The 144179-nt window shown below is 36.3% G+C and overlaps 7 protein-coding genes across 17 annotated transcripts in view; 5 read left to right on the plus strand and 2 right to left on the minus strand.

Moving 5' to 3' along the window:
• The first annotated feature begins 2122 nt into the window (after positions 1–2122).
• LOC113113185 (interferon-induced protein 44-like) lies at positions 2123–5471 on the plus strand. The gene is made up of 7 exons (XM_026279356.1): positions 2123–2261; positions 2384–2417; positions 3839–4040; positions 4190–4336; positions 4429–4600; positions 4849–4949; positions 5064–5471. The coding sequence occupies exons 1-7, from the start codon at positions 2228–2230 to the stop codon at positions 5232–5234; spliced, it is 861 nt and encodes a 286-aa protein (XP_026135141.1). The 5' UTR covers positions 2123–2227; the 3' UTR covers positions 5235–5471.
• A 1720-nt stretch (positions 5472–7191) lies between these two features.
• On the minus strand, positions 7192–8681 carry LOC113113186 (glutaredoxin domain-containing cysteine-rich protein 1-like). Its single transcript, XM_026279357.1, has 2 exons — positions 8305–8681; positions 7192–7617 (listed from the first exon to the last, which is right to left on the minus strand). Exons 1-2 carry the CDS (start codon positions 8650–8652, stop codon positions 7582–7584), a joined length of 384 nt encoding a protein of 127 aa, XP_026135142.1. The 5' UTR covers positions 8653–8681; the 3' UTR covers positions 7192–7581.
• A 2868-nt stretch (positions 8682–11549) lies between these two features.
• LOC113112919 (DDB1- and CUL4-associated factor 10-like) lies at positions 11550–16781 on the plus strand. Of its 2 annotated transcripts, none has more exons than XM_026278845.1 (7): positions 11550–12081; positions 13016–13129; positions 13423–13620; positions 14193–14395; positions 14962–15036; positions 15180–15325; positions 15404–16781. In XM_026278845.1, exons 1-7 carry the CDS (start codon positions 11687–11689, stop codon positions 15773–15775), a joined length of 1503 nt encoding a protein of 500 aa, XP_026134630.1. In that variant the 5' UTR covers positions 11550–11686; the 3' UTR covers positions 15776–16781. The 2 variants fall into 2 exon arrangements, with proteins under 2 accessions (XP_026134630.1, XP_026134631.1); XM_026278846.1 differs by having other exon boundaries at positions 14965–15036.
• A 966-nt stretch (positions 16782–17747) lies between these two features.
• On the minus strand, positions 17748–26597 carry cpxm1a (carboxypeptidase X (M14 family), member 1a). Of its 2 annotated transcripts, none has more exons than XM_026278857.1 (13): positions 26237–26597; positions 25143–25252; positions 24914–25053; positions 23727–23811; positions 23349–23499; positions 22656–22744; positions 22455–22578; positions 21777–21973; positions 21489–21614; positions 19926–20220; positions 19090–19229; positions 18900–19002; positions 17748–18468 (listed from the first exon to the last, which is right to left on the minus strand). In XM_026278857.1, the coding sequence occupies exons 1-13, from the start codon at positions 26493–26495 to the stop codon at positions 18158–18160; spliced, it is 2130 nt and encodes a 709-aa protein (XP_026134642.1). In that variant the 5' UTR covers positions 26496–26597; the 3' UTR covers positions 17748–18157. The 2 variants fall into 2 exon arrangements, with proteins under 2 accessions (XP_026134642.1, XP_026134641.1); XM_026278856.1 differs by having other exon boundaries at positions 21435–21614; positions 26237–26596.
• Positions 26598–28045: 1448 nt separating this feature from the next.
• Positions 28046–44486, plus strand: slf2 (SMC5-SMC6 complex localization factor 2). 8 transcript variants are annotated; one of them, XM_026278848.1, is made up of 22 exons: positions 28086–28158; positions 28747–28788; positions 28975–29073; positions 31650–32053; positions 33617–33823; positions 33923–33956; positions 34071–35035; positions 35157–35236; positions 36277–36387; positions 36643–36810; positions 37021–37123; positions 37731–37818; positions 37903–38044; positions 38160–38259; positions 38409–38585; positions 38841–38935; positions 39033–39120; positions 39320–39427; positions 39549–39626; positions 40890–40976; positions 41076–41144; positions 43552–44486. In XM_026278848.1, the coding sequence occupies exons 3-22, from the start codon at positions 29025–29027 to the stop codon at positions 44254–44256; spliced, it is 3858 nt and encodes a 1285-aa protein (XP_026134633.1). In that variant the 5' UTR covers positions 28086–28158; positions 28747–28788; positions 28975–29024; the 3' UTR covers positions 44257–44486. The 8 variants fall into 8 exon arrangements, with proteins under 8 accessions (XP_026134638.1, XP_026134634.1, XP_026134633.1 ...); XM_026278851.1 differs by having other exon boundaries at positions 28975–29061; XM_026278850.1 differs by having other exon boundaries at positions 28124–28162.
• Positions 44487–45306: 820 nt separating this feature from the next.
• LOC113112923 (semaphorin-4G-like) lies at positions 45307–81900 on the plus strand. Its single transcript, XM_026278858.1, has 15 exons — positions 45307–45508; positions 51666–51936; positions 64160–64308; positions 65962–66024; positions 66096–66194; positions 66304–66397; positions 66501–66614; positions 67156–67310; positions 70476–70651; positions 74130–74277; positions 75036–75258; positions 75361–75476; positions 75596–75750; positions 76291–76352; positions 76886–81900. Exons 2-15 carry the CDS (start codon positions 51801–51803, stop codon positions 77797–77799), a joined length of 2604 nt encoding a protein of 867 aa, XP_026134643.1. The 5' UTR covers positions 45307–45508; positions 51666–51800; the 3' UTR covers positions 77800–81900.
• A 16135-nt stretch (positions 81901–98035) lies between these two features.
• LOC113112924 (leucine zipper putative tumor suppressor 2 homolog) overlaps positions 98036–144179 on the plus strand; it is a 57247-nt gene continuing 11103 nt past the window's right edge. The window contains exons 1-2 of one of the 2 annotated variants that reach the window (XM_026278860.1): positions 98036–98381; positions 124918–125031. The gene's annotated coding sequence lies outside the window, so the exon portion shown is untranslated. Of the gene's footprint in view, positions 98382–124917; positions 125032–133243; positions 133481–144179 lie in introns of those variants that run through there. The other variant, XM_026278859.1, reaches the window with a different exon arrangement.

Here is a 144179-nt window from a genome sequence, read left to right on the forward strand (position 1 = left end):
GTCATCACTTACTAACCCTCAAGGTTTTCCAAACCTGTACGAGTTTCGTCTTCCTATGAACACAAAAGATGATATTTTGAAGAATGTTCCCGGTATTCACTTCCATAGTATGGGGAAAGAAAATACTAAAAAAATACTAAAAGCAGAATACTGCTTGTGTTAAATCCACTGAAGTCTGCTGATGGCAGCATTATGATCGAGACAGACCTCACTGGGCCTTTTCTCTTCTGCATTGCTCTGGGAGCCACACTACTGATGGTACAAACTACATCCTGAACCTTTGTGAAACCATTAACTACAGGAACACAGTAAATTGTTTTGCACAGAGGAAATGAAAACATATCTAATGTCCAGAGCATGTACTGTGGAACTGTGTATGTATTCTCTCTGCAGGCAGGGAAAGCACACTTTGGGTATGTGTCTGGCATCAGTGCTCTGGGGTGTGTGGGGATGTCCATGCTGTTGAACCTGATGAGCAGTTAGAGTATTTCCTGTGGATGTGTGGTGAGTGTGCTGGGATACTGCCTCCTGCCAATGGTGGGACTCTCTCCCTCTGCTGCTCTTTATTCCCTTCAGTGAGTGTCCATTACTCTATAGAAACATGTAACAGTTCCCTGAGTGTTTTATAGCCACAAATAATGATATATTTTATTTTTAAGAGTGTATCATTTCAAGTATATGGCATGTGAATAATAAATGGCTTTTATTTTAATGCAGAGGGCTGTTGTTCTTGTTTGTGATTGGCTGGTGCAGTCTATCAGCTTCTAAGATCTTCAGTTCCACTCTTGACATGAGTGGGCAGCAACTGCTGTGGCTTATCCCTGCGCTCTTCTGTACGGGGTCTTCACTTTCTTAACTGTCTTCTGAAATCTCAACTATTATAAGAGATTATCACTCTAACTAACATCAGATGAAAATCCAGTTTGCACCTAGTTCACGAAAGTGGCGGAAAAGCAAAGTTTCTGTAAATTTTTATCAGATGTATAAAAAACAAAAAGCTAACTTGAAGAGTGGAGTTAGCAAAATCATTTTTGATACTTTTAAAAGGTTTGTGTGACTTTTTTTTAATTGTATTAAACCTTGACATGCTCTCATCGATGAATGAAAATAAAAAAAAAACTGCAGAAGTCAATATTTTAAGGAAATTCAGAGTGAAATCTATATTGTTGCAAATGTATTATTTAATGCAACTTTATTTGAACCTCAGCACTGCTTTTGACCAATTAAAATGCATTTAGTACAAAATTAGTTGTTACAATTTTGCAGACTTTAAGTATACCAATTTTTTGTGTGCCACAAAAATATTTAGTTATACTGAAATGCATACAAATAAATTGTAGTTAAGAATAAAAAAAAAAATCATTTTGTGAGCCCATTTGGATTTGATGATGATTTGATGAACTGCATGTTACAGGAATGTGTTAGACAAGACTAATTTAGATTTTACATCCAAATCCCTTTCAGTTTCTATTTACAGTAAATGCAGCCTCATCTTGTAAATTTGTTACAAACAGCTTCCATTTACAGCAAATGTACTCTGCTCTTGTGAATGTGTTAAGAGCTAAATGCAGCTTTTGTGGTTCACCTTCATAAATCTACAGTGTTTTTTAGGATAAATGCAAATTGGTAAATATTGGTAAAAGTTTTCAAACCTTCAAATTTTTTTCACATTTTGTTAGGTTGCAACCTTTATGCGAAATAAAACAAAAACAAATAATTAAATTTACAAATTCATAAAAATTTAAATTAAGGAGAAATTACAAAGAAAAAGTAAGTAACATAATGAATATATGTGTTTAACAGCAGAAAATCACACAATTAATATTAGTACATTTAATGTTAATGTTTAATATTAATGTTAGTCAGTATTTTAATTAAATTCCAGTAAACGTGTGTATAAATTAAAGGGACTGTACATCCAAAAAACTCAATCCCAAGTTACTCCAACCCTTTATGAATTTCTTATGTCATGCTGTGACTGTGAGGGTGTTTTTTTTTTTTTTTGAGCAGCAGGAACTGAACACAATACTAGCTCATAATGGAGACTTCAAAGCATGTAAACGTTACATAAGGCTTGCAAAAATGAAAGTAAAATTGAAACTGATACATATATAACGTTTCGGGTGTGGGTCTGATTTTAGTAGCTTCAGCTGAGACAAACCAGCTGTGTTCCAGGGTAGAGCTGATATAAATATATTGAGAAAAAAGAGAAAAAAGATAACCACTAATGTTCAATCCAGTGCAACTGCCATCAAATGCAGGTTAGAGGATCTTTCTACCACGTTTTATTTTTAAATATCTATACAAGCATATATTCTCAGAGAGACGTGCTATTCTATAACTGTTGTTAACCGCTGTATATGACCTACATATTTTTCCAAAGAACTGGATAAACAATGGAGGAGTTTTGACTGGGGGTAAGTTACATATACTGTATCAGAATAATAATATTGTAACATTACATTTACATTTATACATTTAGCAGAATCTTTTATCCAAAGCGACTTACAGTGCATTCAGGCTATATATTTTCTATTTTACCAGTATGTGTGTTCACTGGGAATTGAACCCATGACCTCTTCCCAATGCTATACCACTGAGCCACAGGAACTGAGATTTACTATAAACTAGAACTAAAACCATAAAAACATTTACTTGAAATAAAATAGACATTTTCTATATACATTTCCTGAAATAAAATTTAAAAATATTTATTTATTTCAGCTAATTGCCAAGGCAAGATCTCATTTTATATAGTTTAACTAAAATAACTGAAACTGAAAAATCAAAAATGATTATTAAATTACTAAATAATAGCAATTACTATTTACTAAAACTTTAAAATATTAAAAATAGCATGTCGGTTACACTAAAACACTTATTTTTCATATAATATTTTATTAATATATATTTTATTAAACGTTTTTATATTTATTCTTTTCTTCCATATATGGTCCATAAAACACATTCTTGTGTTCAAAGATAATGTGCATTATTTTTTATTCTCAGATAATACTTACATATGCAATTAATGTTATTAATCAGAATTTCATTGAATAAATTTGATTTGAATTCTAGCTTATTATATGTTTCATTACACATATTGTTTTATTTCTTCATAAAAAATAAGAAAATACATTTCTTTATATTATTTAAAAATTATTTGAAATATTATTTATTTATTTATTTAATAATAAAGAAAATACACAATAAAATAAAAATACCATATGGTGAAAAAAATACAATAATGAACGTGCAATAATTATTAATTATTATAAGAATTATGAATAAGCTAAAAAGTTATTTACAGATGAAGAATGTATTGTTCAGGTGCATAGCCTGAGGGGGAAAATAATAGTTTTCATGTGGATCATTTAGATATAAATTAAAGCTATGCATTTAGCAGGCGCTGTGGACTTACAATGCATTCAGGCTAACATTTTTTACTTAACATGCACTCCGTGGGAATCGAAGCCACAACCTTGTGCTGCTAACGCAATGCTCTACCGCTTGAGCTACAGGATGGTGATACATCAGACAATGTGTTAAACACAAACTAGAAATAAACACAACTATGTACCAATTTAGTTGTTAGCAAAAAAGTGTAGAAAATTGTATGCCAACTTGATGCATGTAACAATTGTGATATATAAACATTTAAAAAAATAAGATCAAATATGGTCCAAAGACCTAAAGAGAAGTGCAGAATTTTATTGTTACTTCTTATAGGAAGCTAGTGTTATATATTTTCATTAAAGTAAGCAAATTATGGTTATATTATATTCCAGACATAGCCAATTGTGCCAAATAATAAAATATTTGTGTTTTATTTTAACAGACAGAAGAAATACATAAAAGAAAAGCTGGAGAACTTCTGTCCGAGTCATCCAGATGTAAAGGACATCAAGATCCTGGTAACTGGACCAGTTGGAGGAGGAAAGTCCAGCTTTATTAACTCAGTCGATAGCGCTTCTCTGGGACGCATCTCCTCCAGAGCATTGGTTGATTCAGATATTTGTGGTCCTGTTTTCACTCAAAAAGTAGGTACTTGCCACCTGTAGCTGCTTGTCTTTTACAAAAGACCCAGAAATGTCCAGTGGACCCACACTTGGGCGTTGTAAACATTTTGGCTAATTGTATGAGGATTTCTTCAAAACTGTTCACAAATATGTTTGGACTTGATTTACAGCTCAAAGGATTCCCCATCAGAAGTGAGAAAAAAAGATTGCCCTTCATCCTCAAGGATGTCATGGGTTTGCTTTCTGAAGCATTTGAAGGGCCACAACCAGAAGACATCATCAATGCTGTGTTTGGTCACGTGAAGGATGGCTATAAAGTAATAAACCTATATTAACTGATCGAATAACAGATATGTATGTGTGTAATATATCTGATGTTTAACACATTTTACTGAATTTCCAAAATTAGTTCAACGAAAAGCAGCCATTCAATTTTAAGGATCAACAATTCAACTGTGACCCCAAACTCTCTGACCAGTCTTTCTGCCTGGTTTACGTCATATCCGCAATTACAGTCCAATACACAGATGATCGTCTTATTGACAAGATGAAGCTCATCCGCCAGAGAATCAGTGAAAAGGGTAAAACTGAACCCTGAATGTTTATGAGTTTATGATTTTTATTAATGAGCCCATACACTACCATACACTATACACTTTTCGGCTTGATTATAGACAGTATGAAGTCTCAGAGAATGTATGGTCAGTTAAGTGGATTTGTACATACTTTTCAACAAAACACTGCCACAAATTTGCTCAATTTTCCTTAGAAAAATTTAACAAAAATTAAATCTTATAGAAACTTTACATTTTCTCTGCATTTGGTGTAGGGATTCCTCAAGTGGTTATCATGACTCAAGTGGATAATGTATGTTTACTCGTCAAAAATGATCTACGGAAGGTCTACAGTAGCAAGAAGATTAAGGAGAAGGTACTGTATATGATTCATTCAAAGTGTGACACTTACTGGAACATATCGCCCATGATCTGATTTTGTCTAATAGCCATGTGCAATTTTTTGACTGAACATTCTATTTCTGTCCAGATGGAGTTGTGCAGTGCCAAATTGGGTGTGCCATTGACAAACATCTTCCCAGTGAAGAACTACCATAATGAGATTGACACAGAGGATGACATTGATGTTCTGATACTAAAGGCATTTGAACAGATTGTTCAACTTGCTGATGATAGATTGAAGGATAGTGAAAATTACTGACAAACGTAAGTAAGAAAAGCAAAGTTGTAAAATCAAGAAAGACTAAGATTCTGCACTTTTTTAGCTCATTAAATATGAGCATCTCCCCCTCATTAATAACATTAACACTATTAAATTACTATATAAATATGGGAACAATGCAGTGACTGACTAAATCCTATTTAATCTTGAAATGTTTGTTGCATGGAGGTGGAGTTCAGCCCGGGTGTCTGGAGCAATGTGTACAATCTGAATGAGAAAATGTAATTCAGCTATCTTGAAACTGATTTTCTACTTCTTTGCATTTCACCTCTGCTTTAGTTTGTTTCCCTGTCTTTTATTTTAATAAATCTGGCTTCACTATGAATATGATTACAAAATCAAGTCAACTTTTGAACTTGCTAACTTTGAACATATTTTTTTAGGAATATTTAGAGGAACTAGAGGATATTTAGAAATCTAACAATGTTCTGCCAAAATTCAATTTTATGCATATCGAACTATGCATGGCAGAAATGTTTATCCTGTGTACATCCTCATATTTACTCGAAGTGTCAGGATTTGTGCTCAAGCTCTTGTTGTGATGGTTCACAGTCTCTCCTCGATTAAAGACTGCTAAACATTCCTTCCTGCCTCCCGTGTTCTTCCTGAACAGCGTAATGTGACAGAAGACCCGACCCAAGACCGTAAACTTATTATTTTTCCTCCCTTTTTTTTTTTTTTTTTGTACATCATTTTTTGTTTCCGTTGTTCCCTCACGGATGCCCTCCTTCACCTGGAATATCTCCTCCTCCTGCTGGAGCAAAGGGAGAAATCCCTCGAGGACCAAAAAAGTATTTTCTGGCTCTTAGCTTACACCACCAGCTAAAAGGTCGTCGTCCGAAGATGGTCCCCATGCGGATTTCACTGCCTTTGTAGAGTGGAGTACCACACCTGACCCAGAGACTAGTCCACCATCTCCCTGCGATGCGGAGCCTCAGCCTTAGCCCACCACTGACATAGAGCCATTTCCTGCCATGATCAACGAGCGGCATGGCATTAACCTGTCATAACAGTTGCAAGACCAGGTGTTGTGCCCAATTTTGACCCCCTTCCAAATTATTACCCCCTTCCTTCAAATCGCTACCTGATTGCCTAATCCTAACCCCACCCCTAATCCTAACCCCTCCCCCAAACCTACTCCTAAACCTACCAATACTAGGGGGGTAATAATTTGGCAGGGGGTCAGAATTGGGCACAACACAGAAGACCATGCCTCTCTGCAGTGTGAGCACAGAGAGGAGCTCCACCCCTTGCACATTGGCTGAGGGTGAGCTATGTATGGCGCGGCGAGAGTGCCATAACGAAGAGGAGAGGGCTCCGGTTCCTTACTTCTGGCATGAAATCCAGGAGGCTTACAAATAAACACCCTTCCACCTGGTCCTGCCTCCTCCTCCGCTGTCATCTGGCAGCCTGCATCAACCTCATTAATCAGAATACTTACCAAAATTTGCTCCTGTTCACGCTCGCCTTGGAAGATTCGGTGGGTGATTCAGATTTATCTTTTCACAGCGGTTAGAAGATTTACAGGTTGCTCACGTGACATCTACGTCATGAAGCTCAGTTTGAGTCTGCGCAGTACGCCCAACCCCCAGGAAGTGCGTGCTTCTAATTGACTTCACTTGTCTCCATTGATTCCAATGGGGTCGCTGTGTCCATTTCTTTTACTGTCTATGGTGAAAACCATAGACAGTAAAAGAAAACCCTGCAAAGTACCCTATAGTCTCATACTGTGCATGCGTTCACTGTTCAAACTGCACACTTGCAAACAAGAATCGCGAGATTTAATGAAAACTAAAACTTCTTAGTAAGATCAACATAACATTGCACATTTTTAACATTTTAAGGAAGAAATTTGTTTAATCAACTTAGTATCATGCATGAACACTTTCAATTAAAATGTCTTAGTTCAATTTACTGTTTTATGTTTATTTGGAGGAGTTTGTGTTAGTTGGCTTTTTTTACAGTGTATAAAACTTGATTAAAAAATCGTATTTTCTTAAAAAATAATTTCATCACAAACAAATAAAAGGTCAAAATAAAGAAAAGGCACATCAAACACGGGCAAAGTGAATGTACCAAGCAACCATTTGACTTCACAGATACGAAGGTATCAAAAATGCTTTTGCAAAAAGTGAATATAAAATATATTTACAGAACTACAATATACACAAATATTGATAAGTGCGTAAAAACAAAAAACATTGGCTGCTGATAACTACTTTCTTAGACTCAAGCCTGTTGCACATCCCAGGGTGACGTCCTATTGTGTGACCCTGACCCAGCATCCTCTGCTGCAGGACATCCAGGGCTGTTTTCAGACAACATCTCATGGTCTTTTAGGCCGGTTCATAATAAGGGAATCCTTTAAAAAAACACACTATTTATTAAGTTATTAGACACACATTAAAGATTAATGATGAAATAGTTTACAAATCTTATTTAAACTATTATTAAAATATAGAATAAGCTATAGAATTTTATTTTATTTTTTCTTCAAGAGTAAGTAATGTACAGATTTATTACAGTAACATTACACACTCATATATGCCAAAAGATTGAAGTGAAAAAATACGTACTCTAGCAGTAGAGTTTGAACATGTCAAGTATTTGTATTTGTAAAAAGTATTAATAAAGAATGTGTGGTATGTCCAAACTTTTTACTGGTTGTAAAACTTTTACATTGTGATATAATAATTCTAATATGGCAAATATGTTGGGTGCACCTCATGAAAACACCCTCAAATCAAAAGGAAAAATAAATAATATTCTGTGTAAACCTGCCTATATTATTGTGCTTAGCTGTTATAGTAACAATGCATAAATCTTTATTTTTAAGCTTATTATTATTTCATATTTCTTGTGATTTTTTTATGTTATTCGGTAAACACACAGTAATTAGTCGGTCATTAATAAGGCTGATCAAGTAAATTTTCCAGCTATTAAAAACTAACCCCTCCATGTTCCCTTTATAGGCCTAAAGAAAAATATTTTCACAACTGTATTACACATTAATAAATGTATTAATTCTAATACTCCAAATAAAACTTACCCCATATATTTTGGTCAAGTTGTTAAACAGCACCTGTCCCACGCTCACTTTATCTCTCACGCCTCGAATAGTTCCGTTCTTACTGAAGATGTTCACGCGTTTTCCGGTGAAAAGCTTCTCGTTGGCTACACTAGCGTACATGAGCAGCTCGTCCTGTTCGCTGCCGGGTGAGGTGGAGCGCTCCGGCTCTGAGCTCGCATTGGTGTCGGTGTCGGTGTCTGCGGAGTCTTGGAGCGCGTGCTCTCGGAACACCTCCTTCAGCACGCGCCCGCTGTGCGCCGACGCCACGCGGAACCTCACTGTCCTCTCCGCTCGGTCCTCCGCAGCCCTGGATCTGCGACGCTCCATACTGCAGTCAAAACACCTACATTATACAACTTCTGTTTACCTTGAATTAGAGCGTGCCGAGGTAAAGTGCATTGGCCTGACATTAAATATTTTGTCTGATCTTAAAGGGCTTGTGGCACGAGGATGTCAATTCGACATCACATGCTTTAATATTTAATAAACGCTATCCATGGAAACCGACTTGTGTTCTCTTATGAATAAAAGATAGCTCACGTGTAGGTTAAAGAACATATCGTATAACTGATAACATAAACACCTAAAGTGTGAAATAGTTTTTCCTCATTTCGACACTTTGAAGTCACCAAACAGAATATTCATGGTGTAGTTCATGATATTAACACCAATATTTCTGACAATCAGAAAGTGTCCATTCTGATGAATGTATATTAATTCATATTCTGAAACCTACACATTTCATTATGTGAAATGTTTTGAATACAAGAGTGTATATGCTATATTTCCTTAAAATAAATGCCCTATACATCTATATTTTGTTACACAGTGCAAAGACATTTATACATGTTTGAATGCAGCTTAAGCATCCAAATATTATTTAGGGCCACTCTATATAAAGTGACCCCAAAAAGTATTTGGAAATGAAATATTATACATACTCTGTTTGACCTTATCAAGGTTTTTTTTTTTTTTTTTTTTTTTTTTACAGTAACACATATTACTTTACAAACATAGACTATTTATCTATGTAATCCATTAAACTCTGTTTGACCTAAAGATGTCAAACCAGATGAAAAATATAAATTCAAAATATTACTAATTATTTATATTATTCCATTTAAAGGGGAGACTTGAAACTGTGCAGGGTTCAGAACTGCAATCTCAAATCTAACTTGGAGAGCATTTTGATTGTGCCTATATAGTTTATACTGAGCGCTCATGTGTGCTACAGATACTGTCGAAAATTGCTTATGTTTTAGGATAATTTGGTGACCTTTGGCCAATTTTTGTATTATTATAGTGTAGTCCTATCAAGCGCTGGACGGCGCTGTTGTTACACTGTGATGGCGCTAGAGGGCGATGTGACTTCGGTGTACAGTGCGCTTCTATGCAACGCTTGCATAACAGAGATGACTTGTTTTGACTTCATGTGATCCTTGAGGACAATGGTGTCTGCGGCTGGTGAACCAGTATACTTATACCTGGTGTGTTAAAGGCATATAGTCGTAAATTCATATAAGACACAACTTCTGGGCAAAAATAATAAAAATAAATGATTCTTTTTTGTATTACTATTCTGTTTTCAGTACATAAATCAAATTAAATCCGTTTAAAAATGCAACATTTAGACAAAATGTGTTACAACAGTTGACACTCCAATAAGACACTCTTATTTCTGATTATCTGACTGCTGTTGTCATTTTCCACGTAAACCTCTTCATGTGTTCTGTGGACTGCCTGCGGTCTTGATTTGTGGTGCTGTTGATTTGGAAAAGCTTTGTTTCTCCCATCACAAGTTGAATGTGAAGGACGGTGTATCCACTGAATTTTCAATCAGTTGATGTAGAATATTTAAAAAGTTCAAAGCATTTGTTTTCATTTGTTTTGGCTCAAATAGGTGTATTCCCGGAAGATGCTTATTGGACATGCACATGGTATGGGACAAGTTAACACAATCTCAAGGAAAATAAAGGCTTTTTGATTTTTATATTAAAAAGACTTACCCCCGGTTTCACATACAAGGCATGTTTATAAAAACTTTAAAATAACTTTATAAATCAATATGGCCCAATCTGTGAAACAGGGCCTTAAAGTCTTAAACAAAGAAAGAACAAATGGTCATAAACACACACACATATGTGTGTGTGTGTGTGTGTGTGTGTGTGTGTGTGTGTGTGTGTGTGTGTGTATACACACACACACACACACACATATACGTTTAAGTTTAAAAGCTTTGTATATATAATATTATATAATATTAGGGCAGTCACATACATTTGAAAAGCTTTAGAATTTTTATAAGCTTTTTATTTTGTGATCTCATATTGGAAAGGGTTTCAAAATATATTTTAAGATCAGTCACAAAAGATAATATATGATGATAGTTTCTTCTGAATTATTTTTGATTTAAGAATATAAAACTTTGCTAAAATAATAATGAACAGATTACTAATGTTCTATATATATATATATATATATATATATATATATATATATATATATATATATATATATATATATATATATATATATATATATATATATATATACATATACATATATATACATATATATATACATATATATACATATACATATATATACATACATATATATATATATATATATATATACATATACATACATATATATATATATATATATATATATATATATATATATATATATATATATATATATATATATATAAATATGGGTTTTGAAAAGAAAGTAAAATATCATAAGGTTCTAAATGACGGGCTTCATTTATTTATTCATTCATTGTTATGTCTATTTTAAAGTCAACCTAAAATGAAATAGAAAAAAGGTAAATAGAAATATATATGTTTAATATCTTCAACTGATATGTTTAAAAAAGGTACATTTATCACAAACACTATGAATTTACTGTATTTGCTAACAGCTGCATAACATCCGTGAATAATTTTGTAAAGTACTTTTTTTTTTTAACTTTATTACAAATAATGGTAATATCTACATGATATGCCAAGATATACAAAGATGTTTTAAGTCATTGCGATTCACATGGAGGATTGGATCCAACAATAAATGTATTTATTTGTATATATTTTTTTTTTTTATAAAACCGTTATTAAAAAAAAAATCCTCCAAGAAAGCAGAGAGCCTCAACAAAAAGTTGGGTATTTTGTAGGATCAAAGCTGTCTTACTAGAACAGTTAATTTATGCAGAGAAGGATCCGGAAATACGTAGTCTGTTGTCTCCGCACACATCCGCAGTACTCTTGTGTTCATGGATGTTTAAGCGGTTTCTGCACAGATTGCTAGACGGCCTGGCTCACAGGTCCAGAGCCTGTCCGCTGGCAACATCCGTGCAACAATGAGCTCGGGACAGCCGAGCGACACCGAGGCGCCCGAGGAGCCGCGCGCTGCGGAGAACAAGGACGACAGCGATGAAGACGAGGGCTCCACGAGACCATCATCACCGCGGGCGGGCCGCCAGAGGAACGTAACCGGGACGCAGGGCAGCGCGAGGCTCGAGTCGGCCGCGGACGGCGGGACGGGCGCGGGGTGCAGGGTCTCGACCGCCTGCGACTCTCTGTTCTCTTGGATTTGTAGGAGGACAGTTGGCAGGGGGCCGTTTGTAGACCCCGCTCGGGATCATTTCCGTACCATGACACGGCTTTATTCATCCATGAGCCCGGCTGCGGACTCGGTGAACCTCAGTACACAAACCCACGGGGCTGTCTTCAACCTGGAGTACTCTCCGGACGGGTGAGCGTTGACCCCGGGCTCGCCCCGTCACGAGTCCCGGGGCTGACTTCATTTATTCAAGAGATTGGTTTATTTGTCACATACATGTTTATATGACCAGGAGTGAACAGTGCAATTATTAAAGAATGAAAAAAACAAACAAGAAAATTATATCTAATTAGGGTATGCAAAAGTAAGATAATAAAATACATGTTGTCTCTTCAGTCATGTACACTTTTGACTATTTAGCATCAAACAAAACAAGCTATTTCCAAATGTGTTCTTTGTTAAAACTTTGTTGAAAAAGAAATGGCTGTTTTCTTATACTGACTCCGTAATGACAACTACTTTAAATAAAAATAAATAATAATTCTCCCATATGAAAACATTTCAGATTTTGGAAAAATTCAAATAATAATAATAAAATTATTAAAAAACAGTACAGATTTAGCCATTCGTTTTAGTTCACAACAGGTTTTAATTTCTTTCTTTTTTCTTTCTTTTTTTATTGCATGTGTGCAAAAAACTAAGTAGAATTCTCACACAATAAGTGAACACGGCTTGCTGATTAAAACCTATAAGTTGATCAATGAAGTTGTCATAGTCTTAACATGGTGTGAGCCATCACATGCAAAACAATCCGTTCTTTTAATAAAATATGTCAGACATACAGGTATGATCCATGAATATCTATGACATGAAATGTTTGTGATGTCTGTGAAATTGATAAGTGTGTACTATAGTATTGATTGACATTTCCCAGTAAACTTTTACCTGCTGTTGAAATCTGTTGCAATGTGTTTAACGGCGTCTGTTTTAAATGTTTGTTTTTATAGTCTATACTTCTTCTTCTTTTTTTTAAGCAAAACTTATTTTTTTTTAAAAATAGGATACGTGAACCATGTAGAAAATTTCAGACCTAATTGACAAACACCTGTGTATTGCTTTTTTCTAGGTCAGTTTTGACAGTTGCTTGTGAGCAGACAGAAGTGCTTTTGTTTGACCCCATTTCCTCCAGACATATCAAAACACTGGTGGAGGCTCATGAGGACTGTGTAAACAACATAAGGTACACGTGCACACAGTATATGATCGATTAGTGTGTGCAGGAACCGCAGCTGCATGAACAAAAACGTTTCTATAACAGTCTTTAATGTAAGAGCTGATTCACACAGTAGTAGGAACTAATTCAAAACCGTTTGCATGTTGAACACTAGGATTTGCATACTGTACACTTTGGATGACTCGGTTGCTTCGGTTTTTTCCTGCTTTTGTCTTTCCATCTCTTACACTCAAATACTGTCTGGCACAGTCATGTCATCTAAATGTGAGGTTGTTTGGCTGATGCTGTGTATTATTCAGGTTTCTCGACAACCGGCTGTTTGCGACCTGCTCCGATGACACCACCATTGCATTGTGGGATTTGCGTAAACTCAACTCAAAGGTGTGCACATTACATGGCCACGCCAGCTGGGTCAAGAACATAGAGTATGATACAAACACTCGACTGCTGGTGACGTCAGGATTCGACGGAAATGTCATCACATGGGACACCAACAGGTACGTTTTGTGGTTTGGAGGGTGTGTGTTTCTTAGCTTACATCATTACATCACTTTTCTAACCAATGGATCCTCTGCAGTAAATGGGTGCCGTTAGAACGAGAGTCCAAACAGCTTATAAAAACATCACAATAATCCACAAATAATTGTCTAGATTACGTTAAGAGGACTCATTGTAGAACGAAGCAACAGTTTAAAGTTAAAAACATCTTAGTGATGTATTTATTTCTTACAAACATGCAGCTTTTCACTTCATAAGACTTGATGGACTGGACTCATGTCAGTTATTTGTGGATTATTGTGATGTTTTTATCAGCTGTTTGGACTTTCATTCTGATGGCACCCATTCACTGCAGAGGATCCATTGGTGAACAAGTGATGTAATGCTAAGTATTTCCAAATCTGTTTTGATGAAGAAACAAGTCATGTACATCTTGGATGGCCCGAGGGTAAGTACATTTTTAGAAAATGTTCAGCAAATTTAGATTTTTTTTGTCAATTCTTCCTTTAAGATTGCATATTTAAGTGGTTGTGTGCACCTGTGTGTCATTGTGCCGTCGTTGTTTGTTTAGGTTCACAGAAGATGGCTGTCCACACAAGAAGTTTTTCCACACTCGCTATCTAATGCGGATGCGTCTGACTCCAGACTGCAGTAAGATGTTGATCTCCACCTCCTCTGGTTACCTGCTCATCTTACATGACCTTGACCTCACCCAGAGCCTTGAGGTCGGCAGCTACCGCATCCTACGGGCCCGAAGAGCTCCTCTCAGCACAGGTGCATACATAAAGCATAAACACATAAGATATAAGTGAGTCTGAAATGAGGAGATATGGAGGCGGCATGGGAATGGGTTAGTGTTCAAAGGGTGAAATTTGTAGTGTTGAAGTAGGATATAGTCAACGTTCAAAATTTAAGAATGGTGTTTCTTTTAGTTCATGAGCTGGAATGTGAACTGAATCAAACGTGTATTAGTATGAATGCTGAAAATTGTTGTGCTGCTTAATGTTTTTGTGGAAGCACACATTTTTCAGGATTTTGTGATGAAGTTCAAAAGAACAGCATTTATTTGAAATAAAAACTAAAATGTTATGCTTGTCTTTACTGTCACTTTTGATCATTTTAATGCATCCTTTTTTAATAAAATTATTCATAATTAAAAAAAAATTTAACAGGAGTGTACTGTATGTTGTGTATGTGTTTGACTTGTTCATGGGTAACTCATAAGATATAAAGTACAATTACTTTTAAAAAAGTATCAGTGAAAACTACTGGTTAATTATGTTGGAAATCCTGTCACTATCATCATCATTTTTAAGATTAAGTCTCTTCTTTTCTTTCAGAAGGTTCATCAGCAGGTTCCAGGTCGGCGGGTTCCCGTCACACCATTGACAGTAAAACCCATCCACACAGAGAGGGTAAGACTGGAAGATTTCAATACAAGTTATTTCTAAAACTTGTATGTACATTAGGAGTTTAGTTTTTTGCTTGTGCACCTTTTGAACCTAATTCTGGGCTCTTATGAGTTTTTACTCCGGTGTTCTTATTTTGTCTTATGCAGGTCTGTCACCCAGAAACAGTCTTGAGGTTTTAACCCCAGAGATCCCGGGTGAGAAGGACCGTGGGAACTGTATCACCTCCTTGCAACTTCACCCTAAAGGCTGGGCCACGTTGTTGCGCTGCTCCAGCAACATGGACGACCAGGAGGTCAGTGCTGTGACCTAAACCTAAAAAGTGAGGGACATGCAGAATTAATTCCAACAGTCTTGTTTCTTTCTTTCTCAGTGGACGTGTGTGTATGAGTTTCAAGAGGGAGCTCCACCTCGACCTCCGGTGTCTCCTCGCTGCTCTCTGCGTCTCACGCACTACATTGAGGAGGCTAACGTTGGCCGAGGCTACATTAAAGAGCTGTGCTTCAGTCCCGATGGCCGGCTCATCTGCTCGCCGTACGGTTACGGCGTGCGCTTGCTGGCGTTCGATGAGCACTGTGCCGAGCTGGTGGACTGCATGCCTGTGCGGACGGCTCTGCTGCGAGAGATTCGCTCCATCTATTCTCACAGCGACGTGGTGCTCACCTCCAAGTTCTCTCCTACTCACTGTCAGCTAGCATCGGGCTGCCTAAGTGGACGCGTAGCTCTGTATCAACCACACTTTTAACACACACAAATGCATTAGAATTTACACTGATCGTTATATGAAAGAAGAAGCATCTGATTGGTCACATGGATAATGGGAGAACAAAACTACCTTAGAGTGTGTGTGTGTGTGTGTGAGTGTGTGTGTAAGGTCACACTGCATGTGAATGACCCTCTAAATGTTTGTCATTTTTGGAAGTAATTGTTCTTTACGCTGTGTAAACGTAACAATCAGTGTGAGAATGAAAGCAAACACAATGGAGGTTAAATGAGTCACATGAGCTTTAGAGGATTATGGGATGTTTTTTGGTTGCTCATCCATGTAGCACTCCAGTAACGTAAGTCTGTCATTTTCATGGAACTGTGAGAAGTTCAAGTTGATGGCAGTTTCTGCATTTTGCCAAACATTTTAGAATTTGCAATGCCATGTTCGTTTTCACAAGTTTGTCACTTTTTTTTTCTAATTGTTCATTTTTGTTTTTGGACTGCTTTTCTGTAACAACACTAAGTGAGGTCTGATTTGTAGATTGTCAATGCAGTATGTACCATGTACGTGTGAGTATTGGGATGAATAGGACTTCTGCCAGTGATTGATTAAATGGACTGGAAATTTTGTAATGTTCTGTTTTTCATATGCTCCTGGCCTCTACATGGACAATCAGCAGTTATGAAATGTTCAGAAGCTCACGATGCACATCGCTAGGAGCTTTGCACTCTGGACGTGAGGACAATGGGAGAAGGCAGTTCTGATGCAGGTTTAACTTTTTTCATAGTTAACTGGATGAGTTTTTTTATACAGTTTAGCTTTCTTAAGATGAAAAAGGACAAAATCTGAATGTTCAGCCTTTCTGGGACTAATATCAGTTGGTCATCCTTCTCTGTTATTAAAATAGTGACCGTTCTTGAACATGGAAATTTTAAATCAGAGTTACAGTGAAAGTTACCTTTATTCTCTCGATTCACTCTATACATGTTAACAATACTAAGGATGAAGTGGTACAGATATATTAAATAAAGAAACCTTTTCATATCTTCTGTTTGGCTTGCTGTTAAAAAAAGCTGTTTTTAAGTACCAATGAGAGTTGTGTTAGCATACCTTAGACTGATGGAGTGCACTAAAGTAAGTTTCAGCATCTGGCTCCCTTAGGACAAACAAGTCACTCGATTTAGAAAATACCTTTTCTGGTGTTCATCATACATATGAAATAGAAAACACATGGAATTGATTAATTCCCTAAGGCAGAGGGTTTGAGATAATATAGATTCTTATGTTTGGGGTCATTAAGATTTTGATTTTGAAAGAAGTCTCTTATGCTCCCATAGGTTTAATTATTTGATCAGTAATACAGAAAAAGCAGCAATGTTGTGAAATATTATAAAAATTTAAAATAACATTTTTCATTTTGATATTTTAAAAATTCATTTATTAATGTAATGTCACAGCTCATGTGATGTTTCAGCAGTCATTTCTCCGGTCTTCAGTGTCACGTGATGCATCAGAAATTATTCTAATATGTTGTTTCTTATTAATGTTGAATGTTGTGATGCTGAATATTTTTTTGGAGGAAACTGTGATTTTTCAGGATTATTTGACAAACAGAAAGTTCAATAGAACTGAATTTATTGGAAATTCAGTAACATTATAAATACTTTTGCCATCATTTATGATCAATTTATTGTATCCTTACTGTATGAAAGTATTGGTTTCCATAAAGAAACAAAATTATAAAGTAGTATGGAAAATGAACCGGGTTGCCCAGGAAGTGTGAACCCCACAAATCTACTGTTTTAGTGTTCTGTTCTAAATTAGTCTTAACATTTTTTTTTTTTTTTAGACTAATGCAAAAATCATGAATCCAGATATTCAGCTCAGGCATTGTTTCCCATTTCTTCTGAACTCTCCAATTTTTGTAATTGACAGAAATGTCCTAAGCATTTTCCCCCCTCAAATTATCATGCAGCACTAACCATTTAATTAGCTGAGGAAACAGAGCTGCTTTCTGTAAAATCCTTTATTAGTTTTATTATAATATCATCATTACATTATGAGTGTAGAAACCAGCTACAATCTCAGTCTTGCTCATAAGAAATCTCTGTTAGCTGTAAAATAACAAACAAAAGAAAAACATTCAACTGCTGAACAGCAGAGCAGGGATAAGCTGTGTAATCACATTGGGTAAAACAGCTGAAAAACTGAAAACCAGTAGCATTAAATCCTTCACATTAAATCCTCGACTAGCTTTGGGGAACTGTTGTCTCTTATCTCATCAAAGATATGATGTTGTTAAAAAGTAGAAATGTGTTTCTAGAAATGTAGAGGAAGCTGTTCTGTCAGTTTGCAGTCCTGAATCTCAATGTCTCTCAACCTGCGGCAGACCGGCTCATTATTTTACGGATGAGCCGCTCACTTCCGTTTAACTTTGTTAAGACGCTGCTGTTGTTCTCGGCGGCGGTTGAGGATCTTGGTGCTGGCGCGGAGTTTGCGCATTCGCATGGCTCGGATCCGTACCTGATTGTCCCGGGGAATTTTCCCACCGCTGGCCAGGATCTGTTTAAGACGATCCTGTGAAGTTTTGGTGAGGGTGAAGTCACAGATGGTCGCGTGGGGCTCTGACCCTACAGAGCAGTGGCGGATACGTGGGAAATATCCTTCTGCCCACACCGTTATCTTGTACTCACCTGGATTCAACAAACGCCAGTAATCACCATCTACAGCTGCAAGCGTGTGAAAGAAAGGAAAATATCATTATTTTCAGTATTAACAACATTACTGAATTGCTGTAATGCAGTCTATCTGGCATAGTGATTTCTAGAGCGATAACCGTTAACTAAAACCATACAAATTCTGAATTCTGTTTACATCTCTCAATTCAGCTCTTTGTTTTTGTTTATATCTTGCAATTCAGCTTTCCACTCAGACTTGCCAGAAGAAAAAAAACAGAAGAAATTAAACCTAATAAATAAAAGTATATAGATATATATTTTTTAGAAACAAACTAAGAAAAATGACAAAACAAAATTGAAACTTTACAACAAACTAAAACATTTACCGGTATATAAAAATCTCAATAGCTAAAATTCAAACACAAAATATGAACAGTAACTATAATATATATATATATATATATATTGAGGCTGAGGTATACCAGATCTTATGTCATGGCCCAGGCCGTCCACCTTAATGACAGCATTTGCAATGCCAGCTCTGGTGTCCTTGTCCCTGATGACGCCCTTTATCCCTCTGTGCACCTGCAGAAGCCAGAGAGAGCCCATGAAAATGGAAATGGGTTCCAGCAGGATCATGTTCAGTGCAGGACAGAGGGAACGTGAACTGACCTGCTCCATGTACAGCAGGAGAGACTCCTTATTGTTCTCCCACTCGATAGGAAGCTCACTGACATGTGGGAACTTATCACAGGACAATTCTACAGTTATTTCGAAACAGTTCGTGTGGAGGTAGCTAAAGTCATTCATACCTATAAAGCAAAAATAAAATATAAGAAACGTATAAGACATTGAAATTAATCAAGTACATAAAGACTTTCATATAAGATGCATGCCAAACAAAAATCAAATGTAGAAGGAATTATCAGTGTATTCATTCAAAAATAAAATGCAAATAGATTAATCACTTTTCAAATTGATGTTAATTCATGTTTAAAAGTGTACCAAAACAAATGAAACACACACACACAATTTGGCAACAGTATAAAGTACATGTGCAATAAAAATTACTAATCAATTTATTATTTAATATCATGTTAATACATTTTTTATACATAATACATTATTATTATTATATATATTTTAGATGCCATTCTTAGTCTTCAATATGGAGCAACTAATAAATAAATAAATTAATTAAATAAATTCATGCATTTAGCAGACGCTTTTATCCAAAGCGTGATTTTTACCTATCAAGTGTTCCCGGGAAATCAAACCCCCAACCTTGCGCAATGCTCTACCACTTGAGTTACAGGAACATTTAAATATTTTTATTTTATATTATCTAAACATCTACACTCTACATACTCATGAATATGTTTTACAAGACATTTACATTTGAATATGTCTGTGTCATCTCTATTAGAGATCCCCAGTTGCAGTTGAATGTTGTTGTATGAATTGATGAAGTTACACACTGAATGCACGCGTGTTTGATGTTTACTCACTCCCTGGTACGGTGTGCCAGTCCGCTCCATTGATGATGTTGTTGTGCTGCTGGAAGTCTTCAGAGTGACAGATCCTCCGCTCAGGGTTTGCCATCACCAGATTGGTGGACGCGTAGACGGTGGCCAACCAACGGAAGAAATCATTGTCTGCGGTGGGCGTGTCCTGGCGAGGGATCCAATCACGTGTACAGTCGAAAGGGTAAGTGACCACCAGCTCTCCCCCATGCAGATTAGCACTCAGTACAAACGGGATGTCCTGCATCCAGCTGATTACAGCACGCGTCTCTGGGGCAACCTTGAAAATGATTGTGCAAAACACACACACACACACATATATATACAGCATATATATTAAAAACGTATTTTACATAAGCTAGATGGCAGCTGTTTAGTTTACCAAATGTGCTAAAATAACTGAAAAAAAAAAAAAAAATAATAATATATATATATATATATATATATATATATATATATATATATATATATAATTCTGAATTCTGACAACTATGCAAAACAACTCTGTATACTTTACAAAAACAAAACTATGCAAACACATCTGCTATATGATGATTTGGTTTAGGGTCTAGTCTAGGATCTTGGTCTGGGTCTAGTTCCAATGTGAGTCTGGCTCCTGTAGCCCCTCCCCCAAGCACAAAAGTGAAACTGCCTATAATAATCTCATAATCCACAGAAAAGAATTCGGCGTTTGTGTTCTTTTATTATGTGTTTTCATATCTGAGTTTGCATCTATCATCTTGCATGTATCATATTTTTGAATCTGTTTTCTGTTCTTTCACTGCTGTGTGTTTTTCCATCTGAGGCCCCGGCAGAGGGAGCTTCAGCTGACAGGAAGTGCTCACATTCTTCAGATCTACTTGACCCTGGTTCCCCTGTGCACAATGTGTCCTTATCTGTACAGCAGACTATTGAACAGTTTAATGAAAGTAACCCTTAAGTCTAACTTTCACTGTTGGTCCAAATAAAACAAACAGTATGAGGGAACATAGGAACCTTTGAAAGAGCTCGAAGCTCTGCTGTTTTCATAGTCAACAATATTCCGCTGCTTATCAATTATTTTACAAAAAATATAAGCTCTTTTAAAAAAATAATAATAAGTCAGCTGCACCCAGAGTGTTTTATAAGTACACATACAGAAATGCCAAGCATGGAAGTTTGTTTCTACATTGGATACAATTTTTTAAGGTAATTGCAACTTTTTATCTCACATTTCTTTTTTCTCACAATTGTGACTTTATATGTTGCAATTTTTACTATTTTTCTCAGTATTTAGAGATAAAAAGTAATCTGTGGCTCAGTTGTAGAGCATTGTGTTAGCAGTGCAAAAGGCTGTGGGTTCGATTCCCAGGGAACAAACATACTGGTAAAAAAAAAAAAGTATAGCCTGAATGCAATGTAAGTCCCTTTGTGTCTTATAATATAAGTGTAGAACATTTTTTCAAAGTGGAAAAGGGCTGCCATAGCAAAGCATGGATGACAGTTCTTACGTACTAATGCTTCGGTTGAAGTGTAGTACTCTGGCATGGGAATGTAATGGTTGCTCACTCTCTTCTTGTCCAAGGCCAACTCCTGAGCGTCCCACATGATGTTGTTGAGGTCAGGGAAGTTATGGTTCATGTCGATGCCTTCAAAACTGTAGCGTCCCAGAGCCCAGCCAGAGAGTTCTGAACCCTGTTGAAACAAACAGAAGCGCAAACGAGTACAAGACAGTGATCACACTACAGTTGGTTCTGTGGGATTGTAAATAGAATGTATAATCTTAATTATTTGTAATGATAATAAAAACATCCACCTAAACTTCTACATTCAAGTCAGTGTTGTTTCTTCGCTTACCTTCTCATAGGCTGTTTCATATCCGTCTGGGTTCATAGATGGCAACAGGTGGATGCGTGTGTCCTTCACCAGCTGTACGACACGTTGATTGCCTCGGTTATATTCACGACAGATATACTGCATAAGGTTTAGCAAAAGCTCCCGGCCTAAAACTTCATTCCCGTGCATCCCAGCAACATAGCGAAACTCTGGCTCACCTATTTGCAAACAGTGTTCATTTAAAATCATGCATTCACGACAATTTTATGACAATGTTATTTTTATTATGCACACAGAAAAAAATCAGATTGGACTAGAATGTTTATCGATATTATCATGGAAAATTTTGATTGGAATATTTTCTACCCTCACAGAGAGATTAGAGCAGTCAAACTGCTACATTATGCTTTTGGTGAGTCCCCAATAGACTCGGATTAATGATGGAATGTTTATTCTGGCCAAATCGGAGATGAAAAGCAGATGTGTGAAAACAACATGTTACATAAAGATATGATGACTGAGCAAAATATTGCCTAAAAGCAAAGAAAACATCTACTATCTGTGTTAAAGGACAAATGGGACATGAAAAATGAATTCTCTGGAAAAACATCATTAGAACACTGGAATTATGTGTGTGGTCTACTAGATTTAGAGACCTGAATAACTGCTAAGCTCCAGGGTCTTAAAGTGAACACTCACCAAGCTCATGTTTTCCTGGGTTGCCCGATATTTCCATAACATAAAGCTTCAGTCCAGTGTAGCTCCTCCCAATCGTGTAGATCCGTGTGATATTTGGACACTCGTCATTCACAGACTTCATTAACTAGAGGGAGAGTGACGTGTGTCAGTTCACTTACATTAATGAACAGGATGAATATGAAGGTCTAAAATCACTCCAACCTTCCTCATCTCATTGTAATTATGGTGTCTGAAGTCAAGATCATCTAAGGATCCGCTCTCACTCTCAGAAAAATGGGGGCTGTCAGGATCTAAACATATAGACAGGTTTTTTCAAACTGCACTTTTAACAGATTGGTAATTTAAAACATGAAAAACTGATAATATAACTGTCTTTGATGCAAGATCTACAGTGGAGGTCGACTGACTCGTTGAGGTTTTTGGCTGTCTTGAGTTGCAAATCACGTTAGGAAAAATTGTTAGCCCGAATGCAATGTAAGTCGCTTTGGATAAAAGCGTCTGCTAAATGCATAAATTTATACATTTTTAATTAGAATGATTTACTAAGGATCATGTGACACTGAGGACTGGAGTAATGATGCTGAAAATACAGCTTTGCATCACAGGAATAAATGACATTTATTCAAACTTCATTTAAATTGAAAAATGTTTTACATTATAACCTTTTTATTCACATAAGTACAGACTTAAATTATGGCGAGCATAAGAGATTTCTTTCAAAAACACTAAAAAATCTTATTGACCTAGCAGTGTATGCATAAAAATAGCCTAATGTTTTCATATTCAAAATGCTGTTTCAAATATGAAAAAAAAAAATGGCACAAAAAAAAGTTTCCAAACGCCATTTGCCATCTTGACCCAAATATTTCAAAGTACAGTAGTGTCATGTTGAACCTGGCACTGGGCAGCCCAGCACTTCAGCGCGGAGGCAAATGGTGCCATTGCTAAACCAGGTCTGTGGGTTAATGCGAATGTATTGTGCCACTGAGGGCTCAGGAAACAGAGCCAGAACCGGTGTCTCCAAATCTTCATTCCCGACAAACACCTGCATAGAAAATCTCAAATTAGGAGAGATGACACAGTACACAAATAGAACAGAAAAAATGTAAGACACATGTAGAAAAAAACTTTACTTTACAAATAATAGGCTTTAGAGATTTATATGCTTCTCTACTTTTATAAACTCCTAAGTCATGTTTTATCCTCATGGGAAGCCCCGTGGTTCAGAGCTGACAAAAGTAGGTTACCGTTACTTATAAAACATAAACTCACGGCCTCCTCTGATCCATTCATGCAGGGCTGCCAGACCGATGAGTCATTACTGAACTGCACTTTATATGTGCGGACCCAGTTCAAGCTGCACACAAATAAAGACAAACTCACTTTTGGCAAGACGAATATAATGAAAATCCATATATCCTGTAAAAGCTGACCTTTGAGAAAATAAAAAGTACACGTTAGCATACGTTGTACAGAAATACTTATTAGTATAGTACTTATTACAGAAATAATATACTTTAAAAGAATATACTTAAGTGCAAACTGAATGTACAGTTATGTGTTTGGACCCTTAACTGCATGTTATTTACAATTAAATTAAAACATATCATAACTTGCTAACATTCTTGTTAAATGAAATTAGCAGAACTGTAACTACACATTTATATTAAGCTGCAATTTAGTACATTTAAAATATATTAACTTTATAAAATATATCACACTAATATTAAAACGATAACCAAGTGCTATACATGTGCTTATGTGTACATCTTTAAAACAAGGCAAATGATTATTAAAACATAATTATTTTAAAAACATACTTTGAAGAAAAACATTTAACTCAATATTACAAAGTGCACTATTTAAAAGCCAACTTAAGTGTGTTAAGAAACATAGTAATAAAAATGTTGTCTCTTTGAATACATTTATTTTCCCTTTACTTCATTAATATCATATTATCTGCAAGTACAGTTTTTTAAATATACATTTTTAAGTACACCAGAAGTGTACAATCAATACAATTAAGTGCACAATTGTTTTTCAAGATAGGATGCTAACACCAAACTCTAACTGTAAAGGTTACAAAGCTTTAGTACAAAGGTTACAAAGTTAATGCAATACGTGATGTTTACAGTGTAAATGTGGCAAATGTGATGAATATGTGCAAGAAAGGAAATATCAACTGTAATTCAGTATGCAAACATTATAATGACACCAAAGCACACCGACAGTTAAAATGATCTACAAACGTTTGAATGAAGCGAGTCTGTGTTAAATGGTTGGAGCTGATTAGTTGCGTAAAAAGACTAATTAGAGCAACTTCAGTAGAGTACCACTGCCTTGCAAGAACTCTAATAAAAATGTGTGTGTGTGTGTGTGTGTGTGTGTGTGTGTGTGTGTGTATGTGTGTGTGAGAATAATGACAGTGAAGATGATGAAGCTCAAAGACACACACTGACCTCCAGATAGAGTTTCTGCCCTGGAGGATGACGCCAGTAAAGAGTGTTGGTCTGAGAGCATTCAGCTGCAACCACTGTTCCTGATCCTCCACCCCAGCACACCACGCTCCATCATACTCATCATCATCTTCTATACCAGACTAAAAAACAACACACGTATGCAAATCCACAACATGCTACATCAAATCTACCTTCAAAAGCCTCTTAAACAAACACACAGTGGGCTGACCTGTATGTTAAGGCGTCCTCTGTGAGGCCCAAGCCCAACGCTCAAATATGATGAAGACTCCAACTGATCATCAGAGACTTTCAGAGACTCCAGACCCAGCGGTGGACAATCTGATAGATTGAGATTGAGACAAACTCATTTGAGACTGATCAACTCTTACTCGTTAGGCCAGAGAGGAGCCTGAGAATGTTCAGAAGGATTCTAACATTGACTCTCTCTAAAAGTAAAGGTTCTATGGTTTTCACAGAAGATTCCACAAAGAACCTTTCCATGAACATTACTTAAAATAACTTTTTTTAAATGTAAAGAACATTTTAATAAACTAAAGAAACGTTTTCAATGATAAAGAATGTTTTGTGCATTTTAAATTGTCAATGTATCTTAAAGGTTTCTTCATATTGATGCCCAAAAATAACATTTATTTTTGAAAGTGCTGGGAACAGTTTTTCTCTGTCTCTAAATGGTTTCATGTGGTGCTCTTTTGAAATTACTCCAAGAAGTAAACATCTTCTTCTTGTGGGATTGCAGGAATGCTGAGCAAACAAATGTCCGACTGATTCATCGTTATTGCTTAAAACAAATCATTTTTGTTGCTTATTCATTCATGTGTTGCCACAAATTCTTTACCTAATTTTCCCCTTAAGTACACAGTATATTTTAAACAAATGTGATCAAGAAAAATAAAAAAATCTTTTGTAACACAAAAAGTAAAAAGTTATGCATTATAACTAAGTGAAAAGGTATGTGCTGAATAAATTCTAATGCTAATATAAACTGAATAGACACTAGTGACTATTGGAATAAATATTAGTATGAATGAATAGTCAACTATTATGGACAACTTAACTTCAGTTTACCCAAAATGAGTGACTTTCAGTGTAGCCTTCTTCTGTGAAAAACAAAAGAAGATCTTTTGAATAAAGCTGGAAACTAAACTGTTTTGATGACTGCCAACTTTAATTGTACAATAAAAAAAATTATAAAAAAATCAAAATATCTTCTTTTATGTTCCACAGAGATACATTTCACTGAAATATCACTTATAATAGATCACAGTTATTTTAAAGGCAACTGTTGACTGATCATGAACTCGCCTGGTTTTGCTCCATGGTTCTCTTTGTTCATCTGTTCTCCATCTTCACTGGCATTCCTCTGCGCCTGAGTGTGGTCTTCATCGGGTTTTGCTGTGTCCAAACTTTCAGTAACATTCCCCACCAGATTTAATACTGACTTTAAATCATTAGATTCAGATTTGGTAACATTATTATCGACTGTCTGGTTTTCAAATGAAAGACGGGCATGTGCAGTGCAAAGTATTATTGCAGCACAAACGTGTAGTCTTTGCATAAGCATTTTCCTTCTCCTATAACCTATATTCGTGTACAAGACTCCAAGCAGAATTTAAAAGTCAGATATTGGAAGAACGCCCCGTAACATAATCCCAGACCGCCGCCACTACCGTATATTGTAGAATAGCGCCGTGCGAAGCGTGATTGTTAAAACAAACCCATAAAGACTGCTGTATCATATTTGACACATAGATTTTTTAGGCTTCTAATCCTTTGTGTAACATTTTTTTTTGGTAAGAAAAGGAAAATAATACATTTGTTATTTTAGAAAAAAAAATGTTTACTTAAACCCATTTATTTAGAAAAATCTCGTCACGTTCATGTCAAATTATAATCTCAGTCATCAAATTGCCTCGCATTATCCACACAATTAAAACTAACGTACTTTGCTTAGTCAACTAAGCATTTCAATATTATCATATTAGTTATGATTTTTGGGACATGAGTGACACTGACAACTGATAAATAAAAATGTATAAGTCTGAGACTGTTATAAAAGTCTCAGTAGGCCTATCAGAAACTCGTCTTAATAATTTATTTAAACCGGAAAAAGCTTGCGCTATCGCCCAAAACTATTTCACCAACTGTACAGACGTCCAATGTATTTTAAATGAAATGACTTTTAACATAACACATTGTCAAACTGTAAAGCTACAGTAGCATACACAATTATTTTCATTAAAAAATACTGTAGCCTACGTCCCCCCAAGTTTTTTTTTTTTATGTTACAAAGGTCGTAGTTTGCCGTTTCAAGACTGACTGAAATTTTGCCGCATACTTCCTTTACTGTACGTACAACGCACAAATAAGTTACAAAAAAATAAAAATTAAAATAAAAATTAAAAAATACTGTAACTAACCAAAAAGGGTTTTCCATTTTCCAGAGTTTTACCCATGGCCAGACTGACTTACTAGGCCTACAGGTAACATTTTGTCATTTTCTGTTCTACTGTACATACAGCACATATATATTCTTAGAAAAACTTACTTTAATGTATTAAAAGTGTTTTTTTAAATACAAATTACAAGGTTTACTTAGTTGATATTTTGCCAAAATCTCACTTACTGTATGTACAATATACTAATATTTTTAGAAATTAAATAACTACAGCAATTCACCAAAATATATTTTAATCAAAATATTTAGCAAATGCCTCCCTTCATATTTGTACAGTATAGAATTATTTCAAAGAAAATTACTGCCCCAAAGTCAACATTTCACAGTCAGCATTTCACAACATTTCACAGTCAGTCTTGTAACTAGGAGTGTACTACAACATTTGAAACATGAACAAACCCTTTTTGGGGACTTACAGTAGTACTTTTTTCTAAAAATATCTGTGTACTGTATGTACAGTAAATTTAAAAAGTACAAGCTTTGGAAAACGAAAAACCTTATTTTGGTAAATTATTGTAATTGTTTTCTAAAACTATTTGTGGTATTTCTGGGACATTGTAAGAGTTTAAATCAGTATCCTTGTTGTTGTTTTGTTCTGAAGTCTCCACTGTTCACTGTGAGACGCTTTTGATTTTGGCGCTCAAACTAAACGCCTCTAGTGGCCGTTTCCGGGAACTGCATCACTCGCTCCTCCCTCTTACAGATGGCGGCTCCCCGCAAACACAACAGTTCTTCCATCATGGAGTGGATCAAATAAATTTCTGCAATGGTTGGTTGCATCACATATCATTTTGTTGTAAGGATTATATAACATTTGACACTTTTTCAGAACTAGACGGACGCGTATACGGTAAAGTCTCCGCCATTCACGCGGTTTGACATCTAGTAAATTGTGGTTTTCTTGTTTACTTGCAAAATTGACTATGTATAACGTTTTGTCAGAATGAATCAAGTTAACACTCATTTGTAAAGTAACTTAAATGCTTTGATTTGAGAATTTGTTTAGTGTAGTCGGTCAAGTCTCGTGCATTAAGAGCATTTTCTGGCGTCTTACGATTAATGGTCGCCTTTCTGTGTAACGATAATTAATAGTTTATGGATCATAAAACATCAAGCATTTCGGCTAAAACAACATCGTTCGAGTAATTAAACTATTGCCAGTAGTTTAATTTCTCTAATCTAACATTAGCATAAGTTGTTGGTTCTGTTCCCGCTCAAACACATTACAGTAACAAAGTACAAATAGTGAAAGTCGACACAAATAGGAGGAAAGTGCTGGAAGTAGGTATTTCCTTTTCCCCCATTACCTTTTCCAAGACCAACGATTAAAGTTTTCTTTGTTTTTCTTTTTCTACAGACACACGCCCACCTGATAGAAAACTGGAAGCATGTAGCACAGGTCTGTTGAATGTCCTCTATTACTGAGATCCAGTCAAATATAAATACTGTAATATGTGGTGTGTGTTGTAAATGGCAGAGACTTAACAAAACGGGATTTGGTTATCTAAACACATGCTAGTTTTGCATGCACACATGTGAGTTCACTTGTTTTTAACATTTGATCCATACGTCTCACTTTGTACAGATCACTCAGAAGACTTTTAAAGACACCTATCTGTGTTTCATCAGTATAAAATGTCAAGTTTCCTCAAGCAGCACATCACCTCTATGGGTGAGATATCTGGTATATACCATACAGGGATGCTTGGTGTGTTGGGCTGCTGTTGATCTGCTTGTGGGCTTACTGCAGTATGGCACAATTCGCTTGCAGATTGTCTCTCCTTATTTTCTGAGAAGGGTCTGGCTGCAGACTTGCACTTGCACTTGCACTCTCAGACTTGCACTCTCAGACTTGCACTCTCAGACTTGCACTCTCAGACTTGCACTCTCAGACACTTGTGCTTCCGCTAGCGACATCACTTGCAGTCTTTATTATTATATATTTTTATATTTATTAATAACTTTTTGTTTGAATTTTTCAACATTTAACAACAGTAGCCAGCTGGTGAAGAAAAGAAATAATAAACTAAATTGCAATGTCACTTGCAATCGCTACTTGCACTCTCCGCTACCTGTGACGTCACTTGCAATCAACACGTTCGTGCATGTTGCCAATGGAGACAAGACGCTGTGGTGGTGATTAAACGATCAAAACTAAATTAGTAGGTCTACTACTATACACAAAGTCTTTCGTTAAGCGTTTTCCTCCTGTAGAAAAAAACAAACACTTAATATGGCATAATGTATTAGGATAGGTTAAGTTCAATTAAAAGACCAAATTCGATATATAGTTATTATTTATTGTACAACAAGGGAAGCAGATGGCTATGAACACAATGCGAACGCTTAATGTGGCCTAATAACAGACTAAGATGATAAAGACAATTCAGCATGCATAGCCTATATGTCTTGTTGTTGACTCAACGTATATACAGACCAGCAAATATGAACGTGCATTATGAAATGCATTGAGTGATTTTAAAAGGATCAAGCAGACGAGTACAGAACGCAGTGCGTTAAATTGTACATTAAACATTTTCCTCCTATAGAAAATCATTATAAATAAAACACATAATGTAGCTTAATGGACAAAGACAGTGATATAAACAAGTTGTAGAGAGTTTGTTCTATATGGAAAAATGCTTAACGCGAAACTTTGCGCATTGCGTTTATTCACCACCACAGCTTCTTGTCTCCATTGGCAACAAGCACTATTTGTTTCGATTGCAAGTGACATTGTAATTTTGTTTATTTTTTTCTTGTCTTCGCCACCTGGCTACTGTTATAAAATGTTGGGAAATTCAAACAAAAAGTAAAATAAATAAATAAATAAATAAATAAATAAATAAAGACTGCAAGTGACGTCACTAGCGGAAGTGCTAGTGTCTGAGAGTGCAAGTGCAAGTCTGCAGCCAGACCCTCTTGTATTTTCTGGGCTCGAATGGATTGCTCGACTCTGAAAATTGCAACAGCTTAGCAATCTTACACTTAACGACTGACATGGAAACAATGTGTGTTCTAAAGTCATACCAGAATAACAAACGTGCTTGATCCTCAGATTGGATCGATTAAAAGTCTGAAAAAGACTTAAAAGTGTTTCCAACTTGGCAATTTTGTTGCTAAATTTAGCAACTTTTCAGACTACCCAAGCAACTTTTTCTTGCAAAAGCACCAAGAAACAAATTTAGCAATTTAAAAAATACATTTGATAAAAATACTTTTGATAAGTGACTCAGACAATAAAAAGAAACACATTTCCCATCCAAATTACACAAAGGCAAACCAAAGATGCCTAGCAGTACACACATCACATGAATTAAGTTAGCTGCTGTTTGCAGTTGTTCAATTTAATAATAATAATAATTTAATAATTGTTCATTTATGATACACTTTGTTATTAGCTTGTACCTGCGATAATTGTTCAGGCAATACACAGTAAGAAAAATGAAAAATATAATCGTAATTTTCCAGGACATTATCCATTATCCACTGTAACCCGAAAGCACAATGCATTACTTAAAATGCAGGTAAAAAAATCAATTCCGGAAAATTATTTCCTATCAACATAGTAGATTGTGCCTATTTTTTACAGATGTTTCTTAGAGAATAACTATTCATAGACTTCTTAAAGCAAAATTGTTGAAAAATGTGTAGGATTACTACTAGTTGTTATAAAATAAAATAAAAACTTAAGTTGTAATCATTCACAAATGTGTTAAGTGTTCAATAATTCAATGTATTAAAAAATACAGCTATTTATATTTTATTATATTTGCCTATTATTTTACAAACATATATAAAATATAGTGTTTTTGCTGAGATTTGATGTTCTGACAATTTTGCATCGTGCTTATGCAATGACGTCATTGCACAATGACATCATAACGTTATTAACGTTAACTTGTAGCAATAAATCAACGTTCCTTTAGCAACTTTCCCTGAAAATGAGTTGGCAACACTCTGCGCTCATCATTCACTATGTGATTTTCTGCGACTGCTAAAAATCTGCAGACTGGCTCTGACTTTCGGCAACTGTCTATAACTCCAAAAATCTGTACATAAGTCTTCTAGTATCTTCCAGCCATCTACTGTCAGTGCTCTTTGCATGTCAGTCTGATTTGTGCCTGCTAACAATCTTAATAAGCATGCACTAAGATATATAATAGGTTTGCGAGGTGATACAGCTGCTATGATGATATGAATAGGTTTCTTTTGCACTTCTTGTCTGAATGCTTGACAATGTGTTTTCTTTGTTTTTAGTGAAAGAATTAATTCCACTAGGTGCTCCACGACATGACAGTGTAGATGCCACACCACATCCTGTGTCAGGTAGTCTTTGTCTTCAACCTTCTGAGAAGACTCCAAAACTTTTGAGCTCACTGCCTAAATGCATCACGCCCACTAAAAACCCTGAGCTAGAGCAGAGGGACAAGTCCTTTTCAGCTGCACTCAAAGCCTCCAATAAGAGACCACATCAGGATGGTATTCTGGATTGCAAAGTTGTTATGAGAAAACTACAACCAGATAATGGCAACATTAACTTCAGGAAGGATGGCTCTCTCAATTCCACGGTTAAAAAGGACACTCTGCGGAGCAATAGTTCTTACAACAGAGACAGAGACATTTCTTTTGCTCTCAGTAAGGAGCTGAATGAAAACTTGAGGGTAAAAACAATTATAATTAATTTTTTTCTTAATGCATTTATATCAGTATTCTAATGCAGGGATTCCCAAACTTTTTTGTCAGCCAAATTGAATTAGGTCCTTTGACAAATTGGATAAGTTTTATTCTAAGTAATAGCAAGATATAACTTTTGTAATACTTTATAGCTTAGCATAAATAGAAAACAATTAAATGGCAACATTGCCATAACTTTTAATTTCCACGACTTTACATCCTGAAGAACCCAATAATTAAATCATACAATTAAACCTTAAAGTGAATACATTATTGCTGCACCTCCTGAGATTTTAATTTAATATTTCAAGAATTTAAAGGGATAGTTCACCCAAAAGTGAGAATTTGATGTTTATCTACTGTAAACCAAATTAAACCCTGCGGCCCGTGATGATACACTAATGATATATTGTGTTTTTACCTCTGATTCACGCAATGTCCAAACTGTACGTGTTCTATCGGCACCTATCTCTCAAATGGACCATTGACATTCCTAATTGAGACTATAAATAGTGTCAATGAACCATTTGAGAGATAGGTGCCGATAGAATGCGCACAGTTTGCACATTGCGTGAATCATAGTTAAAAACACAATATTAATACTGTTCAGTTTCTTGCACGGACCAATCGTTTTGTGTCTTTACACATCAATGTATCATCACGAGCCGTAGGGTTTAATTTAATTTTGTTTGTGTATGTTTTGTTTTTTTTCGTTTTATTGTATTTTTTTTTTAGCCGTGATTCCCATCCACTTACATTATAAGAATGATAGACTGCAATGGTTTGAGCTAAAAACAAAGTCACCTACATCTTGGATGACCTGGGGGTAAGCAGATAAACATCAGATTTTCTTTTTGGATGAACTATCCCTTTAACAATGCATTTGCTTGTTCACAATTATCTGATGTCAGTTAATGGTCACATGACATGCAGGTAAACAAAGAAAATATAAAAAAAACTTTAGTTTTGATTGTTTTTATTTTGAAATTTTTTATTTATTTTACATTTTTATTATTTAATTAATTAGCTTTTCCCCCTGCAGTTCCCTCAGTATGGGAAACCCTGCTACTAAATGCTCATACACTTTACATTGGCTTATGTGGTCACTGTTTTTTTCTGGTGATTTAAATTCAGGGCTTTTGTGGTGATGGAAAATGTAATGTAATAAAAAAATGAGGTTTTCCAAGTCTTAAAAGTCATGACAATTTATTTTTTGCATTTTTGTTTTTTTCTTTATGTGAAGTTCTAAAATGTTTTATTGTTTTATTGCTATTGCTATTTTGTATAATAGATGGTTCTTTTCTTTGAATCAGTCAAACAGATTCTAAATCTGAATGACTCTTTGATGCATCTGCCATAATCAAAGATGTTTTTTTTATTATTGTTATTACTGGAAAGGCCAAAGAACTGGAAATTAATTTCTCCAAAAAAGTGGGAACCATGTCAATTAGATTAGGTTACTACAGTCAGGATTGTTATAGCTTGTGGTTGGTGTCTGCTTATTTGATACCATCTTCATGGCCATTAATCCACTGATGTTCTCTGTTCAGGTCAGAGGAGGTTTGTTTCCTTCTCTCCCTCATACATCTCATTCCGAGTGTAACCCTGAGAGCAGTAGTTCCTGCTCATTCCAGCATAAACCCAAAGTGTCAATTAACAAAGAGGAACGATTCATTCACCATCCTGATCAGAAAAAAGATAGACTGGAGAATAAAGACCACAAAACCTCTCATTGTAGCAACATGTCCTTACAGAAGGTACAGTGAAGATCTATGTGATCTATATGATATGCCACCTTTTTTCAAGTGACTGGATGTTAAACAGGTTTTCATCTATTTTCATTGATTGTGTTACAGGAATTAAGTACCCCTCACCGCAAGACTAGTCCAGGTATGGATTATTACTCATTGTTTTATTACTGATCTTACACAGTTTTTTTTTTTTTATAACTTATGAAATGAAGCCGTTTCTCTTTCTATATCAAATACTACTTTTTTCCAACAGAGGGCAGGATGTCTCTATCTGCAAAGAGAAAAAGGGAGGCTAGTACAGACAGTGAGAAGGAAATTAAACGACCATGTGTTGATTTCCAACCCACCTCGCCTTTAAAGTTCGTCAGGCGTGCTTTTGTGAAGTCCAGCAATGACTCTGTGATCACTATAAAGGAGAAAGAGTCTCCCAAACCGCTTCCTGTCACACAAAACAGCAGCAATAAACCGAGACCTACGCCTTCCTTCGCCAGGCAGCTCTTTGAACCATGTAAGGACTCAAATACAGGGAGCGACAAACCTCACTCATTTCAACTCGTTAAATCACCCGTGACTTCGGAGCCTAAAGACGCTATGGTGGCACGAGCCAACAAAAATCCCAAAGCTCCACCAAGCCAGCCGCATTTGCGCAAAGTCTCTCCGAAGTCGAGCACAACGTTCGACAGCATCGAGACCCTCTTTACTCCAGACTGCTGCTTGCCATCGCCCAAAACTCATTACAAAAAAACAAATACTGAAAGAGAAACTTGTACAGTCTCCACACACACAAACCCCACTTCTGACCATAAGGAGAGTGTTAAAATTCACTTGTCCGCTCATCGTCCTGATCTAAGCTCACCCAGCTTTGCAGAACAAGCCAGTTCATGTAAGATGGAATCGGATGAAAGAACGCAGTTGAAAGTGGAGCAGTCACGCAGCCCCAAGGCTATCATGCCTGCCCCAGCTGTTTCGGTGAAAGAAGAATCAAGAGAACAGTATTGGTGCCCCAAGTGGAAAGATCCCTTAGATATTGAGCTGGGAGACGACTCTGGCGACGAGCTGAGAGAGCACTGCAATATCAGCCTCAGCAGCAGCAGCAGTGGTCATGAAGATGATCCACTGCCATCGCTGGAGAAGCTGATGAGTCGGAGAGACCATGTGCCTGCTACTCCTGAAAAAGATGCTTTCTCAGAGCCCAACACACCGATCTCAAAAGCAGCAGTAAGTTTAAGGATGTTTAAAAACATGTCATGACCTCATGTGTCATTAATCACTCTTAAACATGCCTGATTTTCACAAACTCGTATCTTTTTTCTTTCTTTTTTTAATTCATCTGTATTAGCCTGAGGCAGTGAAAACCAAAGCCGTTAGTTACAGAAATACACTGGAGCAGATGCTGCAAGAGAAGGAACAATATCAGAGGTTGGTCTGAAAACCTGATTTGTTTTTTCCCTCCCAACTTACTTCCCAGCATGTCTCATTTTGTGCTTGGCAGCCCCTTGGTTTGTTGTAGTGCTTTGGGATATCAATGAGTGAGAGGTCAAAATCTCAATGTTGACAGCTTTTAGTGGTTAGTTTAGTGGTGTTTACTAAGGCAAGCAAAGTAATTAATGTGAATCGAGTAATTGAATCTAACTCTTCTGAAGAGTCAAGATTGCTTTATATTAAAACTAGGTTTAATTCAGACTTTGAATCTGTATATAAATATATATAAAGACACTGATAAACACAAATACATCGGGCAAATCAAATATGGTAAACAAGGTCAACTGTAATTTTGAGCATCCGTTTACTATATTTGAGCTTCATTTTTGTTTTGAAGATATAAAAACATGATGAGTCAATGATGACAGAATTTTCAGTTTTGAGTGAGCTATTCCCTTGAATCAGCCTTTACATTGCTTACATTTAGCATTGTGCACTTTATGAAAGGACTACAAGACGTGAATAAGAACTCAAATTATGTGACTTGTTGAGGAGACTTACTGTTACTTAGGATTTTAAGTTTGACACATGAGATACTAAAATGGCCATCCATAAGCACCATACTATAGAGACTTAAGTGGACTCTTGACTTCAAACTGTAAGCAACTGGCTAGACACACTAGAACAGTGGTTCTCAGCCTTTTGGACTCCAAGGTCCTTATGTGTCCGAGACAATATTTGAAGGCCAATATTCTGAGCCCTGGTTGAGAACTGCTCCCCTAGAACCACTAGTAATGTGCAGACAACCACCAGCTACAATGGTGGTGTTGGTATTAATGCCAGGCATTCTGGCTGACAGTAACACTTTGAGTGTGTAAAATTGACATTGTTGTTTATTCCGACTGTCAGTCTCGCAGACCTGTGATTTATGCTATCGCAGAATTTGTTGAGACAGAACCAGCTTCATTTAGCCTGAAGTCTCACCCTGATACATGTCTAATAATGACTTGACACTAGTTTTTAATTTGACTACACAGGTCAAAAGAGTTGGAGAGACAGTTACTTGAGTCATGTAAAGAGGATCTGCTGAATTCATATGAGGACGAAAACAGTGAAAGTAAAGAGGAAGACATCTCACTTGAGCAAAGGTATTTTGTTCATACTGTAAATAGCTTGTTTTAATAATTTTTTTTTTATTTTATTTTTTTATTCAATCTTTAGTAATGACTGTCTGCACCAATTCAAACTGCATTTAAGCCTTTTTATGGTTTAAAGTAGATTAAGGCAGTCAGTTTAAATATAATTTTTGGAGTTTGAATATTTATTCTACCTCGTATTATGTAGAATATTGTCAGCCTCTTGAAAATGTATGGTTAATCTGAAAAACTTTGTTTAATTTTTAGGGAATTTTTGCAAAGGTTCTCGGTTGCCTCATGTGCCATCAGGGACATCCACCCAGGAGAGGAAGTATTCTTACCTGCTAGGTTTGGTCGACTCTTCAACCACCAGACACTGGACCTGAGGAAGATTAGTGTGACACCACGTAACAAATCACAGCAAATCCTCCTTCAGTAAGACTGCCAGCACTCGTCATTTCACTTTTCTCTAGCTTTTAGATCATGCTTAAGATAAAAGGTATAAATATTATATCAAGTGTCAAAATGTGCTACTTTTTTAAATGTGGAAAATGAACAAATTAAAATTAGGCTTGGTGGTTTTTGTTATTAGTATTCTTTATTGCACTTTTAGCAATATCAGCTTTTTGTTTTCTTCCTCTATAGGGCCCGTACTGAGCATGTGCTGTCTCTGATCAGTGCTGGCTTGTTGCGGAAAGCCTACTTTTCTTTCCCATGTCAGCCTGAGGTTACACTCTGGCTTTTCCAGGTAAAACCACCCTATTTCCTCATATTTTCTGTCCTACAAAACACTGTGTGCTTGGTCAGTAACACATGGATGCACTATACAGTGGGCCAAAAAATATATAGAATTAATCTACATTTAAAAATACATGAATGCTACGAGCTTTAATTTTTTGTTATCTAATGGAATGCTCTTTTTGGGGCCACTGATGCTTCGTATTTTTTTAGTTTTTTTTTTTTAGTTGAAATAGATAATATATGTATTAGCATTCCTTTTGTATTGTTCATTGGTTGAATTTAAGTTTTAGTTTTGCTGTTCCTGTGATATTTGACTCATTGCATTTTGTTCACACCGTCTTATATTCTCTCATAGGAAGTCTGTAACTTCTGTTCTGTTGAGACATTTACGTTTAAACCTGTCAAATCTTAGACATTACAGTTGGGTTACTTTCTTGAGAGCTTATGCTTTTAATACCCCAACATGCATACAACTTCATAGACTTAACTTATTGTCATATAGCCAAAATGATTCATTCATTAAAATTCAATGCTTGATTTAATTTTAATAATTAATTACAACCAGCACTTTAACACAGTGCACAATTATCTGCCTGAAATTCACTCTTTTTCAGATGATGTCAGTTCACCCAAACCCCATTATTTCCTCACACATCATGCAGTCGTTGCAGACCATTGCTCTGTCTGCTGCTCAACACATAGGTATGCTTGAAAGACCTCATAATGGCCAAGTATGCTGTTCACATAGAACGGATAAAGCACTAAAATTGACTGTTGTGTTAATAGTTGAACACCAGAAGCCAAGTTTTAAAGTGTGGGTTCCTTCTGTACGGGACATCACCCTGGTTTTCCTGAACATGGGGGCATCATTTATCAGTCTGTTCCCGTTGGAGGCTCTGCAACCCCCTTTTACTGAGGGAGATCTTTTGTGAGTTTTTTACTTTTTTTGCACTGCAACCTTATACTTCTGTGCTAGTCATATGTTTTTTCAGCTTCATAAAAATGCTACGTTGGTATTTTAATGCATATGTATGTGTTGGCAGAGAGAGCTTTCAGCCAGAAGAAACCAGCCAAGACGGATTGATATCTAACATGAAAGACAATGCCACTTTACCAGTACATAATTTAGAGAGTGTTCTCAATGTAAGCAGAGTATTTTAAGAATAAGTTTATCATGTATTGTGTTGTAGGTGATTTTTAATTAACTGAACGATAGTTTAGCTTTAAAAGCAGTAGTAATTGTCAATCTAATTTGTGCCTATGTTTTTATTGTTATGTTTTTATTTGTTCAGTACCTCTCCCTTTGTACTGCATTGTGTCCGAGAATGTACACTGATGACGAGCTGCTCTTGCTTCTGGCGGTAGTGTGTAGAATTGGACTGGACACTCATTTTCAGCTGCTACCTACTGGACACTTTAGCCTCCTGCTCCAGAATCTGCTCAAAAACATCACACACTGGGATGTACAGGTCAGAAAGAGGGTGTTCACTATTCTTATAACACAAAAATGAACATTCGTTATCATTACTTGCCCTCACACTATTGCAAACCATTATCATTTTCGAGCCCAAAATTCAGTTATCATATAATGAAGAAGTGAGTGCATTCTTCTTTTGTTTTCCACGGAAGAAAGTTAAAACTGAAAATAGTTTGTATTTTTAGGTGGACAACCTGTTTATCATTTTCTCATATTTAACACAGCTTTCTCTTTTTTTTCTGTGTAGATATCTAAAGCTTGTCAGACCCTGACTGATTTGTCAGAAGATCATCACAACCTCAGGAGACTTGTTTATCTTCTTCCAGATAGCAGTTGTGGAAAGTAAATGAAAATATACAATATGAAAAAAACAAATGATATATACTTATATTACTTTTAAATGCTTTCTGCAATTATTCATCTGCTATTTCTTCAACAGGCAATTAAAACGACACCTGAGTGTGTCTATCATCTCAAAGCTCTTGAATCACACCTGCACTTATAAACCCTCAGGGACAGAGTTTAAGGTGAGAATAATCCATTGAATATTAACAGCTTTTTAATGTTTAGACAGGTCAGCTCTGTAGATGCTTTATGGTTTGTGATGAGTGCAATTGTGCAGGTGTATCATCCACTGGCCAAGCTTGTCAAACCACTTTCATTTTTGAAGAAATGCAGTGTTTGAAGATAAAAAATTAATCTTCATTTCTATCACTATTGTTCCAGCTGTCTGAGCTGAAACCTTTGCTACCTCAAATGCGTCCCTCGTCCCTACTGAAAGGCCTTAGGTCTGCAAGGAGAGCAGAAGATTGTGATGCCAATCTAGACCAACAAGTAAGCAGAAAATCTTCTGAGGGATGAGAGCTATTGGATCATTACTTTTTTAATATCCAAGAGTGATAAAGTGAAACCACTTAAAGTTTAATAAGCTGATAAATGATCTTCTTTCGCACAGGCATATTACCTCTGCTACAGCCTTTTGACTTTGACAAATGAAGCCTCCAATTTTGAGTTTTTACCCTCAGCTCAGAGAGTAAGTGTCCAATTTCTGTTTTTATATTATTATATAGTAAGGAAAGAAAATTTGATTACATTCCAGGAAGTTTCAATCCGGTTCCAAAACAGTTCTCAATCTATCTTAATTTTCATTGTTATGCCGTTTTTATGTTTGGTCTGACGTATGCCTTTTCATTCAGCAGAGTTATTGATGATGGACTTAGAAATCAAATTTTTGTAGATCAATCCAATAGAATTGAGATGCTCTGTGAATAGATTTTACAGTGCAGTCATAAAGAAGCATTGAATCAATGAATCAGTCACAGAAAGAGCGTCAGTGGACACAGCCCCACTCTGTCTTCTGGTACCACTCATACCCTCAGGGACCAATTATGAACTTAACTAATCTGACTCTCTCAAGAGAAAGCAGTACTTGTGTGAATTGAAGTGAGGGAGGATTTTACTGACTAGAAGCGTGATGTTTTGGGCGAGGGGAGGGGAGGTTGGTTTAAATATACATCTTCTTTAGCATTGTTCATTACATTTTGAGTAAGATCAGTGTCATTCATTTTCTTATTTTTGACTATTCATTGTTTTAATATTTTCTCTGGAATGGCTTAAATAGAAGAAAATGATAAAAATTATTTTATTTATTAATTTTTAAATAAGGAACTATAATTTCAACAAAACAATCATTGTTGCTAGTTAAATTTAAAATGTGTAAATGTAAATTATTAGTAAATGGTTAAATAATATAAAGGTTGTTTTTGACTAAAGGGTTATATAATAATAATAATAAGATATATAATAATAGCTTTTGTTTATAAAAATGGACTAATATTATTAAGTAAGGTATGGTCATTATGGCAAAATAGACCCAATGACACTTCTTATTTTGCGATAATGATTGTCCATTATCTCACTTATTACACAACTGCTTACCGAAAAAATAATAGCATAAAAAATGCACTAGACTATTGATTGACAGATGATTGACCAGTCAGAATTTAATATTCTGGAGATCTCTGTAATAACCTGAAAATCTCAGTTCTTATGACAACAAACAAATCTATGAATCAATTTATTAATCAAACTTACCAGTTCCCTATGTGGTGTTTGCTGCTTTAAATCACAAGTGCACAACAAAAGCTTACTGCGGTGGGTCTAATTTACTCCCTCAATATTGCATGAATAAAGTAAGGCACATCTGACTGTGCCTTAGTCTTTGTTTTGTAAGTATTGTTTTATATCACAATTGTATTACTTAATTAGTCCAATATGAGCCCTTTTTCACTTCCAGAGTGATCTGCGGAGTCTTTCTTCTCAGCTGGAGAAGCATATTAAGTGTGACATAAGGGAGAGCGAGAAAATGCTGTACAGAAGCAAGGTAAAGAGCAGCTTCAATCTGTTCTCTGAGAATCCCTAATTCTTCTGATATCAAAGGGATCCAGAGTTTTATTGGCAGTGTGTTTCTTTTCTTCTGTAGGTGAAAGACTTTGTGGCTAGGATATACACCAAGTGGCAGGTGCTTCTCACACGAACAAGGCCTCAGGAGGTAATGTGAATGAATTTATTTTATTTATCCTTATCCTTATTTTTCCAGGAAAGTCCCATTGAGATAAAAGAAAACTCTTCTTCCAGGGAGTCCTGGCCAAGATGACCGTAAAAAAAATTCACATAAAATTTCACAAACAAACACCTCACAAGATAGTTATATACAAACCTGATTCCAAAAAAGTTGGGACACTGTATAAATTGTGAATAAAAACAGAATGCAATGATGTGGAAGTTTAAAATGTAAATATTTTATTCAGAATACAACATAGATGACATATCAAATGTTTAAGCTGAGAAAATGTATCATTTTAAGGGAAAAATAAGTTGATTTAAAATTTCATGGCATCAACACATCTCAAAAAAAGTTGGGCCAAGGCCTTGTTTTCCACTGTGTGGCATCCCCTCTTCTCTTTTATACCAGTCTGCGAACATCTGAGGACTGAGGAGACAAGTTGCTCAAGTTTAGGAATAGGAATGTTGTCCCATTCTTGTCTAATACAGGCTTCTAGCTGCTCAACTCTCTTAGGTCTTCTTTGTCGCATCTTCCTCTTTATGATGTGCCAAATGTTTTCTATTGGTAAAAGATCTGGACTGCAGGCTGGCCATTTCAGTACCTGGATCCTCCTCCTACGCAGCCAAACGCACTCATGCAACCCCATACCATCAGAGACGCAGGCTTCTGAACTGAGTGCTGATAACAACTTGTCCTCTTTAGTCCGGATGACATGGCATCTCATCAAATTTTGATTCGTCTGACCACAGAACAGTTTTCCACTTTGCCACAGTCCATTTTAAATGAGCCTTGGCCCAGAGAAAACACCTGCGCTTCTGGATCATGTTTAGATATGGCTTCTTTTTTGACGGCAACTGCGAATGGCACGGTGGATTGTGTTCACCGACGATGTTTTCTGAAAGTATTCCTGAGCCCATGTTGTGATTTCCATTACAGTATCATTCCTGTATGTGATGCAGTGCCATCTAAAGGCCTGAAGATCGAGGGCATCCAGTATTGTTTTCCGGACTTGAGAGACATTGTTCCAGATTCTCTGAATCTTTGGATGATATTATGCACTGTAGATGATGATAACTTCAAACTCTTTGCAATTTTTATCTGAGAAACTTTTTTCTGATATTGCTCCACTATTTTTCGCCACATTATTAGGGGAATGGTGATCCTCTGCCCATCTTGACTTCTGAGAGACACTGCCACTCTGAGAGGCTCTTTTTATACCCAATCATGTTGCCAGTTGACCTAATAAGTTGCAAATTGGTCCTCCAGCTGTTCCTTATATGTACATTAACTTTTCTGGCCTCTTATTGCTACCTGTCCCAACTTTTTTGGAATGTGTAGCTCTCATGAAATCCAAAATGAGCCAATATTTGGCATGACATTTCAAAATGTCTCACTTTTAACATTTGATATGTTATCTATATTGTATTGTGAATAAAATATAAGTTTATGAGATTTGTAAATTATTCCCTTCATTTTTTGGAATCGGGTTTGTACATTGAACTGAATACCGTCAACTGAAGAATACAAAAATACTCTCAACTGTTGCTGATAAAAGCTGTTACTTTTGGCTGGCTATGAAGGCCAGATTTTGTTTCCAAGTGTTTTTGGAATTTAAGCAGCATGAGTCCTTTACATTCATAACACATGTCTCTACAGCTTAAAGGAAAGCATTGTGACTGAAAGTTCACGGGGAGAGTCAGCATGAAGAACTAGTGGCATCAAAGAATTTGTTGTGTCATAGATTTGTGTTTTTTTATAACAGTCATCAATTGCAAAAAAAGTGTGTTGCTTCGCAGTGCTTTTTAAAAGTTAAGGTTGAACTAAAAAAAAAAAAAAATTATCTTGATCTTTCATTACACAACCTTGCATCTCCATTTTTAAATGCAAAAATGTGTTCTGTATGAATGTTTCCTTGAAATATAGTTTTCATGTGTACTGTTTTACCATAATGTAAATTGCAAAGAAAAAGCAGCCACATGTCGTTCTACCATATTTTTCTTTTGTGTTCTAATAAATAGTCACACATTAGTTTAAGGACCAATTCTCATAATTTACTAGTTTTCTACTAGTATGCATGTTACTAACAGATTGGCTGTTTATAAGTACTTACAGAGTGCATATTAATGGCTTATTCTGCATGACCGTATTGTAGATCCCATAATCCTACTCTACACCTAAACTTAACAACTACCTTACTATTAGTAAGCAGCAAAATAGGAGTTTGAGGCAAAACTCGTAGTTAATATAGAGAATTGGTCCTCAAACTAAAGTGTGACCCTTGAAAGTCAGTCAGTCATATGGGTTTAAAACATGAGGGTGAGTATGTGATGAGAGAATTTTCATTATTTACTGGATGAACTATGCTTCAGTGGGTCTATTGTGTAATTCACAGGGAAAGCTGTATGATTACTGGAAGCCCCCACCAGAGGATGAAATGTCCAGCAGTCCTCAGGGCCAGTCCTGCATCAAATCACAAGACACTTTAGAGAGTGCAGAAGAAACTCTGACCACAGAGTGGAGCAGTGCAGAATCAGACGAAGATGCTGAGAGCGAAGAGGAAGAAGAGAACTTGCCAAAAGAGTGTGAGGAACCTCAACCTATGGAGAGGAAAGTGAAGATTGAACGAGATGAAGATTGTGTGGAGGACATCAGTGATGCAGAGGAGAAAAATGATGAGCCAAAGCAACAGCTGATGGAGCTAGAGGATGATCGAAAGTTTGAACCAATATCTGATGAAGAGCTGGGTGAAAGTCATCAAGACTCCGAGTCTGGGGAACCTCAGCTTCTGGAGAGTGAGGTGAATATCGAACGAGATGATGAAGATTGTGTGGAGGATATCAGTGATGCAGAGGAGGAAAAGGATGAGCCAGAGCAACAGCTGAGAGAGCTAGAGGACGATAGAAAGTTTGAACCAATATCTGATGAAGAGCTGGTTGAAAGTCATGAAGACTTAGAGTGTGAGGGTGATGATGATCTCATGAACAGAGAGGAGGAGCTTCTAAAAGATGAGGAGCCTCATGAAGAAAATCAAAAGCACATACCTGTAGAAGAAAACTCTGAGGTGTTAGAGGAGCTTGAGGACTTGTTAAAGAGCTAAGATGAAAACACAAATTAAGGAAGGGATTTGAGAGGGCTGGAGTTTGAGAAGTCTGAGAAAGAATTGCCATCCACGCATATACATTATGTGGGGGTTTGTGCATTCATTAATGTTTATAGAATCTTTCAGTTACACAAGTCATGCCTATAGTTGTTCACAAATTGTTTATAATATATATTCTGTGTATGTGTTCTGCATTTATCAGCTGTCCTTAATTTTTTATTCTTCTTTTTTTAAGATGTCTTATTGAATGTTTGGCCTCCTTTTCTCTGAAAATGAGACCATGAGCATATTTTTAGGTACATGCATTTCATTAGTGAAAACTTGTAATGTCTATATGGTTAACGTGCACACTGGTAGTTTTCAGGATCAACTCTTTATGCTGCTGTCGAATCTCTTCTGATTAATTTTTACTTGCTCCTAAAAATATGGAGCATCTTCATCCAGAAAATATTCCTATAACAGCAAAAGCAAGGGCTTAAATAATAGTCAACATTTTTCTATAAGTTCTAAGTATGTTTAAGCAGCTTGGTAGGCTTGAGTACAGAGTGAATATAGTGTATTTGTATTATTTTGGTGTTAACAATAGCTAGAAGCGAAAAGTTAGAGGGAAATTATTTAAAAACTGATTTCTGCATTTCTTAAAAAGAGAGAAAATCCTTTGGTTATTTTTATGAAAATAAATACTTGTTCTGATAAACAGGTCCGTGTGTGTGTTTACACTCACACTCCAGACTCGCCTGGTCTTACATCATTATCTTGCACTATTCATCTCTTCCAAATGGTAGTGGTAATTGATCAGTATCTATGCCTAAGGCATGCCACTTTCGTGCATATTCACTGATGTGTATTCCTATTCTGGCCTCCACCTCTATTCTGCAAGCAGCATATTTAACAATGCGCACATTGCTTAAACGGTGCTCTTTGATTATAATAATAATTGTGCTTTTCCAATTGATAGCGAAGGAATGCGGTAGCTCAAATATTTCCCGGGAGCCCAGATGAGTTACCCAATAATGCCGTCAGTCAGCAGCAGCGTGTTCGCAGTTCGAGCTCATTGTTTGAGATGTACAGGACTGGCGCAGGAGGGCGTAGAGTACCTGTGACGAGGATCGCGCGCGCACACGCAGAACAGCGACATCACAGCAGAGTTCATTCCGCGTCTCTGCTCTGTCTCACGATACTTGGCTTTAAACTAACTACTAGACGACTTTCCTGCGTTTTTGCACGATTTGTGACGAAAGGCATTTCAGTAAGTAGACCACTTTGATACTGTGTACGTTTTCTTATTCTTTTTGTGAGGTTTGTTGTCAGTCACGTCTAAAGAGTGAGCATCGAACGATAGATAGTGAAGTTCTTTCTGACAGTTCAGTATGAACAAGTCTCACATAATGCTGAGTGAAGACAGCATAATTTAGACGACACCAAAAAGCTGAAATGATAATTAAAACCTAATTCAAAATTAAAATTAATTAAATTTTAAAATAATTTTGCACATATGAATCCTAAACGTATATGGCAAGCCATTTTAACATTCATTCCTTTAAAAATAACTTTGTTTCTTAGAAATATTGCAAAGTAAACTAGTAGTATAATTTTGCGTAGTACTCGTATCTGTTACATTTCACTACCTTATATATTAATACGTATCTAATACAAGTAACTGTTATTTTTTTATTATTATTTTTTTTTTTGGGGGGGGGGGGGTAAATATTCAAATATTTACTTGTCTGTTGTTGTTAATTTGCAATATATATAAACACACACACATACATACTAATACATTTTTAATAATTTATTAGTAAAGTTTGGGGTAGATTAGAGTAACTAAGAAATAAGTAATGGTGCATAATAAACCGTTACTACAAGTAAAACTAAAATAGGTGTCAGCAACAGTTGGAATAGTCATTGTCTGAACCACAAATTTGCAATTTGTTACCAGTAAAATAAAATAGATACTTGTCACTATTGGGATAGTGACTAGTGACAGTTCAGTATTTTAAGTACTAGCAAATAGTAAGTAGTACCTAAACAGTACATACTACAAGTGAAACTAAAGAAGGGACCAGCAAAACATACTAGTAGTAAGTGAAATGTCACACTTGTAACATAAAAATAGGTGCTAGTTCATTTTGAGGAAAATACATTTAAAAAATGGCTTGCCATACTAAGTATAGTCTTTCTTCTGTCAAAGACTAGTTCACTGGAAGTTAACTATTAAACTGTGAAAGGCCATATGACTGAATGGTATTTTAGGCTATTGATACATGATGAGAAAGATTGTGGACACGTCTGCATTTGATCAGATTAATGTGCAGAATATTAGTCAGCTGACAGTGAGAATTTGCAGGGCAGTTTTTCCAGGCACAAACACATTTAACTGTCCAAGTAAGATGACATCTGGAAGAAGAAAGTATTTGAATGACACACAGAATGTACCCGGTAGAAATAAAACACAAATTGATTTGATTATTTAGCTTTGCTGAATTGTTTTTACAAATATCTTTTACAAATGTTAAAACCATTATTTAAAAAATATATGCTCTCTCATTGGCATCAGAAAAGTTTAAGGCTGCTCTAATGCTTCATTATTTACTCCAAAACAGCATCAGAGCCACATTTGATATTGTAGGGGCAAAGCTACATATTTTACTATGACATTTATGTGATATTGTGTCTTTAAACTGAACTTGGAGCTGAGTTGCTTAACTGTGTAAAGATGCCTTTGTTGCATCCTGCCACTTCATTTTTTTACTGTTTACTGCATTTATAGTTCAACAGAATCTCATTTTTAATCCCATCAAAAAACAAAAAAACAGTCCCTCGTGATTCATCATCCGGTCAATGACTCAGTGTACAATCAGCAGTGCTTATCCTCAAGGTCCTATGCATGCAAGAATGACATTTTTGTGAAAGACGGCTTTCATAATTAAGCAATTCTGATTCATAAGCCAAACACTGATTATGTTGTTTTACTGATATCTTAAGCTAATCTTAGTAGCCTCTATGGAAGTTATTTATCTACTTTCTTTTATCATTGCCCTGGTTTTGTCAGTCCATCAGTTAGTCAGTTCCTTTACTGTCCACAAGTGGAAAACTGTCATTGGCTTCACAATGCATCCTAACAAGACCAACACAATAAAACAATTCTACATAAGATCAATAATAATAATTAAAAAACATTTAACTTGACGTCTGATAGACATTTTTAGTTCTTTGAGGTTGTTTAAAGCATCACCTTGATGTCCTCCTTCATTCACATACTCTACAGGTCCTTAATGCATGGAATATAGCACGTCACTGTCATTCGATTACATCCATGAAATCATGATATGAATTTAGTGTGCTTGTCGGTGCTGCTGTCTCTCTTTTGAGGCAACTGACCCTTTAACTCGCATGTAAATGTGCTCAAAGTCACTGACAGCTGGTTAAAGATGCATGAAGGGTCTCATGCAGTCACTGTTCAGCTGAGCAGAAACAGAGCTATCGTTTTCTCTCTGCAGCTGCTCAATTCTTGTCACTTGATTCAGTCCATCCTACAGCCTGATACCATGAATCCTGTTGTACAATTCAATGATTTATTTTTAAATCAGCTCGCAGCTGATCTTCCATTGTCTGGAACTGGCTTTAGCCCATCTCTCTGGCTCTGAAAGCAGAATACTGATCTCTTTAGGGGCTCTCTGATGTGTCCACTGTGCTGATCTGGAGCTGTCGCTGTGGGCTACAGTGGGCGCCAATTGATATGCTTTCATTTGCTTTCCAGTGGTTTTAGCGCTATGAGGTTTTCCACTGGGAAGATTTGGCCTCTCAAGTGTCTGACCTATTCTTACTTTCTTTATAGCTCTCATTCTCCCTAGGACATCTGAATTGGCTAAATAATATTCCTGCTGATGGTTGGGTAGTTATAATCCTATAATGGATTCTATGTTTGCACCAATTCAATCCGTGCTGTCCTATGAGCAGTTCAGCAGAAAAGTTATTTGATTTCTGAAACTTTCAGTGATATTTAATATCATATACTGTCATAACTGCTAATGCTTTGTTGACATCAAATTCCCTTAAGGGCTGCACAGACCTTTCAAAGCATATTTTAGTGATGAACATTCACTCTCCTATTAAAACCAATAATGCTTTTTCGTCTGTGATTTACATTTGTCGACATTATTTGAACAACATGGTAAGTGCAAAAAGGAATCATCATATAGAAGTCTAAAAGGTCTAGAAGTGCTGAAAGTGCATTCAAAATCAGAATTAATCTTAGAAATAAACAATGTTTTAGGATTTGAACTAGTTTAAACAATTTTGTGTAGAATTAAGAAATATGTAAGACTTGCTATATTTTTAGGTCACCATTCAAATGTTAGAAAATGAGTGACACTGCTAACAGTGCTAACGGTGATGTAATGAATTTATAAATATATTACAGTATGCAAACTGTTTAATGTATTGTTTTTATAATATAATATACAGTATATTCACTACAATTCAAAAGTTTGGGGTCAGTAATAAGAAATTAATACTTTTATTAAGCAAGGACACATTAAATAGATCAAAAGTGACAGTTAAAATATAGTGTTACAAAACTTTTCTATATAAAATGAATTATGTTCTTTTGAACTTTTTATTTATTAAAAAAAAAAGAAAAGAAAAATGCATCGTGGTTTCCACAAAAAAAAAAAGAAAAAAGCAGCACAACTGTTTTCACCATTGATAATAATAAAAAATGTTTCTTTAGCAGCAAATCATCATATTAGAATGATTTCTGAAGGATCATGTGACACTGAAGACTGGAGTAATGATGCTGAAAATTCAGTTCTGTATCGCAGTGTTAAATTAAATTAGAAAATGTATTCACATAGAAAACTGAAATCTTAAACTGTAATAATAAGTCACAGTATTTACTGTATTTTTGATCAAATAAATGCAGCCTTGGTGAGCTTAAGTGGCTTCTTTCAAAAATAAACCAATAATTAAATAATATTAAAGCATATTTTACATTTCAGCTTTGCTCTTTGATGTTGTTTCTGTTGTTGGAAAGAACAGTATGAGGGATGCTGATCCGATAAACCTCTCTGGCACAGCACTGCTGATTCCTGCGCTATAGCAGGTGTGAATTCAAGCACATCTGTGCAGTTATGTTTGAGATAGTTTGTTTTGTGTGTTTAATTAATACAGAGGGAAAAGGAATGAAAAAGTTTTGAATGAACAAGAATACGGTGGCCTAGAAAGCCACTGGAAATGTGCTCTCTGAAGAGGAGATGCTCATCTGGTGCGTAAGCCTTTTTAATGGAATGAGGGAGAGAGAGTGTGTTTATCTGAGAGAGGGGGAGAAGTCTGGAGTGTTTACAGAAGAGAGGGACTGAGTGTGTTAGAGCAATGGACGGAGGGAGATGAACAGCTGCATGCTCAGGCCACTGTCCTGCTAAATCACATCAAACTCACACACACAAGCACAGTGACTCCTTTTTAAGTAAAGACCATGGCCAAATGACACAACAATAGAAAGTGTCAATATGCAAAATATTTGACCTAATTTACCATTAAAAGGTTTGATAGATATCTTTAAAATAATGTACATTATGTGAAAACTTCAGTCGTATCAGCGTCCTTCAAAAAGCTGTTTTATACTGCATAAGGTGAGTCACCCTCTCATAGTGATGCCATGTTTAATAATACTTTCATTTATAATACTTTAATAATAAATGAATCATGGGTGATAAAAACACCTGCTTATAATCAGGCCCAGATTAAACCTGTGAACTTCCTTCTGTGATTTTCTCAACAACAACAACAAAAAAAAAACTTTTAGCTTTGTCAAGCACCAATTGACAGTAGTTCTTTATTATATTTAGGCCTATACATTACCTTTCAAGTGTTTGGGGTCGGTAAGACTTTAAAATGAATGAATGAGCTCTCTTAGATGCTTGCTAAGGCTGCATGTATTTAATCAAAATTACAGTAAAAACGGTCCCACTTTATATTAGGTGGCCTTAACTACTATGTACTTACATAAAAAAAGTACAATGTACTTATTGTGTTCATATTGTATTGTAAAACACTTTTGCTGCTATTGAGGTGGGATGGGGTAAGGTTAGGGAGAGGGTTGGAGGTATGGGTAAGTTTAAGGGTGGGTTAAGGTGTAAAGTATGGGTCAACAGTGTAATTATAAATGTAATTACAGAAATTAAATACAGATGTAATTACATGTTGTTTTTTTTAAATATAAGTACAATGTAAAAACATGTATGTACACAATAAGTACATTGTACTACATTATTAATTAAAATGTAAGTACATAGTAGTTAAGGCCACTTAATATAAAGTGGGTCTGTAAAAACAGTCATATTATGAAATATTACTATAAAAAAAATTTGTTGTTGATTTTAATATATTTTAAAATGTAATGTATTTCCCTGATGGCAAAGCTGAATTCTCAGCAGCTGATTCTTCAGTCTTCGGTGTCACATGATCCTTCCTGTTCTAAAATGTAAGATTTTGTTATCAATGTTGAAAACAGTTGTGCTGCTTCATAGTTTTTTTTGAAAGTGGTGATACATTTTTTTCAAGATTCTTTGAAGTATAGGATGTCCTAAAGAAAAGGATTTAATTGAAGTATTAATCTTTTGTAACATTATAAATGCCTTTGCTGTCACTTTTGATCAATGTAATGCATACTTGCAGAACAAAAGTATAATTTCTTCAAAAAACAACCAACCAAACAAACCTTTGAACTGTAACAAAACTAATTTCCACTACTACATATCCATTTCTTTCTGCTCCCAGTTTCTCCAAATATGAATATAAAAACTCTAGAGCATTTCCAGACTAATCCAACCTGCTTTTTATGCAAGGTGAGAGAAGTCAGAGATGAGCTGTGGCTGAGTTTGTGATATTTGGGTGCAGTCCTGGCTCTTCTGGATTAGGACTCACACTATTCAGTTGTCATGCATTAATCAGCAGTTTATTATTCAATGCAGTCACCTCAGACACTGCTCAGGATTAAAGGCCTGAAAGGTCGGTGTCACTGGATGCGCAGTTGCATCCTTTGATCTTCACTTTGACGCACCACTGAGTGTCCATGAGCTTTGTGCATGTGTCACTCAGTCTTTTTTAGATTTGAAAAGAAGACTTCATTCTTATTAGTGTAACCCTTTAGTGCCACAGGGTGCACTGCTTTCCTTTTAACATGCCCACGTTCCTTTGTTCCGTGCAAACTTGAGAATCTTGATAGTTGGTTGTCCTTGGGCGATCTGGGCAGAGGACCACAGATAAATTGTGTTATTTGAGAAATCTGATTATGTTGCAGATCACACGCTTCACCTGATCACATGTCAGCTTAACTATGACATCAGCGCTGACTACTCATTTCTGTACCTGTCCTAACCATCTTGTGTTTTCTTGTTTTGCAGAGTGAAGCGCCTGAGGGAAAGAAAGCTGTTTTATTTTTTTAGGGAAGAAGAGTAAAACAGCAGCATTTGTGTATACCATAGGAAACGGAGGGGTGAGCAGCAGTCTGGTACTCACCCCTCCTGGTCAGACTGTTGATGCTGAAGATGTTGACCCATAGTACATGTCTGCTGTTCTTCATGTTGCTGGCTGTTGTGTCCACTCTGTGGGGTTACCCCTTCAGACCCCCGCTAGACCTGGATGTCACCCCCAGAACTACAGTCCTCTCCAACGGTATGAAACACACATTTTTGTTTTTCTTTCATTCATATAATCCTGAAGAGAAATATCCAGAAATCAGACGAGTCACTGTTACTATGGAAACAAATGATGGCGAAAAGAGCTCTGTGACCATCCACACCCACAAAAATCATTGCTAATATCTCGATCAAGTCTCCCTACCTTCTCAAACTAAATTAACTATATTTATTAAATATATTTTTATATATTTGGTGTAAGTTTTTTTTCTTTTGGGTTGCTTTAAATTGTTTAAAAGTGGCAGTTGCAAAAGATTTCTGTTTACATAAAGCACTGTTCTTTTGAACTTTCTATTCTTCAAAGAAGCCTATATTTTAACACAAAAAATATATATAAAAAAAAATATATAGCACAATTGTTTTCAGTAATAATAATGATAAATAAATGTTTCTTGAGCAGCAAATCCACATGTTTAAATGATTTCTGAAGGATCATGTGACATTGAAGAGTAATGATGCTGAAAATTCAGCTTTGCATCACATCATAAATCATAAATAACATTTTATAGTGTATTAAAATTGAAAAAAGTTCTTGTAAAATGTATTTTTGATCAAATAAATGCAGCCTTGTTGACCATGAGACTTTAAAAAAGTCTTACCAACTTTTGTCCAGAATATGATATGTACTTTCATTTTTCAATTATTATTTATTATTATTTAAATCAAAAAATGTTCTTTTGATTTTCATACATTTTTGCTAGAGCTAGAGTTGGTTTGGATCAAGTGTTAATTAACGCCTTAGGGTAGAATTGTTTGAAATCCCTTTGGAGCAAATAATTGGGAAAAATGCTTCCAGAACTAAGAGTGCTGAAAAAGTGCACTCTTAGACTGTTGTGCTTTATATCATGGTATTTAAATATGATAATCATTCAGTGCCATGGTATATCAAAGTATAACAATTTATTTTTGCATGAACATCACAGTAACATGGTACTACCACAGTACATTTCTGTAAGCATCGCCAGGGTTAATTCTGAAGTAAATTAAAGGGCTGCTCAGGCAGATGCAGAGAAGCTGCTGTGTGCTCATGTGAGGGGGAGTGGGGTCACCAACTGTTTATAACTCTGTACTTATTTCATGCAGATGTAAGCAGGGCTCTATCACACCCGTTTAGATGACTCGCTGCTTGCCAGCTTGAATTTAGTTTATCTCTTCGCTGTTGAACAATAAAACTCCTTCCTCTCACATCTGTGAAGCAGAAATGCAGGACAGAAAGCACAATAAGCCAACCCAAGGTTTCCTTTATCTTCAGTATTTAGTTACACAACCGCTGAGAGACTTGAGGCCTGTGTTGAGTTTAACAACAAAGAGAGAGCGGCAGGTTTACTCTCCAAGACCAGTCCTACCATTGCTGCTAGGCCAATGATTGTCTAGGCCAATGAGCAAACGGTCATCCATAAAATGCATTGTTGTTCTGTTGTAAGTAATCTTAAAGATTCCTAAATTCATCTACTTTCGGAGGGCCAAATACAGTGCTTTTGCTTTCTCCTAGATACACTCAGCATCTCCCTGACACACTAACTGCGGTTTCTGAAGTCACTCCTTCTTGCTTTGTTTGAACATTTGGGGCGACATTACACAAATATTCCCACATAGTGACATAGACATGTGGGGGCGTGTTTGAATGAGCCGTTTTAGGGGGGCATGGCAAAGTTTGATAAACTTTGATAAAGAAGATCTCTTTGGGTTTGAGACTTTAGTCTTTGCAACTTTACAGATCTTCTTTATGCACCAAAAGCGTAAAACACTCCACAGAGAAAGGAAAACTTGAAATCGATAAAACTCTTCTAGTACAGTAATGCTGCCTTTGCAAATAGCTTGAAATAAAATTAACTTTAGTATGTACAAATTTTGTATAACAATTATTATATTTTTATTAAAATAAATGTTATGATAAATATAAACATCTGACTCATTAGCTGTGTAGTGCACAAACCAAGAAACAGCAGAAAGTAAAATGTATCGCATAGAGCTGCTCAGAGAACCCCAAGTGGCTAAGCCAGAGGCCTTGCTGGACCATAATCCATCCCTGCACACATTAGTCTGACAGATCTTTTCATTGAGTTACTAAGCATCATCTACTGCACTTACAAAACCAGTGAGCTCATCTCTACACTAATCATTTCATTTAGCATCCCTGTGCAGGCATGAGCGGAAAATAAGATGTTATTATCAAACCCCAGTTCAGCAACAAGCAAGAGATGAGAGTGTGTTATTAATTATGATTGGCTGAGAGCCTTTTCCAACAGTGTCCTATTCTATTGATAACAGAGCTCCAACTGTTTCTTTGTTTGTATCACTCCAAGTACTAAGATGTTTGTATATCTACCCCCAAAACAAGCTAAAGAGGGTCAAAATGATCTGTATTCCTGTATTTTCTAGTACTTCTGTTGTTTTAATCAATAATTCTTATGTAAAATTTTAACCGGCCTTATAAACTAAGAGTACTCTCTTACATATGTGCCACATATCGCATAAGATTTTTATTCAGTAGCTTTTTATTCAAGAAATTTAATTTATGGACTTTTTAAAAAGTTTCTCATGAAAAAATATTTGAATATTTATCAAATATCAATTAGAAAAATTGTATATTTAGAAGTTTTTTTTTTTTAGTCATTTTTATTGTAATTGTTTGTTTATTTTTTAATGGGAAGATAATAATGTTGCACTGATGGACAATTCAGTGAAGTATTATTGTTGTTGTGATTATTTTACATTTTATTACTTATGAATTTGCGATGATTATAGCCTTTAATGCCAATATGGCATTAATAATGGTGTCTTTGACTTGAACATAATCACCCATGAACACCCATTTAATGTGGACTGTATGTCTCAGGAACCCCAAAGCTTTAACTACAGAGTGAGTCAGTATCCTCAAAACCCGTGAACACCTCTTTCTGTGGCTGCTTACTTATTAATGAGTTCAGAGAGCGCTGTACTTTACAGCCTAGTAACCCTCATGAGACAGAGTCGAGATAGTGACGGGCTACCTGAGGGAGGACAGTGTAAATTATATTAGCACTTTATGTATTGTACTCCTCAAAACACCCTGAGCACACTCATTATGCTTCTGTCAAATATCAAAGCTCACACTGCTGTGAAACTGCGTGAAGCGGCTGGTTTTAACATGACTCGCTGGTTCTCGGGAGACCTTCACTTGTTTATTTAGCAAATACACAGTCTCTCTCTCATGCATACACAAAGCCTCTGGGATGACAATCCAAATCATGTTGTGAATGTCATATTGATTAGTTAATTAGCAGTGCAGTTGAGCAGACAGAGGGTGTGTGTGTGTGTGTGTGTGTGTCCAGACTGGACAGGAGTGTCTTGAGTAAATGTACTACTTTAATGTCAGTTTGTAAAGGTCTAATGGTAGTCATTCTGCTCTCAGTGCTCAATTGCATATTCACTACATGGCTCACATTATAGACATCCCCTTTTAATTGACTGCTTCGACTAGGCCCTCAATTCCAGTGCAGACGGATTCAAATGTTACAGCATGAAATGACATCCTAGAGAATTTTATGCTTCATGGACTTGAATGGGATCTAATCTCTTCATCCATATTACAACATCTGTTTGGAAAAGAAGAATCATTAGGGTGAACTCCCTATTAAACCTATTTGCTTATTGCATAGGGCTGTATTTGTTTAAATATGTTAGAATTTTATTAACATTTCAAATGACAGTTTTCTACTCTAATATATCTGTTTCTATTTTAATATAATTTAAAATGTATTCTTTTGGCAAATCAAAATTTTCAACATCATTACTCCAGTCTTCAGTGTTTGATCGATTTGATGCCTTCTTGCTGAATAATAGTATTCATTACTAAAAGAAAAATCCAAGCTTTTGAGCACTATAGTGTATATCGTTGGCGGTAATGCATTACAAGTAACTCAAGTTACGTAATCCGATTACTTTTTTCAAGTAACTAGAAAAGTTACGCATTACTTTTTAATTTTCAAGAAATCATCTGTTACTTTTTCAAATAAGTTACATTTTTTTCCCATGTATTGACTGACAGCGCTCCTGTCCGTGTGTGCTGTGTGAACATGATGTTACTGTAGTTCTAGACTAAACATTGACATGCATCAATATCACTTGCACAAAAATAGATTCAGTATCCCTCAAAAATAATAAAAATGGTGAAATGCAAACTCATGCAAAAATATGACGCAAAACTGCAATAATCAAATGCTAACACAAAGGTCAATTATGTATTTAAAGGAATACTCCACTCAGAAAAAAAATGTTGTCATTAATCACTTACCCCTGTCATTCCAAACCCATAAAAGCTTTCTTCGTCTTCAGAACACAATTTCAGATATTTTGGATATTTTGTGACTGTCCCATTCACTGCCAAGTGAATGTGTCAAGTGTCAGCTGCGACACAAGGATACGTTTTCTACGTGTATTTACGCTTTGATTAGAAAGAAAACAGCACATCGTTGTGTAACGGCTGACACAGAAGAGCGTAAGCTGCCTGCATTCAGATCATATTCTCCAAAATGACGCTACGGTGATGCGGAGGGATACAGAGGAGATTAATTGTTGTATAAAGGCATTATTTTTCTTTTATTCACATACAAAAAGTATTATTTTATGGTTGAACCACTGATGACAGATGGACTATTCTGATGATGCTTTTCATACTTTTCTGAACCTTTTATTTACTTGGCAGTCTATGGGACAGTCACAAGCCTCTCGGTTTTCATCCAAAATATCCTAAATTGTGTTCTGAAGATGAACAAAGCTTTTATGGGGTGGAATTTTCCAAGTATCTGCTTACCTTCAATTATCCAATACAACAATTACGTAAAAATGACTTTAAATAAACATGACATGTTTTTTGTTTTGTTTTTGAACTTTCTTCTCTTGTGTCCTATTCTTCATGCAATCCAGAATGGCAGCACAGCTGAATGTTTTGTTTGAACCTTTTGAATATAAATTTTCTTTAGCCCGAGAATTATTAATTTCACTTTAGTTTGGCTTTTTGCCAAAAACAGAACACTTTCATATTGAAAACAAGCTAGCAGCTCAACCCAGATGAGAAAAAGTAACGCAAAAAAAAAGTAATGTAATACATTACTTCCCATAAAAGTAACTAATAAAGCTATTAGTTACTTTCTTAGGAAGTAACGCAATATTGCAATGCATTTCTTTTAAAAGTAACTTTCCCCAACGCTGGTAGTATATAATAGTGAATAGTGTTATGTATGGCAGCTGAGGACAAATCCAATCTGCAGTTGTCTTTTCCTGTAGCGCTGAGTCATTTTGGTGGGCTGCTGCCTCACCTTACCTGCCTCAATGGATTAGACTATACTTTATTCAGAGAACAGGAAATGCAGGTATTGTTCTCTATTGCTTCATTGTTAGTCCACAATGGATCTTAAACCAGATTGAAATACAGGAATCTGTGATAAAAGAAGCAGAGTGTATCAGATGTCTTTGTCCTGAGGTATTTTTAGTGCCAGAACCTGATTTTATTAAGTGTGACATGTTCCTGGATCAACATCTTTGTTGACCCTGGAACAAAATTGTGATTAACCAATCAGATTTGAAGAACCAGTTTATAGTTTTTGTGAGGTTTAGGCTTATAATCAGTTTTTGATGCTTGTACATCAGTGTCTTTCATCTATATTTTTCTCTGATTTTAGGAACTACTCTTGGTTCAGGTTAGGTTAAGGTGTAGAGATATGATCAAGACTACATTTTTGGATCAAAAAGTATAGTTCCTGGGTCAAAAAAATATGTTGACCTAGGAACACATCTTAACTCAGAAAAATCAGGACGTGCCAGAGGTTTCATTACTAAATTCCTTTTTTTTTAATGAAAGAATTTACAGCATTTTTATTCCCAGAATAATTAAATTCTTAGACATTCCTAGAAAATCAATGCTATGGTGGTTGCATTGTAGTGATGTCAGAGAGTCATACTATGGTAGTGAATGATTACAACATTTGTAAACCATTGTAAATAGAAGGGAGTATAATTGTAATGTCATCAGTTCAACCACTTCAAACACGCTCTGTGATGTTTAGCTGTGTTTTATGTATTTGGTCTTCCTATATTGAATTTATTTATGTTTGGTATAATTGTATGGTTAATAGGGAAGGGCATGCATGACAGTTATTTGGAATTAAATTTAATTGCCACAGTAAATTAATCTACAATATGTATATAAACATCTGGCTTTTTCGATTTGTTTTAATGGATAAAAACAACAGCATTCTTTGTGCTTGGCATTTATTTACACAATTTAAAAAATACATTGTTGATTTGTCTAAGTTGTAGAATAATATGGGAATATATATATCAAAGTTTGAGACACAGAATACTAACGTGGTACTTGTATACAAAACCATAGTATTAGTATAATATCATATCCAAAAAAAGAAACCTAGATAGAAATTGTTTTTTATAAGTGGAGTTGCATTGATAATCTCACTGAACTGTGTGTTTAGTTTGCCAGTGTTTCATTGACCTGCATCCATTCCTCTTAAGATCCCATGATCAAGTTGAACAGACAACCGTTTGTGCTACTTTAAAATAAGAAGGAGCTCTATTTGAGCAATCAGTAAAACGAGTAATTCTGGTTTGTGGAAATGAGAGCATGTCTCTGTTGCACTTCAGTGTGCCTGAGAATGACGAGCACGCCTAAGTTGTGTGGTTTGTGTCTGTGTAATGGCAGGCCTGTAGAGGACTATCAGTCAGGTTACTGGTCTTGTTCGTTTGGATGGGCGTTGCTCTATGATGAGCCTTTGCCATTTTAACACATCTCTTGACATTTGTTTGAAGTTCAAAGCTGCTCTCCTCACCCCAATGTGGGAATATAGTGGAGGTCTCCGTGCTGTGTGCATGGAAACCTTTGTTCTGTTTGAATAACCTTGGCTTGTAATTCGTTTACCATTTTGAACTGCTGTTTGTGTTGAATCTGGAGCCTAGTGGAAAAATACAATGTAACGTGTCAGTATGAAACTGTAGATGATATGTGGATGGGAATACATTTGGGTGTGTGTGTGCACTGTGTATGTGTACTGTTTATTCTGGTGTTTAATGTTATTTGTGGCCAGACTAATTATGTGTGCAAGTCTCGGCCCAGTTCGGTCCAGCTCCATTGGGTTTGAGATTGACCCTGTGCTTCTGACCCAAGGAAGAGTGACAACTGAAAAGTTTCTAGAGGACTGTGGGAAATGCTTTGTGATCTAATAGTGTATCAATCTGTTCTGTTAACATCGTTGGCTCAGCACTGGTGACAGAGGGTAAAGATTAAGAGGAAAGATGACAGCAGTTGGAAATGAGCACAGAGTGCATTCTGCTGTTTAACTTTTAGCCAGCAGATTAGACTCATGCCTTTTCTTAAGGCTCATGAAATTGGTTTGATAAATGCAATCTTCCAGTCTCATGACCTCTTGCACACTAATTGTTATTTAATGATTATTCTCGGCCAAAGTAGAGTTTTCAAGCAGCACCATATAGACACGAAAGGAATAATATTCAGAGTAATGGTTAAGGAATAGTTTTTTTTTAATTGTTGATTTTTCTATTAATACTATACATGTCATTTTGTACATGGGTCAAATCTTAGCTTTTTAACATTGTCAGGTTAAGGCAAGTCAGTTTGATTGGTGGAAATATGAATTATGCTATTTCCTGCCATCAAAGTACAGGTCTTATCTTGATTGAGGAAAGACAGAAATCTAATGTTTGTGAAATGAAATGTAAATTTCAAATCAGAAACAAAATCTGTTAACAATAAGCTGTGTTTTTTTAAGTTGGGCTCAAACCATGCAAACAAAATAAATTAGTTGTTTTCTGTCTGTTTTATCTAATGCTAATGAACATTTAAAACAAACAGCCAAATGGCTCTCTTAAATACAAACACCTGTTATCACCTAAAATGAATAACTGTAGCGATAATTATATTAGCGTTCACACTAATGAACAATAACAATATGTTTTAAGCATTGGGGTTTTGTTATCTGTTGCTTCAATGTTCAGGATCTTTAAAGTGAGAAGGATTCTAATTGGCTGTCAATGCTTTTTATTGTTCATCAGCTGGAAAAAAAAAATCCTGAAGTGATATCATTCCTTTGTCTCGTTCTTGTTATAGTTGTTGTGGACTTCACTATTCTTATGAAATAAGAGTAATTATTTTAACTTGGTACCTATAGTTTTCATTTTAGTTACCAAGCTTGTTGTGAACGGCCTTAAAGGGATATTCAGGCAAAAATAGTAAAAAAGCAAGGATGGTCCCCCAAAAATTTTTTTATCATCTTTCATCATTTAATTAGCCTCAGGTGGTACGAGTTTCTTTCTTCTGTTGAATTCCTGTTGATGATAGCCATCAACTTCCATAGTATGGGGGAAAAACTATTATGAAGTCAGTGGTTACCATCACTGTTTGTTTACCATCATTCCTCAGAATACCTTCTTTTGTGTTCAACAGAAGAAAGAAACTCATACAGGTTTGGAACCACCTGAAGCTCAGTAAATGATGAAAACATTTTTATTTTGGGGACCATCCTTGCTTTATACATGCCTTTATCATCGTCCAGTGATCCCCTGTTGGCAAAAAAAGATGTTTCTCCAGTGACAACCATTCATACTTAGTTGATGAGTGAGTTGAGTGTAAGTTTTGGATGTATTTAATGAAGATGATTGATTTGATCATTAGTAATATAATTTGTTAGTTTTTAAGAGATGTAAGATCTCAGAGTAGGTTATCATTGCTAACCCAATAAACACATTCTTAGACACAAAAACGTATGAGAAAATGAATAGGACTGCTTGAGCGTTAGAAAGAGATTATTGAGCATGTGTGTGTGTTTGTGAGCAGGAAGCATTATTAAGGAAATGCAGACGTTTCTGAAACACTGCAGCGCTGTGTCAGCAGGGAGTCACAGGGCACCTTAATTATCTTCTTTTTCAGGATCTCAGCCAAATCTGGCTGTGCCTCATAACCGGTCCTGTTTCCACAATGCTGCCTACACGAGTGAGACGTGTGACCTGTGGGCTGTGTTTGTTGATGTTTTTCAGAATGTGGTGTTATTTTTGAAGTATGCATACCATACAGCACGTGTCGTGTGCACATCATCACAGTAGTGCGATACACAACAGATTATTGTACAAACAAGGAACCAGGAATGTTTGTTTGTGAATCAGCTCACCTTTGTGTTAAAAGGGCGTTCTACCTCCTAGACTTATTATGGAATGAGTGATGACTGTCTTTTACTACTAAGATAAAATTATATGTTCAGACATACATATATATTAAATCTATAAAAAGCCAGGTAAACTTTTATATTTTTTTTATTATTTATTTTCCAATTTAGTTACTGTTTGCAAGCAGACAGCCTATGTCAAACTCAGACTTACTACCACTCAAAAGTTTTGGGATGGAAATATATATTTTTTTATTTTTAGGTTTTTATTTGATCAAAAACACAGTAAAACAGTAATATTGTTAAATACTTTTGAAATTTAAAATAAAATTTCTATTTTAATATATTGTTACAATGTAATAATTTATTCCTGTGGTGTAAATGCTGAATTATCAGCAGTCATTACTTAAGTCTTCAGTGTCACATGATCCTCAAGAAATTATTCTATGTGCTGATTTTCTGCTCAATAAATATTTCTTATTATTTATAAGTATTGAAAACAGTTTTGCTGCAAATGTTTGTTAATTTTTTTTTTTTTTTTTTTTTAGAAAACTGTGATACAGTTTAATGCATCCTTGATGAATAAAAGTATTAATTAGTTTAATAAAAAAAATAAAATAAAAAAACAACATAAATTGTACAAATTTGTGTACAACAAATTTTTGCTTGGCAGAACAAAATAGTCATCATTAAACATTTTAACTGGGAATTTGAAACCTATAACACAACCTGATCTCACAGGAAAATTTAACTATTTTATAAAACATGATTTTTAGAAAAAAGCAAGCATGAAAGATTGTTTTTTTCTTGGAAAAAAAAAAAGCATGAAAGCCCTAACATAACTGAGACATAAGCAGATTGTACGAATGATATCATATGAATCCATACAAATTAGCCACCAATTCACCAAACTGAAAAATAGTTATAAATTACATTTACATGTACATTTAGTCATTTTGCAGATGCTTTTATCCAAAGCGACTTACAATTGGGGGATACATAAAGCACAGACAGAGGCAAACAGACACAGAAAGTGCTTGTAATACCAAGTTTTAGAAATTGTTCAAATAAGTACAAGCTAGGAAAAGAAGGAATAAATATATATATATATATATATGTAAGTAGTTTCGAAAGAGATGAGTTTTCAGCTGTCGCTTGACATTTTTCAGGGATTCAGCATTCCGGATAGGGGTGGGAAGATCATTCCACCAGCCAGGAATGGTGAACGAGAAAGTTCTGGAAAGTGATTTTTAGCCTCTCTGTGATGGTACCATTAGGCGTCGCACACCAGCGGATCTCAGACTTCTGGAGGGGATGTAGATTTGTAGTAGTGAGTGGAAGTAGGCAGGTTCTTGCATGTTGGGACCCAGTGATGTTTTGTATATGGAGAAGAGGAGGGGTCCAATAACTGATCCCTGAGGAACCCCAGTGACAAGTTGAGGTGCTTTGTAGATTCGTAATAGTGAGTGGAAGTAGGCGGGTACTGAGCCTGTGGCTGCTCTATATGCAATCATCAATGTCTTGAACTTGATGTGAGCCGCAACTGGTAGCCAGTGCAAGGAGATAAAGAGAGGTGTAACATGGGCTCTTTTGGGCTCATTGAAGACCAGTCATGCTGCTGCATTCTGAATCATCTGAAGAGGTTTGATTGTGCTTGATGGAAGTCCAGCCAGAAGAGAAATGCAGCAGTCCAGCCTAGAAATGACAAGGGCCTGGACAAGAAGTTGTGCAGCATGCTCTGTTAGAAAGGGCCTGATCTTTCTGATGTTGTGCAATGCAAAGATCAAATGATGTGCAATGAGATTGTGTTACAAATACAATCCAACAAACATAAAACAAATAATACTAAAACAACACGTTATAATATCAACAAATGTTAACAAAGCAACCCTTTGTTACTTTGGTAGAGAAAAGGTCTGCTCTGAAATTCTACATAATAAGAGGCCACACATGATTCATTAAGGTCATGCAGGGAGTAATGGCAGCATGAGGTATATTGTCTTACCTCCTCTGCAGGACACCTTAGACACGAACCTGGAAACATAAAAACAACAGGCAGATTGAACCTTTAATAAGCCCTGTCTCCTTGGTTACTGTTGCTAGGCCTGACAAGCTTCCCCACTAGTTTGGCTGCAGTCAAACATGAAGAGAAATCAATTACCTCAAGAGAAGAGAGTCAGTTACCTCAAGAATTAATAAATGTGACCCTGGACCATCTCGAAATTGAGATGTATACATAATCTGAAAGTTGAATAAATAAGCTTTACATTGATGTATGGTTTATTAGGATCGGACAATATTTGGCCGACATCTGGAAAATCTGGGATCTGAGGTTACAAAAAAATCAAAATACTGAGAAAATTGCCTTTGAAGTTGTCTAAAGAAGTTCTTAGCAATGCATATTACTAATAAAAAATTACGTTTTGATATATTTACGGTAGGAAATTTACAAAATATCGTCCTCGAACATGATCTTTACTTAATATCCTAATTTTTTTTGGCATAAAAGAAAAATCGATAATTTTGACCCTTGCAATGTTTTTTTTTTTTTTTTGGCTATTGCTAAAAATATACCCCAGCAACTTAAGACTGTTTTGTGGTCCAGGGTCAAAAATAACATCTGGATGCATTTATATAAAGTTATTAATTATTTTTTACAAAAAAAAAAGAGATCTAGTATACCACATAAGGCTACTGAAACATAAAAACAAGTCGAAAAGTATACTTAAGAATCAAGGCAATCACTTACATTAACTTGGAGAAAATGCAGGTGTGTTTAGTAATGTTATTGATGTTTGTGAATGAGAGGGACACATAGTTTAATCCACAGCATCCACTTCTCAAGATTAATTTAAGATTTGGAAAAGGGAAGCTGAAGTTGAATGTCTATAAATCAAACATGTACTCAGAGACACAGGAGACAGCATCTCACATCTTCACAACACCAAGCACACAACCCACAGACCTTGTGTTTATGGATCCTTTTATGGATAAAATATTTCTTTAACTGGTCTGTCCTGTGTGTTTCAGGGCTGTTGGGCCTCAGGCGCTTCAGAGGCTCGACACTGAACTACAGTTTATTGCTGCTGGAGGAGGAGGCAGGCGTGCTGTACGTGGGAGCGAGAGGGGCTTTATATGCCCTGCAGGCTAGTGACATCTCCAGCAGCTCTCCGCAGACCGTATGTACTGAAAAACTGACTCCATTCCACTGTTATCTGAATAATTTCACTGTTAGGTGTCATTTATGTTTGGTTTATGCATTTTTGAAAAATATAATGATGTACAATTTAAGAGGCCATCTAATGGACTCTTTTTGATTAAATGTGATAGTATGTAAAATATTTCTGTTTGAAATAAATGTTGTACTTTTGAACTTACTATTCATCTAATCCAGAAGTGTGTTTGCACATACAGGTGCATCTAAAAAAATTAGAATGTTGTTGAAAAGTTCATTTATTTCAGTAATTCAACTCAAATTGTGAAACTTGTGTATTAAATAAATTTAATACACACAGACTGAAGTAGTTTAGGTCTTTGGTTCTATTAGTTGTGATGATTTTGGCTCACATTTAACAAAAACTCACCAATTCAAGATCTTAACAAATTAGAATATGGTTACATGCTAATCAGCTAATCAACTCAAAACACCTGCAAAGGTTTCGTGAGCCTTCAAAATGGTCTCTCAGTTTGGTTCACTAGGCTACACAATCATGGGGAAGACTGCTGATCTGACAGTTGTCCAGAAGACGATCATTGAAACCCTTCACAGGGAGGGTAAACCACAAACTTTCATTGCCAAAGAAGCTGGCTGTTCACAGAGTGCTGTATCCAAGCATGTGAACAGAAAGTTGAGTGACAAAAAGATGCACAACCAATCGAGAGAACCACAGCTTTATGAGAATTGTCAAGCAAAATTGATTCAACAATTTGAGTGAACTTCACAAGTAATGGACTGAGAATTGGTTCAAGGCATACAGACGTGTCACGGTGCATCTTATCCTCTTGTTAAGCCACTCCTGAACCACAGACAACATCAGAGGCATCTTACCTGGGCTAAGTAGAAGAAGAACTGGACTGTTGCCATTGGTCCAAATTCCTCTTTTCAGATTAGAGCAAGTTTTGTATTTCATTTGTAACCAAGGTCCTAGAGTCTGGAGGCAGGGTGTAGAAGCTCATAGCCCAAGTTGCTTGAAGTCCAGTTTTGAAGTCCAAGTTAAGTTTCCACCATTTTTTGAAAACCAAAGTCACTTCACCCGTTTACCAAGAAGTTTTTCCTTCTGCTGACCAACTTTTTGAAGATGCTGACTTTATTTTCCAGCAGGATTTGGCACCTGCCCACACTGCCAAAAGCACCAAAAGTTGGTTATTAAATGATGTGTTGGTGTGCTTGACTGGCCAGCAAACTCACCAGACCTGAACCTCATAGAGAATCTTTTCCATGACACTCTAATTTATTGAGATGCACCTGTAGATTGGTGCTTTAACACTGCAAGGGAGAGCTAAAGTCACATTACTGTATGTGCTGCAGTATCCTAAAATTTAGGCTTATACAAAATTAAGAAAATACACAAATATATTGTATTTAGTTTTACCCTTTCTTTTTAAAGATCACTATAGACCCTTTTTTATATAATTTGTAGTATATTTCCTCCTAAGAATTCAGAGTTTGTTTCACTATTTTGTTTCAACTAGTGTGAATAGTTAGTTAATGTAAGAATCGTTTACAAACTCCAGCTGGTACGATTTGGCGCTGCAAACTGGAGCAGAGAGTTGCAGTGCCAGGAAAGCATTTTTACAAGTCTTGACAGAACTTCTTGTTAATCTTGTGACAGATTGACTGGGAGGCATCAGATGATCAGAAGCAACAATGCTTGAACAAAGGGAAAGATAACAAGGTTAGTCCTGATCTCTATCTATTGTGTTATCTCTAGTTCACATACTGATGTACACGTCTTCCCCCTTACAGACAGAGTGCTACAACCACATACGATTCCTGCAGAGGTTCAACAGCACTCACTTGTTTACTTGTGGCACACATGCTTTCAGCCCACTGTGTGCATACATTGTAAGTAACTGGGATGGCTACCTATTTATCCCCCTTAACGCAGAGAGATCTTACTTTAGGAGAACATTCATATGTAGGACTGTCTAAATAATTTTGATGTGTTTTCCAGAATGAGAGAAATTTTAAGTTCTCGTCAGCCTTCGAGGAGGGTCGAGAGAAATGTCCATATGACCCCACCAAAGGCTACACTGGCCTGTTGATTGGTATGGCATCAAGCAATATACATTTCGCCCTTAGATTGTTTTATCATATGACATTAACAATATTAAAATCTTGAACTATATTTTGACGCTCTGTTTCCTTTAGATCAGCAGATGTACACAGCATCTCAGTATGAGTTCCGGAGCTTTCCTGATATTCGACGTAACTCTCCGAATCCCACACTGAGAACAGAAGAGGCTCCCACTCAATGGCTACAAGGTCAGTTATTAGTAAAATATTTCACCCTGCACCATCAACTTTACCGTACGTTTGGATATCTCAATTCATAGTAGGTTAATATTATTTGGCCATTTCACATTACAGTGGCATCCTCAAGTTTGAGACCACCAGTTAAACTTGGTGTTAAGTTGTAGGATTTAAACATTTTAAAACAAAGAAAAATCAAGAATATTTAAATGATCTCTGAAAAATCATGTGACACTGAAGACTGGTGTAATGATGCTGAAAAGTCATCTTCGCCATCACAATGATGACACTGTAAAACATTCAAATAGAAAATATTCATTTTAAATTGTTTTACTGTATTTTTGATTAAATAAATGCTGCCTTGGTGAGCATAGGAGACTTCTTTCAAAAACATTTCAAAGTCTTACCATCCTCAAAGTGTAGTGACAGTTAGTATTATAAAATGGATATTTATTTTTAATTAAACATTTATTATTTCAATATATTTTTTTTTATTTTACTCAGTATTAGGACGTGACGTACTAACAGCAGTCTTCTGTCTTGTCCTGTACAGAGGCTGATTTTGTGGGCTCCGCGCTGGTGAGGGAGAGCGTCAGTAGCTCAGTGGGAGATGACGATAAGATTTACTTCTTCTTCACCGAGAAGAGTCAGGAGCTCAGTCCATACTTCAGTCACAGCAGAGTCGCACGGGTCGCTCGTGTGTGCAAGGTACGAGGCTAATCACTGTACCTGTTCTTTCTCATAAACATCTTAAACCTGTTTCATTAAAGTGTGAAAATTAGTGGTAATAAATCCAGACTGTGGTAACACATGCTTTGCATTGTAAAGTGGAACAAAAATAGTTAAGAATTTAATCCGGAAGCAATGGAAGCAATCAACCACAAAGATTTGATTAACTCCACAAAATGTGAACATTGCCTTTGCATTTGAGTTGTTCAGAGACAGCCATTGCCCTGCCCTGGAAAATAGCACACGTACTTAAAAAAAATCCTCACCAAGGTGTTTTTTAACCTCTAAAGAAAGTTTCATTCTTAGCATTGTAAGGGCTTTGCCCTCAAAACACTCCTTTATTTGAAGTGTGGTTTTCTACAGGTTTCCTAACAGGGTTTTATAGCAACGTTGTTGCCAAGCATCTCTCTCTTGAACGGCTCCCTTCCCATGAGACTCGCCTCTCTGTCTCGCTTCTCAACCCATCCGTTTAGCTCTACACACTCAGATACAAGTGCCAATTGAATATGTCTGCCTTTTCCAGACTGCTTCTCCACAGTGTTTATTTACCATCTGATGTTTTTGTGTGTGTTCAGTGTGTTGCTCAATGATCAGTGCGTGCAAGTGAATTCAACTCGTAAGTTTAATAGTTTGTCAAAGGCACAGAGCACTTTTTTGAGGTCTTAGAGGTCGGGATGTTGGATATTCACTGCAAAGGACTTTGTGTTGTTGATAATTGGTTTAATAGGGATTGTTTTCAAAGTATGTGCCTAATATTACACTAGCTACAAGCATGCGAGATGTAAATCGTAAGTGTATTTTGATTAAGCTGATATTATTGTGAAATTAGGTATTTTAATTTAAAATGGCTTAATGGCTTTTTTTACTAAAATATAGTCTAGTACATATTTTAAAACATGATTCTTTTTTCAGAATCCTTTGATAAATAGAAAGAATCAAGCAAGCAGAAGAACAGCATTTATTTGAAATAGAAATCTTTTGTAATGATATAAATGCATTTACTGGCACTTGTAACAAACCAAATGCATCCTTACTGGAAAAAATAATATTGATTAAAATAAATGCATGAAAGAAGAAAAAAAAGAAAAAGAAATCTGACCCAAACTGATCCCAAATTTTTGGACCATAGTGTACATATTAGTAGGTTAGATAACAGACTGAATTTCATTATATTCCAGTGTATTTAGGCCAGCGCTGGTGAAGAGTGTGAAGCAGGCTATATGGACTGAGGGTAAAATGTGTCAGTTTACACAGCAGGGTCACCTTAATGAGTAGATTATTGTTCATTATCCACATGCTAGAGGGATTGTTAGTGTTAATGCCATTAACTGACACTGAGCTGAGGGAAAGCCATATTAAGCATAGTAACTTTGCTGCTGTCAGCAACAGTCTGTATGAAGTCTTAATAAAAGCATTATGTTACTTTATATTGATGTAGGCTAAAAATCACTTGCAGTTTTTTTAAATATCCAAAAAGATCTGCAGTGGATTAATGTATCAGTGACAATGCATTAAGCTTTGGTTTGATATCACCATACATCTGCTTCTGAACATCACCAGCTGAGATGATGGCATCATAAATCAACATTCAAAAGCTAGTTTCCTTTTTTCCCACACTGGAAATTAAAAACTAAGTACTGGGAAAGCCAAGAATTGCTGTAAGAAGGTTTGGGGTCTCGTCAAAGTCATTCTTCCATTAAGATTTATTCTCCTCTTGAGAGGCAGCATGGAAAATGGACTTTATCCCCCTGACATAATGGGGGATTCCTTTACATACAAAAAACCCATCCAATTCAGTGCGTTTGCCTTTCCCACAGTCACACTGATGATAATGTTAGCTGCCACCAGCCTGCCAAGAATCAGTTTTCCATATTCAAAGAAGTTATAACTTTCTTCTACTACTGTTTTGTAACATTCTTGATTTTTCTAATAGTGTTTCATTAGGGCTGGGCAATATTGCGAAAATTGTCGATTTCTCAGTTTTTATGATTTTTAACTAGACAACTTGAAAATATAAATACAACATGATTCAAGTAACTTTTTCTTTATTAACCCTCTAGTTAAAAAATATATATATTCCAAGTGCACCACACATGAAGATGTCAACATGATAAACCAATCACTTGTTAAACATCATGCAGGAAAGACACATGAACTACAACTACATCTTGCACAAACTTGTCTTAAAAAAATACAACAATACATAAATAATGCAAGAAAAAATATACAAAAAAAATCTCAAAAGTCAAGGTAATTCAAATTCAAAATGACTGAATGTATTCCACCAGTAGACTATTATTAACTACAAATGTTCTGTAGAAACAATGAACAGCAGTTTCTGCCTGATGTCACCATGATGCAAACATGAAATATCATACATGCATACAGTAGTAGCTCTTACAGGTTTTTATTCGATTGCGCTGCTTTTCCATAGTTTTTCCTGTGAAAACATGAATACTTTTTACTGTTGCGCTCTTGCAGCGTCTCATGCATGAAACAGCTTTCTAAAAACGCAGCACTCAAGTTAAAATAAGTTCAACCCCAGTCTTCCTGTGAGAACACCACCTAATGATATTCTACTTATGGTCCTTCACTGAGCGCGTACATGTGAGACATGCAGGTTGGAACATTGTTTTCTTTTTACTATTATCATTCACACATTGTTAAAAGTGTCTAATTTTAATGTTTGGTAGTATTCAAAATCGTGATTACTCGATTTATAAAATATGAAATTGAGGCAAAACATTGAACTGAATTAATTGATAAAAATCGGAGAAATCTCCCAGCCGTATGCTGAATAGATATAGGCCTAATTGTTTTATGTTTCCTTCACTACGTTCACCTAATGATAAATATGTTAATTGTTTTACTTGTGTTTACTTTAACTGTTTACTTTGATTTGTAAGGGGCTTTACATACTAAATGAATACAGTAGCCTACCATTCAAAATTTGAAATTAGGACAATAAAATGTTTTTGAAAAAAGTCTCTTATGTGCACTTTTTACAATTTCTTTTAGAAAATAAATCTTACTGACCCCAAACTTTTGAACGGTAGTGTTAATGCTAGTAAAATTTTCAGAAAGGCATCTGCTGTTGCGTCTTATGAATTTCTTCCAGCTGTTTTCTGTGGTTTCATCTTGTAGAGAGACAGAGGGGGTCTCCTCACACTGCAGAAGAAGTGGACCTCCTTCCTGAAGGCCCGTCTGGTGTGTTCTTTACCTGACTATGAGTTTCACTTCAACGTGTTGCGGAGTGTGTTTTTTCTGGAGGGCTCCGGCTCTCAGGACTCTGTTTTCTATGGCATATTTGGTCTGGAATGGTAAGATCTCTTTTGTACTATCCTTTTTGCATAATTGCCTATTTATCTATTTGCAATTGTGTTTGGATTTCATTGTGGGTGTCAATTACTTTAGTTAACTGTCATGATGAAAGTCACCTTTCTGGTTCTCCTTCTCAGAAGGAGACCATCTTTCTTAAAAGATCCTGGCAGTTGTTTGTGAAAGTGTTGTGCTGCCGTGCTTTCAAGGTGGCATGCAAATGACACCTCAGTCGATAGCTGTTAAAGGATTCTGCCAGGGAGCGTCATGTCTTTGCTGGGACTGGAGGGTTTGGTGAAATGGATTTTGTCTATTAGTAAGTTAATCTGTCAACCCTGGCTTGCTCTGGCCATTTACATCAAATGATGTGGCAGCATTTACAGTCCACCAGGATCATCAGAATGAAAATCGCTGACACGTCCTCCTGGAGCACAAAAGCACAAAGCCTGTTTTATTCATAAGCAGGTCACGTTCTCTCAGGAGATCAGAGAATTTGTTCTGCACACGTATAAAGATGCCCATGAGCCTAGCTTTGACTAGTCATTGATAAAACTGTAATGTTGTACTTTGAAGCTTGAGGGCCTCATTTCTGTTTTCGTCAGCATGACAGTGGGGTAATTTCTTTATATTCAATTGTTTCCTTTTACACATTTCTTCAGAGCTAAACTGGTTATAACACATAGGTCACACACGCTTTACGTCTGCCGCTTTGACATGACAGTCTTGACGCCCTGCTGAAACCAGAGGGGTGGTTTTGATGAGCTGCCAGGCAATCAATCTGTGGGCTGCCTGAGGTCTGTGCAAACCACAAATATATGAGTAAGAGTGATGAATGACAGGACAGGCAGGACTATAATGTGTGCTAGGTTAGAATATAATTAAGAGGCAGAAGGAGAGAGAGCAAGACAAGAAGAGAAAAATAAAATGAGTGCGTCAGCTGAGGTGTGATGACTTGAGCACACTGACCTCTAACAGGGTAAGGTTGAACGACTGTGGTGTCACCATGTCATCGGTTTGGGTGTAAAGTTTACTTTGACATTGGTGTTTGTTTTCCTGTGTATTAGGCAATCCCGAATCAGACATGGAATCTCCAATAAAAGACCTTTTCTCTTAAAGGAATATTTCACAAATTTGAAATTTCAATCATACATTATCCACTAATGTTTATTTTTATTTTTTAATAGTAAAATTAGTTATTTAATTGAATTGTAAATCTGCTCTTCTACATAAAAAATTGAATGACACATGAGGCTCCATAAAAATGTATTGTGTGTTTATAAAAATGGTTACATCTACAGAATGAAATAATATTTACACAATATACTGTATGATGCCAATATCTAATTAATATATGTCAATAAAACTATAATGTGTGGCATTGTAATCTTCTAACTCATTATTGCAATTTTGATAAAAATAACGATACACTGATGACACGTTCAAATGAGCAGAATTGGCAACAATTTAATTTGTAAAGTAGTAAGATATTGTACAGTGTTAAAGGGGTCATATGACATTGCTTTAAAACAAAACATTATTTCGTGTATTGTACACACAAAACAAACCAGCAAAGACCAGAGGCAAATGAGCACAATATAAAGGGAGCAGAGCAAACAAGGATCAGGTGAACACAATTGGACAAACAAGGAGTAAACAAGGGGGTTTGGTGATTGAAAACGAGGCAAACACAAAGAAAGATACAGCCATGTGCTCAGGCAAAAAAACAAAGAAATATTAAACAAAGATAGGACATACAAGACTGTCTGGGCAGGATCCTGACAGTGGGGACATAATTATGGATTAAAATGATTTCTACTATCTTTTTACGCATTGTGTTACATTACACCGTGTAAACATAAAACCATGTCTGCATTTATGATCGGAGAAATGACAAACAACAGTTGCTACTTTACACTGCTCAAAACTCACATTTGAATCGTCAGTGGCAAATTTTTTTAATATGAAAACTTATTAATCCCAGATTCAGGAAACAGTCCTCCGTAAAATGCGCTGCACACATCTGAATATTTGGGTTGAACTGTTGTGGAACAGTGTTGTGTCCTCTTTTGGAAGACCTAACAAAGTATTTTCGCTTTTGCAATGAAACACAGCATCTCCACAACATGGTGGCGGCAACAACAATACTACAGCGAGAATACAAGTTATGCCTTCTTTCTTTGCATAAACATTAGGGCGGCGTTATACAAACCTTCCCACACAGTGATGTAGACTTGGGGGCGTGTTTAAAGAAGGTGTTTTAGGAAGGCGTGGATGAGTCTTAACTTTTATAAAGAATATCTCTTTGGGGTTTGATCCTTTAATCTTTGCAACTTTACAGATCTTGTTTATAGCTTGTAACACTCCAAAGAGAAAGGAAATATTGAAATCGTATCATATGACCCCTTTAAAGAGCATAAGATATATTACCTGCTTTTCCACTATCTCCGACATTCATGTACGATTGTCTCATTCCGACCCCTGGTGGCAGTCGCGCAAATCTTTCAATTGGTTGTGAAGCAGCCGTTACCCTCCGATTATTTGCAATGGTAAAATTTATGAATAACGAATGTATGAAAATATCCAGACAAAACATAGAAGGTTTTCTATGGCTGAACAAATTAAATGATTATGTAATTATTATAAAATAATTAGGCGGGCCTGCTAATTATAAAGACTCTAAAGACCGCAGCCTCTAGTATCAGTCACCAGTGAGCCTCCTGAGGGTTACCTGCACAGCTCTAACTAGCTAACCTCTGTTACACACCAAAAGTTCAAATTTGTGAAAAGACGGCTTAATGACCCAACACTCAGGTACCAGTTGAACATATTGTTGTTCATACAAAAACTGAAATTTTTATTTTACAGACATTTTTATTTTGTTTCGAATGAGACTGGGTGAGTAGATGGTGACAGAATTTCTAGTTGAACTATTCCATTAAACTACTACTAAAAGTATCCTCCCCCTCCATTGCTGTTTTTTCCCTAGTCACTTTTAATAAGTGCCCCTTCCTCTTTTTTCACTAGGTTGTACTCATCACTTGAGGAGCTTTGACTATGTTCCTGTCTCGCCCCCTTCACCCACTCACTGTCATCCCTCACCTCTCTCACACACTTTTTGATAAATTTATAATCTATTTTTCGTGTTTCCATGGTTACACAGTGGGCTTTTGAGGGTTTTATGCCAGCATGCTAAGACCTTGAGAAACAATGAACACAGTATACAGACTGAGAGGCTCTTCGGTTAATAAACCCAAGCATACAAACTGGAAACTGGATCAACCACAAAGCGCTCACACCTAGGCTGATTCACCATTTTCAAGAATTCACCTTCTATTCACAAATTTTCTTTGTGCTACCTTGAAATATATGTTAAAAAAATGGCTGAATGTTGGTGGCTCAGGGTTTTACCTGACATCATGTAGTGTTGGATTTCTCCCCTTTGTACTGATTTGAAAGTACTAATCAGTTCTTCTTTTTCAGGAAAAACGTAAAGGCGTCTGCTATCTGCCAGTACTCGGTTTTGGATATCCAGTGGGCCTTTGAAGGTCCTTACATAGAAAACAAAGAGGACTCCAGCTCCAAATGGACCCAGTACACAGGGAAGGTGCCAGAACCACGACCTGGCTCGGTACGGCCAACAGTAGCTATACTGGATTACAGTAACACTGATCCCCTGTTTCATCTTACACTGGCCTGATTATCCTCATCTCTAAAACACTGCCTTCTTGCTGACTGTGATGGGGAAGCACAAGTCAGCACTATATTGGTAGAGCTGCTCAAGTTTTCTGATCGCTGTGTGCATTACGCACAAGTCTCTGCTTCAGAGAGCACAGCGAGGTACAGGTAGAGCGCAGATTTCTTTCATCCAGAAATCAGACGCTGATGAGCAATTTTATGGAATGCACATGGAGAAAAGGGGCTTATTTCATCAAAGTGCTTTGCCATGGGGATTAGAGGCAGGCAGAAAATCTTTGCTGATTGGCTGCATTATGAATTTTGAATCTGTGATATTGCTAATGAGCAAGTCTGTATGTGAGTGAGCAGCTTTAATTGCCATTTGGAAGTTCTCCGAAATTTAAAGGATTTTGTTTTTTCCAGTCTATTTTACGTTTTTGAAAAAGAAGCTTTTCTTCTGTAATGCTTAAACAGTGTCAGATAATTGAAATTATGTAAATTTCCCATCAACAGACAGAGAATAGCTCAGTGTCCTATATTCTCAACAAAGTCTTGGAAATCAGTGGGCAATCCCACTGTGTCAGAAGAAGGGAGAATTTCAGACCCTGTATTGTTTGTGTCTGCTATCCTTTCAAGGCTGTGAAAATATGGCAAGATGCATATGCTATTGTCAGAAAGTAATATTACTTTGCTCATTCCATTTCTCTTCAGTGCATCACAGATGATCTTAGAGCAAAAGGCATCAACTCATCCATTAACCTGCCAGACAATGTCCTTCACTTTGTCCGTCGCCATCCACTCATGTACAGACAGATCCTTCCTCAAGAACAGCGCCCTCTGCTGTTTAGGAGGAATGTGGACTACACCAAAATTGCTGTACACAGAGTTACTGCTCTAGATGGTCAGATATACCATGTACTCTTCATTGGGACAGGTAATGTATGTTACAGTGACCTTTCTGTAACTCTTATCTATCAAGCGCTTTGTGGTATTATTGAATGCAGCTGTGTTCTGAGTTGTTTTGATGTTCCTTCAGACGAAGGTTGGCTGCTAAGGGCTGTGAAGGTTGTTGGTAAGCTGCACATCATTGAGGAGCTGCAGCTGTTTGAGGAACCCCAGCCAGTAGAAAGTATAGTCATCTCTGAGAAACAGGTGAGAAATGAGTCTCCAAGTCTCCAAATCCATTACATTCAGTTTGAACTGATAGGAGTATGACTTGATTCTATGTACAGCCCACAATGTGAATCTTACTTCTCTCTTGAACCTTTCAGATGAGTGTGTATGTGGGTTCGCCCACGTCAGTGGTGCAGTTGCCCTTGTCCACATGCAGCAGATACTCCTCGTGCTTTGACTGTGTGATGGCGCGTGATCCCTTCTGTGCCTGGGATGGACTGGAGTGTGTGGAGATTACATCACAAAACAGAAGGTATGAGTGCATGGTCATGAATACTAGGTTCTTCTGCTGTCCATTCTTAACTTTTTAATTAATTGTATCCATGTCATGGAACCACCTACTAGTGGATCTTGGATACGTGTCCAGCCCAGAGCTGGTGTACTCTGATACACTGACACATAAATATATTGATATCATTTTGGTAGTCAAAACACTTTTTTTTTTCTTTTTTTTTTTTTTTTTGCTGCATCAGTAGAAATTTATTTTTTAATTGTGCATGCTCATTTACCATATTTTTACATTAAATTACCTTTGCCTCCATAATGCTCATTTAAGTGTAATCTTTAGTAACTCTTAAAATTAATATTTATTTTTCATACTGATGTTATAATGCTGTGATACCTAAATTCACTCCTAAAATTCAGTTTTAATTTTTAATGTTTTATTCTTTATTAAGGCAATCGGTCATTTATTAGCTATCAGCCATAATATGGAAATAATCTGTATTTATTGGTATTGGTCAGAATTTTAATATCGGTGCATAATAATAATAAAAATATCTTCTGTTTACAGAGCCAATCTGACACAAGATATTCTGAATGGAAACCAGGGCTGTGATGAATCAACAGCAGATGGTATGAAAAATAATTCTTATGATAGTCAGTGCTGGTGTGATGATTCAGTGTTGTTTTATTATAAAGGTGTTATGTATATACTTTTATTCATATTTGGAATTAGCTTTCATTTGAATATTTTTAGCTTTAATTTTAAATTTAACTATAGATTTTAGTCATTTTGTTATATGCTTTTGCCATTTTTTTAATATTTCTATTTAGCTTTAATTGAGTTTTATTTTTATATTAATAATTTTAGCACTTAAACGTTCAGTTAGTTGCCAGGGCTAAGTTGCCAAGTGTTTTAGCAATTTAAAGTTTTTCATCTTATGTCTTCATTTTATTAGAATTTATTTCAGCTTTATTTCATTTCATTTTCAAATGTAAAATTTCATTTAACAACAACAATGTGGAGATGTGTTTAAAACTGTGTGATAATTGTTTTGGAGTGTCCAATGAATCACTGTTACTGCAGTAATGTGATCAAGTTAATTAACCCTAAATTGTTCCAGCGTCATTATAATTGATGTGTGTGTGCTGTTGTTCTGTCATAGACCAAGTGTTACACCGCTCTCGCTCTGTGATGGCGGGTGATGACGTGCTGCTTCAGTGTGAGCTCAGCTCCAATCTGGCAACCCCTGAGTGGATGCTGAATGGACAGGAACTTCCAGGTTATGGACTGGACTCTGGTTACCGTGTCGGCACTGACGGTCTCCTGGTCATCGAGGCACAGCCTTCCCAGAGCGGCAACTACTGCTGCTTTGCCCTGGAGAATGGTGTCCATGTTCCTGTGGTGATCTACAGCTTGACAGTTCGCAAGGAGCTTCCCGTACCTCCTCCTGTTGAGCCAACACGGCCACGGTTGACCACAGCGATCTACTGGACCATTCAGTCTTCCAAAAGTGACCCCCCGGATGACTCCCATCCAACCCCAATGTCTCCTCGCTTTGAGTTCCTATCTGTAAAGAACATGGAGGCCATGTACCTCTCCCTAATCACAATTCTAGGCGGCCTGTGTTTCGTTCTAACAGTCATCCTGATTTATATGGGATTCTGTTTGCAAGGACAGAGGGGTAAATACTCTTTACGGGCTGCAGCTCGTGCCGAAAGAAAGCGAGGTGCCCACATGGAGCTGAAGACCATCTCCAGCCACTGCAATGGGAAATCAGACGCTCACGATGGTCTGCTGCAGATCGTCCCTGGAGAAGCAACAACGTCACCCAACAAAGAGCTTCCTCCTGCTCCACCTCCCCCACCGCCTCCAGAATCAGAGTACGTCAATGGACTCTCTGTCACTTTACCCAGCGTCCTACGCAAGATGAATGGCAACAGCTATGTGTTGTTGAGACAGACAGATGGAGACACCACGTCTCCACTCTATTACTCCTTCACAGAGGAGCTCAACAGGATCCTGGAGAAGAGGAAGCACACGCAGCTGTGTAGTAAACCTGATGAGAGCTCGGTGTGAAATCAGCCCACCCTGTGGAGATGCGATTGAACTCTCAAGTATTCAAGGGCAGTGTCCTCGTATAATACCCCTTCTTCACCAAGACTAACTTTAACGAGATTCTAATGAGTAGCTACAGCTGCTTTTATTGGAAGCTAAACAAAGCATTGGTATTCCTCTAAAAGGAGCAAGCTCCCTCTCCGTTTACATTTCAGATGTAGAGCTTGTGACTTTCAACAGACTGAGGAAAGCCTACTGATCACAAATAGCAAAGAAGAGACACATACAATGGAAATTCTACCTCAGCAAACGGTACCGCACAGCTTTTGGCTTGTTTCGGCATGCTTGCTTTCAATTCGAGAACAAAAGAGCCCATCTGGGGAATCGAGTAAATGATTCACTCACTCCACACTGGTACCGGAAGAAACATTTACAAGAGAGCATTGTAAAAAAGCAACAAGATGAACTCAAATGGAGGTAGCGCACCAGGATGGAGCGTGAAAACTCTAGCGCCGTCAAACACTGAATGTCTTTGATATGCCTTTCATTTTAATATTTTCTAATTTATGCCAACACTGACCATATCAGTAACAGCTTGTATTAATAATCATACTTAAAAAGAGCAGGGATAACAGACTTTAAAAACAATTAGAAATGCGCTTGTAGTGTAAATATGGCATTTATTGTGGGAACCCAGGAAGATGATAGTATTAACCACTGAGATGCACTTTATGGACCGGTAGCATTTGTTTCCAGTGAAGTTGTGCTTATTGTGACAGATCTGGAGAAGGCGGAATGGATTACAAGGACGGGACCATTGAGAAATATGTGAAAGAGACAATTTGAATTGACTCTGAATTGAAACTGCTGTGAGAGGGAAGACTAAGTATCTGTTTAACACTGAGAGGGGACCCCTAAATGTGTCTGGATTTTGTTTGTCTCAGATCTGTATGTCTCTTGTAGTATATTAAGTCCACATGCACAAGAAAGATTGTGATTCCTTGTCAGAATCCTTCATCAGAATTCCGAGGTTTCCATGGCGACCGCAGAGGTAAAGCTGATGCTGACCTTCTCAGATTATCCTTTTGACATGACCAATTTTTGCCAAACAGGTCTCATAGTTTTAACAGGAAGAAGCGAATTAGAACGACATCATGAAATTAGGCTTCTGCTGCCAGTAAATAAACTCAATTCAATTCTAGTCGGGACATGATGAACAATGAGTATTGTAACGTGGTGATATTGGGGGGTTTAATTATCCCCTACACTTCCAGTAAGTCCATTAAACTGTTGTGCAAATGTTCGTCCTGGAACTGCTCCAACTGCTCAGACTGCCCACACATGCGTGCAAGAGCATTTTGGCGTATCTCCCACTATACTTTAGGGGAGCGAAGCACCTGGTTCTGTCTGTTTAGATCAGAATATGCAGATTGCAGTGGAGCCGAGTGGAGAACATTAAGGCCACATGTTCAGAACAGAGCTGAGATGAGCACTGCTGATAGTGTAGTTTGCTCTCTCTCTCTAGTGCTTCATGTTCAGACTTACTGGTTTTGGAGCTGGACTTACTTCTTCACTTTCTGTTTTTTTTCTTTCTTGAACAATTCAAGATGTCATTATTTAAATATTAATCCTCATGTCATCGCAAAGTTGTATATTGTTATTTTTACACAGAAGAAATATTTAAGTATCTTTCTGTGGCTCTTTCTATGCAATTTAACTTTATAGTGACTAAAAAGGATAAAATGAACTTGCAAAAAATTTAATAAATAATAATAATACTATAAAAAATACCTTTTTCTTCCTCAGAATATTTGTCTTGTTTTCCAGTAAAAATATCTAAATATTCTTAAATGAAGAAAGATTTACTAGAAAATGCCTTAAAATTAACTGAATTTATTCTTAAAGTAAGAAAAATACACGTTTTACATTTGAGTTAAGATTATTTTTCTTACCCCATTGATAGATCTTTTTTTTGTTTCAAGTGTAGGATTTTGATATTTGATGTCTTGTTGTGTTCTGAAAAAATTATGTTGTTTTGCTTTTCAAGTATATGTATCTTGATTTAATAATACTGTGATATTTCTACAGGAAAACGAGACAAAAATATTAAGTAGGAAAATAACATTTGCAGTGTAGACATACACCTCATATTCCAAATCTTTTGAAGCCAGATTCAAAATGCTTTTCTTTTACGCAGAAGCAACATTGTTTGAGCAGACCTCTTGTGAAGAATATAGCACACAACTCATATGGATGAATTTTATTGTACCATTTTTTGAGCTTGACAGATTGTTTCCTGCCATAAATCATTCATGTTTTTTCCTCCATCACCTCTCCCTCTCTGAATCCTCCAAAACCCTCTTTTTTATTTCCATTTGACAAATGGCTTTCATGTCCGTGCATACACCTCCATCATAGTGTCTAATGAGAGCAGAATAGATCTGCACACCGTTCTGACCTCCGCTCTCCCAGAGGGTCACAGTCTGTGATTAGATGCTTGTCCTTGTTCAGTTCATATGGTCTGCTCCTGCAATGTTTACATCCCTTGAGTCTTATATTCCTGCGAGAGACGCACTCCTGCGGATTCTTCTAACATGCCAGAACAGGTTTGTGGACAAGAAATATCTCGTCTACTGCCCGCATTCAAAGTGAGACTGACAGAGAAACATCAAAAGAAAGTCTGGAGAACTTTTGGTGTGTTTTTCACATATTGCCTGGCTTCAGAAGATTTAATATACCACATAACGAGTCTTATTGACCACTTTTATGTTATTTCTTAATGCTGTTTAATGGCAAGAGCTACATAATATTTTCAGTTTTATCAAATAATCACAGCATACAGGTTTGGAATGACATGAGGGAGAGTGAATAATGACAGAATTCCCATTTTTGAATGCACAAACAAAACACAGAACCTTTTGGCTGTAACATTTTGGGTTTATTTTTTGAAGGAGAGCCTCATATCAACTGATGCACAGTCCCAAAAAATGAAAGTTTCAGTCCTTACAAAACAATATATGTCTTTGCAGCGCAGTCCATAAAGCATAATGGAGTCGCCGTTGAGGTTTATGGGAGAGTTGTTATTGATTGTGTTACATTGTTGTGTTGTTGTACTATAAAGCCATTAACTATTTTCAATATGAACTTAGTATTTCATGAATAATTAAAGAGGTTTATGCCCAGTATAGATGACCAGAAGAGACATACATAGTTGAACTGGTCCCTTCAGTAAATCATTTTATTCCAGTATACAACATAACTGAAAAATGTCAGTTGAAATATTTATTTTATAGCTTTTTTACCGTTTTGTGTATATTTATTTTAGTAATGTTTCAAACGGGGGTTTTCTAAATAGTGGTTGGTTAATGTTTTCAAACATTATTTACAATTTTTGAAAAACAAAAACGATATAAAAATGAATATGTAATAATGTAAATATGATGCTGATGATAATGATAATAATACAAATAATAGAAATATAATTAAACCCAAATAAGTAGGATAAAGCATGTGTTAATTAAATTTCCTTTATTACAGCATTTTTTTTCTCCAAAATTGTAAAAAAAAAATTGTTTCCAGTTGCATATGTGCTAAAATGTTACACAACATTCCAACTAAGATGGTATGCTTCCCATTCCTCATTTTGTGTTAAGAGAACATTGTAAAAGCTCCTGCAAAGCAGACCATGTCTCAGAGTCAGTGTTGTATGCCTCTTCAGCCGTGGGTAGGATTGTGTGGGCTGCCTCTGGAACTGCATTTAATAAAGCTGGTACGACCTGTGCCTGGCACCATGGTGAAAAACACCATCGAATTATTATCAATTTGCTTAATGTTTAAGTCCGCTCTCTTCATGCAAGAAACATTCATTCTCGACTGTCTTTCCCTGTGTGCGTTCAAATAGGCATAACCCAAGGTATGCATTTAATGTGTACCGTATGCGTTTCCTTTTGTCCATGGGTAAAGTGTTATGCTTTGTGTTTAATTAACACGGTAATACTACAGGGACGTGCATGCAGGGAGGAGGCTGAGAAGTGTGAATTAATTATGTTCAACATCAGAAACTTGTAAGTCTGTTTACATCTGCCCTAGTAAATTCTTTTAATAAACAGTATTGATGCTTCAGTTAGTGTCTCTTTTTGTTTTTGGTATGATATGAAATAAATGCAGAGATTTCCGCAAGTCTGTTTTCATGAGTCGAGCATAATATTCAAAAGGAGGTTAGCATACTTCACCTGTGGAGACGTGTAGGTGCTACAACAAAACATGTAATTAGCATCTGACACATCAAATACAGCTGGAGCAGGTTGTTCTGTGGTCAGCTGGCATTCACCAACTGAGAGAAACTTTTCTCTTTCTTACTGACTTGAAATCTGCTGCAGAAAATGAGCTGAAACAAAACAGATTTTAACTATGAGAGGGTGTGGGAGATGCTTCTTTCAAGAGGGCAGTCACAAATCACCAGATCATCTATTAAAAAGGAGTGAGCTCTTTATTGTTTTATTAATGAGTAATGTGCTATCATCTCATTTTGTTCAATGATACCCATCATGCATTAAAAGGTATTAATCCGTCACCATTACATAAATGTTTGAAAGGGTTTTACTGATGGTTAGTCTTGGACTCAGAACCAAGAAGAGTTACAAATCTCTAAAGAGATTCAATTATTCATGGCATCATAGTAAACCATGAGGTCGCATGTCAACAGAAGGGTGTGGGGTTCTGTTATTCTAGTGATACAGGATAAGAGAAGTGGAGATAAGCTGTGTGTGTACGTGAGGAGGAGAGTGGTTTTGTGTTGCTGGAGTCTCTATAGAAAGTGACTCATTACATTATTCTGTTCTGTACTCTACTAAAAGGTCCCAGTGAAAGCATCACACTCCAGTCATGGTTTGAATTATGGGGAGAATTAATATTTGAATCCGCGCAGAGATATTGAGACAAGGCTGGGGCGTCAATTAGAAGTAGCTTAAATGTATCATAAAATTATACATCACTGTTACATAAAAAAGCTTCAGCTGGGTTTTAAATGTATCAATAACCTCAAACGTTAAGACGTGGACTTATAGACCTTAATAAGGTTAGATGCCATACAACTCACAACTTTCAAAACTTTTATGGATCGTTTTATTTTATTTTATTTTTTTCAGAAAAATGTTTGATCAGCTGATCAGTGACATGTTTAACAACAGTTCCTCACAGCTTTGTTTTCATTCCATAAGGTCACACAGAAGCAAACACAGCTTTAGTCAATGTGGTAATTCTGTGCATTGAACCCGTTGTAAACTCTGCATGGAGAAATCTTTTGCATGGCTTCCTGTCTAGCTAAATATCATGACTATTTCTTCCCCTGCGAAAATTAGCCAAATCAGTTTTTTTCAAAAATAAAATCTTTTTTTCAATTTTTTTTTGCTTTGCCGGTCAGTGGTCTCTATATAGCATAAGATTTAACTCATCAGTTAATATCTTGACATGGTATGGTATATACATGTCTGGATGTATCAAAAGATATTGCTTTTCTGTTATCACGTGACAATAGCAAATTATAATATATTGCCCTTTACACGTCTCTCTTTCTCTTTTCATTCTGCCCTTACTCTCTGTCTTTATCAAATGTGTTTTTTTTTTTTTTTTGCAGGTAACACACATGAACACACATATCACATGAGTTTTTTCCCCACCATCATTTAGTGACATGTACTTGCTTATTTGTCTTCAAAGATTGTTTTTAACTCTGCATGGTGCTTGATAAGAGTCTGGTACTCCTCTGAAGATGATAGACATGCAGGATCCTTTCACAGTTGCTGTAGATGATGCCTCATACAGTGTAAGGCAGAAGTTGATGTTTTCAGAAACGTGTCTTCACATCTCAAAGCCCTCTTGGATATTTAGTAATACAATAACCCTACAGTAAATCCCTTGAGGCTCTCTCTCTTCTAGTCTCTCCTCGACCTGTGATGATCCTTTTTGATGAAAGTATTGCGCCATCTAGTGATCAACCGTGATGCAGGCACTGCATGAGATGATTTTAGAGGAGGCATCATGTTCTAGTGGATAGTTGGTGTTGCATTTATGATTTTTAAACGAGTATTGGATTTGACTGTTAACAACAAACATATTTTACATATTATAACCATTATACTTAGAAGAATTAATAACCTCTTGTCTTTTTTGGTAAAGATTGCTTTATCGAATGATTACTTCTACTGGATCATTTTAAGGAACCACTGCCATTTGTGCTAAAACGTGCAAGTAGTTTAGTTTTCCTTATGATAAATAAATTATAACTGAAAAATAAAAATAAAATAATAATCCCAATTATTTATAATTTTTTTCCTATTAAAACATTTTCTGCCAGTTCTGATGCAATCAAACTATTTTTTGATTATATTATATTATATTATATTATATTATATTATATTATATTATATTATATTATATTATATTATATTATATTATATTATATTATATTAGCTTGGGAATATCATTAGTGAATTATTTACAGTCAGTGTTCTTGGACTTTGTGTCAAAAACAATATTTTCTTTCTGTAAAAATGCAGACTTTATTCTTTTCAGAAAGGTTTTGATAAAAAATGGATTATCCCAAATGCATTTAAAAAAAAAAAATGTTTTTTTAAAGTAATTAAAATTCAATATTAATTCAGTGTTAAAATCTAAATGAAAATGAAGTTTTTGTGCATTTCTGATGAAAGTTATGATGAAATGCCAACAACAAAATAATATAATTATTTTATAAATGACTGATACAAAGCAACAGATCAATGTTTTGCAATATCCTTACTTAAATATTAAAAAAATAATAATGTAAAAATTGTGATTTATAAATGATTTGTCTTAGAGATTGAGATGATTTCGCTCCTTGTGGCTGATGAATTGCTGATTTAAATCAGATGGACAAAAGCTAAATCCTTCTATGTGTGACCGTTACCTCAATACACTGAGGCTGAATCCTCGACTGGACAGCTGAACAGCTTTCTTGACAAAGCGAGCTTCTTGTTTTCTTCTTGCTCACTTGCTGTGAGAATTCAATCAAGCATCAAAAACTAAAGAGAAAGAAGATTTCAAGTGGATTTTTTCTTTTCAGAAACAGTACTCAGACTCTGTTCTCGCTGTAAGGTAAATACTGAAATCTCAGTTTAGCCTTAGAATTTTTTTAAGTAATTAAGTTGTTTTAAGTCATTTATTGAAGACGTGTGCAAACAGTTGCAACTCCCTTTCCATCCATTATTCTTTGAGTTCTAACTGCAAGTGGAGTCAACTTTAATTGAGTTAGATGATCCTGCTGCAAAAAATCCTGGATTAGAGATTATCTCCCAGGCGTTTATATCTCAGAGGATGTTCCAGAGGGAATTAACCCAGTTAACATTACAGGCGCACTCAGTGTGCCAGTGGAAGCAGATGGCAGAGTGTGCAAACTCAACTGAATCGACCTGAACCAACAGTGCTCTTCTACAGTAACATTCACACAGGATTACTAGAGACCAGTCCAGAATCAAATACACTGACATCTGCTGGCTGTGTTGGGCTTGTGTTCAGGTGCTTGACTGCTATACCTATAAAACACTACCATTTACCATTGGTAAATAGGAGTCAGTAATCAATATATATATATATATATATATATATATATATATATATATATATATATATATATATATATATATATATATATATATATATATATATATATATATATATATATATTTATTTTATTTTATTTTATTTTATTTTATTTTATTTTATTTATTTATATATTTTTTCAGGTTAAAAATAATGTCAGTTCATATAATTTTATTCAGCTATAGGAGCTATTTAAGGTTACAAAATACTTCTATTTCAAATAAACACTTTTCCTGATATCCTGAAAACAATGTACCATAGTGTCCACAAAAATATTGAGCGGCACAGCTATTCTTTAACACTATTAATAATGAAAAATGTTTCTTAGGCCGCAAATAAGAATATTAGAAGCATTTCTGAAGACTCATATTAGACTGGAGTAAGGATGCTGAAAATTCAGCTTTACCATCACAGGAATAAATTACATTTTAAAATTGATTACAATATAGAAAACTAATATTTCACAATATTACCACATTTTCTTCCATCAAATAAATGCAGCCTTAGTGAGCTTAGTACATTCATAATGGATGATACAATGCGTTAATTATTATAATTATTTTCTCTAATTATTTTTTTTGTAAATAATTGTAAACAAAGTTAAAAATGCATTTTGATATTTGCAGATTCCTTGTTACACATTGCTCATTCAGTTTTAATGCATTATATTTAAAATGTAAAAATGAAGTTGCCTATCCCTGATTTATTACAACTGTGGTTAATAATGTAATACATTATAAGCATTACAATACATAATTTGTTTATTAAGAAATCTTGTATAATGCTTTTTAAACTTTTATAAAACTAAACTGACTCTGAATGCTTTATCTCAATGTAAATGCCTGATCTGTTCATATATGTTTAAGAAATTTGAGCATGACTCTTGCTGTATAATGATCTGAGACACATAATCTCTGTCTCAGCACAGAAGTTTTCTTTTCTTCATGTGTCGTTCTGAGCTGAAGCAGGGCCTCACTAATGACACAGTGAGGAATCTAAAGCCCACATCTGCTGGAGGCTCAGGAGACAGACTGAGGCATTGTGGGAACAGTTGTGAAGAATAGCTAGAAGGTTTGCTTTGTGTTTGCTCATTTAATTTAGATTAGAGTATTTTAACATTTTAATAATGATTTATTGATTTAAATGATTTTGCCATCCTGTAGCCCCCTTAAAAGGTGGCTGAGAACCACCGACGAGACACATGTGGTGTTACTGAGATCATTTTCTTAAAGAGAAAAAAACCTACGAAGCAGGAGCCTCGTCAAAAGTCTGCATTTGATCTCATTGCTTTCTAGGAGAAAACTGATATATTAAACTGATCAACTGATTTTTCTTTCTTATGGAAAAGTAGTTTAAAGTGCAAACAGCAAAGTGCCATGATGGGGCTGTAATGCAGCAGTTAAGATCCAGCGTGCAGCTGTTTATATCTCAGTATTTCCACATGTGTCATATCACCCGTACTCCTTCAGTATTGAAAATGAAAGCTTTTTAGCGAGTGATTGCGTCTGTGAGGAAGGGTTTGTTATTCTTCCTGATTAAAGTCCACTGGAGAGAGATGAAGGGGGTGGATAGTACGAAGAAAAAGATGTGAACAGCTGCATGTAACCAAGAGTTCTTGGAGTTTTCTTCCCATGTGGATTTACAAATGCCAAGGATGACAGTCGCACAGCTGTTGAAGGGTTAACTTCAGTTCCCATCCCTACAGTCAATAAATGAATGTGAGTGCAGTCACGCACATGTAAACTCATATACACATTAAAAACTATATGTTAACACATAAGCATTTTGGAAGGTAAACCTTCTTGCCATTGACAACTTTCTGGCAGAAGGCAGCAGATTTTTCACAAGAATTTGTCTGTATTTTGCTCTTTCCATTTTTCCTTCTATTCTGACAAGTGCTCCAGTCCCTGCTGCAGAGAAACACCCCTATAACAGGATATTACCTCCTCCATACTTTACTGGAGGAACGCTGTTATTTGGATGGTGAGCTGTATTGGATTTCCACTAGACATATGGTTTGGTGTTGAGGCCTAATAATTTAATTTTAGTCTCATCTGCCTCAGATTTATCAAGGTGCTTTATGGAAAAGTTCAGTTGTGACTTCATGTGGCCGTTCTTGAGGAGTGGCTTTTTCTTGGATCCCTCTCATACAAGCCACATTTGTGGAGAATTTGTGATATTGTTGTCACATGCACATATTGACCAATCTTTATCATAAATTCCTGCACCTGCTTCAGAGTTGCTGCAGGTCTCTTGGTCGCCTCTCTGACCAGTTTCATCCTGCCTCTTTCATCCAGTTTGGAGTGACTCCCTGGATCAGGACAGGTCTGTGTTGAACCAAATACCTTCCACTTCTTAATGCTAGACTTCACTGTGCTTCTAGGCATTGATAATTGATTTTTATTTTGTATCCATCTTCTGACTTGTGCCTGTCCACAACTTTATCCCGGAGATCTTTTGACAGTGCCATAGTTGCCTGTTTGCTACAGTTGCACTACCAAGGACTGAAATACTCTTAAGACATTAATTCATTTTTCTTCACAAGGCGATGCTCAATGAAGGGTCAGTGAGCTGGGGACTCAGTTTCAGTCTTAGACCCCCCAATTTCCCCATTCTCCATTTACACCAGCTCTTTCCTTTTTCATCATTTACTTTAATGCTAAATTTATTCTGCATAATTTCTTATGCTCAGTTTGAAAAACTGAGTCTGCTGTGCTTATGTGGATGGACACATACAGTAGATTAAGACTGAAATGTTCTCAATAATTTCCATTCTTCCATCACACAAAGTGTTACTCTCTGTACTTCTGCAATACAATACTTAATTAATCACATATCTTTTCATTTAATTATTTGTATCTTTTTGAAATGTGAAGTGTTAACATCTCTTCTATATATGATTAATAACCAGAATCTAAAAATACATTATGAGTAAAAGTTTAGTCATACTTAATAAAGCATAAAAAATTAACTTTTCACTTAATTTCTGGAACAGCCTGATGAAATCAACCGAAAGAATTTCTCTTTAACAAGAACTTGAAAAGGATTTGAATTTGATATAATTCATCTGAAGGACACACCATAATGAAACCTACATTCTGACACCAGAAATTTCTCAGCAGATGATTTTATGATTGTTTTTCATTTGTTGTTATATCTGATTGTTAACTGTGCTCATGTTGAGTCAGGTTTATCCATCTTCAGTGACGATTATATCTTTATAATTAAAATGTTTTGCTTTAACTCAAAGCTATGGTGACTGATTTGTACATTTGACATAAATGTGAAATAAACAACTTTAAACTGACCTGTTAACTCAGTAAGATTGTAATATATAATTAATATATAATCTTTCATGCTTTTACTTTAAATATCTAAATGCTTGTTTTTCTTGGAAATGTAGGTAAACTTATTCTCTAGGTATTCTGTTCTTTAAAGTACTCTAGTAATCTACAAATCATACACACATGTAAGTATAGTAATGAAGTACAAAAAGTACTTTACAGCCCAGTGGTTTACCACACTACAAAATACAGTTGATACTGTTTGTCCTGAAGCAAACTTACAAGGTTTAAAGAGTCTGTGAGACAGTTTAGATGGGCCTTCACTGGTCTAAGTGATAAAGCGGAAGGACATGGGGGTGAAACAGAGGGAGGAATCACTAAAAACAGATGCTCCCATGCCTCTAACCTGATGTCTCCTCTCATCAGAGCATTGAACAATCAGTGCAGTTCCTCAAGCGCTGCAGTGTCATGCCCACTCTCAGACGGGTTTCTAGACACAGCCCACCTAAGACCAGTAGTACTGAGGTTTGAGCTTATATTCTTGTATCATTGACAATCTCCCTTGAGTCCTATAGCATCCTTAAACAGCTTTTTTACCCTTTACCTTCAGTCTCACCCCATCTCCTACATTAATGTACTTTAAAACTCATTAATTCACTCTTAAGAGAACAGTGCACCTTTGCCAGTCATAGCATTACTAATAGCATAGCATGTTACCACTAAATTGATAGTTTAGTGTAGCCATGCAGTTATCTTATCAGACAGAAAAACATATTTATTCAAAAATAGAAAATATTTATTATTTTTTATAGAAAAAATAGAAAGAACTATCAGAACTACACTGTAAATTTTTTTTTGTTGTTTTTACAAAAACTTTTTGGCAGCTGTGGTTGCCAGAATAATTTTGTAAAAATACAGAAAACTGTAAACACATTTACGTCAAAAACTGTTAATTTTACAATATAAAGCTGTAATTTACAAACAAGAAAATGTGAATATAAACCAGTAAATTCAACAACACACAAAATTAAATCTGTTTTGTACCTTGAAAATACTGACAACCACCATAATAATAAAGATGGTACTGTATAAGAGAAAGCCACATGAAGTATCAAAGCTCATCACAAGTAGCTTCACCACAAGCAGAAGTATATATTAACATATAGAAGGTGCACATTTATGGAAACACAAAACACCATCATGGTAACACACGTGATACTTAAATAATGCAAAAAACTTTCATTAAGCAACAGAAGATGTAACATAAAGCTCAAATGTACATAACTGATAACAAGAACTATTTAAAAACATGATTATTTAAACAAAATACTTTCAAACGTGGAGTGTCACGCAGGGAATTCTGGGAATATCAGTTTACAGTTTTAGACTGTAAATTATACATTGATTTGTTCTTTTTTTACTTCTAAGAGCTGTATAATTAACAGAATTTTACTGTAAATTTACATTAAATGCTTTGTTAGATCTTTTACAGTTTTTCCCTGTATATAGTACGGGAACTTACTGTTAACCTATTATCAGTTTTTTTTCCGTAGCGTTTTTACAAAATTTTACAGTTAAAATTACACTTATTTTTTACAGTGTACAAAGATAAAAAAACAAAGAAAAAAAATGAAAAAGGTTTAAAATTTAAATGTTATTTATTTTATGTTTAGTACATCTTCAGCAATATGCTTAACTTCTATAAAATATAACAGCACAATAGAAAAAGGCATACATCTCTGGACATTAACTGTTAAATGCATCATGCAAAAAACAAGCAGATCAGTGTGTAAATTTAAATCTAGAAAATGTGAAGTATGAGGATTGAATTGAATGTTTGAAAAGCTTGAAAACATGATTGAAAATATTCTGTAAACACAGCAGCAAAGTACTATCCTTAAAAATCCCCACACAAAACCCTAAATCATTTTTTAATGATTGAAAGCCCCAGTTGGCTCTAATCTGCTTCATTTAGCTGAACTCTATCACTCCAGATAATGACAGTGCTTTACAGGTCGCTCACCAAAATGGCACTGAGCATTTACATTCTGTGTGTATGTGAGTCAGGTTTTACCTGGTTTATACTGAAACAACTTTATCTTCCTATATGCCCTACATGTGTGAAAATGTACTTATCTGAAGTTAACCAGCTGAAGAACAGAAAGCCTGTATTGGTGAACAATAGCAGTATTTGTCCAGTTTCAATGCATCATCCATGGGAACTAGCGCTGTCTCAGCCAAGCATAACATTTCCACAGCTGCTGTGGCAGCTCATCCAGCGTTCATTCTTTCCCCTGCTGAATTTAGAGACATTACAGTGGCACACTACGGGCCTGTGCTCCACAGGATGGAAGAGTCCTAGTGTTACATCACTTATTGATGAATCCACCCATTAATTTTAGCAAAGCGTTCTGTAAGGCTGTCGAGTGAGCAAATGAAGAAAAACCCACTGGACATGAAGCTGTTTATTGTGCTGGTTTATTTCAGTCATGTTCTTTTCAGCTGCAGAAAGTTCTCACTGTACACTTGAATATCTCAAATCCTCTTTATATTGTGAGTACAAGACAGATTTCATTTGCTCATATTGCTGTCCATGTCAGTGCTGTAAATCAGAGCTAATCCCAGTAACTAAAACGGCAATACTTTCATGTGTCTCACAGTACATCACAGTCTCACTGACTGTGTCCGAAATCACCCTCATATACCCTGAATAATATGCAATATTTGAGGGGACAGCCAGTGGTGTCCAAAACCCTTGTGGACATTTTTGAGTGCACATGCAGTCCCATTATGCACCACAATAACAAGTGTACACTTAATGGCTAGTTGCTTGAGAATAACAACAGATATTTTGTGATTACGACTGACTAACTGTACATTATCCCCTACATAATGACTACAAAACTTATTATAATTATATTAGATGTCCTTGGCAACTAAATTTCCTAACATTGTTTCATGAATCACTATAGTATCAATAGTATCACTAAATTCTTTTATATGTCAGTATTTTCAGTATAAATTAGAATTTCAGCACACTTTGCCATGTTTATCTCCAGAATTTCATAAATTTTACCACAAAATAAAATGCAAAGAAAGTCTATAGGATCCAGTGAGTAATGTGAATGCTCTAAAGTGAAGTGTTTACACCTCTCATGTGTTATAATAATATTAAGAGGTGCAATATTATGACAACAAACACTCACCCATCACCCATTTCTCTAGCACACCAGCACTGTATACTTGTCTAAATCCATTGAAAGAAAAGAAAGGATGATAACAAAGTTTGAAATGGCTTGGGTTTTCCCTGTGGCGAGTTCAAAATGTCACTATAGTCAGTCACGCAATCGGCTGAAAGTGTGCGTTTGCTCCCAGTTAACAGCTGTCAGTGCCTGTATGTCCTTGCATTTGTTTGGAGGCTGTAAACTCAATGTTATCATGGCCTAATGCTGACACCTGCTCTATTAAGTTCAACACAAGCAGGAAAAGTGTGTGTGTGTGTGTGTTTTGTGTAATGGAAGTGTTATGTGAGATGCAGATGGATTGTGCCTCATTTTGTGATAAAGCACAGTTTTATCTTTGCTCCATGGATTTCAATAACATCACAGAGACAGCTCTTTGTGCCCCTACTTCCTCAATTTAGATCCTATCACTTTTACTCTAGACAAATGTAAACTATCCTTCCCAGTGCACCATATCTTTGTCTCCGCTCCAAAAACCTCTTCATCTTATGTCCTCCCAGTTTTCTGTAGGTTCAAATGAGAATCTTTCTATCAGCATATAAAGAAAGAAAATTAAATTATTTCTCACTTTCAGAAATAAGTCAGTCACTTTCTCACAGCAGTCCTCTACTTCCTTGTCAGATTTGAGATGTAAAGATGATTTAGGTCTTTGACTAGCAGTCACTAAGCAGTCTGTTTTTAGATCATTTAGTATCACAGAAGCTGATGGTGGAGGAATTATAATCGTTCAGCCCCACAGAGAAAGTTCCCATGTAGTGCTTGGACAGCCTGTCCTTGACCAACAGTGTGAGTGAATGAGTGAAAAATGAGTGCACAGTTTTACTGTGTGTTTTATATGCAACCTGTTTATGAAAGGGAACCAAACATTTGTGGTCAGTAACCTTTTTAAGGCATGCTAATATATTCATTCAGCAAGGATGCATTAAATTTAACAAAAGTGACAGTAAAACCCTTTACATTGTTATCAAAAACATCTGTTCCGAATAAATTATGTTTGCTTGAATTCATCAAAGAATCCTAAAATAATTCATCACCGTTTCAACATTGATAATGAAAGAAATGTTTCTAAATAAATCAGCATATTAGAATGATTACTGAAATTCAGCTTTGCCATCACAAGAAAAAATACATTTAAAAGTATAATATAAATAAATTGCAATAATTTTTCACAATATTATGTTTTACTGCATGTTATGTATTTTAATTTTTTTATTCTGACTAAATGTAAATTTTAAATTAAAAAAAAAAAAAAGACATTTTATTTTATTTTGTTTTTGCTTTTTTTGACATCCAACCATGAAACCTAGTTGCATTGAAAAATCCCCTTGGTTCAAAAAACTGTGTAGGCACACATCCTACTCCACATGCACAATTTTACCATCTTTAAATCTCTTCCTGCAGATTCCCAAACCAGTGCAGAAAAAGCCTGCAGATTCTATCTGGGCCTGTTTAACAGACGTTACAGGGAGCAGAAGCTCCTGGTTTCCACTCCCCTCAGGACAGCAGAGAGCACTTATATAACAGTGACACATACACAGCACACACATGTGAACACACAAATATTTTCTTACATTGAAAAAACATGCCAATGTAGATCCACTACTCCCCATCCTGTTTTACTTGCACACAGATCCAGGACACTGTGGCGTACACCATTGACAGTAAAGGAACAGCTTTGGCATCTAAACAAAGCAGGATTCAGCTGCTTAACACTGCACTCATTCCCCTTCTACAACTTTGCAAAGTAGTGAAACAAAGTGGCAATGGAGCCGTCTGAAATTCTCTCGCTGCTGATCTGAGGCTCCATTTGTCCCTCTTTGGGTGTCTCGAATGAAGGCAATTGGACAGCAAAGGCATAGTTCACCATACCATGAAAAGAGCCAGAATGTCTTAACTATAAGCACAAAGCTCCTCTGTAACAGTGCTGTTCTGTGGGTCGGTTGGGGCTGGAGTGAGGGTTGCAGACTGGTTCTTTGAATTGAAAGGGTGTTTAATTTAGCCTCACAATGGCTTCGCTTCACAATGAGCGACTCTGAAGTAGCATACTTTGACTAAAACTGCTCACTGTCAAGTGCCCGACTGAGGCAAACTCTACTGGGAAACCATCCATTTAAGTAAATGTATAATCCCATTTTGTGCCCATGTACAATCATAGGAATGGCAAGAATGTAGGCTACTGGTAAGAGTTCTCCAGAGGAGCTGAAGTAATTAAAGTGCGGCACAGACTTTAGTGTTAGTCTGCACTCATTATTTTTGGATTTCCTTTGAAGTCACTTAATAGAGTAATTATGATCTTGCTTGGAAGTGTACAGTATGCTGCCCAGTAATACCCTTGGTGCTCGCACTCTTCTCACATATAGATTGATTTAGCTTTATTCCCAATAATTCATTCTTTGACTTCATGTCTTTTAAGTACCTCAATCTGCAGGGCATTGGTAAGATTTTCCATCTGGAAAATCTGTGATAAATTATAAATAAGTACCAGCATGATTCTGTTTATTGCTAGTTCTTGTTTGACAAAAGTCATGATGGCATTCTTTTGTTCTCGTTCTTTATTGCAGCATTTGTTAAACGGGCAAATGGCCTGAAAATATGGCAGGCATTATAAAATATGGCAAGGATTTTCATCCAGAAACCCCACGGGATTTCTGTATAAGCTCTCTCCAACAAAATGAATAAAGACCCTGTCTTTATCAGTCAGATCTGGTTAAAAACTTTTCACATTATTGCATGTCAGGAGTTATGTTGGCCTCTTTGTTTGCTTTTTTATTGCTCTTTTATCTGTGGGTGGAATGATGTTTGCTTGGTTTACAAAGTGGTATTGTGGCCAAAACATTTTTTCCATCCATATAAGTCACCCATTCATGTAGTATCATGAGCTATTTAGTACAAGAAGAAAATGACACATTATATTTTAATATGATAACATTATGATTCTGATCCAAAACTTCCACCCAAATGCACATGACATGTTATGTTATTGTTATGGATCGCTGCCATTTCACTTATACTCAATGGTTCTCAGCTGTTTTGCTTTAGGATGTTATATTGCACATATAGTGGTGATTCAAAAAGTAGGTATACAACAGGGACATTCTTAAAGTTTTTATTTATTTTTTAAGTAACCACAACCAAATGATGGTAACACGTTTGATGTTCTCCACTTTAGATATTCTACTACTAACTATAAGTAACTTTGCTACTAACTATCTCTCATTAATTTGCATCTACATCTCAAGTAACTCTCATTACAATATTAGTAGACTGTTAGGTTAGGATTAGTAGAATAAGTAGACATACTTGAAAAGTTCCTAATAGTCATTAGAATTTCTGTTGGTGCACCATCAAAGTAAAGTGTTGGCAGATATTAATCAGAAAGTGTACTTATATTCTAATGATTGCTATTTATCATATAGGTGCAAAGTTACTTAGTACAATATCTAAAGTAGACGATCAAATAAAATGATACCCAAATGATTAACATGACATGGACTGAATAGTAAGTAGAAAAACTGACATGCATAAATGCATAACAACAACAAAAGTGTGATTTACCAGTCTAGCACATGGAATAAACACTGGACCAATTATTGTATTAGTATAGCCAAGAGAGAGGTGAATTTGCACCAGAATTTCGGAGTTTGACCAGAAAAGATATCTAAATGTTTTGTTCCTTTTAAAAGTTTATTTTCAGCTTATTTTAAGTCATATTCTGCAAATACATCATTATACAGTACATCTATTTTTTTAGTATTCTATTTTATTAATATAATTGTTTTCTTTTTTTTTTTTTTGCAGTGAGGACAACTGATTTATTTTCAGTTACTTCATAACTGCAAAAGCTGTCTATCTCTGTGCATCAAACTCTGAACCTAAGACTTTTAGTAAAGTTAAATGAAGCTGCAGGAAACCAGGTAAACAGCTCATTATCTCTCACTCTTCCTCTTTCTCTCTATCCACCTTTGTCTTGAATCTTCTACTGATGGTGAAATTGGCTGGAGAAATGAGAAGCCCTGGCTGTCAAGGTCCTATTTGAAACAGGTCCACAGATTACATTTACACTTTTTGTTACTTTCTAAGACCAAAAATGGATTGAAGTATAGTTTCTCAGAGGTTTCCGAGAAGGAAAATTAGATGGAAACACATTTCCAACTGACAATATTAATGCCATCAATATTAAAAATATCTGCTGAAGAGTATGTCCTGTGATGTCCAGACAGTGTTGCGTCTGTAGCATACTTATTGAAAAGCTTAAAACTGATTTGAATAATCTCCAATGTGTAGACAGCTCTATAATGTGTGTGACAGTTCTAGAGAGTCTACAGGGTACAAGAACTCACACTGAGGGTCATCCGATTTCAACAGCCTGGATCCAATGTGATTTTCCCACGTGCAAGGACAAAAGCAGCTTTAATTGTTACTTATTCACTTCCCGGGTAAAATTCTAAGTAAAAATAATGATTTCTTTCATTTTATGTCTATTCTGGCTTATTTAAATTAATCTGGAGTTTTAACTGTGTGATATTTATTGCTTGACTGTGGTACTCACTCAAACAAATCTTAATAAAAGGACAATGCAACAGTTAACAGAGCTTCAAACAAGCTGAGGAGAAAAATAGACGTTTATTGGCCTATTCTTTTTATCTTTGTCCTAACAGTTTTGGGGAAGTGATTAGTGGACAAAGAGATGAGCTTTGTATGAGAGGCTGTACAGTACAAGGGTGTACAGTACATGTGGGAATGTTTATGCTGCAGTGTGTGCCCCTGATTTAACAGGTTTTGAATTATGCAAATGAATCCCTTCAGGCTTGCTACGTTGATCTGAAACTGAAAGTCTAATTGAGCCCCATGACCTTTTAGTTTAATGAACTCGTATGAACTAAGAGCCTTTATTTTTGTTTATGACAACCTTGGCTTTACACCAGAACTGCAGTTGAACTTTATAAAACTGCAAACTTAAGACTACTTAATCACATATCATTAGATCTGCTATGGTCTTTCGATTTTTGGTTATGGTTTGTTTAGCATTATTACTGCCTCCAGTAAGTTTTTTTTTCAAAAGCTATTACTGGCTTTGAAATCAGGTTATAAACAGTGAATGATGGGACATATTTGTTGTCCTGCTGAAACCCCCAGTAAGCCCCCCACAGTCTCTCTCTTACTAGGCTACTGTATATTTATACCACATATAGACATTTACAGATAAAAGTATATTTTTGAATAACAGACAGGGATGTGACATGCATGCTAATCAATGTCTTTCTGTATTGATGCTGTCAGATGTGAACTTTTGGATATATGTGAAAGATAGGGCAAATAAAAAAACTAATAAATCAGTTTTGAGCCGAGAAGCCCATAGCAGAGTCACTGGACAAGAACATGTTGTACCTACATAGACCATAACAAATACCACTCCTTTGCTCTTTGTGCCCCTCAGCCTTTGTGTTTATTTAGTTCTTTACCTTAAACAGTACTGAGTCATATTTCAAAGACTCTTCCAGACCAGAGGACTTACTTTTTTGTAGTTTTGTATCTATTGTCTTTTTTATTGCTCTGAAAAGAAAAAGAAATACAGTTTATTGAACATATGTTTGCATGTTGTCAAACCATAGGGTAAGTTGTGACAATAGAACCTATTTATTTAAGATTATTATTAATTATGAAGCATGAAGACATTAATTAAACAGCAAAATGTAAATATTAAACCATTTCTGGCAACAAATACTGCAATTTATAACTTGACAGATTAATAAAACATGTGACAGCATTCCATAAAAAAGGTAACATACTGACTTTTGTGAACTTAAAACCTTGTCAGAACCTATAGCTCTAGAAATACAGCAATTATGACATCTTTATTATATTTTTGTTGATACGAATTACGAAATGTTTATAGTCGACATATTCTCGCGTCAGCATAAGTGTCCAATAAGCAGACGGTGCAGTGCCGGTTTAGCTACTGTTAGTTCGACATTGACATTTACCATAAATTACAACAGAGTTCAAGCTGCTTCGTGAACTTGAACGTGTCGCCCGTCGCGAGCCCCCGCGCGTCGCCATTCTCCCATAGCTTTACAGCGTGTCGCTCCAGATCAGCGGTGGGGAGCCAATGTGAGGCGCGCTCTCGCACTCTCGCGCTCCTGCCAGCGGCGGTCCAGCGCGGAGCGAGAGAGAGGGGCAGCGCGACCCATCAGCGGGATTCCAGCCAGCTCGCAGCAGTCGCTTCCAGGAGGACGGACATAGATATGTGTAGCGGCTGCCCGTGTTAACCTTCAGCTACGGGAGTTTGCCCTACTTTAGAGAGGAGTAGAGCCAGGGCGGCTCAGATCTGCGTGAACTTCACCATCCTTTGGAAGAAGTGAAAATACCAGGACGCTTTCTTCAGAAGCGTTGATTCTTTATGCACGGGATTGTTCAAGCGCTCTTCACGCTGTCAACGGTGAGTGACTGAAATCTGATTGAAAACTTCAGTGCGAGTTTGAGCCCACAGCGTTACAGATGATTATTTTTGATGTCTTGTTTATGGAAAGTCGTTTTAACATACATTGCTTACAAGCTAGCAATTTTTGTTACTGTAGTATTTATTTTTTAGTAATTTGTCCTACAGTATAGTTACAGTATGTCTTTTATAACGTCACTATTAATAATAATAATTCACAATTTACATATGTGTAACATGTGTTAAAAATAATACTAGTCTAAGATTTAAAGTTAAAGTTTATTATATTAATTTGCTGACTTCATGTGTAAAATGTTTCGTCAACATTTGTACTAGTAGCCTAACACTATATTTTAACAATTATTAAAACAAATGACAAAGTTCATCTAGTTCATCTTCATTTGTGCTTGTGTACGTTGTTTTTGCTGTTCGTTTGCCCGTGAGAGTGAAGTGACTGAAGTGATCTTACAAAGGTCATAATTATGTTGAATGTAGGCAGACACCAATTTATCCCAGCAAAAGTAATTATGGCATCCCAGTGTCTTTTTAATTACAGCATATGAAGTGTCCCTCCTGGAGACATTGTCTGAATAGTCTTTGTATTCAGCTCTGAATTGTGTATTTAACACATTCTCACAAACCCCCATAGTTCATTCTCAGTAGGTTCAGATCTCACCTTTTAGTGGTATGCACTGTATGATAACTGTGACTTGCTAATGACCCTTAATGATGTTATCTGAGAATGAATACAGTGTGTGTGTGTGTGTGTGTGTGCGTGTGTGTGTGTGGGTGTGTTTGTGTGTGTTTCACAAAACAGTTTACTTACAAAGGTTTTGCTGGTGTTAAGAGGTCTTTATCTGTCACATTTTACACCCCAACCCCGATTTTAACTCACACCCTCCCCCAAAAAAGCAGTAATGCTACTTCAGTACCACAGCTTTTTTCAGCCAGCTGTTGTTGTTTAAAACAACATTTGTTTTATGTGATGAAAAGAGTTATGGTACATGTTGTGTTAACTGTAAGACAGTGTTTTTATTGACTGTAAAATTGTAAATCAGTTAAATATTCAATATTGCCTTTTATATTGTATTGAAACAACTTAAAAGTGAAGAAAAAGACATTAAATACCCAGTAATTATAATGTAATGATTCAAGCATTTGTCAAATTAGGAGACACTGAAGTACTTAAACACACTACAAGAACATCAGTCATGTTTTTCCTCCTCCGACTTTTTTAAAAGATTCAGGGTTAACTTTGACCAACATACCTGTCAAGCTCACCACACTCCACAGAAGAGTTCTGTTTCTTCTGTAAACATAGAGTAAGATCTTGTTAACTGAAAACCACCAGACTCTAGGAACCCACTTGTGATTTCCATCAGTGGAAGATGAAATATAACTAGATACTTTTCTGTTGTTCTAAGATATTCTTCACACTGTCAGAAAAGCCCCTCTCTGGACTTCCAGTCTTATTATAAGACATATTTAATTAGCGTAATGTTTATATGTATTTTTGAGGGCTTTAAAAGCTACAGTATGTGAAACAGGATATGCAGCATTCACATACCACTGTTACTTGTACTTGTAGCCATCTTTCAATTTTGGAGATTCCAAATGGTGATAAACTTACTGATATTCTGGCACTGCACATGGTCCGCCATACCCAGCTGCTTTCTGGCATTCCATTGGGAGTATTTAGGATGGAAATGGTTGGGTGAAAGTTAGAGTCCATATTATATACTGAAAGTGTTTATTTGATCCCCTGCTGATTTTGTAATGTTTGCCTTCTAACAAAGAAATCAAGGGTCTGTAATTTTCATGTTAGGTTTATTGTAATGGATAGAGACAGAATACCAACAACAACAACAACAACAACAATAAAAAATCCAGAAAAAACACATTATGTAAAGGTTAGAAATTTATTTGCATTTCATTGAGTGAAATAAGTATTTGATCCCCTACCAACCAGGAAGAATTCTGGCTCCCACAGATTAGTTATGTCCCCATGTGGAACACGGATTAGTCCTGTCACTTTAAGAAGTTACTCATAATGTCAGCTCGTTATGTGAATGAGACACCTGTCCACACAATCTGTATCTTACATTCCAACCTCTCCCACCACCATGGGCAAGACCAAAGAGATGCCACAGGATGTCAGAGACAAGATTGTAGATCTGTAAAAGGCTTGAATGGGCTACAAGACCATCAGCAAGAAGCTTAGTGAGAAGGAGACAACTGTTGGAGCCATTATTCAGAAATGAAAGAAATACAAAACAGCCATCAATCTGTCTCGGTCTGGAGCTCCCTGTGAGATCTTGCCTCAAGGGGTAAGGATGGTCATGAGAAAGGTGAGGGATCAGCCCCGAACTACACTGGGGGAGCTTGTTAATGATCTTAAGATAGTTGGGACCACAGTCACCAAGCAAAACATTGGTAACACACTACGAAATCCTACAGCGCCCACAAGATAACCCCTGCTCAAGAAGGCACATGTACAGGCCCGTTTAAAGTTCGCCAAAGAACATTTAATAAAGGCTTCGCAGAAAGTGCTGTTGTCAGATGAGACCAAAATGTAACTCTTTGGCATTAACTCAACTCTGTTTGGAGGGAGAGCAATGCTGACTATGACCCCAAGAACACCATCCCTACAGTCAAGCATGGAGGTTGAAACATCGTGTTTTGGGGCTGTATTGTTAAGGGTACAGGACGACGTCACTGCATTGAGGGGCAAGTGGACAGGGCCATGTACTGTAAAATCTTTGACAAGAACCTCCTTCCCTCAGCCAGAACACTGAAGATGGGTCATGGATGGGTCTTCCAGCATGACCATGACCCAAAACATACCGCCAAGGCAACAAAGGAATGGTTTAAGGAAAAGCACATTAAGGTCATGGAGTGGCCTAGCCAGTCTCCAGACCTCAATCCTTTAGAAAATCTTTGGAGGGAGCTGAAACTTAAAGTTACCAATAAACCCTAAGGATTTATAGAGGATCTGTAAAGAGGAGTGGATCAAAATCCCTCCTGAAATGTGTGGAAACCTGGAGACCAACAGCAAGAAAAGTCTTACCTCTGTGCTTGCCAACAAAGGTTCACAGCAGTTCAGTCAGTGTACTGTTTGAGTAAATGAATTACTCCGGGATATTGGATGTTTTAACTCAGAGGAAGTGTTAGCCACATTAAACAAGTTAACAGCTTAAGTCATTTGTGGATTAATGCGAATTGGAGACGTGAACCGTTTCAAACGATTCAGTTCGATTTGGTGAACTGGTTCAAAAAGATCCGGTTACATTGAATGATTCGTTCGCGAACCAGATATCACTAAACTGCAGTGTTTTGAACTCTCACACAACAGAAACGGAAGAGAAGACAATGCTGCATAAAGTCATAGTTTTTGCTATTTTTGGACCAAAATGTATTTTCGATGCTTCAAAATATTCTAACTGACCCTCTGATGTCACATGGACTACTTTGATGAATTTTTTCTTACCTTTCTGGACATGGACAGTAGACGTACACAGCTTCAATGGAGGGACAGAGAGCTCTCGGACTAAATCTAAAATATTTTAAACTGTGTTCCGAAGATAAACGGAGGTCTCACTGGTTCAAAGGTGAGTGAGGGTGAGTTATTAATGATATAATTTTGATTATTGGGTGAACTAACCCTTTAAGAGAAGCAAGTCAATGTGGTGTATATATAACAGTACTATAACAGTGTGTGGGAAATGGGACACAAGTGCTCAACGATCACTAGGTCATGTGACATACATTCCATATATCTCATATAACTTTTAACCAGCTGCAGTGACAGCCTTACTGACCTGACATGTGAAAGTCTTTAATGTTTGATTGACAAATATATAGACTGATAAAACGAGCAAAGCATCTGTTTCAGAACGAATTTGGCATCTGCTGCATGAATGAAGATAGAGTTTGTAATTTCATTAGGGTGTTGGATGGCTTTTGGCAGGCATTGCTTTGTAAACTTGCCTGCCATTTTTGTCTTGACTGGAAGTGCACGTCAATACACCGACCGGCATTCTAGGGCACTAAATTTACGAGGTTATCTCTAATATGGTTGGTATGGGAAAAATTCATCTCTGGCACAGAGAATACCGTAAATCTTTTATTTAGTTGCTGGAGTGGCTCTAACATAGCCAATGATTAAATTAACCAAGACTTTGCTGTCTAAATGTTGAAAGAAAAATGTTATTTTTACATCCTTATAGTTCTGACAGTAGATCTGGTGTTCTTGATGCTGATTTGCTGAGATATACAAATGTGTCTATTTATGGGTCTCTGTGTGTTTGGAAGCAGCTGATCTTATCATGTTGAGGGAGGAGCCATCCATTAATATTCCTGAGAGAAAATCAATGTGTGCCAATTGCCCACACTAATGTGATTTCTTGGGTTTGTCTTTCACTTTCTTCAAATCATATCACATGGATTAACTTTCTTGATGGATTTACAGTATAATAGAGTATAATATGCATCGCTCGGCTCGATTATGGGCTTCTCCTTAATCTCAAACTATCAAAAAGCACAGGGCAATTTTAGTTCAGACAGGATTGAACCAAATAAATGAAATGCTTGAATGTGTTAATTATTCACCATTATTCTGCTAAATCCATATCAAGATGTCAGGGTAATGCCACTGACTGCTGTGATGTTGATGACAAGCAAACCCAAGCTTCACTACTCACCTCAGAGAGTGATAGTGACTCGCTGTTAGCTCCTCCCACAAAGATGCCCATCCACTTCCTGTTTTTGGAGCAGCAAGATGTGATTGGCAGTGATGTTTGATGTTGCATACATTTGCATGATGAGAGAATTGGAATGCACTAGCGGTGCATGTCTAATTTGATATTTACCAAATACAATACTGACCAAAAATTATATCTTGATGATGGTAATTAGCCAGTACTTTGTTGAGTGTGTTTTTGTGCTGGTACACTGGCTGGACATGGACAGCTGACATCCAAAGCTCATCATATTCTGTGTAGTGGTCAGTTTAAGTGACAGAAATAAACTTTTTCATTAAGGGGTGATATCTGCTGCCCTAAATCGATTTCCAGGGGCATTTTTTACTTTATAGATGTTTTTGTTATCTAAATTGTGTGCACTGAAAATATGTATCTTTTCATGTCAAATTTTTGCATTTAATCAATAAATTCAGTTAGAATAATAAGATTTTATAGGCTGTTGCCAATCAATTGAATGTAAGCATTCATAATGTCAGCTTCCAAACTCTTCAAACTAAAATTACAATATTATCATAGATGATAAATATCACATTCCCCAAGGATGCAATGCAGTTTTAGGGACGATAATGTAGCAGAGGTGTAATAATGTAAACAATTAGCAGCATTTTGTGGCAGATATGCCTTCACCTTTTTCTATTCTGTTATTATCCTTTATCACTTCAAATGAAAAAAATGTGATTGTAAATCATGATTCGCCAATAACATTCATATACTGAAATTGTAAAAAAGATTATAATAACAATAAATTCACATTGTGAAAATTTTAATTTTTACATATATTTTAGATCATACATGACTAATGAGATGGTTAATCTATAATCTCAAGCTGTTTAAAATAATGCAATGTGTTTTTTGTGTTTGAACTGGTACTGAGGATGACACTCTCTGTTGCTTGATCCTATTACATGTGCTTTCATGCGAGATTGAATCTTTATAGTGCAGAGTATGTTTGCTGAGAGTGACAAAAGGATGTAAAGGAAAAGTTGTGTCCTTAGGCACTTGGTTGCTCATTCAGAATAATCCAAATTCATTAACTTCAGAATGAGTTAAGAAAAAATTCATGTGCATTATGCATTATGCAAAAACGTTTGTGTGCATGTGAATTATTAGTGAATGGGACCCAGATAATGGCTGTTATTAGTGAACAAGACAAAATAATGGCTGTAATTTCAATATCAACATTAATATTAATAATAAATGTTCCCAGTTATTAAAGAATAATATTTTGGCCCCCGATATATCATGCACTTTTACAGAGAAGCGCTCGCTGAAGTAACACAGCGTCTCGTGCTTGGCCTGCTTTCCATTAGTCAGGAATCTGCTCTGCAAATCTGCACACCCCCACACTGAGAAAGAAAACATTATAAAAACACTGTCCTCTTTGTACGTCCCCTGATTTATGATCTTTGGCCTGCGAGATATGTAAAGCATGCAGCACTTTCTCTCCATCTCTTTCTCCCAGCTGATGCAACACAGGGGTCCTGGGCTCACAACAGTTTCCACTGCACAGTGCTTCCCATGGCGATGTGAGTTATGATAAGAGACAAGCAGCTCGCTCTGCCCGAGGCTCGCTCTGACACTCACCTCTTTCTGCTGTGCTGCTGGCTTGTCCAGTGCATCTTCAAATGACTACAAACAAGAAAACCATGCAACATGCTGGAGTTTACAACATGCTTTACAACTGCCGAGCTTTTAACCTCTGATTTATAATAAGATGTGTAAACATTAGCTCAAGAGTGGAAGATGGAAGGGGAATGTCAAGTTTGCAGTCTGTTTTATGAGAATCAGATATATGTTTGGAGGCACTGAAGCTTTTTAACCAGTTTGTAATCACTATTTATACAGACTGACCCCCTAATATATATATATATATATATATATATATATATATATATATATATATATATATGAATATATACAGTACAGACCAAAAGTTTGGACACATTCAAAGAGTTTTCTTTATTTTCGTGACTATGAAAATTGTAGATTCACACTGAAGGCATCAAAACTTTGAATTAACACATGTGGAATTATATACATAACACAAAAGTGTGAAACAACTGAAAATATGTCATATTCTAGGTTCTTTAAAGTAGCCACCTTTTGCTTTGATTACTGCTTTGCACACTCTTGGCATTCTCATGATGAGCTTCAAGAGGTAGTCACCTGAAATGGTCTTCCAACAGTCTTGAATGAGTTCCCCGAGAGATGCTTAGCACTTGTTGGCCCTTTTGCCTTCTGTCTGCGGTCCAGCTCACCCCTAAACCATCTCGATTGGGTTCAGGTCCGGTGACTGTGGAGGCCAGGTCATCTGGCGCAGCACCCCATCACTCTCCTTCTTGGTCAAATAGCCCTTGATGCCTTCAGTGTGACTCTACAATTTTCATAGTCATGAAAATAAAGAAAACTCTTTGAATGAGAAGGTGTGTCCAAACTTTTGGTCTGTACTAAATATATATATATATATATATATATATATATATATATAGAGAGAGAGAGAGAGAGAGAGAGAGAGAGAGAGAGAGAGAGAGAGAGAGTAGACGAGTTGAAGACATGATCACTGTGCTCTCACTGATCGCTTGGAGCTTACCTTCTCTGAAATTGGCAAAACACATTTTTAAACAGGCGCTGGCTTTATAAATAAACTGCAGATTTGAGTTTTAAACAACTACATTCTCGCCTGAAATACTTTTAAAATTACATTTCATGACACAATAACAGTAATATTTTGAAAATTATCCGAATAAATGGTGGTTGAAATCACAGTGCTGTGTGAACCAATCAGCATGTTTAGCGCCCAAGTCCCGCCCCCGAAAGTTCCGGAACTTTGGAAAAGTACTTCTTCGCCAGCGGGGACTTTTTTTACCCAGAACTTTATTTAGATCCTGGTTCCTGCGGTGGAAACACACCGAACACCACCCCAAAGTCCCTAGTTCCTGGGTAAAGTTCCAGCGGTGGAAACGTGGCTTAAGTTGCTTTGTCAACAGGACATTTCAAGACTCCTGTGAGTAAATGCGGTTGTCAATCCCAAAAACAGAAAGTGTGAACGGAGCCTAACATTTCTCAAAACATCTTATTTTGTGAACCACAGAAGAATGAAAGTTGTACAGGTTTGGAAGAACATGAAAATTAGTACATATTTATATACATATTTTAAATAAATTCATGTATTAATAAATAAAATTAAAATAGAAGAAATTAGAAAAAAATGATTTAATATTTAATAAACTTTATAATTTATTTATTTGTGTTTGGACTAGGGTTTTTTCTTAGTTTGTTATATATAGATCAGTGTCTTTACATTTTTCTTAAATAGAAAAAGAAGTACTAAAGCCATTATTTATGCATTATTGTAAATTGTTTTGATGTTGCATTATAAAGGCTCTGGTGACACTTTAGTTTGGGGACCAATTCTCACTATTAACTAACTACTAACCATAACTTATCTCTCTATAAAATACTGTTTTACTTATAGTTAGTAAGGCAGTTGTTACGTTTAGGATCAAGGGATCTAAAAGAGAGTCATGCAGAATAAGCCATTCATATTTGCTTATAAATACTAATAAACACCCAATATGCTAGTAATATGCATGCTAATAAGTTAACAGTTAATACTGAGAACTGATCCTTAAACTAAAGTGTTACCAAGGCCCTTTATGCATAAAAACCCATATGCAAATTAGCTGTCCTGAACATAAAGTTCATGAGAAGCCATAAATAAATGCCGTTAGCAATTCAATTATAGAGCTGATGAAATCCTATTGACGTACCCTCTGAAGAATCTTACCGACTATGTAATATAAAGATAATCCAGAAATCAATCTTTAGCGAAATTTGTCACTTGTATAATTGATGGCTGCATGCGAACCTCAGGTTAAAAGATTGCACATCTATAGTTTGAAATAATGTGTCTCAGTCTCTAGAGGGTTTATGATCAGTCCAGTCATGCTGAACCATGATGGCAGTCTCTCAGGCATTTCTAAAGAGCCGTGTAGTGCCCCGTGTTGTGAGGGGATTATGATCCACACAGCCTAGCACAGCAATATAAACAGCTCTCATTTTGTGTCCTCAAACACCCCCATCCCACATTTAGGCCATCAGACAGACTTATTATCTGTCTACCTTAGAGACACGAGTCTGGAAGTCACAGCTTTGTAAAGCACCGTGAATCTATGGCATGTGTTCACACTTAATCTCCAAAAGCCTTGAATGACTGCAGCAAGGTTATTGACCTCCTCAATGGCTTTGTTAACCTCTCTACTGTTGCTATGATGAAAGGCATCTGTGAAGTACGTGAAGGTATTAGGATGAGGTCAGAGTGTCAAGAGATGGTCCAGCAGACACAATACTGTTTCGTTGGTGTCCATTATGACGGTGTGACAGTAGCATCCATAACAGGCCAGTTTTAACTACGTAGCTACGACGTAGACTATGTGTAGGACGGCGTAGCCTGACATGCACATCTCAAAAAAAATCTAACAGCGCATCAATTCTTTGCTGACAACAAGCGCTGTGATTGGTCTGCTGGAATCCCTCCCTCTGTATGTACTTGAATTTTACGTATGTTTATGTGCACTTTAATATATTTTAATGTTACATCTTCTTATATAAAATAAAGCAAAGCAAAGAACAAGTGTCTTATCATTTATTATACTAAATAGCTTTGTACAACAGTACGTGTTGATTTGCCGTGGTACAAGTCTTTGACGAGATGGAAAGAATGCCGTCTTCTCTTATTCTGTTGTTGTCTCCTTTTTGTAGGTTTAAATAATGATTTAATGACTTGATATTTATTTGGCTCCGTCACGGCTATAATGCTTCTCCAACGAGCCACTTCTTCTTTGGCTTTTGCCGTGGTCTGCGAGTTACACAAGCAACATGCACGTAGACACTACAGACTAGTGGTTTGCATATGTATACTGCACGTTGCCACGGACAAGGACGCAGAAGTATAAATGAAAACTGATGCATAGCCTGCTGCGTAAAGGTTGCGGACACAGAAGTATAAATCAGCCTTAACAAGCAGAACTGAAAGCAAAGAGCTCACTAAATGAAGTACACATTTTTCTGACATTCCATTAGCTTGCACTGAGGCGTTGTGTATAGAAATAATGACTTATCTGGGAAGTACTAAATTACCACACAAACAAAGCCTGATTCCTCAAACATCTTAATTTGCTCGTTTTTAAAGGGATAGATGAAAATTTCCAGTATCTGCTTACCCCCAGGGCATCCAAGATGTAAGTGACTTTGTTTCTTCAGTAGAACACACAAATTATGATTTTTAAGTCAAATGTAGCAGTCTATCAGTCTTATAATGTAAGTGGATGGGAATCACGGCTAAAAAAAAAACATACACAAACAAAATCAAATTAAACCCTGTGGCTCGTGACAATACATTGATGTATAAAGACACAGCCTTTACCTTTTCCAAAGGTAAAGGTTCCTGAACAGTTAAGTTCCTCATAGCTTGTAAAATCAAATGAACTTTAACAGCATCACCATGAAGAATTCATGTGTGAGTGTGTGAAAGTTTGCAGTTATTGTAATTGTGGGAAGTGAGGTGAGCTCCATGTGGATGGAGTTTAGTGAATGACTCTGCCAGATCGCCTGTGGTGTTGTTCCCTCTTCAGCCCACTCCATCAGCTGACTCTCATCAACTCTCTCTCATGTCTTTTCCCATTCCAAAATGAAAAGAAAATAGGCGTGTGCCATAAATGGCCTCTATGAATGTTAACGCTGTGCAGATTATTCACATTTCACCATAATTGCAGACAGTTGGAAATGAAGAGAACTAGTTTTTTTTCTCTCCCTGTGTGGTGTTTCAGCCCCTGGCTCTCTCTCCTCCACCCCTTCTTTGGAGCCAGGACATGAGGAATGGTGTCTTTGGCTGCTGATGTTTTCGCGGCTCCGCCTGTGAGCTCTGGGGTTCAGTGCAAGCCCCACAGTAATTTTATTACCCCTCTCCTCAACAACACAAACACGAAACCTCTCCTCCCCATAACTCTGATTTATGTCACTACAACCACCTTGTCCAAAAACTTCCCTGACATTTCCAGGAGACTTTCTGAATCACAGCTTTCATGGCTGAGACGAGCTGTCATATAAAGCCGTGATGGAGCAGATGGATTTCCACCGAATTCTCTTTAAATGCATCATTGATTTTTTTTTTCTTCCTTATGCTGTTTGGGTGCTTATTTTATTTTTAGGGACAGATCTGCTTCTTTGTTAATGGAGGAATCAGTAATGTATGTGTATTTGAGTCAAACGGTCTCTCATTTAGTACTCAAATCCCTAAATTTTAATGTATTTTAAAATGTAACTTAATCCTGTGATGTCAAAGCTGTATTTTCAGCATCATTGCTCCAGTCTTCAGTGTCACATGATCCTTCAGACATCAGTCTAATATGCTGATCTGCTGCCTAAGAAACATTATCAATGTTGAAAACAGCTTTTTAAATTTTTTTTGTGATTAATTTACTGTGGTCTTGCTGAATAAAAGTAATAATTGATCTACTATTTTAAAACTGTACCTGTAAGCTATTAACTGAGTAAGTCAATTGTAGTAAATAGAGTTGTAAACCTTATTTCACATCCATTAGCATTTTGTGGTACTGTTGTGCACATATCATTTGTCCTAAGAGAGCAGTATTGGATTTCTGTAGAAAGAAATAGGAGTCTAACTTAACGAAAAAGGCACAGATGGATAACATGCATAAATATTTGGAGACGTTTAATTTTCTCAGTGCTCGGCTAAAACTTTAGTGTTGCACTGCAACTATTTATCAATGTCATGATCGCATCAGGCAGATAAATGCATGGCTTTTTCTTTCTCACTTTGGTAGTGACGCCTAATAAACAAAAAGCCATGGAAGGCGAGATAATATCTGTTCATAATATAAATCTATCATGTTTTTTAGAAGACTTGGACTAAAATCTCTCAGGTTTCAAAGTCTTATGGGTTTGGAAAGCCAAGCCTGCGGTTCATGAAAAATGTGTTTTGCAAATGACCATTATCAGCATGCACTGCAAAATTTGTTTTTAGTACCCAATCTTAGAAAAAGCGGCAATTTGCTTAACCTTTGTCATGTAGTATGACCTTCCAATTCATGTAGGTCGGATGCCAAAAGCAGGATTCTGTCCTGAATGTGTGAACTTTAACCTGTTTGTACCTCTCAGAGGAGAATAAGAGAAAATGAGTCGGGTTTAATTGAGTATCACATTGCTTGTCATTGAGGCAGCAGCATGGAGAGGTGAACAAATCCAGGACAGCTCATCTGGGAGACCAGCCAGCGGGAATGTGGTTTGTGTTCACTGGCTTGTACAGGTCACTATGTGTACTGCTGCCAAATTAGTGTAGAGTACTGAAGTTGTGTGTCAGTATTGATTTGAGAGGACGTATTAGGTTTATTTGATGACTCAGCATTTCCCTACAGAACCAAAATACAAACCGGATGTCGATCAAAGTATCACAATACTGAGATCAGCTCATTTGCTTGACATTTTAATCCTGTTTCAGGTGTATTTCTGATTCTTTCTGATTCATGTGGAAAATAAGACTCCAGACATGTAGAATTTTTGTCAGAGCTGTAAAAATTTGAGGGAAAAATATTGAAGCAATTTTGTCAGGCTATAAAAATATTAGGCTGCCAGTCATTAACATTTTATCTGTATATATCACAATGTATAAACACAGTTTCCAAGAAGCAATCATTTGAGATGGATAGAAGCTGTCCCGACTCTTTTAATGGTGAAGCCGCTTCTTCTGTTTTTGTGCTGCATAGCACAAAGGATTAGAGTCAGTTACGTAACTCCCCCCAGAGTCTCTCCTCACGCATGGCCGTCTGGAGCAGAATATCTAAATAAGGATTTTGGGCTTTATTTATGCTTAATTTGCACGGTCGCTTTGGTTATTAATGCATCTGCCTTCATTTCATGTTTAATGAGTTAAATGAGAGAGGGGACAAGAGAAAGAGGTAGTGATGGGGTATTTATAGAGTATTCTGCTGTGGGTTGGCCGGTCTGTCTCGGTGAAGCATTGCGTCCTGTCAGACCCCATCAGATCTCCATATGGACTCTAGATCTCTCTCATGCCGGGCACCACAACAACATCACTCCTATTAAGACAACCAGCATTTTTATAGTTAAAAACATGTTTTGAATGTTATTTTGTTTTAGTAAATGGACATAAAACATTCATTAGGTAATAATGAACAGTATAATTTACAAACATTTTAAATGTTATCAAAATAGATTTATTTATTTATTGTGTAATTTTATTATAATTTTTTTGTTAAATAATATGTATATATATATATATATAATATTAGTATTATTTTGATTGTTATAGTATATATTTTGTATTAGTTTTTATCAAAAAAAAAAGCTAACATTTTCATTTCAGTTCAAGGCAAGCTTTTTTGTAATTTTGCTATCTAATTTTATCTTTTAGTTTTTGTATTTATCTATAATTTATTTTTATTTCAGTTTTGTTTTATTTTTTTAATTTTAGTACTCCATTTAGTTTTAGTAATTTTAGTTCTCCATTTAGTAATCCACTTTTTTATATATATATATTTTATATTTTTATTATATTTTTAAGTTATATTTTATTTTATTTCAGTTTTATTTAATTGAACAAAAATACTGTATTCAGTATTAATGCCGTTTAATTAATTAATTAACAAAAACTTCTTTATACCAATAACAAAATTGTTTTCAGTTTGGATTTTTACTGGAAAGGGAGACATTTTGCTTGGTCCTCACTCATAAGTAAAGTATGTACTGTATATTTTTGGTCATTTTTAAAGAAAATGCCTTATTTAAAAAAAAAAAAAAACTTTAATTAAGAGTTATAAATAGTCCTGATAGCTGCATGAAACTATTAGTTGAATATGGACATTATTTTTTATTATTTTCCCTGAACACTCTTTTCCAGACTTCATACTGACATTATATGGCCTGAAACATGCATCAGAATACACATCTTCAAAAATGTAAATCCTAACAAATGTTGTTGCCTTATATTCATACAGACATACAGTACAAAGGCTTCCTTATTTATTACAGTAAGCTCCCTTGTTTTATGAATGTGGATAAAAACTCAAAACAAAAGCTCTTTATCACTAATTCTTTATCCTATAAAGACGCTAGACATACAGCCTTGCATATCAAAATGGAATCCACTATCCCAGAGGAAATGGATAGCAATATATGCTCTGTCAGTCTATCTCTCTTTCTCAGCACTTTTCAAGTTTCTGTAGTTCACAGAGATGCTCCAAAGAGTCATTTACAGTACTTCACCTGTGCATTTGCTTTATTTCTGTTGTACCATGCAGTTTTGTTCTTAATATTTAAGTCATGAAGTCATTTCACTTAATTCTGTGACCATTTTGGATGGCTGCACATCGTTGTCAGATCGTGTGTTTGACAGCAGAAAAACAGTAATTGATCAACCACAGCTCCCCATCTGTTATAGAGATTATGCACTTACACTTTTTTTCACTCACTTTCTCAAATACACATACAGAAACACACACGTTTTCCTCTCGCTCTGCTCTGTCAGGGAAACTGAAGACCTCCCTTAGGGTGCTCAGGCAGATGACTTCATTGGCCTTGTTTGTTTTCTGCCTTTGGGGCTTGAGAGGAGAGAGAATGCCGGCTCATCCTGAGACTCCAGCACAGGAAACAGTCTAGTCCAGGCTGGAAACAGATGCTGAAAGAGTCCTTTGGAAGCGGCATTCCTCTGCTGTCTGCCTTTACAGACATCTGGTCTTATGTGGGTAAACATACTGTGACCTCTGTGCTATCATAATACTGGAAGTGTAGATGCCTCCTTTATGTGACACATTTTGCATAACCGAAAAAATTATGACAAATAAGGTCCATTCACATACACCACAATCAAAATGTACTATGAAATCAAACATACGAAGGTCTGTTGACAGCAACTATGCAACAAAAGACATTTACATGCTATAATGCAAGCATTTATCTGAATTTCAAGTCAAATTTATTTATGTAGCACTTTTCACAATTCACATTTCAAAAGCAGCTTTAAAGAAAATGATGTCAAATTATTTCAGCCCAAATATACTGTAGTAGATTTTGCTATGAAGCAATCAAGCAGTTTAAATTTGCTATATAGTAAATATCATCCTACTTAGTGTCAGGAACCTGTCAAGCTAATCACCCACACCTGTTCCCTATCAGCGACCTCATCACAAGGACTATAAAGCAGTCACCTCAGCAGCAGTTCACGGCAACCCTCTGACAGGAATCGACCACACGATCTCATCCCCAGCTCACCTCACTTTCAGAAAACCTCCTGAAGTAACATATACTTACCTTTGAGAAAGCTAACCTGTGTGTCTTTGTTCTACTGTCTCCAGGATAAATAAATAAAGTTGGATATATATATATAAAAATCTCGTTCATTATCCTGCAATTATCCGGGGCTGCGTTGAGATGGGCCGAAGCGTTGTGGTTTCAGGAGACTGCGGTCACCTTGTCCTTACAAAATTTAACTTGCCATTTAAGAGAAGTGTTTGGGGAACCTATAGACGATAATATAGTTTTAATTTTTTCGACATTTGGATATACTCATGGTGTATATATAATTTGTTATTGTTATCAATTTGATCATTCATGTTATTGTTATTTATAACATACTGTATTGGCTAGAGTTTTGTTCACCAGCGAAAAGTTATTTAGTTTAATTTTGTTTCAGAGACATGCATTGTTTTTAATATTCACAGCATATTTTTACAAAAAATGTCTGCACAGTGTGTTTCATCATGGTCCAATGGTAGTCATTTTTTCAGGATTACTTCTTATTTATTGCTTTTACAGTTATTTAAAAAAGCTTATCTTTCCCATCCCCATTGAGTTTGTGGGATAAAATCTCTGTAATGTACTGTGATCTTGTTTCAGTCTTGGCTGACGTGCAGTTCTGCTTTCTGATTGGAGGATGTGATGCTTATTTGGATTATACAGGCACTTAGATCTAGAATGTGTTATTCAAACGAAGACTAAGGTCACTGTGAGAGGTCTGACAGACTGCTTTTAAAATAAGATGTCTAATTATAAGATACTTGGCTGCCAAAGCTGCCAAATTGTGGCCACTCCAATCAAATGTCGATTAATACTGTGAATGGAGTCAGTTGGGCGGTTATGAAATCTTGGAAGACTCGTTAAAGTGAAAGTGGATTATACAAGGCTCTGATTGTTCCATTTTGGAAGGCACAGTTAGAATAACAAACCCACTGTACAAAGCCCAAACAATCTCAGAGCCCAGTTCAGCAGTGATGTCCTGTCTGTTCTTTTACTTTGTGCCCGGACAAATACTGCTCATTTTCTGCGCCAGATGAGAAGTCAAAACAGATGTATGGACTGATTCATTGGCTAATGCCTGCTCTCAGTGTCCTATCTGATGTGATTTCAGTGGAAACCAGGGGTGAGAATATGAATAAACGTATTTCATCATTAAATATAGAGTATATGAACTTACTGTAATACTGAAATACTGTACTGCATAGGCTTCCATCATCTGTCCCTCTTTTGTTTCTGCGTGACTCGACCTACAACAACAAATTATTTGATTGCTTGAATCTACCGAACGGCTGCACATACATCAAATCTGGGATCTGTGTAATTGATCCATGGTACTGGTTGCTTAGACAGAGATGTTATAAAGAAGCTGCTCTCTTTCTCTCTTTTAACATTTTGATTTTTTTTTCCCTCTCATCATGAATGATGTTGAAGGCTAACTGTGGAATTTCTGGAGCAGCTTAGAGAAACAAATCCTTAAATTGTGCACTCTTTTTCCACACAATTACTATAAAACTTTATATGCTCTTATAATCCATCATTTAGAGCTGTCTGTAGCAACATTCTTACAATGGAATTGTTTGGCCCTTATTACCAGTTTTACCACCGATAAAAACCTCTGAAGCTCTAGTCTCAGTTCTCAGTTGTTTTCTCTCTGGTGGTCTGAGGCTGAACTGCTAGTTTTACTATTATTTTAGAACCTGAATCCCTTTGGGGCTCTAATGAAAGAAAACAGGTGCTAAGTAAATCTACAAGTACTATTTATAGAAATTTGTACCTAATATTTATATTCTCAAGCTGTCTGTGAGTCTTCGAGCCTTACACTTTCAATGCACTTTGTTTGATTAAGCATGTTGCATAAAGGGTTTGTGAATCAAAGATACTTTAAAGAGAAAAGTCTATTTTCTTGATTTCTTCATGTTCTCAAGCTACTTTTTAGTTCTTGAGTACAATTAAATGTGAAAACGTTCTTTCAGACAGAGTTATTATTAAGTAAAACTAAAACCATTTTCATCTAGTTTAACTTTAATTTAGTTCTTTATCTACTAGGATAATTGAAAGTAAAACTGAAATAAAAATATAAACAAGACAAATAAATAAACAAACAAACAAAAAACCTTAAGACTAAAACAATCAAAACTCACAACAAAATTACTTAAAAGTTAACAAATTAAAATAAAAATGGAAAACATAAAACTGTTTTTACTTATGAAAAATATTTATAAAAGCTGTAATAGTATCTCAGTGATTCAGGCAAAATTGTATTTGTAATTAAGTCAAATTGTGAAGCTATATAAATAAAATACAAACATATTTTATACTTTATAGTAAGTCATTATTATATAATATTTGACACTGTAATATATTGTCAACACTTTTATTAGTCATATTAGTCACACTTTTTTTAAAGGTCCAGTTCTCACTATGGACTAATTATTAAAGGGGGGGGTGAAATGCTCGTTTTCACTCAATATCCTGTTAATCTTGAGTACCTATAGAGTAGTACTGCATCCTTCATAAATCCAAAAAGTCTTTAGTTTTATTATATTCATAAGAGAAAGACAGTCTGTACAGATTTTTCCCGGAAAAACACGACAGGCTGGAGGCGTGACGTGTGGGCGGAGCTAAAGAATCACGAGCGCAAGTAAGCTTTTGCGTTGAGAGCGTTTGGAAGCTGTGACATTACCTTGAGGAAAAAACCATCATCCAAAACAAACCATGGCTTACAGTCAGATTCAGCCGTTTATTTATGATCCAGAATCAGATTCAGAGGCTGAAATTTAACAAGAGCAGCATCAGCAAAGGCGGTATGCTATGTGGTATGTACTGAAACTGTATATATTAGCTTAGCGGTTTTGGAAAATGACTAAGTTCCACTTTATGTCGTCTTTTTATTTATTTATTTTTTAAGCTTTACATGTGGAAAGTGCAGTTTGATGACAACATCGCATGTTGTTTACTTGATGTGCTCACGCGCCGATAGCTAAGTTAACAACACAGAGATATTTGAAGCAGTTTTACTCACCGCTTGCGGTTCCAACACACGATCGTGACCCTTTTTCGTTGGGACTGCATTATCCTTAAGAAATAAACGATATGCAAATCCGGCGTCAAACTGGGCCTTGTTTGTAAAACAAGCATCTTCGAAATGCAGGGAACAAACACAAACACTTGCACAACTCCGTTGATGCTCTGTCAAAATAAACTCCATCCACTGGTCCCTTAATGCTGTTTCTCTTTTGGTAATCTGTGCAGGGTTGTCTTGCCCTGGCAACCAAAAACACACTCCTTTTGTGACAATTCGGTCTCTCTGATCAGTGAATGTCTGTTGTGCTCTCAGTGCTCTGCTCTACGGGAACGCACGCTCTTCCGGCAGAAGTGCCTCAGGACCCATATAAGGAAATTCCGCTCCATCTAACGTCACACAGAGCCATACTCGAAAAAAAACTTTCCGAAACTCATGACAAACCGGAGAGATGAGAAATCTTCAAATGTACAACTTAATTTTTGAAACTTTGTCCATGTTTAGCATGGGAATCCAACTCTTTAACAGTGTAAAATAGCATTTCATCCCCCCTTTAACTACTACTCATAGGTCACCATACTTGGCCACATCACTTCACTTTCTCTGATAAGTACTAATAAACAGCCACTATGCTAGTAATATGAGTGCTAATAAAATAAACTAGTTAATATTGAGAATCGGTTTTCTGTTCTCTTGTGACATGTTACTGTATCTAGTTGTAAATGTTTTTCTTGCATGTATTTGCTTCACGCTGTTTGTGAAAGTCAGCACTTCAAGATGGATACATATTACAGTACATATTTGATCTTTACCGTCCTTTCATAGAGTCTCTAACACATAGTTCTCTCACAGGGAGAATGCTAAACTATCCTGAGTGGGGTTGTTGTAGCTCCAGTGTTGTCTGCCACTAAATCCAATTGAAAAAAATTCAGAAATTGAAGCAGCAAATCATCTTTTATGCATGTGTGCTTGGACAATGAACACAGTGGAAACTACAGACAGACAGCGGAGCATTAAAACAACAAAGCTGCTTTTACATTCCTGGAAAGAAAATGCTAGACAGAAAATAAACAAAATCTGAGATATACTGCTTTTACTTATCAAGGAGGATATAGTTTCACAATTGCATTATGAATTACTGAGATATTTTTATTCTAGTTGTTCTGAGACTACAAATAATCCTGAGTGAGCAGAACTGAGAGATGAGAAATCTTTTGGTTGGTGTTATAAGACTGTTATGCAACTCTGTCTCAGGCAGCGGTGTCCTTCATGTGCAAATCGTAGCTGTCTTGGGACTTAATGTGTGGGGTCTCTGCAGTGATCATGCTGAAAATGAAAAAACAGCGAGAGGTTCTACGGTGGATGCCTCCATTGTCACACTACTACTGTACACCCAGCCCCTTAGGAACTCAAGTATAACTGCAGATTTACAGCAGTGAGAAAAAGTGTTTGAAGTTGTCAGGATCTTGACACTGAGTCATAGGTTTGCATTAATCAGCTGCAGAGGGCTGTTCAGTTACTGACACTAAAGTACGTCTGTAGAAAAGATCCCGAGTTTCAGCTGAGAATTGAAATTCAGGTCTTCAGTGTCACATGATCCTTCAGAAATCATTCTAAAATGATGATTTGCTGAAACATTTCTTATTATCAATTTTAAAAAATTGTTTTCCTGCGTAATATTTTAGTGGAAACTGATATCTTTTCTTCAGGAGTCGTTGATGAATAGAAAGCATTTAGGCCATTAGGCAGGACTAAAACTTGTGTGTCTGAGAATGAGCTGAGGGACTGACAGGAACCAGCGGAGACAGGGCTGAGGAACTGTCTGGTTTTAGGAGAGGAGAGAGGGAGGCTGGGAGGCAACACGGGTGAACAGGAGCTGGGGGAACCAGTGGAAACTCAGGAGAATTGGGTAATACCTCCCCAAATGAACTGTGATCTGCTATTCAACAGTACCCACTCCACAAATGCGGTGAAATCCTTCTTGGGACCATTTGCTGGTAGGCTTGCCTTACAACAGTAATACATCAGCAAATAATCCACAAAAGACAATACCAGACAAGGATACAGAGGAGAACACAGGGCTTTAATACTAGGTAGAACGCAATCAGGGAGAAAAAGAACAGGTGTGGAGCTAATTAACAACCAAGGAGGGAAAACTAGAACATAATAAACAGAACTAAATATACACGTGACAATATGAGGATACAGACGGGAGGCAAAGCAGGTGAATTAGAATGGATTCAGACACTTTTAAGCCCATGAGAGCATCCTGTCCCTGAACCATATTGCAAGGCTGCTGTCAGAGGTCAGCAAATGTGGCTCAGTTGTTAGTTTTATGAAAATTAAAACTCTAATGCCATCCCAAAGCTCAGAAGCAGTACGGGTTGAACAGTAATCTGATTCTTCTTGGCAGCACAAATCCACAGTCCAGTTTTTCCTTATACCTGAAATCATTTTCCAGCCACGTCTTAAAATGCTTCTGTTTTGCATTTTTGTGCATTAATTTAACAATATCGAATATTTCATAAATTACTGATCATATTTTGTAATTACTGTCATATTTTCCTGTATTCTACACTCTATATTCTAATAATTCATCATGTAATAATTCTAATTCATACAGTAAAGGTAAAATAAATTGGAACAACAACAACAGAGCAGCAAATATTAAAATATATCATATTAAAATGATTTCTGAAGGGTCAGGCAACACTGAAGACTGGAGACATGGAGCTGAAAATGCGGCTATACATCACATTAAAATGTATTCTAGTAAATAAAAAAGCTATTTTCAATTTCAGAAGTATTTTACAAAAATACTTTTTTTACAAAATTACTGTTTTTACTGAATGTTTGATTAAACAAATGCAGCCATGATCTTTGAATGGTATTATTTTCTCTTTTATTTAACCAATACCTAAAGTTTTATAACTAGTGGCAGTCTGGATTCATTACAGTTCATAATCCCCAAATCCGCATTAATTGGGGTCAGTCTGTGACCTCAGGCTGCTTCTCTCCTTGTGGAGGTGCCCCATAACCCCTCATAACTCCCAGGCTATGAGTCAGACAGCATCTGTGTTGTGGTGCACGGCTGGCATTGTACTGTCCTGTTGTGAATCCTTATGCGTTGGTCTCAAGGATGGGAAAATGATGGGAGAGATGGAGCTGTGTTCTCATCTAGAAGGAGGGATGAAGGGGTCAGAAAGGAGGTAGTGGTGGAGGAGTGGAGTGGAGTGGATTGATGCCTCTCCGTCCTCAAGTCCCTGACGCTTGGCCCTTGCCATCTGTCACTCTGCATGCTCTCTCTCTTTCTCGCTGTGCCCAGAATGGGTCAGATACACATTTACCTCATCTAACAGTACATTTGCCTAAGGGAGCAGGCGAGGAACAGGTGGGCACTGTAAGGTTAATGGGGAGAACATAAAGAGGATAATTCACCCACAAATTAAAATTGTCATCATTCACAGACCTCATAGTTAAACACATATATTTCTTTGCATAGAATGCACAAGGAGTTCATAACAGCAGCAATATTTCCACTCTAACATATAATGAAAGTGGACAGCAACCCGTAGCTGTCAAGATCCAAAAAGGACAAAAAAGCCACAATTCAAATGTTCCATCTCTAGCACTCCTGGTGCAATACGTTAACAGTATTTGCATATAGCAGGAGGTGTAGCACACTCATATTCAGTACCGAAGAAAAAGGAGATCTGTATCTTGAATGCTAGAATAACTAGGGCAGAAGGCTATATTTTTTTTGTGAATAATATTATAGATGTCATTTTTTTTCCTTGCATAGGAAAATATATAATAAATTAAATGGCATCAGATGAGTTTGAATGTAACGCTTAACTTTAATGTAGATTTTTTTTGGAGTTTGTCAGCTTCATTGAAAAGGTGAAAACACTTAGCATACTTATTAGAGTACTTGTTACAGAAATAATACTTAAAAAGAATACACTGTGTTCAAGTGTGAACTGAATGTAATGTTTTCGGTCACTTAATTGTATGTTAATTTAAATGAAAATGGATTTTAGCTTGAATTTTGAATGTGCTTATGGTAGAATGAAATAATGTAATTCATTTTGAAACTTTTGTCATATATTTAAATATATTTGTAATTAGGCATTGTGCAGTGTTGTAAAGTTGCACTTTAATACACTGAAAATATTAAATGTAATATTGAATAACACACTAGAGTCAAAACCATAATCAAGTAATTTTCATGTGCTATAGTATGAGATAACACATCAAAATAAATGTACTTCTTTAAAGCATAACAAAATATATTAAAACAGTGATTAAAAATTTACTTTTAATCTGTCATTTTTACAAATTCCTCTTCAAAATGTTATGAAACATGAACTTGTCTCTCTTTAAAGCTGCGGTAGGGAACTTTTGACGCTCTAGCGGTTAATAAACAGAACTGCTTTCGTCTTGGGGAAGAACATTGTAGCCGGAACTACTTCTCTCTGTTTATGTCTATGAAGAATCACAAAGGTACTGGGTTACTCCGCCGCGGTATCCCCGAAGCAATCTAAAATAGTCCGAATATAAACACTTATTATAGGTGCACCCTAGTGATTCAGGACAAGCTAAAAACACGGGTTGGAAAATGGATTCATGGTTTACTCGCTTATTATATACATTTTTCTACATTTTGAACACAAACAAAGTTACGGACCGCAGCTCTGATTGGTTATTTTTTTACCGGGAGCAATGGAGTTTCTGCAAATGGCAATAGGACCACTGGGAGGAGCCAGAGGAGCTTGATTTTTTTCACAGATTATCTGTCTCATATTCTACGTTCAGGACATAATGACAGGTTTAACAAATACAAAAGTTACCTACTGCAGCTTTAAGTACACTAACTGTAAGTGTCATTTTATTAAATATTGTATTATATGCAAGGACAAGTTTTTGAAAATATACTTTTAAGGTATGTGGACATTTTCACAAGGATTAAGCACCATGGCACGATGTCACCATTGCACCACAGCTCTTATGAGAGTCTGAACTTTGTTGTCTACTGCCAGTTAGACAGATATCCTCCGGATCTTGTATCAGTTAATCTACTTTTTTTTTGTCAAGAACTAGAGATTGTTTTTAGATGGCAAAGGAAGCAGCTTGAATGATAGTGGAGCAACTTGACACCAAAGAGCTGGTCCAATTAACAGGCATACGTTTATCTCCGACAGGCCAGTTAAGGTCATGGCAAAATCAATGAGCCATACCGTATAAGTTTGCAGACAGTGGCTCAGTGATTAATTCTGCACAGTGTGTTTATGTTTTTGTGTGGTTGATAAGGGAGAGCAGGAGCATATCAGTCAAATGAAAGTTATTCAAGTAACCATTGTACATAAGTTTAACCGGGATGACGAGTCGTGAGATGTACGGATCCATGTGCAAGCTTTTATTAGACAGAGACATGGCCATAACAGGTATGGGTCAAACACTGGCAAACAGGTATATAGAGGGCAAGACACAAGAATAATCCTAGGGCAAGCGTGAGTCTTTGATGAGCTAACAATATCCAGAGGGGTAGACAAGAGGGTAATCCAGTAACCAGAGCAAACGGGTGAAAACAAGAGATTGAGGGCAGGGCAAGGAAAAGACTATGAAAACTATAAACTGAAACCAGACTATGAAAACTATAAACTAAGACAAGACTATGAAAACATTCAAAGAAAGGCTTGGTATCACAGCAATCGCTAGCAGAGGGATATATGCAGAACAATACTCGGCTGTGTGTGAGAGGAAGTCCTATGTTTATAAAGCGTGTCTGATGAGCGTGCTGTGTGTGTGTGTGTGTGTGTGTGTGTGATTGGTTTCAGGCGCATGGTATGATTGTTATCAGGTGAATGTGATTGGTGCAATGGAGCATGGGAGATGTAGTCCAGGGTGTACTGTAAATACATTTATAATGTTGCAGAAATTTCTATTACAAATAAATGCTGTTATTTTTTTACTTTATATTCATCAAAGAATCATGAAAACATGTATCACAGTTAACACAAAAGTATTACCGTATTTTCCGGACTATAAGTCGCACTTTTTTCATAGTTTGGCTGGTCCTGCGACTTATAGTCAGGTGCAACTAATTTATCAAAATTAATTTGACAGGAACCGAGAGAAATGAACCAAGAGAAATGAACCAATAGAAAACATTACCGTCTCCAGCCGCGAGAGGGCGCTCTATGCTGCTCATTTCTCCTGCAGTCTAAACTGACATAGAGCGCCCTCTCGCGGCTGTAGACGGTAATGTTTTCTCTTGGGTCTAAATAAATGCTTATAGTCCAGTGCGACTTATATATGTTTTTTTTCCTCATCATTACATATTTTTGGACTGATGCGACTTATACTCAGGTGCGACTTATAGTCCGAAAAATACTTGAACTGTTTTCAACACTGACAATAAGAAATGGTGCAAATCAGCAAATTAGAATGATTTCTGAAGGAACGTGTGACACTGGAATAATGATGCTGGAAATTCAGCCTTGCCATCACAGGAATAAATGAAATTTTTTAAGATATATGTTCAGATAGAAACCAGTTATTTTCTACTGGAATAAAATTTCATAATTTTACTATTTTTGCTCAAATAAAGCATAACAGACTTTTTTCAAAAACATTAAAAGTCTGACCAGCCATAAACTTTTTCTAAACTATTTTTTTATATAATAAATTTTTAATTATCATCTGTTAATTATACAGTTCATCAATATAAGTAATGTCAGCAAAGCTGTAATTTGGTCGTAGCCACAAGTCTCATATATTTCTTCAAATATTATCCCTTCAGTAGCTTCAGTCTAGTTAGCTGCTTTTGTTAGTAGCTTGTACTGCAGCTAACAACTTTGGTGTAACTTGGAAAGCTGCCGTTTAAAAATAGTTTCCACACTAGCGTTGTGTGTGTATGGCTTAACTCTCTCAGACCTCCATTCACCCCCTTTATTTTCCCAGTCACTCCCTCTTTCTGTGAAGCAGACAGGCTCAGGCACGTGTGAACCGCTGTTTCCCCTCTCTTCTCCACGTGTGCGTTAGATGTGTTTGTGCATGGCTGGCAGACCATGTAGATGTGACCCACTTTAGAAGGGGAAGCAAATACTAGATGAGACTGTTAATAACTGAAGAGAAGAGACACACACAGAAACCTTCCTATCTAATCTCAACTTCATTCTTCACTGGTTTTATTAAAACCAGAGTAAACAGTAACTAGCATTCCAGCCTAAATGTATAAGGGTAGAGAGAGAGGACAGTCCCTGCAGATTCAACCATAGATGACTATGGGTAAACCCAGTGGTGATATCTCACATCCCTATTTGCAGTTATGAGCAGGCATTGCTGTTATAATTTTTTTTTTTTTTCGTACACGAGTGTGCTACTATATGGATATGTTATGTTACGGTATTACAGTTTTTTTGGTATAGATGTTTTATTGTATGCTGTATGATTTATTTAATCAAGCCATATTGTGAAATATTATTTCAAATTAAAATAATATTTTTATATATTTGAATACATAAATTGTAATTTATTCCTGTGGTCAAAGCTGAATTGTCAGCATAATTACTCCAGTCTTCAGTGTTACATGATTCAGAAATCCTTCTAATATGCTGATTTGCTGCTCAAGAAACATTTTCATTTGTATCAATGCATATATCAATCAATCTTTTGAACTATAGTCTTTCAGATTGTGGACACTTAAAAAAGGTTACATTAGTTACTTTGTGTTTCATTCATATAGCCTACCTATAAACATGGCAGAGCAGTAACCCTCTTTGCATAGATATTTGTCACATATGAAACACACTCAAACTACTTTCTTCAGGATGTCTAAAAAGTCAAAGGGGCTGTTAAATATTATATTGGTTTATTATGGTTTCTCACACAGAGGTAATGATGGTTTGTATCCAGTGGGGGGCAGTGTGTTCTTCCACACCTCTCAGATATAACTTACTGAGCAGATATTTCAGTTTGAGCAACTTGAAACATTCACAGATTATTCTGTATCTGACAAAATGTGATTTATTTTGAACTGATGTCCACTGAGACCCGTGTGAACTCACTGTCTGATGCCCAAAGACAAAGAAATAAAGCCCTTCAGAAAGCCATGGCCTTATTACACTTTCACGGTTACATAATAACAGGCTTTTCACCCTGACACCCTGCAACTAATACTCCATAGCAGGAGTGTGACGTACAGTATCCACTTGAACTCAGTCATATCGCCTGAAGAGGTGAACAGATGGTAGAGGCTCTCTAATTGTTCTCTTATGCTACTTTATTATTGTTTTTACTAGATGTACAGAACTTTTCAATAGTAATTGTGATTTTTTTTTCTTAGCTTTCCTCTGGTTGAATGTGTTTTGCATGCTTCAGAACTTCACCTAACTCTGTTTATGTGTGTGTATGCCTGCAGGGTGTGTGTGAGCGGAGGTGGACGCTGCTGTGGGACTCTGGGGATGTGTAAAGTCTCCATCCGTCCAGGATCTCTGCAGATTTTTAGGAGCTGCTCACTGGACTTTTGTGCAAGGTAAGGCAAAAGTATGTCTCTCTGACCTCACTGTCACTACTGGAGAAATAGACATATGGAATTGATTTCCATTGCTCATTTAACACAGCCATACAGAACAAGCAGGCTTTAATGGACCATGCCACTAGTGTCATAACTTTTACCTCCCATTGTGTTAGTTTTAATTAGGCTCAGGTAATTAAAGACACTAAAAGCTAATAACCTGTAAAGTATGATAAAAATGCACCCAGAGTTGTCTTAGTTAAAATGTAAAGTTAAATGAATGCATTATAAATATTATTAGCATTGCTCATGAATATTAATTAAGAGATGTAACATTCGGAAGTAGTCACATATGGTGGCCCCGCCCACACGGAAATCTCCTTGGAATGTAGTACCGTTCTTCATGTATATTCAATATACTCATGTTTATTAAACATCAAACATGGATGAGGACTGAAATTGGAAGTTGAGAAACATTGTATATTTTGACAGATTCCACTATGGAAACTAAAAAGCATGTTGTTTGGAGAGGCATCATGGAAGTCCTGTATGAAGCCCTCCCTTCACGTAGCATGCAGAGAAAAAAAATCCAAGATGTTATTACCAAATAATCTGTTGTTATAATAATTTTTTATTAAATCATGGCAATGTTGTACTAACTTGGAACAATTGGCCGCGACATTAGGGTTACAAGTCCGACTCTTTAATCATTTGGCCACAATTGCAAAACCAATAGCAAGTGTTTTCTAATATAGACAATGTAATCTTTGATAATTAATTCCATTAAATATTAAGCTGTTTTATAATTGTATGTAAAGAAGAATTGTTTATTGAAATTATGGAAAAACATAGGCTATGCACTCCGAATCACTCATTAGAAACAGGTAATTCATAAAACGTGGCTGTCACTAGTGTATTGTGACTAATGGTTTTTGTCACACATCTTTTCAGTGTGTACAGGTGAACTGCATGTTCAAATCTTGTCAGGTGACGCCTGGTTAAGAAACAGCAAAACCACTGTAGGAAAAGTTGAGGGACTGCTTTAAATCAGGTGAAATTCAACGGACTGAGATAAACATAATCTGCAAAAACTGTGTTGATGTCAGTTTTACAGGCATTAGCAGAGTTGTGCTCAGTGGGAAAAAAGCATTTCCTCAGTGTCACAGCTGATTATCGCTTCTGCGGGAGTCTGGATGTTGATTAATGGTGTGAATATGTGTCTGTCTGAGTTTTACCCCACAGGGACATTTCAATAAAGGTCCCATCCGGCACTTTGAAGTGTTTTTTTTTTTTTGTACGGGTCGGGCTTATGATGGATGACGAGTGCAGAGTGTGACAGTGGCTTGGATACTGGCCGACCTGAGGGGCTGTAAGGGTCAAAGGGCAGTGTTTGGTGGATGGGAATTATTATTTACAAAATCTTTATGAAAATGGCACTGTAGTAATACCATGTTTTTGATGCACTACCATGGTTGTGGTGAAATCTGATTACCCTTCACGTACTAGACAAGAGACAAAGGTGTTTTTTTTTGGCAGTATTTTCCAGGAGGGTGCACTTCTTCAGATTACAGATTTGGCCCCTTTGGCTCAACTCTGGTTAGTATGCAGTTTGAGCACATGACTGGCAGTTCTTCAGGACTTTGTGTTTCGCGTGTGTGTGTGTGTGTGTGTGTGTGTGTGTCGTCTAAGCAGCTGCTCTGCCCCTGCAGCTCTCAATCTATGCTCACACTCGTTTTAGCAGCTGTCTGTTTCCTTCCGGAGAATGATCCCTGCTCTGTCTCTTCCTGTTCATGGTGGAAATGACATCAGAGACTTTGTGTTTTTAATGTTTTATATTTAAAAGAATATTTCCAGAGATAGAAGAATGGTTTCTTATTGGCACAGAGGGAGGAAATATCCTATAAATAATAATAATAAAAACAATAATAATAATAGTATATATATATATATATATATATATATATATATATATATATATATATATATATATATATATATTTATTTATCTATCTATATTTATTTATAGATATTTAGAAATCTCTTGATTTTAGAGCCAATAAGAGGTTTTGTATGATGATATGATTATTGTGACACTACTAAACATTTTCTGTGTTTTTTTAAAGAATCAAACCAATTTTTTTAATAAAATAACAATTTATTTTATAATACAGTAAAAACTATGAACATTATTAAAAGGTAAAAGAAATTGTTTGAAAATATTCTTCAGTGTCACATGATCCTTCAGAAATAATTCTAATATTCTGATTGGCTGCTCAAGAAATATTTATTATTAATATCAATGTGGATTTTTTTTTTCTGTGAATTATTTTTTGTGTCAAAACCATTATACTGTTTTCAAGATTCTTTGATGAATAGAAAGTAAAAAAAAGAAAAGAAATAAAGAACAACTGCATTTATTCTTTTGTAACATTAAAAGTCACTTTTGATCAATTTAATGCATCTTTGATTAGTAAAAGTAGTAGCAATGTCTTTCAAACAATGGTTCATATTTGTAAAATACTTTATTTATTTATTTTTTGTAAAATGTTACATGGACATACGCTAGATTATTAAAATACGGTCAGTTATGTGTGCTCATCAGTCTCATCAAGTTCAAGAGTTTGTGAGTTATGGTTATGTGTAACCTTTTTGTTGTCTGAATGGCTTGAGGAGCTTCAGATGTCTCTCTACGCTCTGCCTTCTCCCGATTCTCTATATCTCTCTCTCTTTCCATGGACTGATTTTTTTTTAGTTATGGGAAATAACTGTCTGTGCAAAACATCTTTCAATGCTTATGTTAGCAGCTCTCCCATAGCAAAGATGACTAACTCTTCAACAGATGCTCTGTAGCGGGTATTTATTTTTCGAAGAAATCTATTATTCTTTCCATCCACTGTTAAAGTGTGCCAAGGCATGTCAACCCTATGACTCACCGCCCCAAACTGATCTGAAGATGAAAGTCTGTGACTTTTTATGATTTGAAGACATGATCTTATTTTTCAGTGTGACCTTTGCTGATTATGATGCTATTTTTGGTTTTTCCACCTGAGGTCTCTTCGTGACTGAGACCACAAACTCTTGAACTATATTAAAACCCTGGTCTTTCAACCTTTGACCTCACTTGACCCTTTACGCCCGTAAAACAGCTCTTGGGTTCCACAGCCAGTGTCAGGGACAGGTGTGTTTCTGATATCTTTCATCATATTTATCTCCTAAATATATTTTCTATAATAGCAGTGCCCGATTTAAAACTATATTGCTCAAAGGTTATTCTTTAATAATAATATTTTACATTTTGAGTTCATATTAAAGCCTTTGAATTTTGTCTTAGAAATCTTGGAAAATCTGAATGTAGGATGTAGGTTTAGCATAGGCTCCGGTGAAACCCGAGTTATAAACCTATAAACCTAGTTTTGTTTACAGCAAAGGAAAACCAGTCTCCTCTTGGCTTGTTTCGCAATCTCTTTTCTCTCTAATTTTCCATTTTTCTGAAATCCTTGCTTTGTTCTTCTAATATGCGACCAGTGTTTTTTTTCTGCCCTTCCACATTTGTCACTTGTCGCAGGAGCTTACACTATGCCAACATCCATCATTCAAGGAACACCACTTTCTTGTGAATGCGAGTACAACAGTTAGTGGAAGTTACGTTTTAAATATGGATATTTTTCTTAAAAAAATGCATCGCTTCACTTTGTAATGCCTTTATACACCCCCTGGAACCATGTGGAGCACTTTTTTATGATGAATGGCCCCACTTTTTGGGCTTCAAAATCTTGACTCCCATTCACTTCCATTAAAAAGCTTGGCAGAGCATCATGCCTATATGAGCTTTTTTTTTTTACATCAAGCTGTCTGCACTTTCAACAGAGCACAAAAAGGACACAGAGCTCCTACTCATCCTTCTCCCCTCTCGACATCACCTCAGTGGTCTTATTGCTTTTCCATGGCAAGGAGCAGAGCCATAAAAGTAGATTGGTTTGCAATTTTCAGACCTGCTGGCAGCTTCACACATATAGTTTCATTACACGCCATTCATTACAGCAGCTCAGACCAAGGGCTCTGTATATGTGTAAGAAGTCTGCTTGTGTGTCTGTGTCGAAGTACTGCATGTATGTGTGTTTCTGTCACTAATGGTGTGCGTATGTGGAGAGTGTATGGGATGTGTTATGACAGCAGATGTGTTTGGCATAAGCTCAGTGCTTTGTTGATGGAGGTCTGTGATTCTGGGGGGTCTGAGCTCAGGGCTAGAGGTGTATATACTCAATCCCAGATTTGATGTCCTTCTCTGAACCCATGATTTTGTTAAGTAATCTGCTTCCAGTAGAAAGTTAATCAAAGATTAGAATGCATTCCACACTGCAGTCTTTGATCATTTAGATGGTAAAACATGTTTTCCTTCTGTTAGGAGTTGATTTTCTCGGCATGCTCCTCTCATGTCCCTCAGGAATAAAGAGCAAGGATTCATGGACATCATGCACTCATCCAACATACATTTTGTGATTTGACCTCATTAGGAGGCCCTAAATTCAATGCAGATTTTAACCATTTTTATGCTGATTTTTAAGGGCAACTGTATGTAGAAAGTGAACATGAACGTAATATTTTAGAAAGAATTCTCTTATGCTCAACAGGCTGCATTAATTTGATCTAAAATGCAGTAAAAACAGTAACATTGTGAATTATTCTTACCATTTAAAATAACAGTTTTCTGTATATAATTTTTTTAAGAGGACTGGAAAGAATCTGCTTTTTTTTTCCACCCACATTTTCTGTGCTGATTTTTTTAGAAGGAATCCACTGACTAATGGGGAAAGTCGACATTAAATGTCATTGCAACCCATTTTACTTCCTAATGTCACATATTTTAGATTAATGAAACAGATTATACAAGAAGACAGAAATGTTGGGAAGGTTTTTATACTTTGAAAATTTGATTGGCCTGTGAAATTTGGTTTAAATGTGACAAGTGGGTGGAAGGGATTGGTTGAAAAAGTGACAACCAACTATGGTTTGACACCAAGCAAATACATTCTTATCAAAGATTACAAAGACTGAATTCTTTTAGAAATAAAATGCACTCATGAATCATTTCTAAAAGTAAAGAGTTTCATGTTGACTCTAAACATCATAAAGAGTTTTAAAATACTGGCAACTGAAAACATAAACTGAATTAAACATTAATTAAATGAACATGCAATGTGGAATATGCCAAATTTTCTGGCGATGTGCACCTAAATCTTCAGATATCAGCTGAGTTCTGCTTTTTGTTTAGCAATGAAACTCAGTTCACAACCCTCAGTCTGCCTCAACAGTTGTTTTGCTTTTTGCCCCGTCTCTCTATCTCTCCCTCTGTCTGTAGATGAAGGGTCAAGTGTTTTGTTGGAGGTTTTGAGGGCCTCTTATTTTGTGTGTGTCTGTCTGCATGTGTGTGTACATGTCTGATCAGATCAATGTGTGTGTGTGTGTGTGTGTGTGTGTATGTGGGGGGTGGAAGGGGGATCAGGTTCTTGTTCAATCTTTTGTCTTGCACTATCATTAATTTTCTCTCCCTTTCCTGACCAACTCTATTCTGTTCCATTTCTTCCTCTATCACTTGAATAGAGACAGCAGGACTGGGAAGTTTGGGGTGGGGGGTGGTTGGGGGGTCCGAATTCCCCTTCCCCCCATTCATACTTAATCAAGGCTGTTCATTGCCCCACTTTTGACCGAACTTGTTTGCCACATTGATTTAAATGGGATAATCTTGTACCATATTAATGAAAAAATAAATAAATACAAAGAGAAATAAATATTTACTGTTATTTGTTATCAACAATAAACTGTGCATTAAACATTACATTATGTCAGGGTTTCCCAAACTGGGGATTGTGAAGGAACAGCAGGGTGTCTGAATATTGATTAAAAGTTAATGATGAAATGTTCAATAAAAATATATAAAGAATTTTCAAATCAGAATAAAACGTTTTGAAGATTTATGCTGTGTGGCCTCCCAGTTCTCCATATAAGACAGAATTAACACAAAGCTGGAAATAAGGAGATTCAATGAATTATAATGAATTCATGAAAAGTTTACTGCCATTTTGTGAATATTCAATAATCGTGTAATCAATAAAAAGTAACTGAAGTCTGATTATGAGTATATTTAAATGTAAAATAATTGAATTACAAGTTCTTATATGTTCTAATTATGTCGTCGTAATCTGATGACATAATTCAGATGGAATATAATCAGTTCTACCCAGCAGTGTGTGAAGGCATTGGTGCATGTGCGGTGGCTCTGGTGAGGAGAATGCAGTTGGCCCGATGTACTGTGAGATATGTGTGTGCTCTGTGGCTGGGAGTATCATGTTAGGTCTCCCGAGTGAATAAATGTGGAGTGTATGTTCATATGATAACTTCCCTGGAGGGCAAGTGTCCATTAATCACTCGGATGCTCATCTGTTCCTAATGCTTCATTAGCTCTCCTTCCTCCGTCTCTCACTTTCTCTGTCTTTTTCTATCTTTTTCGTTCCAGCTTTTCACCTTTTCACTTCACTTGAGAGTTCCACACCAGTCAGGATCCCTGTCTGTGTGTACTGTTTTTCGCACACACATGTTAGGAACATAACACATCATGCTTCCGTGCTTTTGTTTGGGAAAGGCCAGTGAATGGGCCAGTAAAGGCCAGTAAAGGCCGGTTAACGGTTGAAAGGGGAGAACGAGTTGAAAGGCAAACCTTTAGACAAATGGCTGATTCTTCATATAAAGCAATTCCTGTCACGAAGAGTTGAATTTTCAGTTTCAGAAGATCCTTTGGAAATCATTCTAATGCTATGTTCAATTATTATAGATGCTTAATTATTAATAATATTAGTATTATTATCAATGTTGGAAAGAGTTGTGTTGCTTAAAAAAAAACTGACCCTGTATATATTTGTGTATTTTTTAAACCTTGTCCCAGATCCAGACTTTGTAATATTATTTTTACATCATAAAATATTCAAATACATTATTAAAATATTATTATTTTAATTATATTAATTATTATTAAAAAAAAGAAAGATAAAAAACAGGATAAAATATGCGTGGAATTAGCATGAATTTTTCAGAATGTTTTTTAATTGTTTTGTATTCAAATTATGTGCACAATTGTCCCACAGTTTTTACCACAACAATTTTTGCTTTTTTAATGTTTTTGTCTAAAGTTGATGTACTTTGCTCTTAAGGAGACAACAGTGTAAATGCATGTGATGTGTGAAGAAAACAAAGACAAATCATGGTAAATAATAACATCTCCAGAGATATATTAATTTTATTATTTCAAAACCTAATGTTGTAAAATGAAAATGTGTCAAAGTTTTATTAACTGATTGTCTTTATGCCCAGGAAAAATGTTGTTACCATAATTCCTATCACATTTGTTAATTCATAAAAAAGTTAATAAAGAATAGAAAAATTCTCCTGTGATGGATGTATATCATCTGATGGACTTAACAGACAAATTAAACCGGTGACAATTCCACAGGACCAAATTTGAAAGAAACACCAAAGTTGTTCTTCTGTCCTTGTCCTCCTCACAAAGACTGGATCCCTATGTTTGCTTTTCATGAAACTTTCAGTGTGATGTCATACAGCACAACAATGCTTTGTATTTGTGCATTTGTGGTGACCCCATGGTGTGTGTTTGCTACACTATTTCATATGTTAAAGCATCAACAAGGTTTGTGGGCAGTTTTTTCTAAAAAAGATGGGTTGATAATCCAATAAACCTCTGTTGATTTTGTCCAGTAAGTGTTCATCTTGAAATATTGCTAACAGTATAAAGGTTATTCTTATATTTACTTTATAAAATAACTAAAGATTCTGCAGCATAAAGACATGCACCATTACCTGATGTTTTTACATTTATACTAAAAGGTAATTTACTTTCTATAACAGTATAAACTTTTAGTCAGATGACAGAAGACAGTTTTGATAATGTCGATAATTTAGAGGCCTTAGAAATGTGCTCATCAAATATTATAGAGTAGGATTAAATCAGCTGCTGAGGGTCAGGCTTAAAAACAGGATGGCAGTATTTCCATTTTCCACACACATTGTGGAGAAAAAGGGAAAAGAAAGACAAGGGAAAAGAGAAGGAGTGAGCATGAGGGATTAATGTGTGTGAGGATGGGGGTGGTGGAGGAGCAAGGGGCCATAGACAAAGTGAGAGAGGGAGGAGGGTAGCAGGAGAAGGGGGCGGTGCTGTGGCGACAAACAGCAGGGAAAGAGAGTTAGAGAACAGGACTGAGAGGAAGGGGGTTTCTGCCAGAGAAAAGAGAGGAAGCTTTGGCATGAGGAAGAGGAGCAGAAAGAAAGAGTGTGTGAGAGAAGGAAAGCTACAGAGAGAGTGTGAAAGACTAAAAGAGGAGTACAGTGAGAAGACTGGGATTGTACCTCCAGGACAGACTGGGGAGACGCGAGAAGGCAGCCATGCAGAGCACTATGGGTATGTCAGCAATACAACTGTATTTATTACACCCTGAGAATGCACAAGAGTTCAGATTACCACTGCAGAGCGTCACAAGAGCTTTGAAGTGATGTGAAATGAATGATTAACTTTCTTAAAGCTGATAGCGCTGGGGTGAGAAGGAGCTACTTGAAGTTTAGCAGCACTGTTAGTGCTCTCTCTTGAGGAGAGATCTGTGGGGGAACGATTTTAGGGCACAAAGTGTGTTATTTTGACAAATGTTGGCTACTACTCAGGATTTTTATTGTTCTGTCAGAGCACAAAAGACATAACAGAGATCTAATTTACGTTTGATTTAAGCAAAAACTTTATCTAAGATGTTTCTTCGGAAATTCCTAATCTTTGGGGAAATAAAAATAGACCAAATGAAATGACCGTTGCTAAACAGTAAGAGTGAAGATCTATGAAATGATTGTGAAAGCTCAGCTCATTTGATCTTGGAAGAATTTGATGAGGAATGTTTTGAGTTTATATTGAGATCTCTGACGATTACATACTTTGGTGTCTTATTAAGTCTGAGCTTAGTTTGAAACTTTGAGATCTTTTCTGGCTCTCTGGGGGAGACACGTGGGAGATTACTGGGAGCTTTTCCCACAGGAGAAAACATCTAAGATCCACGAGTCTTAAACAAAAGTCTTCATTTGCTCTCCTTTTAATGTAATTATTGTTTAGGGGACATACTGTAAGTGTGGTCCAGAAAGATCCATGGAACTTTGCCATTCCACAAAAGGTTTTTTACGGAAAATGGTTCTTTATATTTTGTAAATGGTTTAATTTGGGAAATATTCACTGAAAGCCTCTTCAGGAACTAAAAATGGTTCTTCTATGACATCACTGTAACCCCCCCCCCCCCACCTCGAATGGGATGAATTTCAGAGTGAAGTGCCTCCAATATATTGAGATTCCCATTTGTGTTTAAAGTGGATGTGATTCAGCTCATGGCACATTCTTATACAGTAAACTTTTGAAATAGAGCGGCCCGTTACTGAGTGTCAGCAGCATCCAGACTCAGCTCCAGATGAGATCACCAAGGTGGTGGTGGGGGTGGGGGGGGGGTGGAAGGTGCTTGCCTCAGTGAGTTGGAAAATAATAGATGAGTTAAATCACTCTCATATGTTACAAGGCTCTGAAATACAGCCTTAGAAAATGCGGTGAGCTCATTGTCTCTGTAAGGACAGTATGTGCCTGACTGACCGGCTGTGTCTCACTGGTTTAGGTTCTCCAAAACACCTTGTACCATCTCCTCTCATTACTTTTCTGTTTCTATTTATGAGATGCTTTTATGTGCCAAGTATTTATGCAAGGCTTCCTGCATAGGCAATAATCAATAATGACTTATCGTGCAATATATGTACTTGACAGCAATATGTTTTGGTGAAGCTATATATCGGCCATTATATTTACTTAAAAATTTATATCACCGTGTTATTTACATTCCACTTGCGTCTGAGTCTTTTGCATCTTCTCATACATAACGTGGTGGAGTCATGAGGTGCTAGTTCAAATTTAAAAAATGCTTCTACAAAAAAAGTTTAATCTGAAGATATGGCCTTGTTTAGGGATCTGTGCCTTTGTGCATACGGACATCCGACTGCTAAGTAGTGATTGTGTTTTTAGCAATAGTGTGCACCCTTAAAGCGTTAGTTCACCCAAAAATGAATATTATGTCATTAATAACTCACCCTCATGTCGTCCCGAACCAGTAAGACCTCCATTTATCTTTGGAACACAGTTTAAGATATTTTAGATTTGGTCCGAGAGCTCTCAGTCCCTCCATTAAAACTGTGTGTATGGTATACTGTCCATGTCCAGATAGGCAAGAAAAACATCATCAAAGTAGTCCATGTGACATCAGAGGGTCAGTTAGAATTTTTTGAAGATGAACTCGGTGTTCATCTTCAGTTCTCTTTTCACAGCAGTTCAGTCAGTGTACTGTTTGAGTAAATGAATTACTCCGGGATATTGGTTTGTTTGAACTCAGAGGGAGTGTCAGCCACATTAAAAAAAGATAACATCATAAGTCATTTGCGGATTAATGCGTATTGGAGATGCGAACCATTTTAAACGATTCAGTTCGATTTGGTGAACTGGTTCAAAAAGATCTGGTGAAATCAAATGATTCGTTCGCGAAACCAGATATGAAAAACTGCTTTGTTTTGAACTCTCTTACAACAGACACGGAAGAGAAGACAATGCTGAATAAAGTCGTAGTTTTTGCTATTTTTGGACCAAAATGTATTTTCGATGCTTCAACAAATTCTAACTGACCCTCTGATGTCACATGGACTAGTTGGATGATGTTTTTCTTACCTTTCTGGACATGGACAGTAGACCGTACACACAGCTTCAATGGAGGGACTGAGAACTCTCGGACTAAATCTAAAATATCTTAAACTGTGTTCCAAAGATAAACAGAGGTCTTACGGGTTTGGAACAACATGAGGGTGAGTTATTAATGACATAATTTTGCAAATTGGGCGAACTAACCCTTTAAAGGGATAGTTCACCCAAAAATGAAAATTATGTGAATAAAGACTTTTTTTCTTTGCTGTACTTGTCACTTTGCACTTTTTGTTAGAAAATTTTTATTTACTAGTTTAAAGTATCTAATATTTTTATACTTAATTTCCATGATCTAAATATTCTTGAATAAAAAGTGAAAATGAATGAAAATGAAAAGTTTGTTTTCATTTGAAAGTGTGTTTGCCTTCTTGCATTATTATGCTGTTACATTATAGTTATATATTCAGATGCATAAAACCGTCTTTAAAACTAAAATTATATTATATTTCTGGGTGAGAATATCTCAAAACAAAAAGTTGTTATTGTGACAGACAGGCCTGTTCCTGCAGTTATATATGCAGAGGGAGATCTCATTAACGTTGAGTCAGACTCAGCTGACTGCACTGAATCAAAACTTTCCATGGCACTCTTTTCCTCTCCGTCTCCGTCTGAGCTCGGCTGGAATCTGTTGGGACCGTGTCTGTATGTCCACATCCTCTTGCGGCTGATCCCACTGTGGCGTGTTTGCAAGTTTTTATGACCAGCTCCAAGGTTGTCTTTTTTTTCGGTTTGCGGCTCCTGCGTGGTTCACCATATCTGCTCTTTTGAGATGAATTACATATTCATGCTGGTATAGTTTGTCTGAGGCCATGCTGGTTATGTAAGCACTGGTGTGGAATTAATTTACCGGTATGTGCACTGTGACACTTTTCCCCCCGACTGCAGTGCATATCTGCACTGTGATTTCAGTTTGATCGTATGACTGATGATTATGGCTTTTCAGAAACACCGCAAAAAAAATGTTTCTCTCTTTCTGCTGATGCTTGGTTCAGAAAGCTTCAAGAGGAGGCAGAGAAGCCATTTTAAGAAGATCAATAGCCACAGCAAGTAGAGAAAGTTATCTGTGGTCTATTTAAAGAGAGACAAGAGTACCAATTATTCCTTCATGAGAAGGAATGCTAAACACATCTTTCTGTCTATAACATTGCTCTTATTCATTTCATGTACTTCATGGTATATTAAAAAAAACACATTAAATGTAAGGTCAAAAAATAGCAGCTGTGGTTGCCAGAAATTATAAAAAAGTACTTACTTTTTTAAAGTACTAATACTTTATATTTGAATAAATTATATAATGCTAATATACCAATCTACAAACCCGATTCCAAAAAAGTTGGGACACTGTACAAATTGTGAATAAAAAAGGAATGGAATAATTTACAAATCTAATAAACTTATATTTTATTCACAATACAATATAGATAACATATCAAATGTTGAAAGTGAGACATTTTGAAATGTCATACCAAATATTGGCTCATTTTGGATTTCATGAGAGCTACACATTCCAAAAAAGTTGGGACAGGTAGCAATAAGAGGCCAGAAAAGTAAACTGTACATAGAGGGAACAGCTGGAGGACCAATTTGCAACTTATTAGGTCAATTGACAACATGATTGGGTATAAAAAGAGCCTCTCAGACTGGCAGTGTCTCTCAGAAGTCAAGATGGGCAGAGGATCACCATTCCCCTAATAATGTGGCGAAAAATAGTGGAGCAATATCAGAAAGAAGTTTCACTGAGAAAAACTGCAAAAAGTTTGAAATTATCACTATCTACAGTGCATGATATCATCCAAAGATTCAGAGAATCTTGAACAATCTCTGTGCGTAAGGGTCAAGTCCGGAAAACAATACTGGATGCCCTCGATCTTCAGGCCTTTAGACGGCACTGCATCACATACAGGAATGTTACTTTAATGGAAATCACAACATGGGCTCAGGAATACTTCCAAAAAACATCGTCGGTGAACACAATCCACCGTGCCATTCGCAGTTGCCGTCAAAAAAGAAGCCATATCTAAACATGATCCAGAAGCGCAGGCGTTTTCTCTGGGCCAAGGCTCATTTAAAATGGACTGTGGCAAAGTGGAAAACTGTTCTGTGATCAGACGAATCAAAATTTGAAGTTCTTTTTGGAAAACTGGGATGCCATGTCATTTTGTTATCAGCGCTCAGTTGAAAAGCCTACATCTCTGATGGTATGGGGTTGCATGAGTGTGTGTGGCACGGGCAGCTTACACATCTGAAAAGGCACCATCACTGATGAAAGTTATATCCAAGTTCTAGAACAACATATGCTCCCATTCAGACGTCGTCTCTTTCAGGGAAGACCTTGCATTTTCCAACATGACAATGCCAGACCACATACTGCATCAATTGCATCATACTGCAACAACATCATGGCTGCGTAGAAGGAGGATCCAGGTACTGAAATGGCCAGCCTGTAGTCCAGATCTTTCACCCATAGAAAACATTTGGCACATCTTAAAGAGGAAGATGCGACAAAGAAGACCTAAGGCAGTTAAGCAACTAGAAGCCTGTATTAGACAAGAATGGGACAACATTCCTATTCCTAAACTTGAGCAACTTGTCTCCTCGGTCCCCAGACGTTTGCCGACTGTTATAAAAAGTAGAGGGGATGCCACACATGTGGTAAACATGGCCTTGGCCCAACTTTTTTGAGATGTGTTGATGCCATGAAATTTAAAATCCACTTACTTTCCCCTTAAAATTATTAATTTTCTCAGTTTAAACATTTGATATGTCATGTTGTAAAATATTGAAATTGCATTCTGTTTGTATTCACAATTTGTACAGTGTCCCAACTTTTTTGGAATCAGGTTTGTACTTGATCTACTAAAATCAGCTTTTTACATTAAACTGGGTAACCCCCATAGTAATACAAGTAGCACAATACAAAGCCACATGATGAATCAGTTCATCTTAAGTGATCTTTTCATAAAACATGGGCAATACTCTTGTATAGACGGTGCACAGGGTCACACACTCAAAAACTAAACACCATCTGGGTAAAACCGTTAAGTCTGACTGTATTTCTATATAATTCTATATAATATGATATTAAACCATTTACATTATTTCACCATTTATGAGAAGGTTACAGTTAATTATATATTATACAAAACTACGGTATATGTTTTGTTTTCCACATTCTAGTTATCTGATATCAACAAAAAAGTACCATGGTATTTACATAGATTTTTGGACATTGATTTATTTGGCAGTTTTTATTTGAATCCTTTGTAAAACACAATCAGGCTACATCATATACTGTGATTTATTCAACTATGTCTGGATAAGTATTTGAGATTACTTTTTTATCGAAACCTTTTGAATTTGAAGAAACATTAGTTAACAGTCATTTCTGCTAGACAGTATCTTGTCCATATATGGATGATCAGGATTTCACTTAGTATTGTTTTTTCAGACCATAGTACATTTTAAATACTTAATCACTTTATTACCATCCTATCAGTGGCATCTCCTCAAAATGGCCACAGCTCCTCTCCATTCTGCTATTATTCCAAGTGTCTGTTTCTGACCACCGGATTGAACTGAATAATCATTAGTGGTTGGAAATTCCTACCATGGCAAAGAGCAGCTGACTTAGAAACAACTGGCTCCTGGATGTTACTTGCTCATTCTCACGCTGGACGTTTTTCTGCTTTTTGCAAATGCCCACAATTGCAATGGGTCAAACTGACCAAGTAACAGTCTCCGCTGCTCAGTCTTCACGAGAGTATACCACAACACACGTGTGTGCATTCGTCTGCTTGAAAACAAGCTGCAGGACGTGTGTTCTACTTCAGAACGCTGGCTCCTGCGTCAGCAACATCACACACATGCATCCTGGTTCTCTTGTCAATGTGCGTTGACTGACACATAATAGAAGAAATCGTTAAATAAAGATGTTATTTTTGTTATTTGTATTTCGCACTCTAAACTAGGGGTTGAATGACTTCTGATTTTTTAAAGTCGACTTTTATGTGATTTTTAAGTCGACTAGTCGCTGATGACGTCATTAAAGAGCAAATAAGTCTGGAGCTGTGAAAAACTTGTGCACAGCTATGGCATATGACACAGCACTGCGTACATGGCTATTGCTCTTATAACAGCTAATTTTTATCAGTTCTTTTGCCTTTGGGCCATTTTATTAATCACAGATTTCTGCTTGTTCTAAATCAGATACAGATAAAGTAGCTCAGTAAAGATTACACTTATATGAATGCATTAGTGAGAGCAATTGCGTGTGTGAATTATTTCTACATGGGAGCGTCTCTTTAGTATGCTGTGGGATTTAGTTATAAACAAATATATGCGAAAACTTTTTCGTTTCTAAGATATTTTATTGAGAAATCACAAAATAGCTTTGACAGTACATTTCCGCGCTGAATGATTCTGTGCACGAACGATCAGCGTGTGACTTACGAGCTGCTGTCTACAGCCTATGTGTGTGCGTTACAGTGCAGCAACGCATTCGATTAGAACAGCAATTAACTTACCTGTACAATAAGCTGTTTAGAATGTCCTGTTCAATTTCGAGCATCCAGTAATATAATCACACGTCTTGTGGACCTTACAGAGTATACATTTATTTGTCATTTTAACTGTTTGGAAATGGTGCGGAAATTTAGAAGTCCTTCAAACATTTATTATCCTGTTGCGCCCTCTATAGGACCGGCGACTGGTCGACGTCAAGCTTAAAGCGGCATGGCAGAGCATTGAAGTCGACTAGTCGATTAGTTTTAGTCGATTAAACCTTGCATATTCATACCACCATTGCATATTCTATGTGAACTTGGTGTAATAATGAAGGTGATTACGAATTTAAAAATGACTTTATACTCAATGTACTTTATAGCTGTCGGGCCATGGGAGCTGTTTCCCACTGGCAGATTCTCAGTAATGGGCACCACAACTGGCTTCTGGGTCTGTGCCAGCGGACTCAGGGCTTCACACTGGGTGAAACAAAATGTCCGCTGTTGATTGGCAGGTATTTCAGTCCAGATGGCAGCAGCTCCTGTGTGGTATTGTGCGAATACTGTCGCCCGCTGCATCTCATTCTGGAGTTTGAGCCAGCCGGCTCTTTTCTGAAAGGCTTGCTTGATGGGATGCCCAGGGAGGCTTGGGCAGTGAGACAGGAGAGATTGTCTTCGGGAGGTTTGTGATGCGACTCAGGCCCCTGTTCAAGGAGAGCCTGATATGCTTTGAGATGCTAAAAAGCCGACCAGCCCCCTGTCTTCCTTAAACTTTGAGTTAAGTTTTCCTTTCTCTCTTATTCAAACTTTTATGGATTACTTTACTTCACTCAGTCGTTTGCCTTCCTGCGATTGATTTATGCATGTTCACTAACACTCCACCTGTTCAGGATTTTGTTAGTTTTTTTCCTATGCTCTATCGTTCTCTTTCCTCTCTTCTCTGTGGAGTTCTCCCTCTGTTTTTGTTGCAAACTTTGGCTCCCTCCCCCTCTCGCTCTCTTTCACCCCAGGCAGTGCACATGCAGGCCTCATGTGTCATGGCAACAGCTCCAAACAAAGCCAATAGTCAAAAGCCTGCAACAGGTTGGCAGTGAAACTAGCCGGGCCAATAATGCTTGTTCTACAGGCAGTGTTTCCCTGTTGTTTTTAATTCGATCCAGTATTTCAACAAAGAAAACACAATTAATTGAGTTGAGGAGGAGAGCTACAGGGATTTTACCATGAAAATGAGTCACTTTACACGCAGAGTTTAACAACGGCCATGTGATCTCTGGGAAATGCTGTTGTAGTGTTGTTTGAAGTTTGAGTGAATTATTTAGGGCAAAAATAAATGTGCAAACTTTGAAACTCTTAAGATATTGTGTTTCATTATTCTTGTCCCATTATAAAAAATACATAAAATTAGATAATGATTTGCTTTAATTAAAAAAATAATAATAATTTTTACTACTCCCTTTATAAAAATACAAGTTTGTGCTTGGGTAGTTTATCGATAACATGGGCATTGAGTATTTTAGTCATTTTTATCAATGTATAACAGAAATACTTTTTAGTTGTTTTTACTTTATTTTAAGTTTAATAAATACAATGTTGGTGAAAAGTGTTGGAGACTTTTATCAAGAAAATATTAAAACTTCTTACTGAAATCAAACCTTTGAAATAATGTGCATAATACTTTGTATATGATATCACATTAAAATATACTGAAATAACTTTTCAGTCCTTTAGAATTGTTTATGATTCTTGCAAAACAAAAAACATTTAATAGATATTTCAGTCACAAATCAATATTTAGTCCATGAAATATTTTAGTGCTGTGCACATCTGCAAAAATCTGTATTTAATATAGAAATTCATCAAAATTTCACTCAACACCAGTTTTTAATCCCATGAGCATGAGAACCATGACACATCCAAAAAAGTACTGCAAATGTAGGTTGAGACATTACCTAATAAGACATCATAAAGAGGTTAAAACGACTCTCATCTTCCTTATCAATAAATCATACACACACTCCCTGTGATCTCATTCTGCCTTGTTTAGAGAATTTTACACACATAACTAATGACAACACATTTGTGCCAGAAAGAATAATCCTCATTCTCAGACAGCACGTCTGTGAAAGTGTGATCAGAAAGTGTGATCATTGTCATCATTTAGAATGGAACTCCTAACTGAGAAATGAAGTGATGAAAGAGGAGACTGCATCTGTTTATTTCAGTCCATCAGAGCATTTTAGCACACACTGAGGAGAATATTTTGGGTCCACTGATGGCAATGACTTCATCTCTCTTGCTTCATTGACTCTATTATTGCACATGCATCATTCATGACTAAACTCTTTCCCAAGACTTGGGCGCCAGTTGACTTTTTAGACTGGATAACAGCATAATTGAATTTATCAAGTCTGATTCATTTGAGCCAGACTTGCACATTAGCTAATAAGGACAATAGAGGATGTATGTAAAAGTGACTGACATTAACATTCCCAAAAACACTAAAGACGAATCGTATTTTACTAGGGTGATGGGAAAGTGCATACTTTTTATTATGCAGAAACACTGTACACTAATATTGTGTACACAAGCATGTGTATTTAAGTGTTCATTTAGCTAAATTATTTGTCCTTTTCGCATTTGTTCCCTACAGCTGTAAGTGTCAAAAGAGATCTGTCACTCTACAATGGGGTTGTGGATTGCATTAGTTCTACAAGAATGGATGCACACTTGAAAAAATACACTGGAAAAGATATGCTATTCAGGTTTTTTTTTCAAATACTGTTTTTTTAATACTAATTTTTACCATGATTTGGGACACACTTGGCCTTATTTACGAAATTAAAATTGGGCATACTGTCATTTCAACGTAAAACTTAGAATTTATCTATATGGATGTGAGCGGTGGCTATGATCAAATCTCACATCTGGTCTCAGCTCGTGTACGCAAGTTTTTGAGTTACTTGTGTGCAGCATAGTAAATATGGTGGAGAAATGTAGAATGACAGCATTTTATTGTTGTCCTGACCATCAAATTTACATTTAATCATTTAGCAGACGCTTTTATCGCATCAAATGAAGCTCATTAAGGCTGATTTAAGGCCCACTAATACTAATAATTCTGAAAACATTACAGAACGGATAGAATGCTAACAGGCATTTAGCCTGAAATGGGACCAATAGCCTAATTATTATTAACATTAAAATACTAACGTGCAGGGTCATGGTATTTATTATAATTTATAAACTTCTGTATCTAGATCATTCCTAGAATCATCAGCTCATACAAAACTCACTAACTTTTATTTTAGTAAAATATTTTAAAGAATGCTAGCAACTAAACAATTTTGGTTCTCTTTGACCTTCCATACAATGGAGATCAAAATGTTTAGTAATAATATTCTGCAAAATGATTTCTTTTGTGTTTAGCAGCAGAAGGAAATTCACACAGGTCTGGATGACAGATTGTTTTTTTTTTATGGACTATCCCTTTAACACTATATGACAAAAATCCTAAATTTCACCCTCTTTCTTTTTAGATGTCATAGTTTGTAGTTGTCGTGGCATACTGTACTAAACGAATTTAACAGTCTGGATCCCACAGGCATGTCCGATTAGATCAGTTTTGCCCACCTAATGGATTGAAAGTTACCATTTTAGGGCTGTCAGACACTTGAAGAATAAATGCACTTGTGAAATGCTTTTTTTCCCCCTAAAAGTTTAATTTATTCAGTGAGTTTATATGACCCTTTAAAAGTATGAGAGCTACGGCTAATTAATTGTGCCATTTGGCTTTTTGTAGTAACTGTAATTTGCTAATTTCACCTCATTCTAAATAA

Source organism: Carassius auratus, chromosome 13 (assembly GCF_003368295.1).
Source record: "Carassius auratus strain Wakin chromosome 13, ASM336829v1, whole genome shotgun sequence".
NCBI classification, from domain to species: domain Eukaryota; kingdom Metazoa; phylum Chordata; class Actinopteri; order Cypriniformes; family Cyprinidae; genus Carassius; species Carassius auratus.

Coding starts and splice junctions, on each gene's coding strand:
- LOC113113185 (XM_026279356.1), top strand. CDS start 2,228: ATGTTCAATCCAGTGCAACTGCCATCAAATGCAG. Junction 2,262..2,383: donor GCAACTGCCATCAAATGCAG/GTTAGAGGATCT, acceptor ATTTTTCCAAAG/AACTGGATAAACAATGGAGG. Junction 4,337..4,428: donor ACGTGAAGGATGGCTATAAA/GTAATAAACCTA, acceptor TTCCAAAATTAG/TTCAACGAAAAGCAGCCATT.
- LOC113113186 (XM_026279357.1), bottom strand. CDS start 8,652: ATGGAGCGTCGCAGATCCAGGGCTGCGGAGGACCGAGCGGAGAGGACA. Junction 7,618..8,304: donor ACTTGACCAAAATATATGGG/GTAAGTTTTATT, acceptor GTTTTTTTAAAG/GATTCCCTTATTATGAACCG.
- LOC113112919 (XM_026278845.1), top strand. CDS start 11,687: ATGAGCTCGGGACAGCCGAGCGACACCGAGGCGCCCGAGGAGCCGCGC. Junction 13,621..14,192: donor ATCACATGGGACACCAACAG/GTACGTTTTGTG, acceptor TTGTTTGTTTAG/GTTCACAGAAGATGGCTGTC. Junction 15,326..15,403: donor GCAACATGGACGACCAGGAG/GTCAGTGCTGTG, acceptor TTTCTTTCTCAG/TGGACGTGTGTGTATGAGTT.
- cpxm1a (XM_026278856.1), bottom strand. CDS start 26,495: ATGCTTATGCAAAGACTACACGTTTGTGCTGCAATAATACTTTGCACT. Junction 23,812..24,913: donor GGCAGAAACTCTATCTGGAG/GTCAGTGTGTGT, acceptor ATTTGTGTGCAG/CTTGAACTGGGTCCGCACAT. Junction 22,745..23,348: donor GCTGGGCTGCCCAGTGCCAG/GTTCAACATGAC, acceptor CTATATGTTTAG/ATCCTGACAGCCCCCATTTT.
- slf2 (XM_026278849.1), top strand. Junction 33,824..33,922: donor GCAACATGTCCTTACAGAAG/GTACAGTGAAGA, acceptor ATTGTGTTACAG/GAATTAAGTACCCCTCACCG. Junction 38,586..38,840: donor TCACACACTGGGATGTACAG/GTCAGAAAGAGG, acceptor TTTTCTGTGTAG/ATATCTAAAGCTTGTCAGAC.
- LOC113112923 (XM_026278858.1), top strand. CDS start 51,801: ATGCTGAAGATGTTGACCCATAGTACATGTCTGCTGTTCTTCATGTTG. Junction 51,937..64,159: donor AACTACAGTCCTCTCCAACG/GTATGAAACACA, acceptor TGTGTGTTTCAG/GGCTGTTGGGCCTCAGGCGC. Junction 75,259..75,360: donor TGTACTCTTCATTGGGACAG/GTAATGTATGTT, acceptor ATGTTCCTTCAG/ACGAAGGTTGGCTGCTAAGG.